At 39.9% G+C, this 121,896-nt stretch overlaps 11 protein-coding genes across 15 annotated transcripts in view; 7 read left to right on the top strand and 4 right to left on the bottom strand.

Moving 5' to 3' along the window:
* Positions 1-2,112: 2,112 nt before the first annotated feature.
* LOC113070284 (ER degradation-enhancing alpha-mannosidase-like protein 2) lies at positions 2,113-8,345 on the top strand. Of its 2 annotated transcripts, none has more exons than XM_026243522.1 (11): positions 2,113-2,347; positions 2,650-2,760; positions 3,007-3,046; positions 3,119-3,224; positions 3,452-3,577; positions 3,863-4,074; positions 6,561-6,702; positions 6,865-6,989; positions 7,151-7,295; positions 7,585-7,706; positions 7,780-8,345. In XM_026243522.1, exons 1-11 carry the CDS (start codon positions 2,241-2,243, stop codon positions 8,215-8,217), a joined length of 1,674 nt encoding a protein of 557 aa, XP_026099307.1. In that variant the 5' UTR covers positions 2,113-2,240; the 3' UTR covers positions 8,218-8,345. The 2 variants fall into 2 exon arrangements, with proteins under 2 accessions (XP_026099307.1, XP_026099306.1); XM_026243521.1 differs by having other exon boundaries at positions 2,127-2,347; positions 2,689-2,760.
* Positions 8,346-14,355: 6,010 nt separating this feature from the next.
* Positions 14,356-16,913, top strand: LOC113070282 (nuclear factor 7, brain-like). The gene is made up of 6 exons (XM_026243519.1): positions 14,356-14,733; positions 14,864-14,947; positions 15,561-15,791; positions 15,887-15,909; positions 15,997-16,115; positions 16,205-16,913. Exons 1-6 carry the CDS (start codon positions 14,356-14,358, stop codon positions 16,675-16,677), a joined length of 1,308 nt encoding a protein of 435 aa, XP_026099304.1. The 3' UTR covers positions 16,678-16,913.
* A 6,038-nt stretch (positions 16,914-22,951) lies between these two features.
* On the bottom strand, positions 22,952-38,265 carry LOC113070281 (sodium- and chloride-dependent creatine transporter 1). Of its 3 annotated transcripts, XM_026243517.1 has the most exons (14): positions 37,799-38,265; positions 36,982-37,251; positions 33,751-33,882; positions 33,288-33,561; positions 32,803-32,935; positions 31,742-31,876; positions 30,972-31,075; positions 30,224-30,348; positions 29,938-30,050; positions 28,678-28,818; positions 28,483-28,585; positions 24,085-24,185; positions 23,830-24,000; positions 22,958-23,719 (listed from the first exon to the last, which is right to left on the bottom strand). In XM_026243517.1, exons 1-14 carry the CDS (start codon positions 37,821-37,823, stop codon positions 23,588-23,590), a joined length of 1,959 nt encoding a protein of 652 aa, XP_026099302.1. In that variant the 5' UTR covers positions 37,824-38,265; the 3' UTR covers positions 22,958-23,587. The 3 variants fall into 3 exon arrangements, 2 of the variants coding, with proteins under 2 accessions (XP_026099303.1, XP_026099302.1); XM_026243518.1 differs by lacking the exon at positions 23,830-24,000 and having other exon boundaries at positions 22,952-23,719; XR_003279896.1 differs by lacking the exon at positions 22,958-23,719 and having other exon boundaries at positions 23,873-24,000; positions 28,476-28,585.
* Positions 38,266-39,784: 1,519 nt separating this feature from the next.
* Positions 39,785-50,216, bottom strand: p4htma (prolyl 4-hydroxylase, transmembrane a). Its single transcript, XM_026243515.1, has 9 exons — positions 49,275-50,216; positions 48,140-48,221; positions 43,749-43,927; positions 42,658-42,748; positions 41,666-41,831; positions 41,288-41,473; positions 41,123-41,213; positions 40,868-40,973; positions 39,785-40,565 (listed from the first exon to the last, which is right to left on the bottom strand). Exons 1-9 carry the CDS (start codon positions 49,635-49,637, stop codon positions 40,369-40,371), a joined length of 1,461 nt encoding a protein of 486 aa, XP_026099300.1. The 5' UTR covers positions 49,638-50,216; the 3' UTR covers positions 39,785-40,368.
* Positions 50,217-51,742: 1,526 nt separating this feature from the next.
* Positions 51,743-56,638, top strand: LOC113070279 (prostaglandin E synthase 3-like). 2 transcript variants are annotated; one of them, XM_026243514.1, is made up of 8 exons: positions 51,743-51,890; positions 53,029-53,142; positions 53,263-53,332; positions 53,425-53,523; positions 53,931-54,020; positions 54,144-54,200; positions 54,490-54,514; positions 55,735-56,638. In XM_026243514.1, coding segments are annotated over exons 1-8 (477 nt in total). In that variant the 5' UTR covers positions 51,743-51,888; the 3' UTR covers positions 55,755-56,638. The 2 variants fall into 2 exon arrangements, with proteins under 2 accessions (XP_026099299.1, XP_026099298.1); XM_026243513.1 differs by lacking the exon at positions 51,743-51,890 and having other exon boundaries at positions 53,015-53,142.
* An 8,246-nt stretch (positions 56,639-64,884) lies between these two features.
* Positions 64,885-67,905, top strand: LOC113070277 (protein ALP1-like). The gene is made up of 2 exons (XM_026243511.1): positions 64,885-66,582; positions 66,670-67,905. Exons 1-2 carry the CDS (start codon positions 66,266-66,268, stop codon positions 67,589-67,591), a joined length of 1,239 nt encoding a protein of 412 aa, XP_026099296.1. The 5' UTR covers positions 64,885-66,265; the 3' UTR covers positions 67,592-67,905.
* A 393-nt stretch (positions 67,906-68,298) lies between these two features.
* On the bottom strand, positions 68,299-70,101 carry LOC113070278 (uncharacterized). Its single transcript, XM_026243512.1, has 3 exons — positions 69,421-70,101; positions 69,185-69,341; positions 68,299-68,852 (listed from the first exon to the last, which is right to left on the bottom strand). Exons 1-3 carry the CDS (start codon positions 69,563-69,565, stop codon positions 68,345-68,347), a joined length of 810 nt encoding a protein of 269 aa, XP_026099297.1. The 5' UTR covers positions 69,566-70,101; the 3' UTR covers positions 68,299-68,344.
* Positions 70,102-71,633: 1,532 nt separating this feature from the next.
* LOC113070276 (bromodomain adjacent to zinc finger domain protein 2A-like) lies at positions 71,634-90,963 on the top strand. The gene is made up of 29 exons (XM_026243510.1): positions 71,634-71,763; positions 71,889-72,638; positions 73,700-75,361; positions 76,000-76,212; positions 76,325-76,708; positions 76,798-76,858; positions 77,834-77,942; positions 78,048-78,155; positions 78,253-78,475; positions 78,705-78,766; positions 78,850-78,915; positions 80,001-80,390; positions 80,798-81,052; positions 81,350-81,564; positions 81,660-81,734; positions 81,948-82,119; positions 82,506-82,568; positions 82,804-82,948; positions 86,443-87,083; positions 87,180-87,384; positions 87,617-87,772; positions 87,863-88,017; positions 88,220-88,285; positions 88,891-89,177; positions 89,349-89,484; positions 89,651-89,797; positions 89,943-90,163; positions 90,385-90,528; positions 90,804-90,963. Exons 1-29 carry the CDS (start codon positions 71,634-71,636, stop codon positions 90,961-90,963), a joined length of 7,401 nt encoding a protein of 2,466 aa, XP_026099295.1.
* A 6,322-nt stretch (positions 90,964-97,285) lies between these two features.
* Positions 97,286-102,663, top strand: LOC113070254 (aquaporin-4). The gene is made up of 6 exons (XM_026243476.1): positions 97,286-97,613; positions 98,125-98,319; positions 98,569-98,730; positions 99,882-100,046; positions 100,626-100,706; positions 101,547-102,663. Exons 1-6 carry the CDS (start codon positions 97,599-97,601, stop codon positions 101,760-101,762), a joined length of 834 nt encoding a protein of 277 aa, XP_026099261.1. The 5' UTR covers positions 97,286-97,598; the 3' UTR covers positions 101,763-102,663.
* Positions 102,664-105,010: 2,347 nt separating this feature from the next.
* On the top strand, positions 105,011-107,876 carry LOC113070274 (lens fiber major intrinsic protein-like). The gene is made up of 4 exons (XM_026243507.1): positions 105,011-105,866; positions 106,134-106,298; positions 106,391-106,471; positions 106,553-107,876. Exons 1-4 carry the CDS (start codon positions 105,507-105,509, stop codon positions 106,736-106,738), a joined length of 792 nt encoding a protein of 263 aa, XP_026099292.1. The 5' UTR covers positions 105,011-105,506; the 3' UTR covers positions 106,739-107,876.
* Positions 107,877-109,474: 1,598 nt separating this feature from the next.
* Positions 109,475-121,896, bottom strand: part of LOC113070275 (RNA-binding protein 38-like) — a 15,816-nt gene continuing 3,394 nt past the window's right edge. The window contains exons 2-4 of the mRNA XM_026243509.1: positions 121,316-121,439; positions 116,803-116,857; positions 109,475-110,842 (exon numbers count right to left, since the gene is read on the bottom strand). Coding sequence (XP_026099294.1) covers positions 110,530-110,842; positions 116,803-116,857; positions 121,316-121,439 — 492 coding nt within the window. The 3' untranslated portion in view covers positions 109,475-110,529. The remainder of the gene's footprint in view (positions 110,843-116,802; positions 116,858-121,315; positions 121,440-121,896) is intronic.

The raw sequence follows: 121,896 nt of genomic DNA, 5'->3' as shown, positions 1-121,896 counted from the left end.
TGAATGAATATAATATACAAGTTACACTTTTTGAATGGAATTAGTGAAATCAACCTCTTGATGATATTCTAATTATATGACCAGCACCTGTTTATATATAGAGATGCAGATTTCATATATAAGAATAAGGATGAGATAGCCTGAATAGAAGTTGAATGCAGGTGTAAAGTGCAATGTTGATGCTGCATATGTGTTGTGTGCAGTGTGTGAACAGGCCTGCTGTGTGTGTGACCGTAATGCTGCTGCTCACAGCGGCGCACAGTAAACGTGCCTGTGATTACACTGCCATCATCAGCACCTACAGGGCTCTCATCCTGGTGGAGCTACAAAGCCTGGTGAGTGCCATCTCATAACCCCAGTTCATCTGTTCAAACAGACTGTGTGGTCAACTTCTGGTCTTCATGGTTTAACATGAGTCTGACTTGCTGTTTGGTCACCTAACAGATTATATAAGAGTTCTTGTTCCATTTAAAGTATGAAGTGGTCAGGGTGCAGTGAGATGGGTCATGAGTTTATGGTTACTTTCTGCCCTCTTCTGGTGACCTGCAGAAGATAAACTGTATGAGTGCTTTTATATGACAATGCTTTTCTCTCTTGGCCAGAATCTGACTGGTGCAATGGACATGTCAAAAGAAAAGGACCACTGTCCGTCTGAGAAGGTACAGCCACCTGTACATGACTACATGTATGTTTCCTCAATACAACAACTCGGTCTTTAAAGTTTCCAGAGACAGTTGTCACTGAGCTGTTCTCTGTTTGGTGGTGTCTTGATAATCGACACAGTGTGTTTTGCTGGTAGGTTCACCGTATCCTACGATATATCTATAATATGACCCAGATCTTCAGCTGCTTGAGTGAAAGCAAAAGACAGCAGCATGCAGATCTGATGACGAAGGTGGTGGGACAGATGGAGCAGCTCATCACACGGAGCTGCCGCAAACCTGAGCGACTGGTATAATATTCATCTCTTTGCTTTTGTTTGTTGACTGAATAATCAAAACGAACTTCATCTTAATACTTATAACCTGTAATGAACTGGATGAAATGATCTAGAAATGTATTTATTTGTTTTTGAATTAAATAATCAAACTCGAGTTCCTCTGAATAATTATGATAATCTGACATAAAGAGAGGATTTAACATGATGTAGAAATATGTATTGTTTCTCAGGCAAGTAGACGGAAAAAAGCATCTTGCAAACCAAGGAAGAAAGGAGAAGCAAGACAGCGGAGGAGAATGAAAATGATGGGGATGCTTATAAACTGCTGGCAGAGGCTGCTGAGTGTTACCGCTTATTAAATTACAGCATACACAGGTCTCAGTTCAGCTCCACTACACTTTATTTAAAACATTATGCACATTAACTTTCCCTTTATCCTTATTTATTCACTTTCACTTTTTAATAAAAAAGAAACACCTAGTGTTTTGTATAATACTCTTTCAGAAAAAGGATAAGCTGTCAAACACGTCAGAAACTCGACGGTTATACGTTTCTACTTCTGATTGTATATCTTTTATTTGATAGCACTACATATGTTTTGTGTTGAGCGAGTTTAAAAGCTATTCATGTTAAACAGTTACATGCACCGTTAGATGCACACATGGACACTCACATCTGGTGCTGCACATTGAGACAAAACTACAACTCTAATCATTTAAAGTTGACAACATTATTCATGTTCTCATGGTTCTAACGCTAATACTTGTACATTCACAACATAATTACTCAAAATAAACGTTCTCAGTAACATATCTCCTACCTTTTCAGCGGATTCAGCGTTTAAAACCTGTGTTGGGTAGAAAATGGTGCTTATTTGTCTGAATCACTTTGTTTGAAGTTTTATTGGATAGTAATAGATGCTATTTTGGAAACTGTCAGACATCAATTTGCTGCTTAAGTGCTGCTGATTTGTCTTGTTTTGTTCATTCCTTCTATACGTCCACTTTTTTCTGTAGGAAGATTTAAAAAAAATAAATTAATAAAAGATTCTGAAAAAGACAAATGGTGAAATGCGTCTTTTTACATCTGTATTGTATTTTATTTCCGAGGACTTTTATCGTCTCAACCGGCTTTTATTTTAAACCCGACAGCGCGAGCGACGTGCACGTCAGCACTCACTCACACGCATGCGCAGTACGTGCACTTCCTATTGCCACTGTTTGTTTGTAGTATTATTTGTGCATATCCATGTCGCTTGAAATTGTTGTATTGTTTGCCTCTGCTCACATCTCGTTACTTCATGCTTACTTTCCTTTTCTCCGCCGTTTTTTGCGCCACATACCTGTCTCCCATCCTCAGTCATGTTAAAGGCACAGATTTTACTGAGCAGGACATGTCCCATTACAGGTAAGATTTATGTATCATATGACAAATTCAGCGTTTATTATTGACGTGTAATAAGTAGGTCAGATGATCAGGGTGCCGTATGGAGTTAGTTGTATTTTTCAGCTGCTCTAACAAACACAAACAAATATTTTACTCCCAGTCAGTCAGCTTTGTCATATGATCATGTGTAAATATATATTAGTGTGTGATCTGCACTAGTCACCTGTAGCTTATAATAATGCCTGACACGTCTGAAGTATATTGCTAATCAGGTCTGTCTAATACTGTTTAGAATTTGCTGTTTGTTTTACTTGTCTTAACAGGGACAGAATAAAGTCCATGTTTTATCATGCATACAACAGCTACTTGGAGAAAGCATATCCCTATGATGAGCTGAGGCCACTGACGTGTGATGGACAGGACACCTGGGGCAGGTACAGCACAAACACTTCCACACACTCTTCTCATCTTTAACTAAAGCACATCGGGTAGTCAAACACGACCGCTTCTGGGTATCTTAACTTGTTCAGTACATCTATATGCATTATTCACTCCCGTTTCTTACTGTGGAATCGAGCAAAAGCATATGAACAATTGAGTTCACCCTGTAATATATTATTTCTCATATACAGTAAGAGGTCATATTCTCTCATTATGACCTCTCTGTTTGTTTCCTTCAGTTTCTCCCTCACACTCATTGATGCGCTGGACACATTGCTGGTATGAAAGTTAATTCAACAAGATGGTTTCATGTCGTGCAGCGTATCGAATATGTTTCCTCTCTGATCGCAGGTATTGGGAAACCACACTGAGTTCCAGCGCGTGGCCACTCTGCTCCAGGACACGGTCGATTTAGACACCGATGTAAATGCGTCTGTGTTTGAGACGAATATACGAGGTGAAGTCATATATCTGTATATTCTTTTTATTAAATAGTCATTTTTTTGCATAGTCACTGCTAATGTGCATTATTGTCATTAATATAAATGCACAATGCAATACAGAATTTCTCATAGTTTTTCTTTTGATTTTGGGGTGAAACATGACCGGGACGTGTTTTTGAGAAACTCTCTTATCCTGTAATCCTGGCCTGTATGTGCTGATGTTCCGGTCGCTCCTCTCCAGTGGTCGGTGGGCTCCTCTCGGCTCATCTGCTCTCCAAGCGTGCCGGGATGGATGTGGAGGAGGGCTGGCCCTGCTCCGGACCCCTCCTGCGCATGGCAGAGGACGCGGCCCGCAAACTGCTGCCTGGTGAGGGAGCTAACATATGCTTCAGAGTTCAGACACATTGCTGTCTGAAACATTTAGTATGTTTGTTACAAAACTACAGATCATGCATCATTGTGTCCCCACTTATATATTGTCTGTCTGAGCCCAATGCATTATGGGTAGGAAAACATGCAAGATGATAAAGAACCTTTATTTTTAAGAGTGTATGGTTAATGATTCACTAATCCTAATCGGGCATGCTGTATATGAAGTAGTCTTTTAAAGATCATCAATACTGTCAGTTTGATCTATTCTGTCTCCTCTCAGCTTTCCAGACCCCTACGGGGATGCCGTACGGGACGGTGAACCTGCTGAGGGGGGTGAACCCCGGCGAGACCCCGGTCACCTGCACTGCTGGAGTGGGCACCTTCATCCTGGAGTTCTCCTCCCTCAGCCGACTGACCGGAGACCCTGTGTTTGAGAACGTGGCTCGCAAAGCTCTCCGGGCCTTATGGAGAACACGCTCCAATCTCGGCCTGGTAAAACCTTCTGATCTGGATCAAGACGTTTGTGGGACAATCATGATGCCAGTGTAGTGAATAGTAATATTCTTTGGTTTAAACTCCACAATGTGAAATATTAAATTTGCTGAAATCGTTCTAGCTCTTAAACCATCCAAGATGAGTTTGTTTCTTCATCAGAACAGATTTGAAGATATGTAGCATTACATCACTTGTTCACCAGTGGATCCTCTGCAGTGAATGGGTGCCGTCAGAATGAAAGTCCAAACAGCTGATAATAATAACATAATAATAATACATTTTATTTGTAAAGCACTTTACATTTGAAACAAATTTCAAAGTGCTACAAATAAGATCAATTAGAAAAGATAAAATACTAAAAGGTTTAATAGTTAAAAGTCATTAGTTCTCCTAAAAATAAATGTTTTTAGTCGTTTTTTAAAAGTCTCAATAGTTTGAGGTGCCCTCAGATGGTCGGGAAAGGCATTCCAAATCTGAGGAGCGACAGAACAGAACGATCACCCATAATGCTGAGCTTTGTCTTGGGGAGAAGGAGGCGGTTTAAATTTGTTGAGCGGAGTGATCGAGAAGTAGTGGGAGGTGTGAGTAGTTCTTTCAGATGGGGGGGTGGGGGGCATTTCCATAGATACACTGGTAGGTTAGAGGGAGATCTTCTATTCAATCCTGGTGGAAACAGGAAGCCAGTGAAGTGAATGGAGAAAGGGTGTGATGTGATCATATTTTCGAACTCTCATCAGGATCCTAGCAGCACTATTCTGAACATACTGCAATCTCTGCAAGCTTTTGTTAGGGATCCCAATGAGAAGTGCGTCACAGTAATCCAGTCTGGAGGAGACAAAGCGTGGACCAGTTTTTCAGCATCTGCTAAGGTTAACATTGGACGGAGTTTTGCAATATTTCTGAGATGGTAGAAAGATGTCTTACAGAGGTTTTTGATATGGGCTTCGAAGCTGAGTTGTGTATCAAATCTTACGCCAAGATTGGTGACAGTTGTGGAGAGGGGAATGACATGATCAGAGATTAGTTATACCAGTAATGGAGGAAGAATGGGTTTGACGTGGTGTGCCAACAAGAATTGCTTCAGTTTTAGAGCTGTTTAGCTGGAGGAAGTTGTGCTTCATCCACACCCTTATCTCCTCCAGACAGGCAGTGAGAGCTGAAGATGAAGATGAGGTTGGTGAAGTTTTCATGTACATTGTGTGTCATCAGCATAGCAGTAAAATGAGACTCAGTAGCGGCTAATGACATGGCCAAGAGGGATCATGTAAATGATCAAGAGAATGGGGCCAAGGACTGACCCCTGAGGGACCCCACAAGTAACTGTGTGTTGCCGGGATCTTGCACTTCCTAGTGAAATGTACTCTGTTCTGTTAAATGATGATAAAAACATCACGATAATCCACAAACAATCCACATCACTCCAGTCCATCAGTTAATGTCTTGAGAAGTGAAAAGCAGCATGTTTGTAAGAAACAAATCCATCAAGGCATTTTAACTTAATTAAAATATTACCTATAATCCATAATAACACTTCCTCCAGTGGAAAAAGTACATCCCCTGTTGTCTTCTCACATCAAAATCCACCATCATATTTGTTTAGAAGTGTTATGGTTCGTTTTTGCTTGTAAACCGTGCTTGATTTGTGCATATTTCTCACCTGATTCAGACCAGATGACTTTTTCACTGGAGAAGGAAATATTATGTTTTGTATATTAGACAGAAGTAATAGTTTTTAACTTAAGACATCTTAATGATGGATTTGTTTCTTACAAGCATACAGCTTTTTGCTTCAGAAAGGTGGTGTGGACTGTGGATTATTGTGATGTTTTCATCAGCTTTTTGGACTCTAATTCTGACGGCACCCATTCACTGTAGAGGATCCACTGGTGATGCAAAGCTAAATTTCCCTAAATCTGTTCTGATGAAGCAACACACTCATCTACATCTTGAATGGCCTGAGAATGAGCACATATTTCTGCAAACTTAAATTTTTTGCAAACTATTCCTTTAACAGAATCCAGTATTAAACACTTGTTCTGTGATGCACAGTGTGTGGATGTAATTTTTCCTGAATTACCTGCATGTACCCAGCAGTCCTGCTGACCGCAGCCAGCCAGTAGTAATCCACTCTGAAATGTCTCTTCTGAAAAGCTTTGACCAAATGCTCATGATTCAGATTCTGCTTTATACACCCAGTTATCCCTGAGTTCACTGAAAACAGTCTATTAATTATCCCAACAGTGAGTAACACTGTTCACACACACATGCCAACATATTTATATGAGCCCAGGTGTCCTACACTGTATGAAATAGCAATTATTATTTAGTAACATGATGACATAGTATATATAGCTAACAGTTGGATTGTAAAACAAATTATAAGTTGTCAAATATGGGAAAATAAGTTTCTAGTTTTGAAATGATGTATCTGGCTCCAACATCCAGAGTTCGTGTTCTCACATAACCTTCTCGTTTTTCTTCAGGTGGGCAACCATATAGATGTCATAACCTCTAAGTGGGTGGCTCAGGACGCAGGGATCGGGGCGGGAGTGGACTCATACTTCGAGTATCTGGTAAAGGGGGCCATCATGCTGCAAGATGAGGAGCTGCTGGCAATGTTTCACGGTAAACACTGACATATCAGTAAAGCAATACCTGCAGCTGTGTTACATCATTGATACCCGAGTTGCTATTCGTTTCGATAAGAATAGCTCGTCATAACTGCTGTTTATCTTTCTTTATCTCGCCTGCGTGAAAGCATTATCAACTTTCAAATGTGTGTTGCAGAATTTGATAAGTCCATAAAGAACTACACTAAGTTTGATGATTGGTATCTGTGGGTGCAGATGCATAAGGGGACCGTCTCAATGCCTGTGTTTCAGTCTCTGGAGGCGTTCTGGCCTGGACTGCAGGTGAGGAAGCAGATCTGACACCATACACTCGTCCAGTGTGTCACAAGACAAAGGGAAAGCACCAGTTTGACTAGTTTCAAGTCTTCTGTTATAAATATATATATGTAATATACATGCATCTGAGAGTAAAGAGTAATGCACACGTGTTTATGCAATATCAGAGTTTGATAGGTGATATTTCCAGTGCCACAAAGACCTTCCATAATTACTACAGTGTGTGGCATCAGTTCGGAGGACTCCCGGAGTTCTACAGCATTCCTCAAGGTTACACCGTGGACAAACGAGAGGGATACCCTCTGCGACCAGGTATCCGAAAAACACCGTGATTAGACCCTCGTTGCACGTTCCTGAACTATTATAAAATGCACAGATTTAGATGTAGCAAGCTTCATTGTAACTATTGCTCGTATCATTTAGAACACAGCCTCTAAAACACCACAGTAACCAGAAACAGTGACTATAGCAATACCCTAATAATGAGTTCTGCACGCTCACATTTTCGTAAGGCATTGTTGAATGCTGTGAAATGGTGTTATTTATATGACTGAATGAAACTGAAGTAACCCCTCTGTGTGTGTGTGTTTGTGCTGCACAGAGTTGATCGAGAGCGCCATGTATCTGTATAAGGCCACCGGTGACCCCACATTCATGCAGCTTGGCCGGGATGCGGTCGAGTCGATTGACAAAATCAGCCGGGTGAACTGTGGTTTTGCTACTGTGAGTGTCTCAGGGCTACACTTCATAAAGCATCTGTGACCAGTTGCTAAACGTACTCATCCTTTCGTTTCAGGTGAAGGATGTAAGGGACCACAAGTTGGACAACCGCATGGAGTCCTTCTTCCTGGCCGAGACCATTAAATACCTCTACCTCCTCTTCGATCCTGAAAACTTCCTTCATAACACGGGCACAGAGTTCGAGCTGGGCGGCCTGCAGGGCGACTGCATACTCAGCGCAGGCGGATATGTGTTTAACACGGAGGCTCATCCGCTGGACCCCGCCGCGCTCCACTGCTGCAGCCGATACCAGAGCGAGCGCAGGGAGCTACAGGACACACTCATCAGCCTGTCCCAACCACTCAGGCCTGCAGCGGACCAATCAGAGGAGCCGCAAGAGAGCATCGCCCTGAAGCCGGGAGAGAGGAGGACAGCTCGGGCGCTCTCCTGCCCCACACAGCCCTTCAGTGCCAAACTGGCTGTCATGGGTCAAGTCTTCTCCGACGACTCCTGAACGGACTTCAACAGAGTGTAAAGATGTAGATTATGTTTGTAATTTAACTTTGCAGAGATTAAATGTTTTCTAAATATCTGTGGATTTTTTCCACTCTTTTTATTAAAAAACTGTTTTAGATGACGAAAGTGTTGGTATTTGTATGATCATTTTAATATATAATAATTCAGGGTTTTTATAAAAAAAAATAATAATTTGGGATTCAGGGTTGTTGTTTTTTTTAGCCCCAATCCTCAGAAAAATGAGGTAGGTGTTTTGGAAACACTGCACTTGTCCTCTCATTCATTCATTCATTCTAACAATGAAGGCAATAAATAATAAAAATGATCCGCTTAATGGGCCTCAGAAGACCAAACACTGCTGCTTAACTTGGATTTTAATATTAACTCTACTGTGTCATGCTAATCAGTCAAAAAAAAAGCGTATTTTCTATTCAGGTGAGAAAGCAAATGGGAGCCAGAGAAGTTTTTATGAATGTGCCCACAAACTCTTGCCCATGTTCTATGCCAGTGAGAATGGCACGACTGTTTCTCTGGACAAATCCTCTGTTCTTTTGGGCTGGGATTAGCAGATTCATGGCTGCTTTAACTTCCTTTTGAATCAAATAAATTGACCTGGGTTATTAGCAATTTCACAACATCTTAGCAGCATTAATGCCTCGGGTATTTCCGGAAGATTATGCTTATGAGTTATTCAGCAGCGTGTTCGACTGCTACGACTCCTTGATTCATGTTACAGATCAAATGATGAAGCTTTGTGCTGCTTGACGTGTAAGACCAGATCTGGATGCACCTGCACTAGTGTTCAAAGTCTGTTCTGCTGACCGAGGCTGCAATATTATGATTAAAAACTGTAATATTGTGAAATGTTATTACAGTTTTAGAGAACAGTTTTCTTTTTACGTATATTGTAAAGTGTAATTTATTTCTGTGATCAAAGCTGTATTTTCAGCATCATTACTCCAGTCTTCAGTGTCACATGATCCTTCAGAAATCATTCTGACATGCTGCCTAAGAAACATTTATTAATGTTGCCTTTACCTTTTACAATTATCACTGATAAATTTTGCTCTTCAGGACTTTTTGATTAATAAAAAGTTCAAAAGTATGACATTCATTTTAAATCAACATCTTTTGTAATAAAAATTTCTTTACTGTTAGTTTTCATCCATTTAATGCATTCTTGCTTCATTTCATTGAATTTTTTTTTTAAGTGTTAATGGGTTATATATGGCAATACTTAAAATACATTGTAATCCATTAATATTATTTAAAAGTGCTTATACAGCATTTCTGATCTAGGTTTATGTTAATGTGTAGTATGTAATGTATAAATAAAAATAATATTTCTAATATATATTTTAAGTTGTATAACATTAATATTACAAACATGAATTAACAACCAATATTATATTTATAAATTATATAACTTTTTTATAATTATACAACATAATACATTAATATTAAGCTGGTTTAATAAATGCTAAGATTGTTAATGATACTTAATTCCCACATATATACAGGTGCTGGTCATATAATTAGAATACCATCAAAAAGTTGATTTATTTCACTAATTTCTTTCAAAAAGTTAAACTTGTTCATTCATTCATCACATAGACTGATATATTTCAAATGTTTATTTCTTTTAATTTTGATAATTATAACTGACAACTAAGGAAAATCACAAATTCAGTATCTAATAAAATTTGAATATTGTGAAAAGGTTCCATATTGAAGACACCTGGAGCCACACTTTAATCAGCTTATTAACTTAAAACACCTGCAAAGGCCTTTAAATGGTCTCAGTCTAGTTCTGTAGGCTACACAATCATGGGGAAGACTGCTGAATTGACAGTTGTCCAAAAGACGACCATTGACACCTTGCACAAGGAGGTCAAGACACAAAAGGTCACTGCAAAAGAGGCTGGCTGTTCACGGAGCTCTGTGTCCAAGCACATTAATAGAGAGGCAAAGGGAAGGAAAAGATGTGGTAGAAAAAAAAAGTGTACAAGCAATAGGGATAACCGCACCCTGGGGAGGATTGTGAAACAAAACACATTAAAAAATGTGGGGGAGATTTACAAAGAGTGGACTGCAGCTGGAGCCAGTGCTTCAAGAACCACTACACACAGACGTATGGAAGACATGGGTTTCAGCTTCGAATTCCTTATGTCACGCCTCTCTTGAACAACAGACGGCGTCAGAAGAGTCTCGCTTCAAAAAGGACTGGACTGATGCAGAGTGGTCCACAGTTACGTGCTCTGATGAAAGTAAATTTTGCATTTCCTTTGGATAACAGGGTCCCAGAGTCTGGAGGAAGAGAGGAGAGGCACACAATCCACGTTCCTTGAGGTCCAGTGAAAAGTTTCCACAGTCAGTGATGGTTTGGGGTGCCATGTCATCTGCTGGTGTTGGTCCACTGTGTTTTCTGATTTTCTGAGGTCCTCAGTTATTCTTAATATATATAGGCCCTTATATAGGCCCTTCTAAAAAAATAGCATATTGTGATAAAAGTTCATTATTTTCCATAATGTAATGATAAAAAATTTACTTTCATATATTTTAGATTCATTGCACACCAACTGAAATATTTCAGATCTTTTATTGTTTTAATACTGATGATTTTGGCATACAGCTCATGAAAATTCCTATCTCAAAAAATTAGCATATCATGAAAAGGTTCTCTAAACGAGCTATTAACCTAATCATCTGAATCAACTAATTAACTCTAAACACCTGCAAAAGATTCCTGAGGCTTTTAAAAACTCCCACCCTGGTTCATTACTCAAAACCGCAATCATGGGTAAGACTGCTGACCTGACTGCTGTCCAGAAGGCCATCATTGACACCCTCAAGCGAGAGGGTAAGACACAGAAAGAAATTTCGGAATGAATAGGCTGTTCCCAGAGTGCTGTATCAAGGAACCTCGGAGGGAAGTCTGTGGGAAGGAAAAAGTGTGGCAAAACACGCTGCACAACGAGAAGAGGTGACCGGATCCTGAGGAAGATTGTGGAGAAGGACCGATTCCAGACCTTGGGGAACCTGCGGAAGCAGTGGACTGAGTCTGGAGTAGAAACATCCAGAGCCACCGTGCACAGGCGTTTAGCTCGTTTAGAGAACCTTTTCATGATATGCTGATTTTTTGAGATAGGAATTTTGGGTTTTCATGAGCTGTATGCCAAAATCATCAGTATTAAAACAATAAAAGACCTGAAATATTTCAGTTGGTGTGCAATGAATCTAAAATATATGAAAGTTACATTTTTATCATTACATTATGGAAAATAATGAACTTTTATCACAATATGCTAATTTTTTGAGAAGGACCTGTATATTCTTTAGAATAACAAGGAAATGAGTAGAAATTAATTCTTGCCATATGGAAACTCCAAGTTAAATCAATAACTTATAAATGAAGGGGTATAAATAGCCTACCAGTAAGATGATAAATGTGGGAAATGTTAACATATTAAAACTATCCGTTCATTACAGGTATGATTGTACGAGAGCTTCAGATGTCTGGAGTGTTAAAATGATCTTTGAGCTCCATCTGCTGTTCATGTCTGGGTCTCACAACAACGAGCAGTGAAACTACTGGAATTAAATCTAATCTGTACTGCTTCTCATAAATATAGTAGAAATAACAATAGAACCATATTCGTTTATAGAAACTAAGTCTTACGTCTTAGTTTGAATTTATAAATTAAAAAGTAAAAACATTAAACTTCTTAAAATGCTAAGACATAAAAGTGAAGACATACTGAGATTTAAGTTTGATACCGAAGCCTAATCGTCTTTTAGATGATTAAAAATCACTGACTGACAAAAGAGCAAGACCTCATGGCATTAAACAAGAAAACGTTGGACAGTGCCCGAGGTTCGATCTCTGCTCGCGGTGTCCCAGCGGACATGAGAGGGGAGTTCGCTTGAATTCGGAAGTAACCACTGAGCCACACCAACGCGAGAACGAAGCTGCTGGAAACTCCCTTTAACTCACAATCAGAACCTGTCATGCAACTCTTTCAGAACACACTAGTTCTCCAGATACAATTCATCAAGTAATAACTCTGTGCACATAAGGAAACACATAAAATATCAAGTCAGCAAATATTATAGGCTGATTTAATACATTTTATAGTTTTTCTTTTAACGTTTAAAACATGACAGCTTGGCCTAACCTGACATTTCATCGCTTTTCTGTTTTGTCTGTTTTCAAGTTGCTATATTCAGTCTGCTCGCAGAAATTATTTACATAATATATAAACCTTTAGCTGTGATTGTGGTGTGGTGTTTAGTTTTGATAATGCAAAAATTCAACTAAATAAACTACACTGAGCCCTATTCTTACCTCTTTTTTTAGAGTGAATACACTGAATCACTCTTTCACAATAGTGTTGTCATCCTGGATGTGGGAACATCTAATATGGTTGTTTTATGATGAATGAAAAGCTTCTCACTGTATTAGTTAGGGTCTTAAACGAATGCTGTCAAACACATACAAGAAACATTTAAACCACTGCAATAATGATCTGGACCTTTTACTTATTTAAATCAATAGGCCTATCATGTCTTGGTTTGTCGGAGTCATAATATTGTCGCGGATTAAGTATAGCCCACTTTAAATATATAGCATGTATTAAAGATCATTATTTGGTGTAACAGAATACGTCGACATGTAATGTTCAAAAAACATTATTTTTCAAACACTGTACATTATCGTTGGTCCTCTGTCTCTTTCAAACTTGTGGTTTTCTACAAAGTCCCTCCTTCTGTTAAATGCAGTCTGCTCTGATTGACCAACTGACCCAGTGTATTGTGATTGGCTGAACACCACAAGCACTTGTCAGAAATGTAATGCCCCTTACATAATAGCGAGTTTCTTCTTTCAAAATAAATGTGAAGACAGTTAATAATGTCCTTAGTTTAACCATCAAGCCTGAAAGTGGAACAGAGTCATGTGACAGACACAGTGATGATGATTGGATGTGTTTGCAGTACACAAGCCATGGACGGTTAAGACGACTCTGTGTGATCCTCTCTCTCTCTCTCTCTCTCTCTCTCACACACACACACACACACACACACACACACACAAGATGCACAAAACTCCACATTTGAACAGTCAATAGTAAATACTAAACTAATAACAAAACACATTGCTTACAGTAGCTGATTCAGAAGCGCCAGATTGTAGTAGCAAAGTCAGAATTACCTTCTCTAAAGGTTCACAAAATGGTTGTCGTTGCTGTTCTGTTGAAAGTAATCTTAAATATTCTTAAATACATCTAGTTTCAGAAGAACAAATAAAGTGCTTTTGCTTTCTCCTAGATACACACAGCATCTCCCTGACAAGACTGCTTCAACACTAACAGCGGTTACTGAAACCAAGGGTCTTTCCTTTGTGTGAACATTTGCGTGGCATTATGCAAATATTTTCACATAGTGACGTAGACATGTGGGGGCGTGTTTAAACGAGGTGTTTTAGGGGGGTGTGGCTGAGTCTTAACTTTGATAAAGAATAACTCTTTGGATTTGAGACTTTAGTCTTTCCAACTTAACAGATCTTCTTCATGCACCAAGAGCTTGTAACACTCCAAAGAGAAAGGAAAAATTGAAATAGCATCATATGACCCCGGCCCTTTAATTGCAGTCTTTGAATTAAATTTTAACATGAGATAATGCACAGCTGCGCCAAAACAAACACAGAGAATTATTAAATACAAATACATAAATAAGGGGTTGGCGGCACTTCTTTTTTTCACCTTCACGCACTGAAAAGACTCGATGTTTAATACAGCAACTCTGGCTCCCTGTCAAAAGCGGTTCTGTCAGGCTGCAACGAAAGTGAAACGCTTTTGGCTCCATGTGTCCCTCCCTGACTCCGTGCTTCAAAACAAAAGGAAGCCACGTCAAGCTTCGTCACGGGAAAATAATCTGATAATGTCGTCGTACATTGTTTTTAACACCCAAAGGTGACGAGAGACCCTGGCACGGACTTATAACTATCTCAGCTTGTCTTTTCTCAATGTCGCGATAAAAGCGTTAACACCATCTGTGTGATTCTCCTGGGTGTTTTTGAAAGCCTTCAGAAAGTGAACGTGAAATCTAGTTTGCTGGAGCTCTTTCTCAAACAGTGAAAATGGATTCTTTCTCTGTAAAGGACATTTCGTGTCCGGTTTGCTGTGAGATCTTCAGGGCTCCCGTTCTTCTGTCATGTAGTCACAGTTTCTGTAAAGAGTGTCTTCAACAGTTCTGGTTAACCAAGACCACTCGGGAGTGTCCTGTCTGCTGGAGAAGATCCTCAAGGGATGATCCTCCATGTAATCTTGTGTTAAAAAACTTGTGTGAGTCATTTCTGAAGAAGGAAAGAAATGAGGAGCTCTGCAGTTTACACGGTGAGATACTCAAGCTCTTCTGTCTGGAGGACAAACAGCCTGTGTGTGTAGTGTGCAGAGACTCACAGAAACACCTCAATCACACGTTCAGACCCATCAGTGAAGTAGTTTCATCTCACAAGGTAGGACAAATGCGTCCTCTTTCAGTAAATAACGAAATAGTGAAGTACAGATAACATCACATTCATGCACTCAGCATTTATTCACATATGACTGTATTCTCTTGTTATATTGTATTTTATGCAATTCTAGGAAGAGCTGAAATCCTTACAAGAAAAACTTAAACACCGAGAGAAAATCAAAGAAGAGTGTGTGAAAATATTTCAACACATTCAGGTGAGGATACACAGCAAGTCAAATACATTTTCATTAAAGCTGTAAGGTGTATATACACACAATTATGATTTTTAATATTAATGTAACAAATTCCATTTACAGTAATTTCTGATTTAGTGTACATTTTTGGTAAATTTAGTTTTTTTTTTCATTAACCCCATGGTCATGAACTTTCAACTTTCTTCAGGAAATTTTAGAATATATTAAAATCAATTTATATAATTATTTAGAATGCAGTGCATTAGAATTAAGAATATAAGTTAATAAGTTTTCAAATACATGTTTTTAAATTCTACTTTAGTATGTTAGTCAACACATCAAAATGAATGTACTTCTTTAAAAAGAATGACAAAACTTGATTAAAATCTAATGATAAAATTTTTACTTTAAAGTAACTTATTACTTTAAAGTAAAACGTCTATTTCGACATTATAAAAATTATATAAATTTTTTTGGCATTATAATACACTTTATTTAAATAATATTATACATATTGTACAATTTAAAAATACATTTGTAAGATTTGAAGTACACTACAAGGATGCATTTAATAGAATGCACACTTGTTCACACTCGGATGTAAATGATCAAAGTGAATCTGGTTTAATTTCAGTGTCAGTCGGAGCGCACGGAGCGTCAAATTAACCTGGAGTTTGAGAAGCTCCATCAGTTTCTCAGAGATGAAGAAGAGATTGCACTCACCGCGCTGAGGGAGGAAAAAGAGCGGAAGAATCAGATGATGCAGGAGAAGTTTGAGGAGATCAACAGACACATCTCAGCTCTTTCACACACAATCACAGACTTGGAGAAGATGATGAATGCCAATCAAGTGTTGTTTCTAAAGGTCTGGTTTCAGAAAATGGTATTCATTGATTGATTGATCACTGATTCAGTTATTGATTATTGGAAGAGATAACACATTTTCTGTTTGTTTGCCAGAACTTTCCGGATGCGATGGAGAGGTGAGTGATCTGTTCTCTTCCCTCGTGTCTCTGTTTCTGAACACGTCACAAAGCCGCTACAGTTCTGACTTCTGAATGTTCCTCCAGAGTCCAGAGCTTTCGGTCGGATCCACAGCTGGCTTCTGGAGCTTTGATAGACGTGGCACATTACCTGGGAAACCTGCCATTCAGAGCCTGGAAGAAGATGCAAGACGTCGTCCAAAACAGTGAGTCTTCAGAAAAGTGATTCTGAGGTCATCGTCCGAGATCTGATCTTTTATATGAATGAAAGCAGCTGTTGGTTGTGTCTCAACAGCTCCTGTGATTCTGGATCCCAACACTGCTTATCCAGGTCTCCTCTTGTCTGATGATCTGACCAGTCTGGTGTGCAGCACCAACAGTCAAGCGCTTCCTAATAATCCAGAGAGATTCGACGAGCACTCCTGCGTTCTGGGTTCAGAGGGGTTTAACTCAGGAACGCACTGCTGGGACGTGGACGTCAAAGAGAGCTCGTCCTGGGGCCTTGGAGTAACCACGGCATCAAACCAGAGGAAGGGTTATGATTTCTTTGACAGGGGTGTGTGGAGTGTGCAGCACAGACTGTTTGAAGAGTCTGGTTTTCCTGTCGAACAACAGCTGGAGCGGGTGAGAGTTCAGCTGGACTTCGACAAAGGAACGGTGTCTTTTTCTGATCCTGTATCTAACACTAAACTATACACGTTCACAACCACCTTCACTGAGACCGTCTTTCCATTCTTTTATAGCTTTTCTCATCTGAAGATCTTATAGTTGAGTTGGGGGAAGGGTAGTTGTGGCCGAATGGTTTGAGATTCGGACTCGTAATCCAAAGGTTTTGAATTTGAGTCTCAGGCCGTAAGGAATTGTAGTTGGGGGGAGTGTAATGTATAGAGTTGGGTCCGAGTCCACCTTTGTCGAGTACGAGTCAAGACCAAGTCCACAAACATCGAGTCCAAGTCCGAGTCCGAGTCCAAAAGGGGTCGAGTTGGACTCAAGTCCGAGTTCTTAAAGGCCGAGTCCGAGTCGAGTCCGCCCGAGTCCAGAAAGTAATTAAATTAAAAAAAGATTATAAATTGGTATTGTGAATTTTTACATTCTATTAATATTTTAACCTTTCAACCCATTAAACCAATGGCAATATAAAAATGTAATAAAAAAATACCACTGTTACATCTAGTCATTGCCATTGAACATTTTTATTTTATGTCAACAGAACTAGTTTCCTATCAAAAAAGGTTTCAAAGGTTTTATTATATTACAAGTGCATGAAAATACAAATGAACCTATTTTATTATTGTATCACACTATATTGTCCTCCAGTTAAAGATGACATTTCAGTTATTTAATGCCTCTCCCCCACATTTGACAGAGGTAAAGTGCAGCCAATGAGGAGATCCTTAATGATGACATTATGAATTTCTTGTTGTCTTGGAGAACTTGCATCATAAAGTTGCATTGCTTGTTTGGTCAGTTCTGGTCTTGCAAATCCTGCAATGCTGAGCTGTGCAGCATCTGTTGGTTGCTGCTGCTGTCTCTGGTAGTCGGTTGCATCGGTTTTCGGATCACCAGTACACTGAACCGAAAACCGTTTCTTTCGGAGGCGTCCGATTTGAGAACCGATGAACTGATGATACTGCGCATGCGTGTAATTTTTCAAGTATTTTGTTAAACATCGGAAAGCGTGATAAAACTATATATATATAAAAAAAAATATATATATATATATATATATATATATATATATATATATATATATATATATATATATATATATATATATATACGTTTCTGTTTCTAATCTGTAAATTGTAGATTATGTATGGGCCAAAGGGGTTTTCAGGGAAGTTGGACAATGATTAAGACTCTAAAGACTCCATGTTTAATATGAATAAGGGATGATTTATGAAATATCTATACTGTATTTATAGTTAATGATGACAGATTCACAAACTGAGTTTGTAGTAAACAGAACATAAACACGAGTAGAGCAGCTGATGATACTGAACTGCAGCATGTGCCGGTGTCCTGACATTTTATCCTACCCTGTCAGATTTTCCTACCCGGGTTTTGAGCGATTCTCGTTCTCGAGAACCGGTTGTATCAGTTTTCAGATCATCAGTAAACTGAACCGAAAACCGTTTCTTTCGGACGCGTCCGATTCGAGAACCGAGGAGCGGATGATACTGCGCATTCGTGATTCAGCATGAAGCCGACTGACTCACAGCGCGTCTGAACCGAACTGATTCTTTTGGTGATTGATTCTGAACTGATTTTGTGCTAATGTAATGAGTGCGAGTAAACCGAGGGCTTGAATGAAGGGCAATCTGACGAAACGATAGTTCATTTAATAACAAATACATCGCAATGGATTATGTATCCGGTGAACTGTTTTTTTTCCCAACCGGTTTATTGAATCAAACCGTCCAAAAGAACCGGCTCGCGGAAAAGAATCGAACTTCCCATCACTAATCCACATTGATATCCAGTGAGTGGTGCGTGTGTTTCGTCTGCAAGCATGAGACTTCTGCCTGCCGGTGAGGTGCAGTAAAATGACAGAAGGGGAGACATTCATTAATTTATCATTTCAATTTTATGCTGGTTTTATTGTTACACATGACGTGGACTCAACTGTACTCGGAATATTTTCCGAGTCCAAAATGTTCAAGTCCGTGTCAAGTCCGAGTACAAATTCACCCTAGTGCGTGACAAGTCCGAGTTCATTCAAAATTGGACTCGAGTCCGAGTCCAAGTTCGAGTACCCCAACTCTAGTAATGTACAGCGCTCTCTTCACCCTCATACCACGACTGAGGAGTGTGTGTGTGTGTGTGTGTGCACTTTGGATGGGTTAAATGCAGAGCATGAATTTTGAGTATGGATCACCATACTTGGCTGAATGTCATGTCACTATCACTTTTTTTGTCACTTTCACTTTTTTAGTTTGTGCTGTGATATGATTATCAGTTTGGAAGGGTTTATTTCGTTAACGAAGACGACTGCGAAAAATATTCGTTAGCGAAAAAAATTTCTGTGACTAAAACGGGACATTGACGAGATAAAAAAAATCTGAAAATGAAATTATGATGGAATTTATGCCGCGTCTTCGTTAACTAGACGAGACTGAACTGTAATGTTGTTTGAGGAATACTGGACATTCAAAATGCATCCTATTGTCCTGCAAAATGTGCATTCATTATTTGAAATTGTCTTAAATCACATATCACATATATTTTTTTTATATCTTATGGAGCGTGCACACAGCCACCAGTGTTGGGCAAGTTACTTTTAAAAAGTAATTAGTTACAGTTACTAGTTACTTCTTCCAAAAAGTAACTAAATTAGTTACTCAGTTACAAATTTTAAAAGTAACTAGTTACTTAAGAAAGTAACTATTGCGTTACTTTCAAGTAAAATTAAATTTTAAATGCTCAAATGTGACCCCACCTCTACCCCTCTTTAAAGGAACTTAAAATACATGTGCATGTTCAATTATTTATGATAAATCTGAATAGTATAATGAAATGGACACTTAATACAATACATTATTAACAGAAACATGAAACATTGTACACACATCTGAAGTGAGACTAGCCTCCAATCAAATTCCATGTATGTAGATATTATGTTTATATAGTGGATCAATGCAAATAACACGATAGATTTTTGGGAACTTTTGATATTTCCTTTTATTGTTTCTTTAATTTCTTGAAGGAAAAAGTAATGTATACTTCTATTTAGAGAAGGCTACTGTTGGATTATTTGGGCTCGTCGCCATACCTGTCTCTCGTTGACTGACTGGCTTGTGTTGTTCCTTGTGTGTCCTGTCCTGTCCGACTATGCGTTATGATGGGTTGTTCGCAATTCATGAGCGTTAGTGATGATGGGTCGTTCGCGAATGAGCGTTAGTGATGATGGATCGACTCGTTCGCGAATGAGCTTTTGATGAGTCGTTCGCGATTCGCGAATGAGCCGACTCTAAGAGCCGGCTCTTTTAGTTGAACTTCGGGAGCTGGCTCGCATATCTGAAGAGCCGACTCTATTTTTTCAAATTTAGCCTATAGAAATTAAATAATTATGTAATAAAAATTGAAATATTATAGTCAAAGTCATTTAAAGAGCCGTTTGTGAGCCAAAGAGCCGGCTCTTTTCAGTGAGCTGAGTCAAAAGAGCCGAATTCCCATCACTACTATGCGTGCTTTCGAAAACCCGCCCAACTCTACCTCTGATTGGCTTACAATGACATTTTACTCTACCTCAGCCAATCGTCAGCATTTATGGGCTTGTCTCGTGCTCTGCCCACTAACCAAGGAAGAACAGTAAAAAAAAAATATTTGCCTCTCGCTCAGAGATCTAGTTGGTCTGATGAAAAAAAAGAACAGCTTCATCATCTGTTATAGTAACGCGCCGCATTTTTTGGCAGTAACGGTAACGGCGTTATTAAGATGAGAAGAGTAATCAATTAGATTACTCGTTACTGGAAAAAGTAATGCCGTTAGTAACGCCGTTATTTATAACGCCGTTATTCCCATCACTGACAGCCACACACTAAAAATCCTGTCAAACAGCACCTGATTATGGACCAAGTTATCTTTCGAGTTTGATTGCTCCAATACAGTAAAAAAAAAAAAAAAAAAAAAAAGGTTTACATATAAACACAGCTGGTTATGTCTAAAGTGAAAGTAAACCGCTGAGAAAAAAACGGATGTGATCCTGGATATAAGATGTGTGCAGCAGTACTAACCATTCTTCTGCTTGTCATGAAAGGATCGTTGGTTCACCCAAAAATAAAATTCTGTCATTATTTACTCACCCTTATGTTGTCTGAAAGCTGTGTTAATTTCTTTCTTGTGCTAGCATGAAAGGATATTTTGAAGAATTTAATATGAACACTCAAACCCGTGGCTATCTGTTGCTTGTGAAACAAGGCAACATTTGCAGTGTTTTCTGTGCAGATCTTTTGGTTTTTGAAACTCTTAGGAGAATTCCTGAGGGAAGACTTTTATTTTAGAAGGAGAATGGCGGATATTTTCCTTGAGAAGTTTTATTTGTGAAAGAACTAAGCTTATTTTTTGGACACTTGATTCTTTCTCATTTTATTTTATAAAATAATAGCACACAGTGCCAGCTGAAACCAGAGCCAGAGATCAGCTGAAGTAGCAACATATTTATTTATTTATTTATTTTCACAGTTAAGAGTCGAAAAAAATTGGATAGTGTTCAGATAAGCATAAGTGGAGCAGGAACAGATTGTAAACTAGGAAGTAAACTAGGGATGTTCATCTTACTCATCCACACAGACACATCTGGATCTAATAATCATAATCCTTTTTTTATTTTTTTCACCATGTTATAAAAGACCCTTTACTTTGTTATATAACACTCTGCTTTCTAAGGTTTGGGATACAACATGAACACACTGAACTATGATAACACTGTATATTAGACATTTTAGTTCAAATTAATATGCAGTACAAATGAATAAAAAGCAGGTTTAAAATGATCTGATGTTGTTTGCTCATTTAGCAGTTCTGTGTAACTCTAAACCTGGTCAAATTACTTTTGAAACAGTACAGTCAAGAAGTGTAACAGAAGGTCAGAAAGGTTTGGTGGTGACTCTTGACTGACATGTTAAACCCTCATTAGACACGCTTGTTAAAAACACTAATCCCATTCCAGACCTCGTGAGATTCCAGCATTCCAACCCAGCATCAAACTCGCTGACACAGTCACTCTAAAAACCTTAAAGGGCTCTTACGATGCGTTTTCAAGTTTTTCCATTCTCTTTGGAGTGTTACAAGCCGTTCGTGAATAGATAAGATCTGTAAAGTTGCAAAGACTTAAGTCTCAAACCCAAAGAGGTATTCTTCATCAAAGTTTAGACTCGTCTACGCCCCCCTAAATGCCTCGTTCAAAAATGTCCTCAATGTCTACATCACGATGTGGGAAGATTTGCATTACGCCGCCCAAATGTTCACAAAGAAAGAAAGCTTAACTTTGATTCTCGCTGTTGCTACTACTTTGTTTGGTCTTCCGAAAGAGGACACAACTGGAAATCAGTGATTAAGTTGTATTTACAACACTCTTCCAGAACAGTTCAACCCAAATATTAAGATGTTTCCTGATCCTGGGAGAGAAGACTACAATGCCATGCTTCTGACTCACAGTCTGTAAGTACGTTTACATATTTAAAGGATTTGCCACTGATGATTCAAACATGAGTTTTGAGCACATTTTGTTGTTTCTCCGATCTCAAATGCAGACATGGTTTTGTTTACACAGCGCGATATGCAACGCAACGTGCAAAAACACAGTATAAGTCATTATAAACTTTAATTATGTCTCCACTGGATGCACAAGAGTGCCTTGTTTGTAATGGGTTTCATTGTTTTTGTCTCGTCCGGCCGGGACTCGGCATCACAGTATAATAAGGGCTGTAACATTTCTGTCACACGCTTGAGGTATTCAGCCAATCACAACGCACTGGATAGCTGGCCAATCAGAGCACACCTCGCTTTTCAGACCGATGAGCTTTGATAAAAACAACGCTTTTCAGAAAGATGGGGCATAGAGGAGAAACAATAATGTACATTATGTGGAAAATGTTTTTTGATATGGATCAGAAAATGTCCAGTCATTTTCAAAAATGTGTGTGAACTGTTTTGGGAAATGAGAACTCGAGAGTCAAAGATCTTAACTGTAAATCATCTGATATTATTTAAAACAGATTAATCTAGACCACAGATACAACACATAAATAATTACAAATGAATGAGGAAGACCCTGATTTAAGGTGAATAAAATTACATGATAATGTAATATAAAAATGTTGAATACTTTTATTCAGCAAGGATGCATTTAATTGATCAGAATTGGCTACAATGATTTGTAAAATGTTACAAAATATCTGTTTTAAATTAAATGATGTACATCTGAGCTACTGTATTAAAAAATAATGTTTCCACAAAAACATTAAGCAGCACGACTGTCTTCAACATTGATTTATAGCAAATGTTTGTTGAGCAGCACATTAGAATGATTTCTGAAGGATCATGTGACACTGAAGACTGGATTAATGATGCATGCTTTACATCGCAGGTATAAATTACTGCTCAGAATATATTAACATTAGAAAACAAGTTATTTTAAACTGTAAGCCTTCTTTCAGAAACATTAAAGAAATCTTACCACCCCCATCCTAAACCGTAAACCATGTATATTACTCTCTTCATCTTTACACTGTACATTTATATTCTTAAAATAAGGGTTTCACCAAGCCAAATAAATGCACACAATATAATTTTGGTCTGAAAATGGGTTTAATAAATAATTAGCCCACTCTCTGCTCCACAACACTGCTGTGAGATCTCACCGAACACAAAGACATAATACTGAACAACATCAGCACACTGGCAGATAACGGTCACTCAAACACAAGCATGCGTGATGAGCTTCTCTGAGGCCTTCTTCTGAAATATAACACACTGACAGAAGATCAGCATTATTACTGAAGTGCTGAAGTGCTTTAGTGGGATGACGGCGTATGTTAATGGCATATAGGTGCTCTGCTGTGTAGTATGGACTTGACTTGAGTGATTCTCTTGATCATGACAGAGCGAACACCACTGTGTGTGTGTGTGTGTGTGTGCACAAGGCCTAGATCATTTACTAGAGCTGGCCAGGATATTAAATGACACTTTCATATAACAGGGTGTTTTTATTCTCTTCTGCCTTTGGTAGAAGTCTGGCTTCGTTCTCAGGTGGAAGGAACTCGAGGTGATGTCGACCCCAGACAGGTGTCGTCAGATGCTGCCAACGCTGAACAGAGAAACACAGAGTCACACAAACTGAACAAACACTGCATACCACACGAACCAGAGATTTATGCAACTATCAGTGAGGAACTAACTACAAGTCATTTGTCGTACCTCCATGAGAGAGCCTTTGCAGTGCAGCAGTTTGTAGAGGACGGTGAGAGGAATGCAAAGCATGGATGAGAGAGCGAGAAACCAGCCCAGCACCTCACCCCACCACGGGTACACATACACCGCATTATACACTAATCGCTTGTAGTTGACCACATGAAAGAAGAAAACACCCTGTGAAACACACAAACACCCCTTTGAGACCCTCTCAAGAATACGAAACCCCATGTTGATCCATTATTGCAGTGTTAAACCCACCATGCATACTACCGGAGTGACGTAAGACCAGCACCACTTCATATACGGCAGAGGACGATAGCCGATCATACGGGCCACATCGTCCATGAAGCGATCAGCACCTTCAGAGAGAGTCAGAGAGCGAGAGTGAGCGGTTTCTGGGCTGACACAAAGACTCTGTGTGTATCTGCATCTTCACCATGATTTCACCAGATATGAGATGCTCCTGAATCTGTATCCTCGTTGGTATGGAAGAACATTATTATAAACCTGGGGTTCCCCAACCTTTTTGGTAGCCGAACCACTTCAATGTAAATATTTACTTCGAGTATGTCTAAAATTTTAAGTTAGTATTTCAATAATTGAACATATATTTGCATGTTGGGAGCAAGGTTGTTGTAGTCAACTTAAAATAAAACCACAAAAAATATGTTACATGAAATAAAATAAATGGTAGTTGACTTATTACCTGCCCACGAAATAAGAACAGAGTCTGACCGGCACACAAACACTTCCAGTATTAGTGTGTTTACATGATGTTGAGAAGACGCTGTGTTCAAGGATACCACAGAAATACAATTCAAACATTTCGTTGTGTGCATGTCATTTCAGTTGAGTGCTCAAAATATCAAGTTTTGTGCTAATATGTGATGTATACCTAGTGCAGCTTTAGGTGTCCAGGTAAAGCATATTACTGTTTACTGAAGTAGTTCTGATAATTCGTTGTGAACCTAAGAATGTGTTGATTAATGTAGACTGATGTTGTTCTAATTACTTGGTTTAATAATAAAGAATGTAGTGTAGCCCGCAGACTTTATAATCATAGTGAAATTGCGGTTTATTTTGCTGCACTGGCAGTTATAGGGTTACAGCGGGAGAGGTTAGGTTAGGCTGGTGTGCAAGTGATACAGCTGTCCTGCGTTCGGATTAAAGGGGTCAACTTTTATTCTCACTTTTGCCACTAGTGCCATGTTGTGGAGAATCGGTTTCATTGTGAAAGTGAAACTGTGGTTAAGTTGCATCTACAACACACTTCTGGAACCATTCAAACCAAATACTCAGATGTGTGCAGTGCATTTTTATGGAGGATGATGACTGTTTCTTGAAACAGTAGCCTACAATGCGTCTGTGGCACAAAGGCCGTTTCTATAAAGTGGGGCAATTACAACTTTGCAAGGACAGTTAGGTGCTTCTGACTCACAGTCTGTAAGTATGTTTTTTTTTACTTTAGAGAATTTGCCTCTTATGATTCAAACACGAATTTTGAGCAGTGTAGAATAGCACTTGTTTCTCCGATCACAAATGCAGACATGGTTTTACGTTTACGCAGCATGATATGCAACACGTAAAAACACATTATAACTCATTATAATCAGTAATTATGTCAGTAATTATGTAGAGATGGACTGAGTCTCATGCTACTGGGAGACAGTAATATGGTGAAGGGAGTAACATTTCCGTCACATGCTAGAGGTATTCAGCCAATCATAATGCACTGGAAAGCTGGCCAATCAGAGCACACCTCGCTTTCTCAGACGATGAGCTTTGTAAAAATCAACGCATTTCAGAAGGTGGGGCATAGAGGAGAAACAATAATGTACATTATATGGAAAATAATGTTTTTTTTTTTTAACCTTAAACCACATAACATTTACATTTAGAGGTGCAAAGTACTTGAGTAAATGTAACTCATTACTGTACTTAAGTATTTTTCTGGGGTACTTTGTAGTTTATTTATGCTACAAATTATGTGATATTGACTACAGGGCACTGAAAGTACTATATCTTGAACATTTCCCCCTTACCCAAAGTTGTCAACAAAGCTACTTTAAGTGAATTTTGAGTTTCTGAGCCAGCAGTTGTGAATCACAGGAGTTTTATAAATGTGATGAGGACATGACTGCAGCTGCCACTGAGGCTGAAACCAGGCTTTGACTTTTTAATTTTACATAAAATTATTTTATCCATTACACTGAAGAGACCTTTTTGAAGGATATTGTTTTTGTAATTTTGAGGTGTTCAGTTTTAATTTTGGTTTCAGAAAATAAGCTTGATTGCTATCCTCACATACAGTATTGTTCAAAATAATAGCAGTACAATGTGACTAACCAGAATAATCAAGGTTTTTCGTATATTTGTTTATTGCTACGTGGCAAACAAGTTACCAGTAGGTTCAGTAGATTCTCAGAAAACAAATGAGACCCAGCATTCATGATATGCACGCTCTTAAGGCTGTGCAATTGGGCAATTAGTTGAATTAGTTGAAAGGGGTGTGTTCAAAAAAATAGCAGTGTGGCATTCAGTCACTGAGGTCATCAATTTTGTGAAGAAACAGGTGTGAATCAGGTGGCCCCTATTTAAGGATGAAGCCAACACTTGTTGAACATGCATTTGAAAGCTGAGGAAAATGGGTCGTTCAAGACATTGTTCAGAAGACAACCATCAAAATGGATAGAAGAATAACCAGAATGGCAAAGGCTCAGCCAATGATCACCTCCAGGATGATCAAAGACAGTCTGGAGTTACCTGTAAGTACTGTGACAGTTAGAAGACGTCTGTGTGAAGCTAATCTATTTTCAAGAATCCCCCGCAAAGTCCCTCTGTTAAAAAAAAAGGCATGTGCATAAGAGGTTACAATTTGCCAAAGAACACATCAACTGGCCTAAAGAGAAATGGAGGAACATTTTGTGGACTGATGAGAGTAAAATTGTTCTTTTTGGGTCCAAGGGCCACAGGCAGTTTGTGAGACGACCCCCAAACTCTGAATTCAAGCCACAGTACACAGTGAAGACAGTGAAGCATGGAGGTGCAAGCATCATGATATGGGCATGTTTCTCCTACTATGGTGTTGGGCCTATTTATCGCATACCAGGGATCATGGATCAGTTTGCATATGTTAAAATACTTGAAGAGGTCATGTTGCCCTATGCTGAAGAGGACATGCCCTTGAAATGGTTGTTTCAACAAGACAATGACCCAAAACACACTAGTAAACGGGCAAAGTCTTGGTTCCAAACCAACAAAATTAATGTTATGGAGTGGCCAGCCCAATCTCCAGACCTTAATCCAATTGAGAACTTGTGGGGTGATATCAAAAATGCTGTTTCTGAAGCAAAACCAAGAAATGTGAATGAATTGTGGAATGTTGTTAAAGAATCATGGAGTGGAATAACAGCTGAGAGGTGCCACAAGTTGGTTGACTCCATGCCACACAGATGTCAAGCAGTTTTAAAAAACTGTGGTCATACAACTAAATATTAGTTTAGTGATTCACAGGATTGCTAAATCCCAGAAAAAAAAAAGTTTGTACAAAATAGTTTTGAGTTTGTACAGTCAAAGGTAGACACTGCTATTTTTTTGAACACACCCCTTTCAACTAATTGCCCAATTGCACAGCCTTAAGAGCGTGCATATCATGAATGCTGGGTCTTGTTTGTTTTCTGAGAATCTACTGAACCTACTGGTAACTTGTTTGCCACGTAGCAATAAAAAATATACTAAAAACCTTGATTATTCTGGTTAGTCACATTGTACTGCTATTATTTTGAACAATACTGTATCAACTTTGTGCCTTGTCTTCGAATTGTATGTCACTTCCCTTCTCCCGTGGTGCTTTTAGTCAGTTTGCATCTCATCTGCATCTTATCTTAGCCTCCTGTATACTGTATATACAGCCCTAGTGTTTCTTTAGTTCTTTGTGAGTTGATGAATGTAATGGTTGTCTGTTTGCCAGTCATTCTGTTCTTTGTTCCCTGTAGTTTTTGGCTTATTGTTTGTACGAGCTTTTCCATTAAATGTCTGCCTGTTTCCTCAGCTTCTCCACAACGCTACAATTTTTGACTGGCATGTCTCTTTGACTTGTGCTACTATTATAAGAACGGATTTCCACACTATATTATTGTTTTATGTGAAGGTGCTTGGTCAATGGTAGCACTCTTTAACTGGCTCAAGGACTCCTCTCTATGCCAATCACAACAAGCTTGGCCAGCTGACCAATCAGAGACGAGTAGGCTTGTTAATGGGATGGGTTTGCTCCAAACATGCTTTGAATGAATCGCAAATGGCTCTAATATTAAACGTATATCCTGAGAAAATTACAATGTTTTCTGACCTTAGATGAACTTAAACCCCCCTTTAGAAACCCTGCTGTAAACCAATCAAAATTTGAGGGTCGGGTTTGGGTTTCCTGGCTAGTTTAACCAAGCAAGACTTCTTCTGTCAAGTCAGCTTCACAGTTTCATAAGCTAATCCATCATAACCCAGTCTGGACCATCATGGGAATTCCAGCTGGTCTTTTAAGCAGGGTTAAATTTTTGTCAGGATTATGTTTGTTAGGAATGTTACTGTTGATCCAGGAACACGTCCTACTTGGTAAAATCATGGTCCCGGTGTTTGCATGGCTACAGATTTACAGATTACCATACACCCAGGCCACCACCACACACTCCCAGAAGGCCTGCCAGAGCAGAGTAATCCCACTCGCCGAGTAATAGTCAAACAGCTGGAACACATACATCCCCCCCTGAATAGAGAGAGAACATAGCCAAAAACACAATCAGGAAACTGATATGAACTCTACTGTGTGATACACCTCACGGTCGGCCTCAGACGTACCTCTGTTACCATGGAAAGATCAATAGTAAAACAGATAAAGCAGCATATTGCAACAATAACTTCACGACGCTGAGAGCCGAGGAATGACTTTGGGGGCAGCATGTCCATTATTCCAGTAATAAAGCCTTCAACACCAACAAACTGAGAGAGAAGGAGAGAAAAATGAGTCTTGTTTAAAAGGAAGCTGACGATCTAACAGAGAAATATGTGTGCAACAAGGACATCTGAATGTGTCTGACCTTGTCAAACACTGTTGCTAATCTAAGAGCTCTGTGGATAATCGAAGGCATTGTGTGAACATTTAAGGCGCCGCTCCCACGTCACATGTCTTGCACTCCTGTGCTATTTTTTTAATGGTTGCTATACATACTCATGCGTCACACTGACGGTGATTAAACAGCCAGAGGTTGGTAAACTGCTGTACTGTTGCTGGCTAATATATGTTAATAACAGGAGATATAATATATATTAACCGTACACACACATATATATATATATTAAAGTGTCAATTTTAAAAAAAAGCTGAACAAATAAGCTTTCTATTGATGTATGGTTTGTTAGGATCAGACAATAATTTGACCGAAATACAACTATTGAAAATCTGAGGGTGCAAAAAAAAAAAGAAAAAATAATAAATACCGAGAATATCACTCTTAAATTTGCCTAAATGAAGTCCTGACCTTAGCAATGCATATTAAGAATAAAAAAAATAAAAGTTTCGATACATTTATGATAGGAAATTTACAAACTATCTTCATGGAACATGATCTTTACTTATCCTTATTTTTGGGGGAAAAAGAAAATCATTAATTTTGACCCATACAATGTTTTTTTGGCTATTGCTAAAAATAGATCCCAGCGACTGAAGACTGGTTTTGTGGTGTATATATGTTAGGTAAAAAAAAGTGTTAGCCTGAATGCATTGTAATTCGCTTTGGATAAAAGTTAAATGCATAAAAATGCTTACACACACACACATATATATATATTTGACAGCACTAGTAAATGTTTTTTGAGCCCAAGAATGCAATAATGCTGTGTGAAGTAGTAGTAGTTCCAGATAGCGTTTAGGAAACAACTTTTTTTTTAAATATGATATCAGATAACTTTGTAAATGTCTATTGGAACATTCAGTATTGAAATGGGCTGTAACAATTGAATCAGTCTGATCACTCACTTACTGAAAATAGTAGGATATAATACAACTTTCTAGAATAGGTCTTTTTCTAATCGGTCATAAATGAGTGGGTGGAGCCTCACCTGACTGTCCAATCCCAACACCAGAAGCATGAGAAAGAACAGCACCGCCCACAGCGGCGCTAAAGGCATCAGCGACACGGCTTTTGGATAGGCAATAAACGCTAAACCAGGACCTGAGAAAAAAAAAAACAGACCCACACGTTCATGTACCCTGGCATTTTCATGTATTTACCATTATAGTACCATGTCCAAAATCCTACTGTAGTAGTAGTATGGTACTTTTTTCTCTCGTAATCAAGGAGAATGAAAGAACAGACAACGTGATGAGGACCGAAGCATATCTCACCACTTTCTGCTACATTACTGATGTCAACGCCTTGTTCGGCCGCCATGAATCCCAAAACTGAGAAAACCACAAATCCTGCAAAGAAGCTGGTGCCGCTGTTTATGAGAGCCAGAACGAATGCATCCCTACAGCGAGACAGAGAGAAATCATGGTGGGATTAGCACGTAGGAGAATACACAGTGCACAGGGTTAAACTGGGTGGATGTTGAACTCATGCAACCCCTGATCTCTGATCCCATCACATGCATGCAAACACACACGCACTACTGTCCCACAGGGATGCTGCGGGATTACGAAGCCATACAGAAGAAAAAAAAACACATCTCGGCAGGGAGGCCTTTGTTTCATTAATGTGTTTATTTACAGACGCAGTAATACACATACAGGGAGGCCAAAAAGTTTCACATCTTGTAAGTCAATCATCATTTATGGTGAAAAATTCATATCATTTATAGTAAAAATTACTGTATTACTATGTAATATATTACTTCAGATATAGATATATAATTGCTTCACTGTGGATTTCTTTATATGTATATAACATAATTAGTGTAAAAAGTGTAAATAATGTACTTTTGTTAAAAACTGCATTTAAACACATTAGCCTCAGATTCATTTATGGTCTTCAAGTCTATTGATACTTTAAGCAGATGTTATTCTGCACTAATTTGCCCTTATATGGTATAATGATCACAGATTTAATATCATAAAGTGATATTTTGATGAGTGTGTGTGATATTTTGCTCACTGGTAACAGTTGTTGTTGAATCGGTTGTAGCTCCCAAGAGCCGTCAGGGCCCCCAGACCGATAGCATAAGAAAAGAAGATCTGTGTGGCAGCATCAATCCATACCTGCCATCATAACAACAATTAAATAAATAACCATGTCACTTAGCTCTAATTTGGGCTTTAAAACATCAGTAAATGGGTGAACCTTTGCTTACGGTTCAATCTAATGTTGAAAAGAAAAATTCTGAAAATAGATTTTAGTTTTCATGCATTCTTCGATGACTTTTATTGCCTAGTTTGTTTTCAAAATATTAACAGTTTGTTTACTCTTGAAAGCTCTTGCATATTTTACTTGACCAACCAGAAGTATACAGTTTTTAGCATGTTTTGAGATAAAAAATAAAATAAAATAAAAAATAAATCACATAATTGTTGCAAGATTTAAAACCGGAGACTTTCGAAAACGCTGCAGAACCGGTTTCAGTTTGGAAACCCCGGGGTTGTGTTTTAGTGTAAACAGAGACTTCTGAAAACGATGGCGTGGCTGGCCACATTAGCTGTGCGTGTCCTTGACTATCATGTAAACAATAACATCATGCTCATTGTTGTACCTGGGTGAATGGTCATGTGACATACACTTTCGGTTGTGTAGTGTGGACGGAGAACGTTTCTGAAACACAGTGAAAACGCAAGCGTAGACGAGGATGGTTTTAAAGGGAAAACGCACTAGTGTAAGCAGGGCCACAGAATCACCCACATAAATCTGAACACACGCAGCCATGCGCTCACCTGTGCCTCGGAGAGTTTGCTCCAGTTTGGTTTCAGGTAGTAAATAATGCCATTAACAGCTCCTGGCAGTGAGACCCCATGGACAAACAAGACCACCAGGACCACATACGGGAACACCGCGGTGAAATATACAACCTGCACACACACATACAGACGCATTCATGTACGTAAAATCATAGCTCCTGAAATGAGTATTACTTTCTGAGGCATCACAGATTTATTCACAGAAGTTTATCATCATGTTTCAAAATCTTTTCTCTAACAGTCAAGCACTAGAACAAAACCCAGCACACACACACACACACATCCGCTGAGAGAGCTAATAATCAGCTTATGTTGCCAGTGCTCTGGCCTTTGATCTATTTCCTCATGTTCACAACAAACATTCATAATGGTTCGGCTGATGTGTGTCCAGTAAGGGATAATGTACTGCCAGCCATCATTACTGCAAAATAAACCCTAGCAGTGCGATCAGGACCCTGACGTGGAGCAGATAATGAGTGATAATGATCTGACTGTACATTATCCCACTTATTACACAGCTTCTTATCAAATAAATACATGAAATATTGATTTGAGTACTTGTAGATTAGCTTAAAACTTCCAATAAGGACAGCCCATAACAGAGTTATAACTTCCATAATAACATAGTCACCACGGTAAAACGACAATGTTACAATATTTATATATTAATAAATTATTTATAGTACCATTCAAAAGTTTGGGGTCAGTACAATGTTTCTGAAAGAAGTCTCTTACGCTCACCAAGGCTGCATTTGATTTATAAAAAAAAAAAAAAAAACTACTACTGTTTAATAGTATTACAATTTACAATTGATTTCTATGTTAATATATTTGAATGAACACGTAATGCGATGCACTCACTGTCTTAGTTGTGGCCATTGTATTGACAGAGAAAACATATACTAATGCCATGTAATGGTTTAAAAAAAAAACGTGTTAAAAAGTGTGGGAAACACTGCTTCCTTGCTGACTAAAAGTAATAATTTCTATTTATAATATTGTTCTAGCCACCATCGTTTACACACATATTTTTGTACCTTTCCAGCGGACTTAACACCCTTCCAGATGCAGAAGTAGACGATGACCCATGTAGCCAGCAGACACAAGACCAAGTAACCGTTGATCTCACCTACTTCATCCAAACCACCAGACAGACGGAGGACTTTACGTCTGATCAAGAAACAAACATAGTGTCAGACCAAAGTGAACATTAAAAACATTTTTTTTTTTTAAAGCAGAAGGGTTTGAGCAACCATGAAATATTACACATCTTATTACAGCTAAAAAAAAGAGACACAAAACCGCTTACTTTCTACAACGGTTAATACATACAAATGATTAATACACAAACAGTTGACGGTAGCCACTGACTTCTACATGAGGATGAATAAATTACAGAATGTCATTTTTTTGGGTGAATATCTCTTTAAGAGCTCATCTGATCGCAAATGCTTCATCAAAAGGAATATAAATCTGTGCCAGGGCCTAATTAGATCAGAAAAAACGCTTCAAAATCACTTACTCCCAGAACTCCATAACAGATGATCTCAGCCCCGTGTGCTCCAGACAGCTGGAGTTGAGCAAGGAGACGTTGGGAGGGGAAGAGGACAGCGACTGATTGAGACACACGCGGCTGAAGTTAGTGGTACAGTTGGCCGTGTTCCACTCGTGCCCACATGTGGCCCACGGCAGAGGGGAAGTGAAGGAGTGAGCCAGAAAATACAGGCCCCACACCAGAACCATGATGTAGTAGGTGTTGCAGAAGAACACGATCACCATTGATGCCAATCCAAGCCCTGGAGGAGAGAACGATACTGCCTTTCTTCAGCCTCACGCTGGACAATATAAAGAGCCAGACAGATCGATATTCTGTTGTGCCATTAAAGATAAAAATGCCTGCTAGCAGGATGAGGCATGGATCGGTTTAACTAGAGGTTGGCAAGGGCTGGGGTGTGTGCAAATGCATCTGGTTGTTAATACTCCACCTTTAAAAAGAGGCGCGATGTTCCACGTGGCGACCCCACCCTGCTTCATGAACTGACCCAGTGCGATCTCCAGGAAGAAGACTGGAACACCTCCAACAAACACCATCAGGAGATAGGGGATCAGAAACACACCTGCGACACAGGACGTCACAAGGCTTTAGCAGACTGACAAACGGTTTATTACAGAAATAGCATACTTGATTGCATGTTAATTGCATTTAAATGAAAATGTATTATATTTTCAACGCACTTAAGTTAGACTTTTAGTACATTTAAAATACATATACTTTATAATATTGAAAACAATACATGTGGTTTAGTATGCTAGTCAACAGATCAAAATAAGTGTACTTCTTTAGAGCACAGAGGATTAGTAGCACATAGTGGTTTAAAATGAAGTAAAAGTAAAACATTTAATTTTACATTATAAGAGCTTCCTTTTTTTTATTTCACCTAAGTGAGGTAAGAAACATGATTAAAAGTGAACTCTGATTTGAAGTGCAGTGCAAGTGTACATTCAATAGTTAAGCACACTTGTTTTTCACAAGGGTAACAATGTCTGCATCTTAGTTTTCAAAGAAATATTTCACCCAAAGATGTAAATTCGGTCATCATTTACATGTTTGTATCGTCATTCCAAACTGGTTTCTTTCTTCCAAAAAACAGTAGATATTATTATTCCAAACAACGCTGGTCCCCATTGACTTTCACTTTGCGCACAAAGAAACACTTGAGACATTTTGTGTGCTCAGGTTTAGAATGACGCGTTTCCTTCACAAATCATGTTTCCAGACGGGTAACACATCTAATGTTTATTATCAGCTCTATAGACACTAATGAGACGGTTCTTGAGGTGGTGTCTGATGACACTGATGCTGACTTATTGACACGCTTCAGCTGAGGGGAAGCAAAACAAGCTTCTAACTCCAAGCAGCATACATCACCACCTACATGCGTCAGAAGAGCTGCACAGATGGCCAATGTTACAAGAGAAGAAGAGGAGAACAAAGAACAGAGCATCACTTCTTCAACCTTTGATAAACTCTGGTCACCAACAGAAGAAAACCATTGTCCTCCCTCTTCCTTCCTGTCTGTCAGGCATACATTTATTACTCTCAGACTTTCTAATTTATCTGTAGATACTTCATTAAATTTCAGATGGTTTAGTTTATTAGTGTTAAAGAAATCGTTCACCCAAAAATGGAAATTTGCTGAAGATTTACTCACCCTCAGGCCACCAAAGGTGCAGATGGGTTCAGTTCTTTATCAGAACAAATTTAGGAAAACGTAGCATTGTATGTATGTTCTGCAGTGAATGGGTGCCGTCAGAACTAGAGTTGATAAAAACATCACAATAATCCACACTACTACAAATCCACTGATTTGTGAAGCGAAACACTTGTTTGTAAAAAACAAATTCATCATTAAGATGTTAACACCTTATACATAATATAGCTTTCTTTGAAGAACTTTCTTGAAGATAAAACGCCTTAATGTTGGATTTGTTGATTAACAAAGATTTGAGTTTAACTGATGGACTGGATTATCATCAGCTGTTTGGGCTCTCATTCTGACGGCACCCATTCACTGCAGAGCATCCACTGGTGACACGCATTTCTCTGAATCTTCCAAGGCACTCACATGGTAAGATAAAAACCTGGTCTTAAATCATTAGAACCAGTTAAAAGCAGATCTATGCGTTTTGGCAAAATGGTCTTCTTCAGGACATATCCACCCTTTCATCCGCCCTGGCTGACTGAAAACATAGCTTCAGGGTCAATTTTAAAGACTGAAACATATTTGTGATCAACAGTTTCAGGAGATGACCAGCAGATTTCAACAGAGGGGTGATGACTAAATTTCTTCTATTGTGTAAGAAGAAAAAAGTGCAACAATGGTCTAATCATTACAATCGTGTGTTTTTTTCACCCAACAATTTACAGCCACGTGGCAACACAAATTAAGAGTATATTAAAGTCAAACTGGATCATTATCGAAAGTGAAAGCACCTTTAGGGCAACATTTCGAGCTAAACCAATGGTCAGTGGCACGCAAATAATCTGTTTGTAATCAGATTGTAAAACGTTCACATAAACACCTTGATCGATCCGACTGAGCTCGATCCGAATTACATTTCAATCGGACTGAAGGGGGTGCTCTATTCCTCTTCCAATACGATTGAGAGCGCATGTAAACATTCGATCGTTTTGAACCATGAAACTAAAAGGACTGCGCATGTGCAATGACGCAGAAATAACGTAATGATATGATGCACGGAACGAGCGGCTCTTCATGCGTCAGAAGAAAGTGTTGTTTAAATGCATTTCCTGTCATTATAAAACTCCTTTCACTCAGCATCTGTGAAGTGGAGCAGGACAACCGTGTTTTGGATACCCATTCACAGGCTCCCCTTTCTGGACACTTTTTATTTTTGCGTGATAAATATGAGCAGCACAGCGTCTTTTATGTATATTTACCCATAAACGGGGATTATGCGGTTAAAAACAATTAAAGAAACCATAAAGGAGAGTGGTTATTATGTGCAAACAGTGAGAAACTCCAGTCTATATTAGCTTTCACTTTCACTTTCACTATTTGAGCAGTGTGCGCATGTCAAAAAAAATATATATATATTCCGATTCGAAGCTTGTGAAATATAAATGTGCACATCAACCCGATCACTTTATTTAGCATTCATGTAAACGCTAAAATCAGATTCATCAATCGTAATGAATTCAGTCCAATTGAACCAAAAGGTGCGCATGTAAACGTAGCCAGTTATAGATGTTCACCAGCTATACGAAATAAGGGAGCTAACTTCCTGCCCCGAAATAATAATAATGCGGCTTGGCTCTTCACTAGGAAATTTTAGATGTGGGCGGTGTAAACTGTGATAATATGGTGAGAACTAATAGTTTTACTGATGTGTTTTCTGGGAAAGAAGATCAAATTAAGTATTTTATTAATTACAATTACTCGTATGTAGTCTATAGGCTAGAATGTGAGCGTGGATATTTTTATGTGGGTCAAACAAACAGGAAACTGCATTAAAGAACACAATTATGCTGGTATCCCATGTTCAATAAGAGACGGAAATAGACAGAAACAGATTCTAGTGTCACTTATTGATAGTATTTATAGGAAAATCTCATATTTTCAATGTAATCTCAAGACTTTTAGACCCCAGTGTATGTATCAGATATGATATATCTGTGCCTGTATGCATCTCACCTCCTCCATTCTTATAACAGAGGTAAGGAAATCTCCAGACGTTTCCAAGGCCAACAGCAAAACCGACACAGGACATGATAAAGTCCATCTGCCTGCTCCAGGTCTGTCTCTCCGAACGCCCCAGTTCTGATGCGGGGTCACCTGTCTCTATCAGACCTGTGCCAGCTCTGGGCTCAGCAACCTCTGCACTGGACTCCTCGGTCTCTGACACCAAAGGACGGGCGACTTCTGCTTCCTCCTGAGACTCATCCTCACACGTGCCACAATCATCTGAGAGAGAGAGACAAACACGACTTTGTGAGCACTTGATCTTCGTTTGCTTTAATAGCAGCAGAATTTGAAATATGAAATTAACTCCAGGCCTTTGTTATATAGATATCACAAATTTGATATATATGAATGAATGAATGAATGAATGAAGTCACAAGCGCCCATTCAGCATGATGATTGGACTGCTGTGACGTCACTGGCAATTTTATGTATGTCAGAGATGCAGCTGAATCCAGATCGGAGCGGATTGAAGGACTGTGTGTGTGTGTGTGAGGAAGAAAGTGAAAGAGAGACACTTGACACCGGTAAATACATGAAGAGACCAGATCTACATCAACTCGAGAGTTTTAGAGCCGTTCGTTTAAACGTAACGTAATGGAAAGATACGTTACACTAAACAACAGTTTGATTCCGTTCAATAACGGTCTTTGGATTACATTTTATGTCAGGTCTCTGTATGAATGCAGCCATTGAAATGTTATTCGTGTCATTATCTAATAGGTAACGTTAGGCTAATAAACAGATTATAATAGAAAGTGGTTCTTACTGGAGAAGTGCTCTTCTGGCGACATGCCGCGTGCGCGCCTCAGATCCACAAATAACGGTTCTTCGCGTTTGATTTATTTATTTATTTGTTTTTAATTCGCGTGGTTTAGTACTTTCCTGTGGGTTTGCGGTCTGATTGTTTGTGTAGAATCGATCTTCAGCAGAATGTGGACGAGATTGAGCTGTGAATTATAATAATTGACGTGCGTCGCCGGCAGACGAGGAATATAAGGCTCTCAGAAGCAGTCGACAAAGCACTTGAAGGTAAGCCTGAAGAATCGCATGGATGTTGGTTAAACGCGAATGGCGGTAGGTCTCAAGGAATCTCCCGGTTTGGTTCGGTAATATAACAGAGAAGCAGGTGTGAGGTCGCCGCCTGCCTCGCTGGATTTACACTGCTCGAGCTCGAAGCATCAGCGCGGCGCTCCGTTCGCTGCGTCCGTGCTATCACGCCCGGTGCGGCACGGCGCTGTGATTGGCTGACGAATAAGGTACGCCCGTCTGTGATTGGCTTATGAATGTAGCCCGTCTGTGATTGGCTAATGTGCGACGTTGTCACACAGAAACGCGTACCTGACCGAAGCCGCGTAGAGATGCAAACCACGTGCATCTTCAAACCACTGTCTATGCTTCAAACCCAGAGGAACAAGCAAGCATAGCGATACATTATTCCGACAAAATGTGAACGGAAATGCGTCGAGGACGTTTTAAGATCAATCCATTGTTGTAATTTGAGCACACTGGGTTGATTATTAGCTGGAGGACCTGGTGAAAGAGGAAGGATAAATGTGGTTTGGCAAAAGGAACCGGACTTTCCTGATGTTCCCTGGACCTTTAGTTTAGACAATGTAGTTTTTATGAAAATTTATATTTAAAATAACGTTAAAATTATTTAAAATACCGTTAGGGTTCATTATAATAATAATAAAGTTTTAATTACTGAAATATTGTAACGTTTTTAATGTTTTAATTTTTATTAAGTCCTTTCTGTTATTTAAAGAAATTTTACTCCATCAATATTCATTTTTAAATGTTGTTTTTTTTACCTGTCATAACACACTCAGGATCTCCTTTGATACTAAAACACATTTGAAGCTAGATGTCTCCATCTCTAGTTTCTCTAGTAGTTACAGTGGACCTAAATAACCCCCTCTAGATCAACTTTATCCAGCCATACCATTAAAGTAGTTTGCATCATACTTCAGGGGATAGAAAAGGTCCATTGCATTTGCCAATCCCAATGGTACTCACAAAGCAGTGTCAAATTTATACAGTACGTAATAAATACAAGCATAGCCAAACAGCTGTGAGAAACTATCGATGTTTAGTAAGTCACAAAAAGCCCCAAGACTCCATAAACTCTGTATTAAGCCTCAAGATCCAGGGGGTATTAAAGGATCTCTTGCAAAAAGGGCTTACATGCTGTTTTCATGAGTTCCCTCAGCTGCAGCAGCACAGAAGTGTGTGTGTGTAAATTCATAAGTTTTTTTTCTTCTTCTTTTTACTATGGCATGTGTCAAGTTGCCCCGTGTACCATCACTCTTAGTCTTTACAATGTAAAGAAGGTCCTAGATAATGTACTTTCAAAACTAGTTTTTGTATACTAAAAGTGTTTTTGGAAAGATGTTTTGTCAGCTGCACAATCGGTGTGTTGTTGACAGTACAGTCCATTATACACACTGTATTTCAAACCCTCACAGCCTGGTTTTCTTACTGGTCAAAAACTCGAATAATTGTCTTGAAAGATCTGAAAGAGCAGTACTGTATAGCAAAGCTGTTGTGTATAAATAAGCAGAGCCCTTGTTACTTAGAGACCTTGTCAAGTGAAGATAATGCCCTCTTGAGGGGAACACGTGCACTTGCATATTCGGTGAAGTCTGTTATGTGTTTGACAGTTGAGGTGTAATTCCTACAGAAAGTTGATCAGTGAAACAGACAACACCACCCATACACTCTTCCATAAGTATGCATTTATTTCTTAATTAAAATGGAAAAAGCCTACCTGGGCATAACCAAACCTGAGATAGACACACATTATTTGACTCATATATATAATGTACACACCACACATTTGAGATATATATATATGAATAAATAATAACAATTAAATAAACATCAATATGACAAATAATATCTTCAATAAATATGCCACACTGAATAAAACTTTTTAATAAATAATGATTAAATAACTTGTGCAACACCAGCAAACTATATATCAGTGAATGTTCAGCTATTATTGAAAGAGGATTTTCCCTGTTGAACTCATAAATATTAAATGATGTCACTGGAGCAGGGGCTGACAGCTACATGAAGGTAAAGCTTGCAGCACTGGGGATCTCTTTTACTTTCCTAAACCAGGCTTCACACTGGGGGAAACGGATTCTAGATCAGCATAGAAGGGTAATTTCTCCCACCGTGTCTACACTGGACATGAGCGGCGGCGCACGGCGTGACAAAACACAATAGACCCTATTATAATCTCTGACAGTAAACTGCTGCCTCGTTCTATTTATGACATACTGACACAATGTAAAAATGATCTGCAACGGATGCTTTGTAGACCCGTCTGGTTCAGAGGTCTTGGTGCATGTGTCCATGCTCGGGGTTTTTGCTTTGCTCGTCTGGATGCCATGAGACCAGACGCTGGTAGCGCTCCTGCCGCTGCTGGTCAGGGTCGATGTTCACCCACACTCTTCCTGTCCATTTGACGCCCCGAGTGACTAAACAGTCACCGTGCAGAGAGAATTCATCCAGCTCTCCAACCCAACCTGACAGCAATGTGTGAACAACAACAATGGTCAGTTCATTAATATTCATCATGCGTACACTACCAGTCAAATGTATGGCATAATAACAATCTTTTAATGTTCTAATAGTCTTCTTTTAAAAAATGTTTTAACCCACAGTGTTTAGTTTGGTATTGCTATGTGGTGGATATGATATTTTGGTATGAGCTCAGACTGCCTCTTCAATGCAAGTCCATGGGATAACTAGGCACACATCTAATAATAATAAAAAATATAAAATCACAAATACCGGAAATGGAGGCATATGAACAAGAGAAACTCACCATTTCCATCTGAGAGGTGGTTGTACCACAGCAGAGCGGTTCCAGCTACAGGTTTGACCTTCAGATTGCCTTTAACACAGTACTGCTGAGAGAGATCACCTAAGACCTGAAACACACACACTCCGGGTGACGCTGCAGTAACATCAAGTGCCTAAGACGGCTATCATAATTCAAGACCTTCTTCCTGTTGCTGCCCGGTTGCTATGGCAACAGAGCTCACCTCCCCTGTTGCCATAGAAACAGGACGTGGCTCACCTCCTCCTCATAGGTCCTGTTGTCGGCCACGGGGAAGCTGGTCTCTCCTCCTCCATCCGCCGAGTTCAGATGCAGCAAGACCGTCAGGTACCTGGGACACAGAAATACTTCATTACGGCGTCTCATTCAACAACAGACTCCGAGAGTCTTCCCCGGGAGCTGTACCTGCACGCCACCTGTGTGGAGGCGGAGTTATTGGCTGCCAGGTGTGTGTGGGCGCAGCTGCTGTCGTGATTGGTGAGGCTGCTGTCGTGGTGGGCGTGGCTGTAGCCGCCCTGCTCATAACGGACCACTTCCATTGGCTCGCTGAGATCCACCAATGAGGACGGCAGTCGCGTTAAACGGGTCACTCTGGAGAAAAATATAGAAATAGATCATAGTTTGTCTGTTATTTTGTTTATTGGCTGTTTGCCGCACGTGTCACACTTTCAGGTGTCTGGATCGAACCAGAGTGGACGGAGAATGTTTATACCAAGCGTTGTTGCAATCTAGACTGGTTTGGGTTTGTCAGGTGCATACTCAGAACCTCACTGAAAGCCTTACCTGTGTCTGATGCTCTTCAGCAGGTGGTGTGTGCCCTCTCCGAGGTAAAGTCGCGTGTGTGTGCTTCTCTGCCTGACCTCGGCATGTCTGTCCGAACCTTGGCCAGCGCTGCCATACTGCAACACTCCACCACTGACACGCTTAAACTCCTGCAGAGACAAAACTCCTGCAAACACACACCAGACACCACTCCAAATCAGCTACAGCTTCCATGCACCAGTCATACAGCAGTCAGAACACTTCTGCATCCATTTCACTATTTAATGAGGAAAACGTGCATGGTGCAATACAAGGTACATTAGGATGGCTGCGAAGATGTTCTGAATATTTTTAATGCATTTCCATGTGGTTGCTTGCTAGTGTGTTCTAAGTGGTTTCCTTCAGGTCCAGGTCAAGTGAGCCCATTTATGATTTTGGTCTCTATTAATGGCTTGGACTCCTCCTTCAATGTAAGTCTTTGTTATTCATTAACAAGCCGCATGTTTTGAGGCAGCATAGCACAAATCTTAAATGATGAGGGAGAAGTCACATATTTAGGGATGGGCTGTGTTTAAATCCTTCACATAAAGTATGTGCATCAGTTATAGCTATGCTTGCCTCAGGAAACAGCTCAAGTAAAACATTACTGCTGATGGCAGTGTTACAATGAGCAAGGCGAGAAAACAAGAATAGTATTTCTCGATTTTTCTTCTTTATTCGCGGGTCAGTGGGTCTTCTCTCTTTCCCCTCCAGAACCGGACCACAGCGGGACACTCTCCAGACGATAGAGCAGGGGGACCGGAAGAGGGGAAGCTACCTTGGGGAGACCGGATGTGTGTGTGTGTGTGTGTGTAGCCCTCATATTAATGAGACTTTAATGAGTGATAGAATACTTCTGGAAGCTGATAGAAAACACTGCATGTTGTGTCACTGTATCAGACCCACCACTCTCTCACTCTCTCTCTCTCTCTCACACACACACACACACACACACACACACACACTTCACTTACCAGAGGGGCTGGTCTCAAACCCGGTGTGGATTTTCCGTAAATTGTATGAGCTCAGCCAAGATCCATCAGTCGAATGGGACAGACTCAAAATCTGCGTCGGAACAGATGTTAATTGTATTTTTGTTTCTATCTTTCAGCTCTATCCACATTCACTCCGTATTCCCAAAATAGAATTCTGTCATCATTTCCTCTCACTCGTATTGTTCCGAACTGTATTATTTTCTTCTATGGAACAACAAATGAGTTATTAAGCTTTCAAAGAAGCAATAAAAACTACAGGGTTTTGGGCACAAATATACATGTACATATACAATGTATTTATATAGACTGAAGGGATGTGCGATAAAATAAAATCATGTGTGATAAAATAAATGACACTAAAACCGCCAGTAGCTGTCAGCAAGTCTTAATGAGTGAATTATTGAATCATTCATTGAGATGATTCACTCAAAACAGACGATTCATTCAGAAATGAAGCAAGTGAGTATCTTCATGCGTAGATCATTGACTCAAATGATTTGGTCAAAAACTGATTCAGTAATGAGACCCTGCATGGGTTGCTCTGCTCTCACTCTGGAACTATTTTTATTGGAAATTTAACTCACTCAATATTGTCGTCTTGTTCGTTGAACTGCTGTATAAAATCAATCTCACTTGGAATTACACACACACACTAATATTTTGTGTGATATTACTAAACTATATCTTATCTTAAAATATATATATATATATATATATATATATATATATATATATATATATATATATATATAAAACAAGGATATTTTACCTATACAACTTGAATTATGTGGACATTTTAACTGTATTCTAATGAGCTTCATCTACGTTATTTTTCTTGCAATATGAGTGACACAATGTCAACTCACACATTGCTAAAACAATTACGATATTATCGGAGAAGATAAATATCACACCCCCCAAACTGCAGGTCATAATCACTGAAAATGTCCACCACAACTCACACAGCTTTGCAACAAGGAGAGAGTAGATGATGACAATACTCTGTTAAGTGACAAGTGACTGAGCTGATGCATGTATGTGTGAGCCTGAGCAGAATGAGTGTGTCTGACCTCCTCCCTCTGCAGCAGGCCGTCCTGGTTGAGGTCGAGCAGGCTGAAGAGCTCGTCTTGAGTGAGCTGCTCCTCCTGGCTGTCCGGAGCTGTGAGGAGTGAGCTGTGTGTCAGACCCTTCAGCTGAGCCAGCTGCATCACCACACTGCTCTCCTCCACACTCAGGAACCCTGGGATCTCTGAAACACACAGCACTGCCCATGTCTCTCTGCATGCTGCATACAACCAATAATATCTCAGGTACTGATTATGCAGTGACACACACACACATATAAATATATATAAGATTTTATTTTAAAAAATTAATCGTAATCTATATTTTTTTATATTTATAACAGTAAAAACATCTGTGTGTTTCAAGAACGATTCAAGGATGCATTAAATTTAAGAAAAGTGACTGACATTTATAATGCTACAAAATATTTATATTTTAAATTAATGCTTTTGAAAGTTCTATTCATTAAAGATAAAAAAAAAGAATAATTTTTTCTAACAATCAGAAACATTTCTTGAGCAGTGAATCAGTATATCAAGAGTGATTTTTGAAGGATCGTGTGACTCTGAAGACTGGAGTAATGATGATGGAAATACAGCTTTACATCACAGGAATAAATTACATTTTAACAATATATTAAAGTAGAAAACAGTTATTTTAAATTGTTATACTATTACACAATATTACTGTTTTTATTGTATTTTTTTATCAAATCAATGAGATCTTGGTTCACAGAAGAGACTTCATTTAAAAAAAAGAAAAAAAAAAAAAGAAAAAAAAATATACCCCCCCCCCCACACACCTATATACTAATTATCAACCAATATTACAGATGCATTATTCATGTTATTTTAAAATGTTTTATATATATTATGGAAAAATGTATGTTTTTGTAAATATTATTAGCAATTAAATTTTATTTGCAAATAAATGAACATATGTACATATTGTGTTATAAACAGTGTTATAAAAATGTATAAGCAATTAAATAAACTTAACATTTTGTAAATGTTTTATATAACTTACAAATATTTTTAGAAATATTTGTAAAACAAATGTTTTTATAATATTAGCAAAACATTTTTAAATAAATATTCATATGCAATTCAATTTATATTTCTCTATAGCTATTATTAAAAAATAAATGTTATCTTAAATATTATTTGCAATTGAATTCAAGATTTTATAAATATGATTTTTATAAATATTACTTGCAAACAAACAAATAAATACACAGTTTTCTGTGTTTTGGGTCACTACACAATATTTCAAAAATAATTAGGAAAATAATAATAGTAAGGAATGACAGAGTAAATGTTTGGCTATATTTAATACTGTATATATTGCTGACTGTATAGTACTGTACATATTAAGGTTTAATCTAGGTAATGGACACATTTTTAAGTAGCTAAGATCAGAGCAGAGGCCATTAAGCTGTCAAATATACCGTATTTTTCGCACTATAAGTCACACCTAAGTATAAGTCGCATCAGTCCAAAAATACTTATGACGAGGAAAAAAACATCTATAAGTCGCACTGGACGTTAAGTCGCATTTATTTAGAACCAAGAGAAAACATTACTGTGTACAGCCGCGAGAGGGCGCTCTATGTCTTCAGTGTAGACTACAGGAGAACTGAGCAGCATAGAGCGCCCTCTCACAGCTGGAGATAGTGATGTTTTTTCTTGGTTCTTTTCTCTCGGTTCTTGACAAATTAATTTTGATAAATAAGTGGCACCTGACTATAAGTCGCAGGACCAAACTATGAAAAAAAGTGTGACTTATAGTCCGGAAAATACGGTAATGAATTGTTCCCATACCTCTATTTGAGACTCATGGTAATGCCTGACCCATTGAAAGTGTTAATGAGACCGTGCCATTAATGTGTCCTGGCGGGGGCCATTGTTTCTCTGGGATGGGTGAGAGAGCTCACGGATTTAGACCGCTACATGTAGGTTTCAGCGTCATCGATCACTGTTTTTGTTCAGCATCATTCAAATGAACACAACGCATAAACATATTCATATTCATATTCTCTTCATAAAGCTCTTTTCTGCAACAGATGCGGTCTCTCTCCAGCTCTTTAGATCGGAAGAGGGGAAAAGAAAGGGTGAAGTGGACAGGAAGTGAGGGCCATTCTCGGGGTTGACATTGTGTAGTGCTCCCAGCAGGGGAAGAAAAACTCCTGAGCATCCCACACACACACACACACACACACACACACACACACACACACACACAGATGCCGCTTCAGCCCTTTCACACTTACACACTTCCTTTCACACACACTTCTGTCACAGCCAGTTCTTCCCACAGCTTTACACTGGCAGACCGTTCCTGATAGACCTACATATCCATCCATCTATCGATCTACACCTCCTTTGACTCGTGGGGGGAGTGTAATGTCCAGTGCTCTCTTCACCCTCAATACCACGACTGAGGAGCTCTTGAGCAAAGCACTGAACCCCCAACTGCTCCCGGGCACCACAGCATATATGACTGCCCACTTCTCTTGGTGTGTGTTCACAGTGTGTGTGTGTTCACTGCTGTGTGTGTGCACTTTGGATGGGTTAAATGCAGAGCACGAATTCTGAGTATGGGTCACCATACTTGGCTGTATGTCACGTCACTATTATTATCATAATCACACTCCTCAGGAAATAAGAGAGGAAAAGGAAATGTGTGGTAAAGTGGAGCTCACAGTTCATCATCTCCAGCAGAGAAAGGGAACAATCAGCACCTCAAACACCCTCATACACTCCATCCCTAACCAATCCACTCTCACATCCTGCAAAGTCCCGCCCTCTGTATAAACAAACCTATTACTGACTGACGGTGACACTACCTTACACTGAGCCTCCAGCTCTCTGACGCTCTCTGGACTATGATGCTGACAGCGTCTGCTCTACTGCTGCTCCTGCTTGTTCCTGGCATCAGTCCCGTGCCCAGCAGTCTCTGGGAACACCGGGGATCCTCCCATTACATGCCCATCCCAAGCAACATGACCCTGTGCCAGGCTCTGGGCTAAAACAGCATGCGGATGCCCAACTTGCTGGGACATGAGTCTCCAGCTGAAGCGGTGCAGCAGAGGGTCACCCACACGCCCAAATATTTCTGTGCTCGCTCTTCACTTCCTGTGTGCCTTGAAAGGTAAGACTCACCTATAACAGACCGACTCTCAGTGATCGGCAGCAACCATGATGCTGAACACTACATGATTTATATACACTGTATATATACAAATATACACAAAATGCACTGAAGATATTTTTTCAGCCCACTGTTTTCAGTTGTGGCTGGTGCTCAGCGTTACACGGCCATTATTATGCAAATGAGTACTACTGTCAATGTTAGGTGGAAGTGAAAACCATCTGCAATGAAATGACAATATAGCAAGCGTCCCTAATCGCATACTTATTGACTATTCTATTATGTTTTTTAGTATAAACAGAGCACAAGTTCCAAACAGAAAAAGTGCAGTTTAAACACCCGGATGATAAACTTAAATAACCGAAAAACTAGGTGTGGAATATTGGGACACTTCATGCACTCATCTGTCACAGCTTTGATTACATAACGAAGGCTATCAGCCTCAGATTATGAATGACAAAATACCCTTATATAATGCATACACTATATGGTCTTTTCAGGATCATTTCTCCATGCAGGAGTCTGTGTGTGTCTGTACGGGACAGCTGCGCCCCCATCATGAACTGCTACAGTTACCCCTGGCCTACAATACTACAGTGTGACTAGTTTCCCAAAGATCAGCTGATGTGCCTCTCCTCAGCTGCGTATATGCCGAACAGCACTAGCAATGACAGCAATGTTTACATACGCAGTTTTTCAGAGAAATGCAGATAGGAACAATGCTGGGTTTCCTCTGTCAAACTGATATTTGTGGTTGTTTTCAGTGGTGCCTCGAGCGAGCTGCACAGACTGTGTCCTCCAAAGACCTGCTCCACCTCTTCAGAAAAAATGGCTTTGGTAAGAAACACTAGTTTTCGCTTATACTAACCAACCTAAAACTGTTAATGCTGAAACTGGTTTCTCGTGTCGTGTTGTCTCTCTGCTAGTGGTTAAAGTGCGTCTATCCATCTAGCTGGAGGAAACACCAGCGGCTGCTCAACCAAGCATCACACACGTGGAAAAGACATCGGTGCAGAGCGTAGAGTTTCAGAAAACATACCTCAGTGTTCATAATGACGTAAATAATAGAAGATCCTTGTCCTATGTTTTTGAATCTTAAGATATTAAAGTTTTTCAAATGCTTTTCTGAAAACTGTAGTTCACGTGAACATTTCCGGTCACAAATGTTGAGGTCACTTTGAGGTCTGTAATTGATGTCGAAACCAAAACTTACAGTTGATATGAAAATGAATCGGTGTAAACTCACCAAACAGCAGTGGTTTCAGGCTGAGTGTGCGCATGTTATGAGTCCGGTCGGGAACCAGAGAGACTCTCTGCACGTGTCCAACCTGAGCAGAGCAGATACACATTACTCTGTGTCCCTCAAGAGACGGGAAAATGACTTGGACAGCGAACATCAACTTTAATGTCTGTCATTTTTAAAACAGATCAACACATTTTTAACACAATTTGAAAAACATGTTATTATTTAAATTCCAGATTAAATTCCTTTCTCTCTCTTTACAACTTTTTAAATGACTTCTGCTGTAATCATTAACTGAAATACTACTTTTAATATTAAAATGGTTAATTAATTGAAACAAAGCTTAAATTATATATATATATATAAAAACACGCTTAATTTTAAATGCTGCCTTAGGTACTGACATAAAATAGCCTAAACCTTTGTTGTAGTACTAACATTTCTAAAAGGAAATCTGAAATGAAAAAAAGGTTAAAGCTACACTGAAATATAAAACAATAACAATAAAAGTGACAACAGCACTTAATACAATTACTAAAACTTGAACTAAAATGAAAAACACCATTTGTAAAAAATTGAAACCAAATATAGTTAAGAATTTGCAGCATACATATCTATGATAAAAACCTGTTATAATTTACATTTCATCACGATGAAAAAAGACATTATCTGAAAATATAAATTCCAATTAAAAATATAAATAAATGGTAAAATAGCTGAAGATTGCTTAAAATTGCAAAAATTATTAATCTAATGTTTTATGGAATTCTTTTTGTCCAGTCTTACGGTTTTGAATTTTTTTTTTTTTATATCTAGATTTAAAATTAAAAGAGAATGGTAACGTGGATGCATTATTAATTATTTTAAACTTAAAATGTCCACGTTTGTTATTAGTATTACAACTGCTAGTGGGGTAGGTTTGAACAACAGCATTTTTTGTACTTGACATTAATTTACACATCACATATAATTTCTAAGAGACAAATAGGAAATTGTTATATATATATTAAAATTGAGACAGAAAAAAAAAAAAAAAAAAAAAAACATATGTTGAAACAAAATGTGTTTGAAAACTCTCTGACTCCCCAGATGATAAACTACAGCAGGACAGACACGTGTGTGGTGTATCGCGCAGTACCCGGATGCCCTCCAGGCGCGGCAGCTGGAAGGAGAGCCCCGGGCTCCGCTCAGCCGAGGACGGGCTCTGCTCAGCCGAGGACGGGCTCTGCTGCTCAGGCATGGGTCGAGGGGCACTGGCGCTGCTCTCCAGGGGTACATCCTGCTCCCCAGAGCCCGTGTTATAGTGCACGTAGAGCAGCAGCGCGATTATGTTAATTATATAGAGGTGGAAGAAGGCCATGACAACCACGAAGTAGGCCCTGGAGCACACGCTGCTCTTCTGGATGTGGAGCCGCTCGCGGCCGCCTGGGGCTCGCGCTGGAGGGGGGAAGTGATGGGCCTCCCCCTCGAGCCTGCGCAGAATGTCCTCATACTCACCCATCTCCTAAATCATGGCCCTCCTCTAAGCTTTCGATTCAGCCGAGGTGTATCCAGCAGAGGTTACCTGGTTTGACAGCTGCTCCCCAGCATCACAGCAACGAGCGCGATCCCGAGCTGAACTACACCTCGATGACGAGTCCGAGGCAGATCGCGGGCGCGCGCTCATCTGAGTGTTGACGGGGATCTGTGCAGGAATGTGTTCGAGCTCAAGCGGAGGACGAGGACAGATTCAAGACGACCTCAGCTGCCTATCGGAGGGCAAACAAATCTGACAAGTCGGACACACAACAGATTTACACCAATAAAAGCAGGAAACCGCACAACTCCTATGTAAACGAAGAAGGAAAATAAGAACAGCGTTGTTAATCGTCTGTCGTTTTGCCCTGCAAGCAGCGAGAGGCAGCCGACGCTGAGATACGAATAATCCTTTCAAAATAAAAGCACGGTCTTTTTCCATTTACATAACCTTGGCTTAAATATATACATTTTGCTACAATTTCCCACAAATACTGATAATTAGCGATTAGAGTATTTTTGGACAATTTATTTAAATAGCCTGCCTAATAAAAATGTATAATTTTATATACTACAAAATGTATAATTGATAATTGTGCTTAAAGTATTATTGTCTTATACATACACACACAAACACATACATATATATATATATATATATATATATATATATATATATATATATATATATATATATATATATATATATATATATATATATATATATATATATGTGCAGACTTACACACTTGTAACACTTTCTGTTTGTTCAACGTGTATGTGTGTGTGTGTGTGTGTGTGCAGTACAAACTGAACGTGTCACATACATTATTGGAGAATGTTTAACAAGAAAATACAGTGTTAAGTCTTTCACGTTTAATCCAATGTGTTGCTTGCTATTTCTTTGTAAATATTTGTGAAATTATCGAGCTTTTTCTGAGTGATAATTATTTTAAAGTAAATCTAACACCACTTTTTTTTTCAGTGTAAGAAACAAGACAAGTGCATTTATACATTATGCATGAATGTATGGTGCTTACAAGTACAAAAACATACATTAGCAAAAATACACGTTTAGAAAAATAAACTAACAAATAAATAAGCTTAATGAAAAACAATCATATAGATATGATTTTAATAAATAATGATAAAACAATACATTTATAAAAATACTGAATCATTGGCAAGAAAAACAATCAAATAAAAAAGACACAAAAGAGCCTGCGTCCCAATGTTCATACTATCCATCCTAAATATATGAGAGATTAGAATAAGTGTGTCCCAAAGCACAGTATAATGAAAAGAGTTTGCAAAAATGACCCGGATGATTTACTTTTTCATGTAGATTTTTGAAGTGTGGATCCGGCTCAGGACTACAAACACGAATAAAAAGCGTTAAAAACTACAAGCATGGCGGAAGTGCGCGACCAATTTTCCCTATGTAAAATAAATGCAATTTAAAATATTAAATGAGATATATCCCTCTAATAAATTTCTACACTCAAAATTTAATTTTGAGAATGAGCCCTGTCATTTATGCAAACATTTAGTTGAAGATACAGAACATATTTTTACATGTAGTTTGTCTCAGTCGTTTTGCATGACTGGATGGTTTCACTCTGACATCACAAGATGTAATGCATGGAATAACCAAAGAGTGCTCTGTTTTGTATGATTTGATTAATAATATTGTTTTAATAGCAAAATATTTTATACATAAATGTAGATATTTTAAATCCACCACATTGTTTATTGTATTGCAAATTGATCTAAAATACTTCTCAGATGGCCTTAGTAAAATCCAAAAGCAGTTAAATTATTTAATTTGTTTGTTTTATATAATTTGTTGTGTGTGTGTGTATATATATATATATATATATATATATATATATATATATATATATATATATATATATATATATATATATATATATATAATAAAAAGTTAATTTATTTTATAATTGATGTCCTTTGAAATGTTATATGTTTTATAAAAAATACCCTTGTACCTGTGGACGATGGACTCGAAAGTGCTAAAATGCTATCTCCCTTTCGGGTTTTTGCCTACAAAATTACGTCATACTTCCGCCACTCAAACGGAAACTTGCGTGAGCAATGTCGAGGGGCGTGGTTAGAGGCCCCGCCCACTCGCGCTCCTGTGAGTGACACAGAACCCCGGGAGAACATACTAGAACCTCTACCATCACACACAAACACACACAGGAGACGCCAGAGTCATGTAAGTCTGTGCTTTTTGTCGAAAACATCTGTTCTGATTTATGCGCAAACAGCTCGTTACAGAAACCGGCACTGAATAACTATGTACTGTGAAGCTAACCGCTAGCCAGCATTAGCTAACGTTACCGCACTTCAGCACGACTCATTCACTTCTCTCGGAGTCATTAAACCGAGCTATCCGTTAACGTGATGAACCTCGCGGCAGAATTATTAACCGCTTGATCTAACAGCATCTCGTTCAGACATCTGTAATGTTTGTTGAAATGTGTCTGGTGTAACGTTCATTTAGCCCGTAACAGTTAGCCTGGGACAGCATGTTGCGTCCTTGCCACTCAAGTCTGTTCGCAAACACACACATATTTGAGAGATTGTGCTCTAGTGTTGACAGACTCGAGCAGGGAGTTGTGACGGAGTTTATCGCGGTGTTTAACGGTTGAATGTGTCGCGAGGATGAGCGCGCCGTGTGCACGTGCTTCAGGGCCAGATGAATGAAGGACAATAACACGCATATATTCACTGAAGACGAGGATTTCATCTTAACCTCTCATAAAACACACTGTGTTTTTAAATAAAAGTGCTGTTTTTGATGCAATGCCAGACATTCTTAGGACTCAACATCAGTAACATCAAACCATGTGTTCATATTATCTTAATTGAATTTTTTTTTATTTTGCAATACAGCAAGGTACAATTTCTACCAAGTTCAATTGTCAATGTCTGTGTGAGTCTTTAAGTTTGGAAAGGAGTGTCTTATGCTCACCAAGGACACAGACAGATATATTAATAACAGAAATATTGTAAAATATTATAAAAAAAAAATTAGTAACGGTGTTCTATTTGAATATACGTTAAAATGCAATTTATTTTATGTGATCAGAGCTGATTTTTTTTAGATGCTTAAAGTTACAATTTAATTTTGCACAATAGTGTCTTTATCAATAAATGGTGAAAAGCATTATTGTCTGGTTGACAAGATACAGTTTATGACCTTAAATTAAGACACATGAGCTGATTAAACACATTCTACCCATTATTTTAAATCATCATTTTTTAACTGATTAAATGCACATATAAAATGGTTGTCTGTAAATTACCCTGTCTGTTCTAGCTTTGATTTAAATACAGATGTCCCCTAACAGGCATCCAGCGGCTGCTAAGTGGTACGACAGACGAGACTTTGTCTTCATTGAGTTCTTGGTGGAGGACAGCAAGGATGTGAATGTCAGTTTTGAGAAGTCCAAATTTGGTTTCAGGTATGTTGCTGTAACTTGGTTCATCTCTGTAAAAGCACAACGTCGTCGTCTTGTCATTGCCTTAGACTGTAGTTTGAGTGTTTCGTGGCTCAGCTAATCCTGTCCTCCGCTCTCCTTCAGCTGTCTCAGCGGGACGGAAAACACGAAGTACTCAAATGAAATTGACCTTTTTGAATCCATCGATCAAGATGTGAGTCCAGCACACATTTGGGAGATCCCGTTTCAGATGACCCCTCCCAGTGGGATGCTCACTTTGAGTTATATTTTACTGTCTATTCTCAGGGGTCCAAACACAAGCGTACAGACCGGTCGATCTTGTGCCGTTTACGGAAAGCAGAGTCCGGAAAATCCTGGCCCAGGTTAACAAAAGACAAAGCAAAGGCAAGCTTTGTTCCATGTTTGTTGTCACTTTAGTATTAACAATTAAAATAGTCATTATCTGTTGGAGGACTATGTCAGATATCTTGACCGTTTGAGCTCAAACTCTCTCAAAAGAGTCAGTTTTAACAATTATTTCAAAATGGCAGTTATCGTGTTTAGCCAAGTCTTAATAGTAACACATCTGTGTTTGCATGATTTTCTGGTTTTAACGTAAATGGTAAACCAAGCAGTAGTTTGTGGCCTCATAAGTTGTTTGGCTGCATATTTCATTAACCACTTGTTTTTCATAAAAACCTGCTGTATATAATAATCATCAGCTTATCATAACAGCCAAAATTGTAATATCAGTGCATCTGAACGTGGATTGTTGTCTGATCAAACTCGTATTTTGTGAATTTTGTCTGCAGCTCAACTGGCTTAGTGTTGACTTCAATAACTGGAAAGACTGGGAGGATGATTCAGATGAAGATTTGTCCAACTATGATCGCTTTTCAGAGGTTTGTTGTGCTTCGTTAACAATGGCTATAATTCACCTCCGGACAGTATTGCCTGTTATTATGGGAACTGTGAGAAGAATACGTCTGTAGTTAATGTGCTCTACGTGACTTGTGTTGGTTTAGATGATGGGCAACATGGGAGGAGAAGATGATTTACCTGACCTCGATGGAGCAGATGATGTAAGATTTAAAAGTTTCTTCATATGTGGAAGAAAGTTTAGTTTAATGGTAGATCTGATCCAAATGGTTTACTCGGCATCATGTCATTCCAACCCAACATGGTTTTTTGTTCCGAAATGGTTACATCTCTAAATTGATGCTCTTGAAAGCACAGTAAACTAAAACAAAAAGTGTCTAGATAAACGATTCATTATCACTAATCAAATATGGTGACGCATTCTTGCCTTAAAACATGTAACCTCAACTTCCTGTTATGAATGACTGTTGATTTATTTATTTTTATTTTCAGGAATCAGCTGACAGTGATGATGAAAGTAAGTTTTTTCCTCTTTTTCTAGCTTGTGTGTTCAAATCTGTTACTGGTTTAAATGGCCGGTACAACCCAAAAGTGTAATTACATAATTTACTTATTTTTTATGTTCTCTCATCATTTTTGTCCATCTATTGAAATCATGTAATCAGTTGTCTACGCAATCAACATTTGTCAAGCCAAAAAGTAGATACAGACAGTAAATAATCCATCTCAATCAAGGGGTTTGAAGTCTTCTAAAAACACTGTCAGTTTATACGATGCATATTTAATTCATATATGTACACTGATCAACAAACATACAAAGAGCACTTTAAAGTGCCCCCATTATGCCTTTTTAAAGGTTCGTACAATAGGTTTAAATGCACCCAAGGTCAAACAGCACTTTTGTTTTCTCCAAATTTTCATTTGATTTAATCTAATTTCCCAACAATCCTTAACTGATTCGTTCATAGCCGTTCTAATGACACTTTTCCACTGCGTGGAATGGCTCGGCTTGGCTACGTTTGTGTTTCCACCTCAGTTTAGTGCTGCTTTAGAGTGGGTGGGATTATAGATATGCGTGGGACCTCCTGAAAAACAGTTTAATTCTGCGTCGTCCCATCAAGCTCTCGCTGCATCCGCTCCTCGACAATCAACGAGAGGAACGCCTGCTTCCTCAACAGACCACGAAACAAGAGATTCAAACTGATGATTCGTTTGGGTGATTCAGAGTCGATTCTTTCCTTTGGGAGACAATAACTTTATCGTGCGCTTTCAGCTTTGCAGATGGTTTTTGTTCACATACAGCTACATTACATGCTACATGAAAGGTAATAGCTGAAAAGGCATATTAGGGGAACTTTAAATAAGGTAAACAGAAACTAAACTGTGTTCGCTTGATCATGGAGAACAAACCTCACTGGTTCAAAAAGCATCTTTGAGCTTCATGCAAATTACTTGTGCAGTGTCATTAAGTACTTTTTGACCTAGACTTTCGATGAATGGACAAAAAAATTATTTATTCAATAATTTATTTATGATTAATGTCTGGCAAGCTCCAAAAAGAAACAATGCACTATTAAAATCTCAGAAACTCCAGCCCTCATTTATCATAACAGCTGGAAGAGCAACATGTAAAGACATTTTCTCCATTTTGTGTTTTACTGAAGAAACATATACAAACTTAAATGACACGGGGGGAGTAAATTATGACAGATTTTGTCCACTTTGGTTTTTCTCCAGAAATGCCAGATCTGGAATAAGCGACTGGCACGCTGTGGACAGACAGAGGAGGAGAGGGGGATGACATAATGAAAAGAGGACGCTGTCACCTAAATACTACATGATCTGAATGAGAGCAAAGCTGGATTCAATGATTGAGTTCATGAGCATCACCTCTGTCTCAGTGGCTGCACTCCAGAAGATCGTCTTAAACCTCTGTTGGGAGATAATATGCATATTGTTGTACAGAGCTTTGTTGTCTCTCTCCTTATGACCAGTCCTGGCTTCTTCTTTCCTTTTTTCTTTTTCTTTTTAATCTGTACTAAAAACATGTATACTTAAGCTGTTTGGAAAATCTGCACTGTATTCATATTTTTTTTTTTTTTCAATCAAAAAGCAATAGATGTGATGAAATTTTTCTTTTTTTAATGTGAGGCATTGAAATTAAAATGAAAAGTGAAACTTTGCAGAGTTGGAGAGACTTTGTGTGAAAGCGTAAGAATGATTCTAGATTTTGGAAACGGTTATCTGACACAAGACTCACCTTTCTAATATACTTCTCTTCATATATCTCTAGAGGTGGTACCAGGTTTGTTGGCTGTTGATGTTTTCTGACTCTCCGAGTTTCCTCAAAGTCTATATTAGCACTGTATTCATATTGGACCATTAATGTCTTTCATATTATGACTGCAGTATGTTATGTGATCTTTTTAAATGTAAAAAAATGGGAAAACTGAAAAGCATTGTATGTGTCCGAATAAGTCTAAAACAAAAAAAAGACCAAATAAGTTTGCACTAACAAAATTAGGTGTTAAACAGGGCTATGTTTTGTGCACGCTGCTGGTTGACTCATCGATGTTTCCAAAAGAAAGAAAAGAAGCTTCCAATTTTGTCTACATATTTCTAATAAACTGCTCAAAGCTTATCTTTTCATTTTCTCTGCTGAACAGGTAAACTGACAACATTTATTTTCCAATAATTCCATCCCAGACTCGAGGAACACAACAGATATTAAGAAAATTTAGTCTCTTCTCCATACAAACTCAATGGGGTCCAATGTCGATTGGCAAAAGTATATATTGCAGTCCACAGAAAAAAAATAAAGTCATACAGGTTTGAAATAATCTGAGGGTAATAGATGAGGACAGATGTTTCATTTTGCATAAACTGTCCCAAGATACAAGTACATGGTTCCCTCTCGAGGCGGTAACTCAACATTACGTCAGCTAAGACGTATATGGGAACTCTTCCCTTCTCCACTTTCACTGAAATCTTATTGGCTAACGCCAGCTGGGGACAGCTGGCCAATTGACGCGAAGCATGCAAATACTGGCGGGTAAGCGTGCAGTATAAAATGCATGGGCGCGAAAATTACGTCAGAATCTCTTTCTTCACGCTAGAAGTCTTATCTAAGTCATCGTGGAAGTTGCAATAGAGGACTACTCACCCTGTTTTTCCTCTCCGCATCCGATGGCTGCTAATGCTAGATTCGGACCTTCAACAGTTCTGTGTGACCTGCTTGGGATTCTCACACGGACAACACTTGCGCCCAGTGTACCGAGCTGCCAGTGCGCGCCCTCAGAGCCGGAGTGGCTCGGAGGACGGCGGGAATGAGGCCCACTGCCGCCAGCGAGCCGCTGGTGGGCCCTCCCCCGCCCGAAGACGAGTTTGACGTCGGCGTGGTGGACTATAGCTTCCGCGAACTTCGTCCTCTTCGGAGCTGGCGAGGAAAACGACTCCATGTCGCTTCGACGTCGAAAAAGGTTTGGGCCTCTCAGTGGGACCGCCCCGACCAAGAGGGCCCTGAGACCTCCAGGAGAAGCTCGTCAGGGTCTTCGGAAAGGTCGTCTCGGAGCTGAGTCTCGCTTGCAACGCACATGACGAGCCTGTGATGGGTAACTAGACTCGTGGCTCCTCCAGTCGAGCTGCTACCAGATGGCATTTAGGCATGCAAGAGCTCGTGGTGAAATCGTGGGCTGCACCCCAATCGGCGCGCACCCACTCTGCTACGAAGGCCATATCACGCACGTGGACGGGACGGAAACCCTCCCCCCCCTCGTCTAGGAGACTGTTACCACACACCTGTGCTCGTCTCTCTGTGCTTTTGGTCCGGACCACAGTCTAGAAAGAGCGAGTGCAGCTTCTGCTCTTTGCCAGGGCAATACTCAAGGTGTTTCAGGCAAACGGCGGCACAGTAGCGCTGACGTCATCAGGATCGCGGCAGCTGATCTCGCGCTGATTGCTATTAAGCGCTCTGCTCAGCTGTTTCACGGAGCTCATGGTCATCTTTACAGGCACCTATGGCTTCCCTAGCTGTCCTGAAAGACGCGGACCGTAGGCCGCTCCTAACGTTCCAGTTGCTCCCTCCGGCCTCTTTGGTGACGTCATGGAGCTATTCTCGGAGACGCAGAAAGCGCGCCAAAGTATGAGCCATGTGATACCCCGTCGCTCACCCCAGTCTTCTTCTGGGAGATTCTTATGCACCGGGCCAGGCTCTGAAACCAGCTAAAATAACCCGCAGTGGCACCCTGCTCTGAACCGGACGCTCGTTTCTGCCGAAACCAACAGTGGTAAGAGCCTGGAAGGTAACGTCAGGGTCAGTTGAGGACCCCGCGCCGCGAGAGACCCAGCGCGCCATACGAGCCGTCTCCCTGACGGTGAAAGAGTGAGTGAGCGGGAGGCCCCGCCCCCAAGCGCCATGTTCATATGCATCATGTCCCCCATTTCCTCGGGCGACGATTGCTATGTCTGTTTGAATGCTGTTTGTATGAGTTCCACAATAAAAGCAGGTATACAATCAGCGAAAGAGCTTTACTGCCTCTTACACTCATCTCTGTGTCACTCGCCCTGTCTCAGAACAGTGCAGAGCCACAACCCATGATTACTGGCCTCGCGAGAGTGCCAACACCACATAAACACGGTGTCACCCTCAATGTTCAGATGCATCATGTCCCCCATGTTTCTTCGGGCGACGATTGCTATGTCTGTTTGAATGCTGTTTGTGTGAGTTCCACAATAAAAGCATGTTACAATCAACTAAAGAGCTTTACTTCCTCTTACACTCATCTCTGTGTCACTCGCCCTGTCTCAGAACAGTGCAGAGCCACAACCCATGATTACTGGCCTCGCGAGAGTGCCAACACCACATAAACACGGTGTCACCCTCAATGTTCAGATGCATCATGTCCCCCATGTTTCTTCGGGCGACGATTGCTATGTCTGTTTGAATGCTGTTTGTGTGAGTTCCACAATAAAAGCAGGTATACAATCAGCGAAAGAACTTTACTGCCTCTTACACTCATCTCTGTGTCACTCGCCCTGTCTCAGATCAGTGCAGAGCCACAACCCATGATTATACTGGCCTCGCGAGAGTGCCAACACCACATGAACACGGTGTCACCCTCAATGTTCAGATGCATCATGTCCCCCATGTTTCTTCGGGCGACGATTGCTATGTTTGAATGCTGTTTGTATGAGTTCCACAATAAAAGCATGTTACAATCAACTAAAGAGCTTTACTTCCTCTTACACTCATCTCTGTGTCACTCGCCCTGTCTCGGAACAGTGCAGAGCCACAACCTATTATTATAATGGCCTCGCGAAGGAGCGAGAGTGCCAACACCACAAAGAAACATGCATCATGTCCCCCACATCACTATGGGTGACGATTGCTATATGTGTTTAAATGATGTTTCTGTGAGTAAAAATTGTACTAAAGAAGCATATATACCAACGTTGTGTCACTCGCCCTGTCTCAAACAGCGCAGAGGCACAGTCCATGATTATAATGGCCTCATGATGGCGCAAGAGTGTCACACCATTTAGCGACGCGCCCGCCCTCCCGCCAGTGCTTCCAGCCTCGCGGGGGCGGGGCCCTCATTAAAATAAGCCATCAGTGGCTGTAGACCTAACGCGTCGGCCGTGTCATCTCATGGACGGTAAGAGGGCTATCCCGGGCGTTTCATCGACGGATATTCTCTCCAATTCAAACGCAGACCTCCCCGCTTCAATGGCGTGGTCCCGTCACTGACTTTGCCCCAAAACCGTCCTGTTCTGCGACAGGAAGTTCTCAGTCTGCTCGAGAGAGAGCGATAGAGCGAAATTTCCCCTCAGATCGAGCGGAATGCGCATGTTGAATTATCTGGACGATTGGCTGATTTTAGCCCACTCAAGAGATGTGCTATCAGTCACGTGGAAACAATGCTTCGCCGTTTGGATACGCTGGGACTGCGTGTGAATATGCAGAAGAGCGTGTTTTTACGAGTCGGACTGTAACATATCTGGGAATATGTTTGGACTCGATGGCGATGCGAGCCCATCTTTCTCTAGAGCATTTCATCGACTCTGCGCTGTTTCTGACTGGGCAGGTCGTTTGCACTGAGGGAATTTCGGAGGCTTCTGGGACTGATGGCGGCGGCTTCTTCAGTGTGCCATCTGGGTCTGCTACATTGCGGCCGCTACAGTTTTGGCTGTAACTCGAGTTCCGCCGAGGGCGTGGTCTTCGGTCCACAAGCACTTACGGTCATTCACAGTTGCGTCAGCACTCTGAGACCGTGGAACAGCCCGGATATGTTCAGCCCAGGAGTTCTTTTCTCTACGAACGCGATCTAGGCCGGGGAGCAGTCCGTCTGGGCCTGTGGTCGGAGTCACAGAGAAGGTGACACAAAACCGTTTGGAATAATGGAAGCGGTGTCCTAATATCCCTGCAAGCCTTTTGGTCGAAATTGGAGCGGAAACATGTACTGATTCAAACCGACAACACGTCTGTGGTCTCGTACATAAATCGCCAGGGCGGCGTGCGCTCCAGAGCTCTATTCAAACAGGCAGCGAGTTTCCTGTTGTGGGCGGACCGACACTTAATCTCCATAGGAGCGTCGCACATCCCCGGTACTTTGAACCGTGGAGTGAGCATGCTTTTGAGGAACGGGATTCCTTAAGGAGATGTTGGCTTCACCCAAGATCAGATCTAATGATTTGGGAGGGAGGAAGTGGATTGTTTGCCACGAGCGAGAACACGTTTGCTATCTCACTCCCCCCTGCTGGGAGATGCTCTGACATCGCGCTGGCCGGAAGCCAGGCTTACACGTTCCCTCCTGTGAAGATTCTGCCTGTGTTGTGCAAAATCAGGGAGGAGAAAGCATCAGTTATACTCGTGGCCCCGAACTGGCCGAATCAGCCCTGGTTCGCGGACCTGAGAGAGTTACTGATGGCTCCCCCATGGCGAATCCCCCTCAAGCAGGACCTGCTGTCTCAGGCGAATGGCACAATATAGCACCCCAGCCCCGAGCTGTGGAACCTTCATGTGTGGCCGCTGCGGGGACCCTAATGAGCGGGACACTCTGCACTGACGAGTGCTAAACACACTTACTGAGACGCGAGCATCATCAAACATTCGCTGCTACGCGCAGAAGTGGTGAGTTTTCACAAAATGGTGCGAGAACATTTATATTGACCCGGGGACCTGTTCCGTGTCGGATGTTTTGCGCTTTCTACAGCACAGTTGGATAGCGGGAGTTTGAAACCATCCACGCTGAAGGTGTATGTGACCGCTATTGCCGCTTTCGTTCCCCGGTTACGGGTAAACGATCGGTAAGCACGCTCTGGTATTCAGTTTTCTCAGGGGTGCAAGTAGATTGTGTACTTCATGGCCGCCCTCCGTGCCGCCGTGGGATTTCGCTCTAGTTTTGAGGGCTCTATCTCTTATTACCGTTCGAGCCATTAGCTTCGATTGCGGTTAAGGAGCTTCCCTGAAGACTCAGCGAAGTGCCTTGGAGAATTTCGTGAGTGTTTGGTGAACAATATTGCATTGGTTTCGGGCCTGGCGACTGTAATGTCACTCTCCGGCCGAGACCGGGTTTCGTTTCGAAGTCACTCAATACACCGTTTTGTTTCCCTGCCCGCCTTATCTGTTGAGCCGTCAGCCTCGCGCGACGCTGATACTCAGAGCGCCGGGACCCTGTAAGGGTTTTACGGATGTATATGAATTGCTCGGCCGCCTTTCGTCAGTCGGACCAGCTGTTCGTGTGCTTGGTGGATGTAATAAGGGACGTGCTGTTTCTAAACAGAGACTTTCTCACTGGATCGTGGACGCTATCAAATGCCAGGGGAAGGATTACCCCCTCAACATCAGAGCTCATTCTGCGAGGACATTATAAATGCTTCCTGATGGGCCTGGTCTAGAGGTATGTCTGTCCAGTATTTATGTTTTGCTGCTGGCTGGTCTTCCCAGAACACAATCGCCAGGTTTTACAAGCTGGATGTACCCTCTGTAGCGTCACATGTTTTTCGGTGAGTTAAGTTTTATTCATTAAAGCTGTTATAACCAGCTATACAGTAGTTACCATGGCTGCTAACTCTGTGTTATGGTTTAAATGGTTTATGCAGCAGTCACCGCAAACGTCGTCGACTCTGTTTAACTCTCATGCTTGAGTGCTTATTGCTTTGTGTCTGCCCTGGTTAGTGCAGATTTCGATATATTGCTTGAAGTTATGCATATTTTGTTAGGGTCGGAGCAGATGTCTCATTGGCCTAGTTCCGCCTATCAGATGCAAGCACTCTTAGCGACACGGCCATTGGCTAGAACTGTACTGCTTGTGTGAGGGTGATTGACTCCGTTCAGGGCTTATCTTCACTGCTCTCACGGCGGGATTTTATACAGTTCCCATATACGTCTTAGCTGACGTAATGTTGAGTTACCGCCTCGAGAGGGAACGTCTCCGGTTACTATCGTAACCTCGGTTCCCTGAGAGGCGGGAACGAGACATTACGTTAGCCGCCGTGGTCGCCGTTTGATCAGCTGTGCTAGCGTTCAGTCGTGATTCTGACGTAATTTTCGCGCCCATGCATTTTATACTGCACGCTTACCCGCCAGTATTTGCATGCTTCGCGTCAATTGGCCAGCTGTCCCCAGCTGGCGTTAGCCAATAAGATTTCAGTGAAAGTGGAGAAGGGAAGAGTTCCCATATACGTCTTAGCTGACGTAATGTCTCGTTCCCGCCTCTCAGGGAACCGAGGTTACGATAGTAACCGGAGACGTTTTGTTTCTCCGTCAGAACACATTCACTGCAGAGGATCTATTGGTGAACAACTGATGTAATGAAATCTGCTCTGATGAAGAAACAAACTCAGCCTGAGGGGGAGTACATTACATCAGCACACTTTAATTTTACGGTGAACTATTGCTTTAACAGGTACAACTTTAGATTTTAGTCATGTATCATTGACATCAACAGCTTTGGGAGTATTATCGTTGTAACATTGTCTAAGTTTTATTAACTAATGGAAGCTTATTTGTAAAGAGTCTTCTCTCGGGCATTCTGGCTTCAATAACTTGTTCATATATGAGCAACCCATACTACATGGGGTACAATTGTTGTTTTTACCTGCCAACTCCGAGTTTTAAGAGTACTTAATCATCCACAGCTCGCACTTTCACACAACGTTAACATTTGGCCGTGAGGTCAAGAGGAGGCGCTATAACATGCGCGCTCTCGACCTATGACGACATGCGGACACCTCTCATCTCACTCCAGCCCTTAGCAGCGTGTAGCCTATGTATACTTTTCTGCCATGTTAATTACATATAAAAGCGGTCATCTATTTAAAGCAGGGGTGTTCTGGATAACTGCAGTCGTTTATATATTCTGTGCATTGGATGGATAGAATGGCCTCTGCTCTATCTATCAGCAGCGGACCATCACTTCCTCCAGCCGCATTGTGGCTGCGCATCCATTCCTCCACACTGACTTCACACGGCACATCCTCGCGCTGGGTCCTAGCGCCAGCCTTTCTGTGCTCCACTCGTCCTCCACACTTAGGAAGCAGAAACAGATTTGGGTATTGAATTTTTTTTTTTTTATTATTATTGCAACCTGTCCTTCTCGTCACTCAGCAGACCACATATTTAGGCTACACGATGGAGAAAATAGTTGAGGACAAATGCGTTTCCCTTTTAAGTTTTTGGTCTTCTGTATTAATTATTATTATTTTTATTTTTATTTTTTTTGATGCAGTCTTAAATAAAACCTAAAATGTTAAATCAGACACCCAACAGTCTCGAGGAGTCATACAGTCACTTGCGATGATGCCAGAGTCAGAATTTCTCGAGATCTCCCAGTCTTATGTATATATATATATATATATATATATATATATATATATATATATATATATATATATATATATATATTTTTTTTTTTTTTTTTTTTTTGTGGAAAAGTTTAATAATAATTTAATAATTTGGTAATAATTATTATAAAGTAATACTTTTGTGGAAAATATGAAACATTGTATTTTTTCATGATTCTTTGATAAATAAAATTCTACAGAACAGATTATTTGAAATAGAAATGTTTTGTTACATTATAATTGTTTGCAGTATTTTTTTAATCAATTATCTGCATACTTGATTGTAACTGAATATCAACATATCACTACGCTTTTTCAATTTAAGTATTTAAAATATTCAATTCAAGTTTATTTGTACAGCGCTTTTTACAATACAAATAATTGCAAAGCAACTTTACAGAAAATTAAGTTTCTACATTTGTTTAGTAGCTTATAAGTGGTGATCAATTTATGTGCAAGAGACAGGAATTTTCAGCAAAATTTATACAAGACATAGTCAACCAGACGATGAACACTATTAACAGCAATTGTTATGTGATTGCATAGTAAGTAGCAATATTTGTTAGTTCTGTATGTTGTTTCAGGGTTAGCATCAAAGAGATGTGTTTTTAATTTAGAAAATGAACTCTCTTAAGTGACCTTTTATTTCAGTTATTTTAAGTGCCCATTGGGCACAAGTTGCACACTTCTTGTGCACACGGGTGTTGTGGTGTATTGTTGTTTCCTCTGAGAGCATGGTTCGTGTAGGGCAGAGGTCCCGGTGTCTGGCCGCGGTCGGAGCGCATCCAGCGGGCGTTAAGACCCGGAGGCGCGCGGTGCTCCAGCCGTCACTCACTTCCTCTTTCGGCTCGCTCTTTCTCTGTCGTCTGTGATCATGGCTGCGCTCAAACATTACCAGCCATGTTCGCAAATCTGAGACCCAAAGGTTAGCGATTTACCAGTTTTTTATTCACACCGCTTACACCCTCTTCATCCACATCGGTCCTTTACCGGGGGACACTCTCCCCGTCTCCTGAGCGGTCGGCGGGTTTAAGGTTGGACAGTTTTATTATCATTATACGGGGAAACTTTTGAGAGTGTGTAGTGTGGGTGATGCTGCCTCATTTTCTCTCGCCGTATATCGAGAAAATGACCTGAATTAATCAACGAAAGATGACCTTCTGAGACGAGATGATGAGCGTCTGTTTTAACACCGCATTCGAGCTGTAAAAGCATCATAAGCTCCCCTAATGTCTTACAGACCACAAACCCTCTTGTATTTATATAATCAGCCCGTTTTATCTGTACGTATTTAATTATTTAAATAACGCATAAACCCGTGGTTATGTAAATAAGAGCTGGTGCTTTCGTTTACACCACTTTCATCGATGATTAAACGCTGCTAAAGTGAATTCGAGCCCAATTTCATTCATACTGCTCGATTTTGAATTAACATTAATGCTAATCTTGTATATTGTCTCATAAGCGCTCGCGAGGATCATTGTGATGCGGGACACAGGCCTCATTCTGTCACGACATCGCCACTGGTACAAACACAGCACTTTAATCAAACTTCATGTCAGAATATCGTTTATAAGTGTCTGTATGTCTCTAGGGGTTCATTATGGACATCACTAAAACGCTTTACCTATATCTGTATTTGTGGCAATGTGTCTGAATATACACTTAGTCTTTTATCACAAAGCAGTGGCTTCTTGTTTTCGTTTTTGTGTTTGTTGTTTAGCCGCGTCTCGTTTCTTTTTCTCCGTTTTATATGTTAAATGTGATCGTGTAAGAGTGAAGTTCTCTGAAAGAGACGGAGAAACCGAGCTAGAGCAGATATGAGCTGTTTTATGCTGAGTTGCGGTGTTTTAGTGTTGGAGAAGTTTTATAAAATGTGGATATATATATTTATGTGTGTGTAGCAGCGCGTGGTCATGTGTGGAGGTTAGCCTCCATGCTAACCGATTCCCACATATCCCTGTTTCTTTATTCACATATCCCGTCTGATACTTTTAAAGTAACGTTATGTGTTGCTTTTAGTGACGTTGTGTGGAAGCACGGCCTTTCTGAATGAAATCAGTTTTAAGTTTGATGTTTACTGTAGTTGCGAGGGTAATGATGGACGCGCATACAATAATTAGTGCCGGATTTAATATAAATGCATACATCTAAAGGGCCGTACACACCGGGACGAATATCGGCGCGCGTTATTCGCCAGCGTTTTCCAACACGTTTTTTGTGTTCACACCCAAGCGATTTTCGCTGACGATGAGCCGAGTGAACATGCAAATTCATTCCCTGACATTAGATGGCGCTTAATGTAAAACAGAAATACCCCTGTACACAAGGTGGCGCTGCGCAACTTTACGCTTCTTAAACTCGCTTTTCACTCAGAAGAAGAGTGCAAGTATTTACGCGCTTGTCAGAATCATACAAAGAAAACATGAATATTTCAAGCACCAGTAACTCTAGCTCCAGTTCCAGCGATGAAGAAATTATTGTTCTGTTGAATGAGGAAAGACGCCGGAAAAGACGCCGATTTTGGGTACATCCCATAGTTACGAGAAGAGAAGAACATGGGGAGTTTTATCGACTGGTACAAGAGCTGAAAATGTATCATGAGCGTTTTCGGGGGTATTTTAGAATGTCCGTCAGTGAGTTCGAAAATTTACTTCAACAACTGGCTCCCTTGCTGACGAAAGAACAGACACACTACCGTAAACCAATCGACCCAGAACAGCGTTTGGCCGTGTGTTTACGGTGAGTTCGTTTACATAATTCTTCACTTCAAAGAATGTTGTAAAAACATATGTGGAGCGTTGTTAAAAATTAGTATTTCTATTTCAGTTTTCTAAGCACTGGGGACTCGTACCGCTCTATTGCGTTCAGCTTTCGACTTGGTGTGTCAACTGTGGCTTCGATAGTGAGTGAAACCTGTGATGCATTGTGGCACTGCCTCAGAGATGAACATTTGCCAGTGCCTACTGAAGAGATGTGGAGGAGTACAGCCAGGAGATTCCATGAAAGATGGAATTTCCCTAACTGCTTGGGAGCCATGGATGGGAAACACATATTCATCCAGGCCCCTGCAAACTCTGGTTCTCTATACTTTAATTATAAAGGTACATTCTCCGTTGTATTGCTGGCCTTAGTTGATGCAGATTACCGCTTCCTGGTGGTTGATGTGGGGAGCTATGGCAGCAACAGTGATGGAGGAATCTTTGCCAATTCTGTACTGGGAAAGGCACTCAGAAATGGAACTCTGAATGTTCCCCCACCAAGTGAACTTCCAGGTGCTCCTGAGCTGGGAAAAGTTAACCATGTCATTGTGGCGGATGAAGCTTTTCCGCTGAAACCATATCTCCTCCGGCCATACCCTGGACGCCGCCTCCCCACAGACAAGAGAATTTTCAATTATCGTTTGTCTCGGGCACGGCGCATCTCTGAAAATGTATTTGGCATCCTCAGTCAACGCTTCCGGGTTTTCCAAAGAACTTTACAGGTTCAACCAAGTGTTGTTGACAAAGTTGTCAAAGCTGCTTGTGCGTTGTGCAATTATTTGCGCCCGAACGGAAATGACCAGAATCGTGCCACAGAGGATGACCATGATTGTGAGCAACCACTACAAGGCTTTGAACATTGTAGGGGGCAGCGGGCATCTGTGGAGGCCCAAAATGTCCGAGAACTGTACAAAGAGTACTTCAACTCACCAGCAGGAGAAGTTGCTTGGCAGTATGACCATGTGAACCATGCTCTGGGGAACAGATAATATCAACCTATAAATTTGAGCCATTTTAATTACATTTTCCATTGAGAAAACTGCTAGTGTATGTGTATATATACAATTTCTGTGAACTTGAATACACTATCAAATCTATTGCATCTGATTCTTCATTAATTAATATGGCAGCACTCACCACAGCAAATTAAATATTTTTGATATAACATGTTCTATCAAAGTTAAAGCATAGTTTTTTTTTGCAAAAAGTAAAGTATTTGGTCACTTCAACATATACTTATTTACAACTAAATGTAAGTTGTATTTTTGAAAATGTGTATTTTTAATAAACATTTTTACTAGCATTTTCTTTAAAATGTTCTCATTCCCTGCACAATGCTGTGCCCAAAATGGTTATGTTCCTGTAGATTGATAACTGTTGCCTATAAATGCAGTGACTCCATAATTAGCCACATAGCTATTTCAATAAGAGGTCAAGAATACTTATGTACAAATATATGCCAAATCCCAAAATATGTTACATTACTTTCAAGTCACTTATGCACAATTTCTTTTGGAAAAATGAAACATTTTTTAATGAACTACAAGTTGCAATAACAATCACAAACATAAAGTAAAAAAGGGCGTCAGAAAAGGTTGTGCAAATAAGTCACAATGACTGTAGTGCAAGTGAACAATAGTGCAAATAAACATTTATGAAACGGCCATTTTCAACTAAATTTCTTGAATGTAAAAAAACAAACAAAAAAAATACAGAATTAAAATGTATACAGTAAACATCTATTAGGGTAGCCAAGAAGTTGTAGAGCAGCCATAGTTTGTTGGGGTCTGTGGGGGGACCTGATGGTAGGACACCGGTGACTGCTGTGGAAAAAAAGCAGAAGAGGCCTGGCCAAACTCAGCATCATGCAACAGCTGATGTATTTTTAATTTGACTGAAGACTGTACGGCTGGGGACAATCTCCTTAGTGCTGGTATCAAGCCAAGAGCAAACAAGTAATTTTCATCATTTTGTTGCTCTCTTCGTTGCTCTCTGCGCTCCTCTTTCTCTCTTCTGCGTTCCTCTTTCTCACTTTCCCTGGCTTCTTTGGATAAAAGGTACCGGTCCAACAAGTCTGGTGTCTCTGGCCGTTTTCTTTTGTTGAAAGTAGACCTGGTCACAGTTGGGCTGGAGAAGGATGATCCTGGAGACGTGCTTGCTGATGCTTCTTCTCTGTCGCTGACTTCTTTTTGAACCACCACTTGCTCAACCCCTTCATTCATATTTTCAGGAGAAATATTGCTGTGAACACTGTAAAGACAAATTCAGTTTACATCAGAAACAATAACTCACACTGTGGGCCATGCCACACTTCATACCCATCTTGACAAAATACTCCAGAGCTTAATGTTTAATTACTAATTTAGTTTAGATTCATACAAATTTTAATGTACCATATGTCAGGCAACAAAATTTCAGCAGAGGTTACCTATACACAGAACATAAACTAATATATTGAACTAGAGGTGTGATCGCATGGTGAACAGGGAACATGCAATGATATCATGTTAATCAATGTTTAATGTCAATGCATTATAGCAGAGCTCACACAGCTATGTATTGTAATGTTCTAATAATATTACCTTCGAAATTCAGTTGATGTTGCGAGGAACTCCATGACCTTCATAAATTTCCACGTCTTCTTGTTTTTAGCAGCCTGTCCACTTCGGCAATCATCTTCGCGCTTTTTTCGTGTATATGTATCTCGCAGGCTTTTCCATTTGTGTTTTACCTCCTCCACTACAGCACACAAACGATGGCGATTGTCAAACGTTTGTAGGAACGTACATGAAAGACAATTAAATTAAATGAAACTCACCATCAAGGCCCATTTGCTGTGCAATACCACTCCATAACAGTTCTCTTTTATCAAGATTTTTGTAATCGCTGTCACGTTTGTCATATAGTTCTTTGTGTTCCGACACCAACGAGACCAGCAACTCTACATTCATCTTGCCTTGCATCTTCTTCGTCTTATTTCTTCCCGGCAGTGTAGACGCTACTTGGCGTATATCTTCTTCGCCGTTACGTATGTGTGCTCACAGCAAGACAGTTTTGTGTTTGAGCGCCCCCAAGTTGTGTTTTACTGTAACTTCAGAAGCTCCAGACACGTGTGCAAAAGTGCCATTCTCATTGGTCGTATAGTTTTTGACGCGGTGCGTCAAACCAAAAAAACGAACCCGAAGCGTTTTTTAAAAAATGACTCTTTTACGCGTGGCGTTTTTCGCGTCGGTGTGCACACTCACATTGGCGCCCTTTGTTTAGTCACGAGGCGTTAAACGTCGGCGAATATCGCGCGCGGAATTCGTCCCGGTGTGAACAGGCCTTAACGTGAGGTCATTTAAACACGTCGTTTAAACGGGTCATTTAAACATAAAAATGTCCAGGACTGCCTTCTGTTTCAGGTGTAGTCATTGACGCTTGTGTTCATCATGAGGTCTGCGCGTGAGATGCGTGCTATTTAACGCGACTGCTCGGGATCCCATCGGCTTTATCTGCGACATTTTATGTTGAGAGGAGATGTGAAGAGCAATATTTGTGATGTCCGCCGCAGCGGTGCTCGCTGGCTGCGTGTCAGAACCTCGCACACCGGAGACCTGCACAGCGTTCTTCGTTTCGAACGTTCGGTGCGTTCTCAAAGATGCCGAAACTCCAATTAGAACGTTCTGTTCGCGCCAGCACCGCTGACAAACGAGTATAGTTAGATCGCGAGGTTTTGAAACTCAGCCTCTGTCTTCAGCATTCTGGTTCATGAACATTACACGAGTTGGAGTTGGAATCTGCAGATTTTTAGTACAGGAAGATAAGGATCTGCCTGTTGTTTAAAAAGTAATTGTGGTATTATTAAAATAGAAGCCAGGTTATTTGGAAGGATTTATGACTCTGTGGGTTTAACTTTTTTTGTTTAGACTTTTTTTTTTTGGTGTAATATATTTTTAATGGTTTGACAGAGAGTGACAGACACCAAGGTAAACTAAAGTACAACCTGTTGAGTTGTTCAAACAGAGGAAGCATGGCCCTAGCAACTCCAAGGTCATGGGTTTGATTCTTACATGAACTGATGTAAGTCGTTTCTGATAAAAGCGTCCGCCAAAAGTAAAAAAGGAAATATTCTATTCCTCACAGCCTCATTTTCACCAAGGTCAAAATGACATGTGCTGTTTATTGTGATTAATGTCTATAATGACAAGTTTTAAAGCAGGTTTCTTGAATAGATCCCACACCCTGTTTGTCATTGGTTGGATAAATGGAAAGTCCCGCCCTAAACTTCCTGAATATTTGAGACAGTATTGCTGTGTCATATTGTTAGTTGTTTTTTCTGCTGCTTTTTTTTTTTTTTTGAAAATCACAATGTGTCAGAAATCACATACTCTAGTAGGCACTACAGTTGACGAGGAACAAACTTTGCAACTGAGAAAAAAAGTGTGCTATGTAGTGTGAATGTAATCCTGGAGTACTACATTTGCCTTGTTAGCTTTGTCACATGACCCATGGCATCCAGTTATATTGCTTTACTGCTGTGCACAAATCCTGTCCCATGGCCTATGTGGGATAGTAAAGTGTGCTTTGGATGCATACTTCAGTATCTCACCCGAAGTAGTAGTTCACCTGGGCACTTTTTTCCTAGTTTTTTTTAATACTATGAATTTTGACATATGGTGTGTCACAGTGTGTGTCCTAATGCACTGTCCAGTGCCATTTCGTAGTATAAACCGTGTTGTTAATGTGGTCAAACTCCAATAATAAGAACTTCACTAAGAAATGCACTTCAAATGCCTGGGTGATGCACTTAATTATTTGGAAAAAAAAAAAAGTATGGTATACTATGATGCTCGATAGTGCATTATTTGGGATACAACAATACTGAATTTGTGTACTGTTTAGTTGGCATATTCAGATCCAGACTTTTCAGGGAAATCAAGCAACAACTGGCATACGTAGATGTCTGTGCATAAGAGAAAAAGTATCTTAATACTAAAAATATGCCTCGTATTATCTTTCAGTTCTGTCATTTATTTTTTCTTTCGCTAGATGGAAGCAAATAACCATTTCAACTACGGGCCTCACTCTTCTGTGTCAGCAAACTCAGGACTGAAGCATTCCTCAGGAGATTCTCTCTTTACTAACGGGTCCTCCATGAGCTTCCCCCAGCAAGGGAAAAGTGAGACTCTGTCTTGTATTTGCATTTCATTTTTTATCCATATATGTGGTCTATAAATCCATAAACATGTTGGCTTTTAAGTCCTTTATGCTCTGTTTTTTTAACTGATGCTGTTGGTCACACAGATCTGAATGGCCAAATGAATGTGAACGGCATCACTACTGCAGGTGGGAGCAGCCAGCCAGGCTCCCACCCTCCCTCTTCCTCTTATCCTCACATGAGCAACCATCACCTCCCAGGCAGCATGGGGTTTGACTATCTGTGGGGCCAGTCTCAGTACAACCCAGCGATGGGGCCCGTCCCTCCCCTCGGGTTGCAACAGAAATCAGGCTCCCAGAGTGGGGTACAACCACAGCAGTCTCAGCACCACTTCCAGAGCCATGGACCGTACCAAGTCAATGGCAGTATTGGACCGTCCCAGCAACCTCCAGGTGCTGGGCCGCAGTACTGGGGAAGAGTAAATCCTGGGCAGCAGCCACAGGGGGGATCTTCGATGCCCATGGCATATAACTCTCACAGTATATATGGGACATATTCCAACCAGGGCATCCCACCGTCCCAGCATCACCAGCAGCTCCAGTCTGCAACGGCACATCATCTCCAACACCACCAGCAGCCACAGCAGCATTATGGTGTGATGCCTAATGGATTGCCGTTTTACCAGCATCCATCACAACAGTCCCAAACTCAGCCTCAACCACAGACTCCGATGATACCACCCGCTGCACAGAGCTTTACACCTCCCAGAGGAAGCCCTCAGCACCATCACGTGGCCAGCGGAGGAGGAAGAAGCAGCCCCCATCACGTCCAGATCCCAATGAGGTCCCCTTCTGCTGTGCCTGATAGCGGTTCGCCTAAGAGCAGAGAGATGCAAGGTGAGCAGCTGCCACACACAGCCCTCAGTGTGTTGGAAGCAGGCCAGTTATAGTTTAGAGTTTTATTTTTATATACTTTTTAATGTGAAAATTTTGTTTTGGTTTGGCAAAAACACGGTTTGAATGGTGGATTTATCATGTAATCACTTATTTAAATTTTGTTAATTAATAAAAAAAAAAATACATTGTGTATCTTTTTTCATTAACTATAAACAGTGGTTTTAAATGGTGGCACTCCTGCCCAGTTCTCACTTTTTTTCCTCATAAATTAAGCCTTAGTAAAGATTAATGAGCATTTCAACGGGATTGTTTCACTTGTTTGCAGCTAGCTTTGTGGAAACAATATACAATCTTTGGCATTCATATTGTAAGTAATATGATTCCAAAAATGGCAGCATGTTTTATCATGCATGTTCTGATTTCCTGTATTTAGGTGATGTCATGCACTTCCTGAATGGCCTTTAATATCACCAACACTAGCATTCTGTCCTCTGACAAAAGTAATTTTAGGCCAGTCAGACGTGTTTTCACCAAAGGAAGTTGACTTTTTGGATTAAGAAGTGATTCAAACAGACGGATAGTCCGTAAACGGGTGATATCTTGCCCCAGTTCTCTTTTCCACCCACACTGAAGATCAAAACGGTTTGAGTGTGTCTTAATATTTTTTTATTCTGCTTTGAACTGATTCACACTGTTTTCAAATTGCTTAGAGAAGCAAGAGACAACGGCTATCAGAGGCTTTACTGTAATTTCCACTTTGATGTGTGTATGCTGATTATACAGCAAATGCCTTATATTTCATTACATGGGAAAATATTGAGAGTAAAGGAGTGAATACAGTGCACATGCTATTGCACAACTGTTTATAACCCAAGTCGGGTTTGAACTCTAGTTGCCTGCACATTAACAGCATAGTGCACTACTTTTCAGGCCACATCCACGACCTAAAAATCTAATTTTAGTTGCATTTCAAACAAACAAATGTGTTTTTTTTTGCTACCTATCTGAACATTTTTGGGCACTCACTAACAGCTGTTGTATATGTGTTTTGTGGTCTGTAGTTTCTATGAATGAGTCCTTAAAAGAAATGGATAAAGGCTTCAATGGAGTCGAGAAAAGCTCTGTACCTCAACATTTGCCCAAAACTGAGAGTTTTCCTGTAAATACCCCTGGCTCTGTTTCCTCTGCCGACTATAACCAGGCTATGCAGCACCCAGCTGTGGACCTGGAGAGACCTGTAAAACAACGTCAGGAGATGGGAGCTGCTGCAAAAGAGCTTAGTTCTTCCCCCGTCTCTGGACCTCCTCCACCACTAGCTAGTCCGCCTCGGAAAACATCGACCCTGCCAATGGATTCACATTCTCCTTCGTCTCCAGGGTTTGCTTTATCTACAGCTTTGGGTGTTGGTGCAAATGCATCTGCGTCTCCAACCTCTCCTCTTACACCACAGCTTCAGAAGGTCCTAGGCCAAAAACCTGGATTCTCTGGACCTTCATCAGCTGAAGGAACACCTGCAGGACTTGGGACACCCCCTTCAATGTCTTCTCCTAAGAGCTCCAGAGCTCCACCTGCTGGTTCCCACAACCACTCTCTGGTGTCTTCTAAGACCTTGATGCATCCTCCAACGGTGCCAGTGCCTTCTCAAACTGTACCGGAGGCCCAGGGATCAACAAGTCCACCGGTCTCTCCAACACCTCTGTCTTTGGCTGCATCTCCATCTGTTGTCTCCACTCCTCCTGCGCTGGCTCCACTTAAAGGACCCCAAGAGGCATCACCTCTAACAGGCCAGAGTCCTAAACACCCTGCTGCTTCCTCCACTCCAACATCTGTTGCCGATAACGTCTCTCTCCCTGCAGTCTCCGCACTTCTGTCCGTGGTCGCTGGTTCTCCTCAAGTTGCCGCTCTGGCTTCATCCGCACCACCTCCCGCTGTTAGCTATTCTTCTCCGGCATCTTCAGCACCTCTCAATGTTTCTCCTGCTCTAAATGTATCTCGTTCCCTCATTGGCTCTGTTCCTCAGCCTTTAGAAACAGTGGCAAATGCGGACGTTTCTTCTCACAGTCCAGGGCAGATAGGTTCTCATGGTTTAGTACGGCACAACTTTGGGGAATCACACTCTAGACCTGAGGCATGTGGCTCCAAGAGTAAAGTTGGAATCATAATGGGCACATCCAATAAGGAGTCCAACAATGAGAGCCAAGCTGAGATGCATAAGTTGCAAATTCATGGTAGAAACCCTGAACTGGCTTTCATTGTTCCAAAGGAACCTGAAAAAGAAACTATGGTCATTGGCAGAAAGGACTCTAATAGTATCAGAGATCATGCTGCCCCAAGGAAAGGAGAAAGTGACACTTTAAAGGATTCTTTTAGCACTGACACATCACTGGACTATCAGTCCTTGGCCGAGTCAACCTACCTTGAAAGCTCAAGAGCTGAGGATAGGAGTTCAATGATGGACACTTTTGATGATTCTTATAGTCTTTCCCAGACTGGAGACCAATCAAAGTTTACAGAAGGATCCATGATTGATGACTCCAGGGACTTGCTGGACACTTCTGGCGAAGAAGAAAACTTGAACAGCTCCATGACCTCTACCAGTTCCACCGAGGTGGCGTTCCTCAAAGATAACACGTCTCTACTGGATGACTCTTTAATCGACAGCTCACAAAACTACTCCTCCCTGCTGTCTGCGTCGATTAATGCCTCTACACACTCTATCAAAGGTGAGATTTCCAGTGCATAAAAATGGATTAATAAACAAATGAATCAATGTTAATTTGCTGAAGGTTACATTTAACAATGTTGTGAAATTATTAGTGGGTTTTTTTTCTCTCTCTCTCAGAAAAATCAATTTATGCAGTAATTACGATCATTTTTTTCAAATTTTCAACTCTATTAATGTAATATCCCATGGTAAAATAGAGACTAGCTTATAGATTATAGATATTTCCTATTTCCCATTGAATTTCTGTGGTGCAAAGACCAAGTGTGACCAAAAATAATGCTAAAATCATGCTCTCAATTTTATTGTATGTTTACAAGCCAAATGCCATAAGTTGGGTTTTGTACCGATCCATTAAAGCTATGATTTTTCACATTTCAAAATGGAAATGTCTTTGGTCAAAAGTTACTGAAGTGGCCCAGAGAGCGAAAAAATGACTGCTGTTGGCCGGTAACCGGTCACCACTACGGGATCTATATATTGTACATCCAAAACAATTTCTATAAAATGTGTAGTTTTAACTTTTTTTTCAGGTGTAGTTGAACACTAAACATTCAATTATGGTTTGAATGCTTGGCAGATGTATTGTGGACATCTTTGGATGTGAGTTGTTTAAACCCAACACTGTATTCCCCACAGGTGATCATATTCTTGGCAAAGAGAATGGAGCTGATGCTTCAGGAGGTGACAGAAGGTCTGCACTCTCTCTAATGACCGTTAAAGCGCTGCAAGCGGTCGTAAGCGGTTCTGTTGAAGGCACGACCACACATATGTCTGAAACCCACATAGTGATGCCAACAAAAAAGCCACGGAAGCCTAGAACCCCAAAGACGACAATCGCTACCGCTGAAAGTATGTGCACTATCATGCTTACATAGCTAATGGCTCACAGGTTTTTTTAAATGTATCAGAAGGACAGCATTAAGTTAGATGCTAAATGCTGTTTCTGTTTACTCCTTTCCAGTTGGCTCTCCTGATTCCAAGATCAAGAAACAAAAGATAACACCTGATGGCCCGAAACAAGAAAAGGTTAGGAGGAGAAAGAAAACCGAGGATAATTCACTGAGTGCGGTGAAGAAGAGGAAAATTTCTAAGGAGTCCAAGGAACAGGAGGGCGTCCCAGCTGATACCTCAACTCCTTCAAATGCTCTGCCTCTCCTTCCAAGTGATCCACTGACATTTGTCCATGACTCAAGCCTGAACAATAGTGAGCAGCCCATAGTCCGGCCCAAGAAGATCTGGAAGCGTAAGCTGAAAGAAGGTGTGAATGAGGCAAAGCCTCCCAAACCAGCCCAAGAGTTCTCCGAAGGGAAAACTGAAGATAATGATGATAACAGCTCCGCAGCAGGTATCTAGATGTTTGTTTTAAGCAGTGTTCAACCTCTTTTATATGCGTTCTCTGGCCCTTAAGATTAAAACATGAAATGTGTGTCTCAGGTGATACCCCAAGGCGTCGGATTGCAACTGAAGAGCAAGTCCAATTTCCTTTGCAGCATGGGTGAGCAGTCCTTTATCTAAAGTACCAATAGCCCAGGTACTGATGCTTACTGTTTCCAAAGGAGCCAATGTGCTTCTAATTTGAAAAAAAAAGATTTTTAGGGGTGCAATGAAAGTTGATCAAATAAATAATTAGTTATTCCTCAAAGTAAATATGATGAATTAAAATGTCAAGAAATGGTTTGTGTAACCAAAAAAATAAAATAAAATAACCAGAAACCCAGTGCGGTGTTCATTGACTGTGAACTTCTCTGAATGTGCAGTGCCACATTTTTACTTTGAAACGTGCAGGGCTTGTTTATAATGAAACAATTTTTTGACCTTAAATCTAAAAAAACAAGAACTACATTTCAGATGTCAAGGACATCATTTAAACATCACATTTCCATTGATATATAGTTTGTCAGGATAGGACAATATTTGGCAGAGAATACATCTATTTGAAAATCTGGAATCTGAGAGTAAATACTGAGAAAATCACAGTTAAAGTTGTCCAAATGAATTATTAGCAATGCATATTACTAATCGAAAATTAAGTTTTGATATATTTACGGTAGGAAATTTACAAAATATATTCATGGATCATGATATTTACTTAATATCATAATGATTTTAGAGATATCTATAATTTTGACCCCATACCATTTTTTTTTGGATATTGCTACAAATATACCCAGAGACTTGAAACTTGTTTTGTGCTCCAGGGTCACATGGTAGCTAGCATACTACAAATAGAAATCCACTCTTCTCAAAATAATTATAAAAAACAACTCTTTAGATTGGTTAACAACTGTTCACTATTAACTAAAGGTTTTCCTTCAATACACTTCTAATTTGCATCTTACTGATAGAAAAGTAAACTAGTTGTAGTAGTTTAGGTACCCCCAAAAAAAAGGAAGTGCTGTCATTAATTACTCTCCCTCAAATTCTCTGGGATGGCGCTCCTGTTTCACATGCTGTGCTTCCTATTTTCTAGCTGGAGGCGAGAGATTCGGGTCCGGAGGCTCGAGGACCGCCTGAAAGGTGAGACGTGGTACTACAGCCCCTGCGGCCGGAGGATGAAGCAGTTCCCCGAGGTCATCAAGGTGAGAGCTGTCACTCCACATGATCACCCACAATACCACTGTAACACAATCTGCATGAGCGATTACAAGTCTTCCGTCTTCATCCGGGTGCTTTTTTCTCTCCAGTATCTGACGAGGCATCCCGGTGCTCTCCAGGGCGTTTCCAGAGAGCACTTCAGCTTCAGTCCACGCATGCCAGTGGGTGACTTCTACGAGGAGCGGGAAGGCCCTGAGGTGTGTATGAAGATGTGTCTACAGGTGGTTTTTAGTAGCAGCATCCTTGATCGTTTTGCTGTTTCGAAACGTGTCATCGCTCTTTAATTTGTAACAGGGTTTGAAATGGTTCCTCCTCGCCAATGAGGAAGTGCCCTCCATGATCATGGCAATAACAGGCAAACGCGGTCGTCCACCAAATCCAGACAAAGAGCCTCGTTCCCGTGGCTGCCGAGCCAGAGGAGCCCCAGGTAGACGGCCAGGGCGACCTCCCAAGCCCAAGATGGAGGATCTGCTCAGCAAAGTGGACGCCAGGCTGCTGAAGAGACTGGGGGAAAAGGGTGAGTCTGAATATTAAAATCATTTCTCAACTGGAGAAGCTGTAAGAATGAGGAGGTGAGGTGCAAACTACCCCTGACCATCCCTGGAGCAACACACTTGTCCTCGGATCGCTTCGGTTGATTGCATGTTTAGTAAAAATACACTTGGTGCAGAAGTACCGCCTTTCTGTCTTCATGTTGTAGTTGTAGCCTTTTTGGGAAATATAATACTCTGTTCATTGTTTATCAGAGGATCTCACAGAGGAAGAAAAAGAAAAACTGATCAAGATCAAGAAGAAAATGAAGAGAAAGGTGAGCTGACTTTATACTATTGATTATTTTCTATAACAAGTCTATTTTGGGAACCAACTGATCATCTGATTTTTCTCACGTAGGCAAGACTGAAAAGAAAGGAGGATGCAAAGAATAAAAAGATCCGGCTGGAGAAACGGAAAGCCAAAGTAGGAAATATTCTTCAAATATGTATAGAACTACAAACTAAAATATGATTTCGAATGATGATGATAACTATATGGCAACTGTTGATTAATAATAATAATAATAATAATAATAATATTAATAATATATATTGTGGTACCCACTAGGGGGCCTCAGCAAAACCTCCAAAGATTGCAAGATGGTTTAGATAAAAAAAAAAAAGACCTGAACTGCTAAAAATGAAGATGCAAGTTGAAATCCTATCTACTGTTTTAAATTTATTCCATTTAACAACTGCCATTTTTCCAAGAACCTGGAATTTTACTTCAGCATATTATTTGTTTAATATGTTTTATGTTTTATTTTTTATTTTTATTTAATTGATCTGGAAAATTCATGAAAATAAATACTTTAAGTAATTTAATATTTTTATAATGAGTATATTGATCAAATATGTATGTATTTGAGTGCGTGTTAATTTTTTTAAATTGAGATTTATACACAAACACACACATTTATCACATGAAAGCTGAATAAATAAGCTTTCCATTGATGTATGATTTGTTAGGACAGAACAATATTAGGCAGAGATTTGAAAATCCGAAATTTGAGGGTGAAAAAAAATATAAATATTGAGAATATCACCTTTAAAGTTATCCAAATTAAGTCCTTAGCAATGCATATTATGAATAATAAATTGTGTTATATATTTATGGCAGGAAATTTACAAAATATCTTCATGGAACATGATCTTTATGTAATATCCTAATGATTTTTGGCATAAAAGAAAAAACAATAATTTTGATGATCAATTATCAAAAATTTTGAATATTGTTGGCTATTGCTACAAATATAACTGTGTGATTTATGACTGGTTTTGTGGTCCAGGGTCACACGTGTAAATAAATAAATAAATAAATAAAATAATGAAAGTGAGAACCACTGTCATTATTGCTGAAGTATCAGAAATATTTTGAAGGATATTTAAATATTGTCTTTGTCAATGGGGATCCTTGGAGTCAAAAGTTAAGTGGAAACATCATCAAAATCATAGCTGTAAATCCCAGTTCTGTGAGCTCTGATTGTGTTTTCTGGTGTGTTTGTGCAGTTGGAGAAAGCCAAAGAGCAGGAGCAGGATGATGAAGGCCAGGCCCAATCCCAGTCTCAGACCCAGTCCTCTGAAAGCCCTCTCTCAGCCGCAGAGGGACCCAAGAAGCCCGGCCGCAGGAAGAAGGTCGCAGTATCACCAGCTGCAGAAGCGCTGGACCTGGAGAAGGCCAGTCCCATCAAGAAAGTGGCCCGGGCCCGCAGCAAAGCCAAGGCTCTGGCCAAAGCCCAGGCTCAAGCGGAGGCCGAAGCGCAGGCAGCACTGGCAGCAAAGAGACAGGCGGAGCGAAGGGCGCAGGCTCAGAGACGAGCGGAGGAGAGGAAGAGACAGCAGATGATCTTAGAGGAGATGAAGAAGCCTGCAGAGGACATGTGTCTCCCCGACCACACGGTGAGAGGTTGTGCTGAGGACATGAGATTCCTCGCTTAGCCACTTTGATGCTCTCTTCTTTCTTAGATTAATGTTTCCAGTTAAAGAACCAAATCCCCAAGCAGTGACTGCTGGAGTTTAGAGTAACTTGATGCATTACAGAAGCATGTGATTTGTCTTTCCACACTATAAGAGATGTTGTGTAACACGATTACAGCCTAAGGGTCTGAAGGGCACTAAAGACTAAAGTATGCTTCAGTTTTGATATGAAATGCTTAGCGTGTGCCTACAGCTGAACACTGGAATTGTCAAGTATACTTCATTTATTGGTGCTCGACACAAGTGCACTAGATTCATCCTGAAATTTGCCATTTATTTTAGGGTCCAACAGTTACTCAACTTGAGTGGTCTTCTCTCTCCCTCTGTAGCCCCTCCCACAGCTGACACGGATACCAGGACTGGTGCTTTCGGGTTTGGCCTTCTCCAATTGTTTGAGGGTGGTTGAGTTCCTGCACGGTTACGGGAAGATTCTGGGGCTCCAGGTGCCCAAGGATATTCCCAGCCTGAGCGTGCTGCAGGAAGGGCTCCTCGGCATGGAGAAGAGCCAAGGAGAGCTCCTGGACCTGCTCATTAAACTGGTGGAGGCCGCTCTGCACGACCCGGGACTGCCCTCATACTACCAGGTGTGCCTTTTGTGTGATATCAGTGCATTGAGTTGATTTCCATTTATAGCAATGTCAAAAACAAGTCTGAAACGTAAATCTAAACATGTTTAAAATTACTTCAAACCAAACATCAGCCTTAAAAACCAACAAGAAACTGCATCCACAGAATAAGTATTTTCAATTCGTGTTATACTTTAATAGAAACCTTGCTGGAAAACAGGTGAATGCTCAGTGGGAAATAACGTGGGGTGGGTTTCACCCTAAATTTAAGGCACGTGATTGTCAGTGATTTAACGAGGGCTGGTTGTGTCTCAGTCTGTGAAGATCCTGGGGGAGAAGCTGGTGGATCTGGAGCTGAGTCACAACACTGTGTCCGAGGTGCTGCGGATCTTTCTGGAAGCCCATGGCTTTGAGTTGGAGGTGTGTAACAGTCTCCGTACAAAGAGCTTCCAGACCCTCAAACCCGACGCCAAAGCCTCCATACTGGCCTTCCTGGTGGAGGAGCTCAACGCCAGCAACATCATCACCAGGTCAGCGGGAATTTCAGTCCTCATCATTTAAAGGAGATTTGGAGATCTGCTTGTGTGAACCTCATTTTCATTTCCAAACCGTTCTGTTCCTGCAGGGAGATTGATAACACGCTAGAGAATATGGCAACCTACAGGAAAAACAAGTGGATTATAGAAGGCAAACTACGCAAGTAAGACCGCTGCTTCTTGGCAATGTATTGAGCAACCACTAGGATTTCTTTCTAAATTGCTGAATTACTCACAATGATGACACAAAAATATTGCAGTTCAGATGCTAAAATGAGAGTCGTGTGAGGAGGGTGAAATCGAAATCTGGGGTGGAGCAGGTGTGAAAGCAGCTCTTCTTCGTTCTCATGAATGTGTGTGTGTGTGTGTCTGAGCAGACTGAAGGCTGCGCTGATGCGTAAGACGGGCCGTCCGGAGGAGGAGCTGTGCTTCGAGGAGCGCCGGCGCAGCGCTCGTGTGGGGGGGGCCGAGGAGGAGAGCATCGAGGAGAGCTGCGTGCTGGAGAGAGGGAGACGCCGCAAGGCCAAAGAGGAGCCCAAACACCCCGAGGTACAGGACCTAGTGCTTGAGAAAGCTAGAGTCGAGCTGCAAACTGTGCTTGTGCTAAAACTGGTTCATAAAAGAGAAACGGCGGACTGACTGCAGCTGCTCGGTGGACAGGGGGTTTGTAAATAAATGAAAAGCTTAAAGTTAATTAAATCATAATGTAAAAATGCAAATAAATATAAAAAAATTCAGAATAACCTGAATGTCATTTGACCGTTAAACAACACCGGAGAAATGTGAACTTGAAAATGTGTTGCTAAATATTAGATTAATATGAAATATTAGATTAAAATGTCAGGGGTTACTTCAAGAACTAAGAAAGGTGGTTCAGAGGTGTTACCTGGTTTAACTGTTTTGTGTTAATATTTGATGTTTTTGTTTTCTCACAGATTGAGAGTCCCAATTCTTGCAGCGTTGCTGAGCTGGAGCGTCAGATTGATAAACTGACCAAGGTAAAATATCCAGAGAGATGCAGATGCGGATCCTCCTAAATCTCAGAAGTGACTTTTTTTGGAGATAGTTCAGATTTCTCACACTTGATCAACACTGACAGGATTAATAACACTGTTCATTCTGTACTTGTTTGTATTCAGTGAAAAAATATATTAATATTAGAACAGATTAGAATAGAATTGATGTTTATTGATCTTTATTTCGAGTAACAGATGATTGTTTCTGGTCTCTCAGCGTCAAGTGTTTTTCCGTAAGAAGCTGCAGCAGTCATCTCACTCGATGCGGGCCGTGTCTCTGGGGCAGGATCGGTACCGCCGCAGGTACTTGCTGCTGCCCTACATGGGATGTGTCCTCGTGGAGGGAGCCGAGGACATCCTGGGTGAGTGGACACTTCCCAGCATGCAGTTAGTCTTTGAGATCTAAGCCTCGTCCCCGCTGCGACTCTTACGATCTCCTTACAGTCTGTACTTTATCTAATGCCACCTAGACTGTGGAGTCACACATGAATCACGGTTCTTCTCTCAAAATGATTCAGGTTATTATAATACCATATGCAGGCAGGACAAAACTTCAAAAATGAGCACCATAGAACTGCAAAACATACAGAAGGCATTGAAGCATTATGAATCTAATTTGTCCCTAATGATTCCGAAGTTGAGTTTTTTTTTTTCTTGGTTTTCTTGTTACTAGGGCTGCAAGATTTTGTAGTACCACCAAATAAAAAACATTACATCACACCTGTAAAATTACACAGTCTATGTATATATGTGTATATTTTTAGTCTTAAATGTAGTGATGCACCGATCATGAATTTATCTTGGCCGATTCCGATACCTATTTCTTTATTTTTTCTTTAAGCAACAAACAAGAAAGAAGGAAAGTATACATAAACAAGATATTTATTTGGTATTTAATAGGCCAAACTAGCTTTTGGCTATTGAAAACAATAACTGTAACCATCTGAAATGAACGACAGTTACTGCAAAGTCTACATTCAATACAAACACAGATGTTACAGACATCAGCATTTAGCTTTTGTTTTTGAATTGTGTTGAAACCAGAGGTGGGTAGAGTACCCAAAAACTTTACTCAAGTAAAAGTAAAAGTAATTCTAGAAATATTTACTCAAGTAAAAGTAAAAGTACTAGTCTTGAATAGTTACTTGAGTAAGAGTAAAAGAGTATCGGATAAAAAATCTACTCAAGTAGTTAGTTACTAGTTACTTTGGGTCATATATACGGAGCCTTTTTTTATATAGATATATAGACAAAAAATGTATGTAATGTATGTGTGTGTGTATAAATGTATATATTTCATCAGCCTTTAATCCAATTTATGTAATTTATTATAAAACCCTGTCTGTTTATTTAAGTAACAAATATAGGTGTCATGCCATAACATATTTTTAATACGACTGACTTTATTTTAAATGTGAATTTAACATTGAAAGTTAATGTGATATAAATATTGCTACTAATCTTTCATTGTTCAGAAAGAGAGCAAATAACATTTACATTATTAAACATAATTTTCACTGACAGTCTAGATTTCATTCACTCTCAGAAACTACCATTAAAATCACTGAAACTGTTAACACTGTAAAATCAATATCTTAATTATAGATTCGTACACACATCTGCACTTTGTTGTTTCTGACGAGAGAATTCGGCAGAAAGAGGTATTCAGTAAGTGAGCGAGTGAAGGAAGCACCGGCATTTCAGCGATGACTCATCGGAACACCTCTGATTGGCCATTGCATTCAAAAGCTCAACAGAACCGTGTGTGATTGGTTAATGCGCAGCGCTGTAAAAACGCGTCTGTGTCTGGCTCAGTGCCAGCAAGCGATCACAGATCTGAATTTAGCAGCTGATGATATGACTTGCTGAACGTACTCGCACTGGTGTGATTGTATTAAAATTAATAAAATCTTAATCGGCTATTCTTTGTCTTTTGGAAGCTGCATTCAACCTGTTATAAGCCACACACGTACAACAAACTACTAGCAGGAGCATTACAAATGTCACAGTGGTATCGTGTACTGTAATCGAATGTAGCCCAAGTTATTACCTGTTAAACAGTAGACAGCACACGCGTTCATCTAATAAGGATCTCCATCGAAATCAAAGAATAGCCTTTGCAGATTAGCTTTCAATTCAGTGCAGTTCCATAGCCCCGTTTTCAGCGCTGCTGATATTCTTAAACGTTACAACTCTGAGTGAACCGCTTCAGAGCTCAGCGCGTGCAGCATGGAACTGAACGACTCAATCAAACTGATTCATTAACCAATTCACTCGTTTGCCAATTGGTTTGATCAAGCCTTTGAACAGAGTTGACTCAAAAGAATGAATCATTCGCGAATGGGCATCGCTCATTGCCCAGAGAAAAGTAGACGGCGCGTTTGGAATAAACTGAAGCATTTATTGCATTAAGATAAAGTAACGAGAGGGGCGTCGGCCACAGTAACGAAGTAAAAGTACAGATTTTTCCCAAAAAATGTACTCAAGTAAGAGTATAAAGTACCCATCTTTAAATATACTCCGAAAAGTATTCGTTACCCCGAAAAATTACTCAAGTAAATGTAACGAAGTAAATGTAACTCGTTACTACCCACCTCTGGTTGAAACTACATTGAACTGGCCTTAAATTAAAAGATTAACTGTAACCGTGTGAAATTAAAGGCAATAGTTCTACAGTCCAAACAACACAATCAACACACATTCAATAAGATATGTCTTAATCAGCATTCAGTATATGTTTTAGTTTTTAAATTTGGTTTTAAATAAAAAAAGGTCTTTATCAGTGAGACTAAATAAAAGTATGCTATATAAATACATTATTCTAAAATGTTAAAAACAATTAATGTTGGTGCGAATAAAACAAAGATGCAAAGTGTTTCATTCATCCAATTAAAAAAACAATTAGGGTAATGATTCATCTATATTTTTTTACTTGAGCAAATGAAAAATAAATACTGGCTCAAGTTAAAAAAAAATTTATTGAATGAATGAATGAATTTTTCAGTGTACTACAGCAGGTGATGTAATTTTAAGGTCAAAAAAATAATCATCCTAATGCAGACTCAGAGCTGACGTTTATTTCTGGCTTTTCAAACGTGTGTGCAAGTTCTACTTCACAAAAAAAAAAAAACTTTCCCGTTTTGTCATATTTTAGTCGTTTCGTTTCTCATCCAACACGCGAGAAGTTGAGCTGAACATCCCTTCACTGTCTTTGCTTGTGCAGGGACCGGTACAGTCCGCTCACGCGTCAGTACACCAACGGCTGTTTGCTTCCTGCTATCTGTGCCTCAGACTTGAAGCTCTGCACTTCCAGTGCTGATCGGCTGCCCGTTTCCTGCGCACAGATTCCGAATTACTTCCACACATGATATGATAGCGAATTATTACAATGTAGTCTGTGCATGCGGGCGCACTTCTGGAAAAATCGGCTGAAAAATACCAAAAACCGGTTTATGGCTGGTCAACCGGTGCCTCCCTACTTAAATGTGAAGCTCTAGCTTTTACCCACATTAATATTTAATGCGCTTAAAATATTCAGGTTTGCTGCACACATTGTTTGCCAAATATTTTGTGATGTAATTTATTACTAGTAGTAGTAGGACTAAATAAAATATAAAATTAACTGAAAACAAAATTAAAATTACAGTAATATTGTTTGTTTTTATTTTATATATAATTTTATGTAAAATAATTTATATAAAATAAAACCATTTTACATTTCAACTGTAAAATTAATACAAATTTTTTTTTAAGTTACTATACTTTGTGGCTGTCTGAATTTATTAATTTGCGAACATCATTGTGCAGCCCTATTTATGACCATGTTAATGTGCAGTTATTTATTCTTTGTGTTCAGCGTCAGATGAAGTGACGGTCAGCGATGAACCTGTGACTTACGTGAAGGTCATAACTCCAGTGAAGAGCGAGGTAAAAGCTGAGCCTCCCCTCTCTCCGGCTTTTGGCGTGCATCCCCCATCTTCTCCTCGAGTGTCCCAGTTTACCCCCACAGAGGCGGATCCCCTCCCCGGCGAGGCCTCTCTGATGAGCAGCCATAAAGGACGGGGACGCCCACGCAAGATCAAACCTGAAGTGGAGCTCCACCTTCGAGAGGCCAAGAACCGGCGGCGGCGCCGCAGCAGCAGATCAGCAGCTGAGGAGTCGACTCTCAGCTCTCCTGTGCAGGATCCCCCTCAGCTCTCTTTCCAGACGCCTCTCGAGCAGCCGCAGGACACAGAGGCCGACAGCAACGCCCTGATCACAGCATCAGGAGCCGGTCAGGGCGAGGATAACAGCCAGCCGGAGGACAGCATGAGGGAGCAGGCAGAGAAACAAGGCCAGTGGTTCAATCTGCTGCCGAAGGAGCCGTGCGACGAGACGTCGATCTCCCAGCCGTGTGAGAACACACCTGCGCCCGCTTCATCACCCCCTGAAGACACTCCAGCACCCCCCGATACTGACCCGCTCGCTCCTGCTCCACCACAGCCTCCCACAACACAGGTTCACCCTTTAATAATATCAGAAAGTTTCTAAATCTTCTGAACGCCGAACCTTTCTCCTTCTTCTGATCGCTTCCCTGTTTGTCCTCATCCACAGATGCAGATGGAAACTCCTCCTCTTCCTCAGGTGTGCTCCACTCCAGCTCCCAGGGCCGTGAGGAGGCGCAGGAGAAGCAGCGGGACGTCCCGAGCTCACGCTCGCTCCAGTGCGGCGAAGAGGCGTGGCAGACCACGCTCCAATCTCTTCCAGGAGGTGCAGCTGAAGTACTTCACGCAGCTGGTGGTGAAGCCTGTTCCTCTAGGTGAGTGCGAGGGGTTACAGGGGTCATGCTGGACTGGACAACAAGGATGACCTGTGTTTTTGGCCATCTTGCATTCATAGATGAGAATAGAATTCATTTACATTTTTAAAATATTGTATACTCGCCAAGCAAAATGTCATATTTGTGTATCATGAATGTCATCCTAAAGCTCTTGGTGTCCCGCAGAGCAGCGTTCATTGGCTCTCTCTCTCTCTCTTTCTCGGTCCTACAGAAATGGTGAAGGGCTGGTGGTGGATCAGAGAACCGGAGGAGCTGACAGCCGTCGTGAGCGCCCTCCACCCTCGAGGCATCCGTGAGAAAGTGCTCCACAAACACCTCTCCAAACACATGGAGTATCTGTCTGAGGTCTGCAGGCGGCCCGTCACCGGTGAGGAGCGGCAGCACATGCAGAGAGTGACTCCAGGCTTGGGTTGATGGGGGCATGATAAATGCATTCTCTTCCATTGTTTCCTCCCAGATCCCATCTTCCAGAGCACGGTGGAGGATGCCCTGCTGGAGGCGTCTAAACAGGCGTGGAGTGAACAGGAGAGAGTCCTGCAGTTAGACATCGGTGTTCTCCAGTGGGTGGAAGATCTGGAGCAGAGAGTAGTCGGTGCAGACCTTCAGCTCAAGGTAAAGAAAACCTTGAAACCATCACAGTAGAGGACTTCAGGCCTGGGGACTCCCTGTCCTGCAGAGTTTAGCTACAACCCTAATCAAACACATCTGTGTGTCAGACCTGTGCACTACGCTCTTGCTCCTTTAGTGACCACCGAGTGGCACTAGATTTACAGCACACTCACTTAATAACCATATACACAATCTTCTTTTCCAGGTCTCCATTCCCAATGCAGAGAGCGACAGTGAGGCTAGTCAGGAGTCATCATGCTCTCAATTCCAGGTAGTGAAAACCACACACCCTGTGCTCTCTTATCTGTCCTTTAATAGAGGAAACTGCTCCGTGAATTACTCTTGATGAGTATGACGCAACCTGACGAATTGCTTAAAGAGTTCTTAAATTAAAAGTTAATTGTCAGGGTTGTGCTTAATTCATAGCTGTGATTTTTGATTATTTAGAAAGTGACTATTATTTTATATGTAGACTGATTTCTCCTCTCTAAACTGCTTCTCAAGGGCGTTCTCTCTTCACCGCTTGTGTGTGAATATATTGAATCACAGCACTACAGAGTTTGAGGCGTCTATCTGTACCATATTGAATTGCATAGCAGCATATTTGTTTTTCCAGTGCATCGTGTTGCATTGAATTGCATTGTGTTGAATGGAATTGAAATCGGCTTGCACTAAAGCTTAATACGGATGAATCGTATCGCATTGCATCAGTAGCTGCTTCATATGTATCTTTATTCTATCAAGATGCGTATTGCATCAGACTCAGTTATGAAGATGCACATCCCTACTACAGAGAGAGAGAGGTTGGATTTATTGTGTTTTATTAAGATTTACCCTAGGTTTTTAGGTTGAATTTGTTGTAATATTCCCATTCAGATGTATACCCCTCCCGAGGCAGACTCCACGCGGGAGGACCTGCAGTATTACGAGCACGAGCTTGACCCCAAGGACGACTGGATGGTCAGGACCAAGAGGGAATGGTCCGACCTCCTGCGGGTTCCCAGCAACCCCCTGGACCTTGCCGTCCTCCGCTTGACTAATCTGGAGCGTAACATCGAGCGCCGCTATCTGAAGGAGCCGCTGTGGAACCTGTCCGAGGTGGTGCGCCTGGCTCCTCTCACCCCTCCACCCGGCGGAGAGGAGGTCCCGCTAGATGCTGTCAGGTGGGTCAGAGTCAAGGCTCTTCAAAAAGAGATGGATTTCCACTTCTTTGTTACCCAACGTGATCATATCTTTCAGCCTTCATCAAAAACACATCATTGCTCCACATTCTACAGCACACTAAATGTGCAAATCAGTCATGCGTGTGTGTGTGTGTGTGTGTGTCTCTGTAGCTTGGAAAGTGAGATCACACCGCGGTTGAAGACGTGGCGGCAGGCCCTGGACCGCTGTCGCAGTGCGTCTCAGCTCTCTCTCTGTCTGCTGCAGCTGGAGAAAGCCATCGCCTGGGAGAGATCCGTCGTCAAAGTGGTGAGAGCACACACACATGAGCCTGTTCCAGCACTATATATTATATACCATTTCTTTATATACATACTTGACAGGTATCACTAAAATAGGTGGCTTAAGTCTGCATTTTGCAATTCTGTCCACAGGTCCGTAGTTTTGTTTTTAACTGTTGTTCATGTGTCCCCAGACGTGTCAGGTGTGCCGTAAGGGCGATGATGACGAGTACCTGCTCTTGTGTGACGGCTGTGATCGTGGCTGTCACATGTTCTGCCTGAGGCCAAAGGTCATGCAGGTGCCCGAAGGCGATTGGTTCTGTCCCACCTGCGTAGCCAAGGTAACATTACAAAGATGTTTCAAATTTGACAAACAAAACATTTTAAGTATCTGACGCGTCATGTGATTCATATTGTAAACTTAGACAAAAAAAAAAACCGCAATTCAAACATTATAAGAAAAATTAAGGAACATTGTATTTTCAGGAAAACGGTGAAGCCCCGAGATCACAGCGTTCATCGCGGAAGAGATCGAACGTGCGGAAACGGCGGTTTGCGGAGGATAGTTCAGAGGAGGACGATGGGTACAGGCGAGGCGTGACCACACGACAAAAAGACACTCCAGCTTCCTCGAGTGGGACGAGCATCTCTCCCTCCAAACGCAGACGGATGGCCACACGAAACCAGCCGGACCTCACCTACTGCGAGTGAGTGTGCAGGCCTTCACAGAATACTAGGAGTGCCACTTAACAAAATATCATTTCTCCTTTTAATTAAACTTTTGTCATTATTTATAAACATCCGTTGTCATGATTTGAAAGCTGATTTGTGGGTGCATCTCTGAGCGGAGTCTGAATGAATGCACTGCGTGGAACAATGAGTGTGTGTGGGTCATGGAGTAATGAGCGAGCTGTTTGATGTGCTGTAGGATCATTCTGATGGAAATGGAGTCTCACTCAGACGCCTGGCCTTTCCTGGAGCCGGTCAATCCCCGTCTGGTGCCGGGCTACCGACGCATCATCAAGAACCCCATGGACTTCCTCACGATGAGGGAAAAACTTCTGCAGGGAGGGTGAGTGAAGGCCGAACACAATATTACAGCAGTGCTGATTCTTCGGCTGTACTCAGGAATAGTGTTCATTAGTTTAGATACAAATAATTAATTTCACGTATGCGTTAGAAATTACATTTGAATCATGTTTTGCAATTTTTTTTTAATTGATGTTCCATCGTATGTTGGTTTTGAGTTGTTACATGTGATGTTTAAACCTGGAAAAATGTTCTAAGAAAAATACATTTGGTGTGAATAACCTGGTTAGTAAGTGAAGCTGCGTCTGTGTGTCTCAGGTACTGCAGCTGTGAGGAGTTTGCTGCTGACGCTCAGCTGGTCTTCAACAACTGCGAGCTCTTCAACGAGGACACGTCGGAGGTGGGCAAGGCCGGACACGCCATGCGGTGCTTCTTCGAGAGCCGCTGGGCGGAGTTTTACGAGAACAATGACAAATAGAGACACTGCCCCCTGCTGCATGGGAGGAAGCACTCGAGCGCCACGCCCATTTGATGCTCATTACTACTAAAAACTGTCTGGAGAGCCAGTCCTCCAGTCTCTGTATGCATACACGTGTAGATATATGTATAGATATGTTCTGTTGTTTTACAATTAACTGTTTGTTCCCCTCGCCCACATTGATAAGGTTAAAGCATTTCTCCATCACCTGGTATTACGGTGCATAAACGTCTCCTATTCAGCTTCGTCTGTCACTCCTTCGGAGTAGAGGTACTTCTTCAGGACTTGATCGGGTCACACTTGATGTCACGTGTCACAGACACACCTCTATCAGGACGATCTCACCCTTTCAACCATTATATTTGAAGCCTTCTGCTCCATAATGTACAGGTCGTGGACCACCTGTGTCCCCTCGATTGAAAATGTAACTTGTGCTTTCGAGACTAGAAGCAATTTCCTCAGTATATTTTTTAGTATATACTATATATATATATACACTTAAAGACAGAAAATAATAGTCTGGATTATTTAATAGCAATAGACTGTAGTGATTCTGTACAGACCACGTCGTAGAGAGATGTATGGTGACTCATGAAATGGCCAGTAAACATACTTTATCATGTGTAACTCATCACATCTTTTGCTTCTAGAGTATTGGTCTTATAAACTGGACGGCTGCCATCTTTTACTAGGTACATTTTTCTGTCATGCCCCCAAACCCAGAAAGAAATCAGTGTTTATTCATAAGGAAATCTGATGTAATGCCTGCAGCAGAACTGTTACAATGATAACTTTCTTGTTTTTAAGCTCTGCTAGCTAGATTCAAAGCTTTTGCTTGATTTTTGATTATTGTCTGTGGGGGAAAAAAACCTTAGACTATTGATATTGGTTTATATGGAAAGGATATGTGCGTACTTATGGCAGTATAGTTTTGTTTTTCAACAGAACAATATCTTTGCTGTCTCTTCAGTATGATTGATCTGCTTTGCTCTTGGTTTTTATGAACATGGCAGTTTGTAGGGTTTCTGAAACCATCACATCCTCAAATGTTTAGACTGTTTTATGTGTTTTAATTATGCGTATGTGTGTGTTTGAACCTGGACCAACTCCCTTAAAAAGGAAATTGTCTTTTAACATAAACCATGCTTTCTCAAATGAAAATGCCTTGTATTATTACTGGTGTAACTGACACAAAAGGGTTCCCCTCCTACAAACTCGCATTCAGTTTTTCGAGGAGTACAGTAGAGCACACTATACATGTTCATTTCCCAGGCTTTCATACACTGAACTGGATTCGTGCAGTAAGAAGTGCATCAATCACTTTGAAGGGTGACATATTTGCTATTCTTTCTTTTTTTTTTACAGACTGTAAAACCGAAGACCGTATGAGAGAACTCAACCAAATGTGGTGTCTAGTGAATTTTTAATAATGTACAGTTTTTGTGACTTTACATTTGTTCCTTTCTATATTTTTAGGACCAATATATCGTTTTTAAGAGGCGACATTAAATGACCATGTTGTTTCAAGGTAATGTAACACACGTGCATCTGTAGAATGTACTGTAAGCGGAAATAAACCCACATCTAGTAGACGAAAACTTGTCTCCTACATTTGTATAAACTGAATTGAGTCTGGTAATGAAGTTTAATATGTTTAAGCAATAATTCAAGCAAGAATGCTCCAAACATCAGCACTTCCCATGATTGCAGAGATAACTTTTCTATAGTAATTCAACAAAAAAAAAGTTAATATTGAGCTAGTTATATTTTATGAAAAACACTGTGCCTTTTAATGGTTAAAAAGTTCTTATTCCAACTTGTTACTTTATTATAGCTATTGAAAATAGTAAGCAATTCAAATACAGTACCTATTCAAACCGTATATATGCGGAAGCAGCTTTAGTGTTTTGAATGGATGACAATGGAGGAGACTTCTTTTACGAGCTTAATGAACTGACATTTTGTCTGCTAATCTTTAATGTGTGCAGAGACGTAACATCAAACATCAGTTTCTAAGGATATGTGCCTTCCTGCCAAGACTTATCTGACATACAACAATGATAAACTGTGGTTAACAGCAAAGCTCAGACCGCTTTGTCTGTGCCCGCTCCTGTATACACCCTCTTTGGCCTGAGTCTTGTATAAACAGACCAGGAATACACTGACAAAAGAGTTGAGAGTGGTTAAGAGGAGCTACTTTAAAAAGCTGGAAAGCCAGTTTTCATCAAACAACAGTGCTTCGCCAGCTTTCTGACAAGATGGGCAACAGCTAGTGAGAATGGGGAAATTAGTAAAACAGCCACACCATCAGATTCAGCACCGGTGTCCCCCAGGGTTATGTGCTCTCCCCACTGCTCTTCTCCCTTCATGACTCTGTCAAGCTCATGAAGATTGCAGGCAACACTACAGTCATCGGCTTCATCCGGGACTGTGATGAAAACCATCCTGGATGCCCTTGATCTTCAGGCCCTTAGACGGCACTGAATCACATACAGGAATGATTCTGTAATGGAAATCAACACATGGGCTCAGGAATACTTCCAGAAAACATTGTCTGTGAACACAATCCACCGTGCCATTTGCTGTTGCCAGCTAAAACTCTATAGGTCAAAAAAGAAGCCATATCTAAACATGGTCAAGAAGCGCAGGCGTTTTCTCTGGGCCAAGGCTCATTTAAAATGGACTGTGGCAAAGTGTAAAACTGTTTTGTGGTCCGACGGACCAAAATTTGGAGTTCTTTTTGGAAAACTGGGTCGCCATTTCATGCGGACTAAAGAGGACAAGGACAACCCAAGTTGTTATCAGCGCTCAGTTCATCCACTCTGTTCAAGCCTGCATCTCTGATGGTATGGGGTTGCATGAGTGTGTTTGGCATGGGCAGCTTACACATCTGGAAAGACACCATCAATGCTGACAGGTATATCCAAGTTCAAGAACAACATATGCTCCCATCCAGACGTCGTCTCTTTCAGGGAAGACCTTGCATTTTCCAACATGACAATACCAGACCACATACTGCATCAATTACAACATCAAAGCCGCGTAGAAGATGGATCCGGGTACTGAAATGGCCAGCCTGCAGTCCAGATCTTTCACCCATAGACAACATTGGGTGCATCATAAAGAGGAAGATGTGACAAAGAAGACCTAAGACAGCTGAGCAACTAGAAGCCAGTATTAGACAAGTATGGGACAACATTCCTATTCCTAAACTTGACCAACTTGTCCCAGACGTTTGCAGAAAAGAGAAGAGGGGATGCCACACAGTGGTAAACATGGCCTGGTCCCAACTTCTTTGAGATGTGTTGATGTTATGAAATGTAAAATCAACTTTAAAATGATACATTTTCTCAGTTTAAACATTTGATATGTCATCTATGTTGTATTCTGAATAAAATATTGAAACTTGAAACTTCCACATCATTGAATTCTGTTTTTATTCACAATTTGTTTTTTTTGGAATTGGGTTTGTGTATATATGTATGTGTAGTTTCATGTCTTTTTTTTTGTGTGTGTGTGTTGGCCGCGAGCAGCAGGTGATCGGAGCGGGTGCTCCCCGGAGCGCCGGTGTCTGCAGCACATGCTTCAGCTCAGGCTGCTGTCTGTCCCAGCTGGGCCTGCTGCTCTCTTTACTGGAGACCAGGACCATCTCCTTTGACATATCTGGAACTTCACTTTTAGAGTCTTACTGCATTTGTTTCATTTAATAAATAACGTAATTTATGTCATTTCTAAATATGATATCATGTCCTTGTTCTCAATATCCATATATATATTATCCTGGGCTCTGGTGAATTTTAGTGATGACCCTGAAAAATATGCATAATAGCAATTCTAAGTGTTCACATTTTACTCTACAAATGTACTTGAAAAATCACTTACCTTTAAGTACACAAATAACTTTCATAGGCCTATATTGTAGTCATTGTTTTAATTTGCAAATCCTACATAACCAGCATTTCAGAGACTTTCATGTGGTTTTGTAATTAATAATTCTGCTCGTGCAGTTTTCTATCATTTGAACCCTATGGAATTTCACACGTTTTAGAGTTTGAGTTCTGATGCGACTGGAAGCTTGTTTCTGACACGGAATAAAAAGATGACTTTTATTTCACAGAGTTCACCTTTTTTCTCTTTTTCTTGCAATTGTGACTTACAATTCAAACTTTTCTTATCAGAACAGCACGAAAAAGTCAGAATTAAGATAAGATAAAAAAGTGGCATTTGTTTGACACAAGGACAACACAAACATCATCCACTTAGGCTAGTTTCCAAATACTTGAAATCTCTTTATCTTGCTCGAGCTGTCTATCACTCTTACTAACCCTGTTTTAGCCTCTTCTGTCCTGTTCTTTTCTAGTAACCCTTAGCTGGCAGTTTGGTGCTGTGTGTTGCTCTTGTGTGCGGTTCCGGCTGCTCTGTGTGTGTGTGTGTGTGTGTGTGTGTGTGTGTGTGTGTGTGTACTGTTGGTGTCAGCATTCTACACTGTCAAATCGACCTCCCCTCACTGGTCTACACCGGGTTTAGGTTCACAAAAGATGGGATCACAGCTCCACAAACCACCAACATGGAGTGGATTACGGATGGGACGCACACACACTCCGGGCTCCCTGACATCTCTAAGGCAGTTCTGACCTTGATCTAGTCCGAGAAGTTGAACTTTCACTCTGACCTGCAGGATGGCTGCCCCAGAAGTGTGTTGAGATGAATGTTGAGAGGCTGCAGATGTATGCAACCTCTGTTTCAGCATTGTTTACACATTTTCTTCACAACTGATCATTGACCTTGGGTAACACTCAAAAAAACTCAAGAACACGTCCAGGTCAAATTTCAACACAGATCAAAAAAAAAAAAAAAAGAGAAATAGTTATTTTTTTATTTTTATTTTTTTATTTTTTACAGAGAAATACAAACATCTTACACAATCTAATGACACTAAATTAAGTGTTAAAGTATTCATGCATTATAGTAGTATTATCATGGTGGCCGTCAATAACTGACATACAGAAATATAAAACAATAGATGAAAACCTAAAAAAAAAACAAATGAAACTAATCGACAGACAAAAGTAAGTTGAAATACTAAAATTACTCAAACTGTAATAAAAAAAAAAGATATATAGAAATATCTCAAATATGACAGCTAATAAAGAAGCTTTGGATGTGACTAATCGTGATTAATCGATTTGACAACACTATAAATAATACTATAATAACTAGATATGCGGCAGTCCTGTGGGAGAAAATGCCTCGTTGATGCTAGAGGTCAGAGGAGAATGGGCGACTGATTCAAGCTGATAGAAGAGCAACTTTGACTGAAATAACCAATCGTTACAACCGAGGTATGCAGCAAAGCATTTGTGAAGCCACAACACGCACAACCTTGAGGCGGATGTGCTACAACAGCAGAAGACCCCAACGTGTACTACACATCTCCACTACAAATAGGAAAAAGAGGCTACAATTTGCATGAGCTCACCAAAATTGGACAATTGAAGACTGGAAAAATGTTGCCTGGTCTGATGAGTCTGGATTTCTGTTGAGACATTCAGATGGTAGAATCAGAATTTGGTGTGAACAGAATGAGAACATGGATCCATCATGCCTTGTTACCACTGTGCAGACTGCTGGTGGTGGTGGTTTAATGATGTGGGAGATGTTTTCTTGGCACACTTTAGGGCCCTTAGTGCCAATTGGGCATCGTTTAAATGCCACAGCCTACCTGAGCATTGTTTCTGACAATGTCCATCCCTTTATGACCACCATGTGCCCATCCTCTGATGGCTACTTCCAGCAGGATAATGCACCATGTCACAAAGCTCAAATCATTTCAAATTGGTTTAACACATTGGTTTCACATTAATCACCAGTAGGGCAATGCAAACGTTTTGGCTGAACGCCTTCTTCAGTGTGTTTTTTAGTGTGTCATGGTTTTAATTTAATATATTGTCGCGCCAAAATAAAATATTAAGTGTTAAAAGAGCGCAGTGCAAATGGTGTTACTAGAGATAATTCACATTTGAATGAAGCTCTATCAGCCTTTATTTGATCTGATGAATCAGACTGAATTGAACTAAAGGCCAACAGAAGGTCCTGATTACATGTTTAGCTCATTTGAAACAGGCCACTTCAAAGAGCCGTCTAGCATCATAATAGGTGTCATGGCAACTGAATCAGGCTGTCGCCATGGCGATGGTCACAGTACTTCACAAGCAGGATGATGAAAGGAAAGAAACGGTGGATAATACATGTGCGCACCTAGTGTTTGCATTGGTTTATAATAGAAAGTTGTTGGCATTGAAACCCAACAGTGGCAGAAAACGATAAACCAAAAAACCCCAGTGTGTGCATCTAGAGACTGCTGCCAAGGGTTGTTGTTGTTATAGTGAATTAAAGCTTGACATGTCCAATGTTTGTGATCATGCTGTGCTGAGGTTTGCCAGCGCGTGAGCAGTGCTAAGAGTGTAGCGGGACGGAGGGAGGCGGTGAGCCCTTTGTGCCGGGCCTCCTGTAGTCTCCTCCACTGGAATTAATTAGGCTCTTTCTGACAGAAGACACCCTTCAGTCCAGCCCATGTCCTCAAACACACACCAACATCAGCACAGACAGACGGACTGTAAAACATCACACCTGGAATGGCTATAAAAGAGGTAAGGACTAATATGACAGACACTGAATGGCAAGGAGATTCAATATCATTTGCGTCCCATTTGATGTGGATCCAGTGCGAATGCTCCGGTTTTAGGGCAAACTTATGATGAAATGCCAGATAAAAAGTTTTTTACATTAAATATATACAAATTCTCACGTTGGTATTGTGATCTTAATATCTTTAATTGTTTAGCTACTCTAAATCTATTAAAACATATTTTAACAGTATGCCATTTCTAACAGTTATGGGAGAAGTTTATTTCAAAATAATTTGCATCAATATATTGTCATTGTATGTTAAATTGACTTCAATTTTAACTAAAGAATTGTAGGTTTTGTCCTATGGCCATTTTGAAAATGAACATTCATATCATCAGTAAACCGCATATAGGTGTTTGTGTATAATGCATGTAAATGAGCATAAATTACTTGCTGGTTTTGAAAATGTTTAATGGTGCTTAAAGCAGTGAATTGATCCCAGGCTCTGTCTCTTCTGTCGACTCGCACCAGGAGCTGAGGAGCCGTCAGTTCTGGCAGGGGATTCTGGCAGAAACTCTTGGTTCTCTGATCTTTGTATCTGCTGTGTTGGGCTCTTTAGTGCCGGGGCCGGACGGGGCCTCCCCGGGGCCCATTTACCCCGCACTGGCTGCTGGTATGGCGACTGTGGTTCTGGGATATTGCTTTGGTGAAATCAGTGGGGCTCAGGTAAACAAATGTGATTTAGTTATTTCTTTGTTCTTCTGACTCAACATAGTGTTCACAATCAAGCTCATGGGTTTAATTCCCAGGAAACACAAAAATGCATAATGATACCTTGAATGCGCAGTTTGTCGCTTTGGATAAAAGCATCTGCTAAATAAATGCAAGGAATTGTTTAAAGAATGAATGAAAGTCTTAGAGGATGCATGTGGGATGGTTAGTTGAAGGCGTAAGGAAGTGTTCTGCTGTTGTCAGGTGAATCCTGCGGTGACTGTGGCCCTGTTGGCCATGCGTAAGGTGGATGTGTTGAGGGCTGTGGTGTATCTGCTCGCCCAGTGTTTGGGTGGGATCCTCGCGGCTGGCCTCATGTACCTCTCTCTGCCCCTGAAGACCACGGCACAGAACTTCATCAACAAGGTTCAGAGGTTTTCACCACATGGGACATGTTCGGATCAACATACTCATATTTTGTCCTGGAACTACATACATATACACTTGTCAGATTTTAGGGTCAGGCTTTTTTCAGCCTGGAATTTCCCACTGATTTTAAGGCTATTAACCCTTCATATTTCATACACACATTTCTAAGGCCTCTAAATGAGCAAACCCGCTGCACACAATCTGCATCCCTTCGGTTGCACTTTATTTTGACAGTCTGATTTAGACAGTCTGCTAACTATAAGTAACTAGTACATGTCAACTAGCAGTCATTAGAGTATTAGTAGACAGTCTGCTTAATATCTGCTAATACTTAATTTTGGCAGTCCCCCAACAGACATTCTGCTTATTATAAGTAACTTTGAAAGTGCATTTATTCTGCTAACCCTAACCCTAACCCTAACCCTAACCTATCAGTCTACTATGCCCTAATGAGAGTTAGTTGATATGTAGTTGGAAAAATCTTACAGTTAGTAGAATGTCTAAAGTGGACTATCAAAATAAAGTGAAACCATACCTTGTGTCATCGGATTGATCGTTTATGCATTTTTTTTTATCAAGTAAAAGGCCTTTTATTATAGTTTTTAAAAATGTCTCCCTTCAGGGATTCTCTGAAATCTGACTCTAAAGTAAACATATCTTGAGGAACACTTTTTATCAAGAGGAACACTTACTGGACTGAAGCAACATATATATAATTTGAGTGTAAAATATGATATTTTAAATCAAATATGATATATCAGGTTTTAGGGATGTTTATTGTTCATCTAAATATTATCTTAATATGACATTATTCAGAGATGGAGTGACAACTGATATTTACATTTATTTTCTGTAAGAAGTCTGTAAGATCTCACTGATTTACATCGCAAGCTGCTAGAATTTCATTTGACTTTTTGGCCATTAAAATATCAGCATCTGCATCAAACTGAATAATTTAATTCATTTTGGACCTCTGAATAAAATAAAGTAGTTTTTTCCCCCTCAAATATGAGCTCCATATTCTATATCATACTATATGAGCAATAAAAGCCTTATATATCAAATAAAGTACAAAACATAAAATGCATATTTCAACTTAAAAAAATCCACTCAATGTTATCGATCCATCGTAAATTGCTTCTCTGAAGGTCCCAGTGGATATGAACGCAGGTCAAGCTCTCGGGATGGAGATGCTTGCCACGTTTCTCCTGGGTTTCACCGTATTTTCAGTGGAAGATCAACGCAGGAGAGAAGTAAATGAACCAGGGAATCTGGCCATTGGATTTGCTGTGACCACTGCCATCTTCATCGCTGTGAGTGTGTGCAAACGTGAGAGAGCTCTGGATGTGGACTGTAAACGTGTTTTGATTGACTTTGATTGTTTTGACAATTTAAGTTTTGATGTTTTGTGGACACTGCTTTATTATCATTTAACTATTACTATTATTTTTGCATAATACACTCCATCAAATTTGTAAGGCAGCTTCAGCTGCAATCTGCATTCATGTAACTAGCAAATGTTTATATGTAAAGAGAAAAAGATTTTCTTTTACATTAGAAATTAAAATTTTCTGTATTCAACCATGCATTAAATTGATAAGTCATCTACAAAGTTAAACATTTTTTTTATGAACTTTGAAAAACAATGAAAAACAATTTATCTTGGTTTCTACAGTAATATTAAGCAGCACGACCAGCATATTGCCAGTGCTTTACAGTCGAGTGAAAGGAAAACTGAATGTAGTGTCCCTTTGACAGCAATTTTTTTATTAGATTCATTTTTTTTTTATACAAATAATGATCCCTTTATTCTGTTCTTTATCACCATTTATTATTGCAAATACAAATAATAATAGCAACACTAAATGAAACCTATGTGTGTGTGGATTTAGGGGAGGTTTTCTGGAGCCAGCCTGAACCCTGCTCGCTCTCTTGGTCCCGCTATAATACTTGGATATTGGGAACATCACTGGGTAAGCAAAGCTAAACTATATTTAAAGGGTTAGCTCACCCAAAAAACTAGTAAACAAGCATTGTTTTGACGAGACTCAACAGTGCGATGCTGACCTCGTACGTCATGAGGCCTCAGGGTTGAGTAAAACGCAGCCTAAATTTCATTTTTGGGTTATGTAACCATTTAAGGAGCTCTTTTGACAAATTTGATTCACAATTAGATTTTTCTATGTAGCTAATTAGTACTTTTATATGGACTCTTTTCACAGACTTGCATTTTTTACATTTATTTTATATACATTTATGAAAAGTACTTTGTGAGAAATTACACCAGCATTAAATTACAAAAACAAACAAACAAACAAACAAACAAACAATGGAGTTTCTAATAAAGCTAATTTTCTCCTGCATCCTATCTTCATGTAATCCAGAGTAGCAGCACAGCAGAAAGTTTTGTTTTAGATGCGGTAATGTAGACGTGAATGAACATTTAATTCATTCATTATATTAAAAACAAACAAGCAAGCCCAGCCCAGATTTAAAAAGTAACCCATATGTAATATAACATTATTTTCCATAAAAAGTAACTAAGTAATGTTATTAGTTACTTTTTTTTAGGGGGTAATGCAATATTTTAATGCATTACTTTTAAAAGTAAGTTTGCCCAATATTGTTTGTTATGGTCTCCAATGTATTTCGATTGGAGTTTACCCTATGGTTTACTTCTGCTGTTCAAACTAGAAATCTGAAGAGTTCATAGCATTGCTAGCACACAGGTAAAGAGATGAATATCAATGTAAAAGGCTTTTTTTTCTTCAGTTTTTAAAATGCTATGTATCCATGCTTTCTGTTGTTTTCAGGTCTACTGGATCGGTCCAATCCTAGGTGCAGTGCTGGCTGGAGTGTGTCACGAGTTCATTTTTGCCCCCAGTGCGTCCAGGCAGAAGCTGGTGGCTTGTTTGACCTGTAAGGACATTGAGATTGTGGAGATGGCCAGCGTGTCTCGATCATCCCTGTCCACTGTCACACAGAGCGCCATGAGAAACAAACAAAGCAACAAACTGGAGCACAGCTAAGATCACATTCAGCAGCCTTTTACAGTACACTTACAGTCACAAACAACCAATCAATGGCTCTTATTCATGAAACAGCTGATCTTGTGTAGGTTCTTCATAACCATTCTTACATGGATTGCACAAGTACAGATATTAGATGTTGTTGGTTTTTTTTTTTTGAAGATGAACAGACTGTTGAATAATTAGACAGAATATTAAAAATAGAAAATAATGTTTTATTTTTTTTTTAAGTATAGTTTTGAAACCTTGGAAATTTGCATTTCAAATATGATACAGTGTGCTTTAGAGGATCAACCAGCACATTGTCATCTAATATTCCATAAATGTCTATAATAATGTTTTCATATTAGAATGTTCTCTTGTGGATCAGAAGTGCTGCTTAGTGCTGTATTAATCTGTTTATGTAATGAATACTGTTTGTACAAAACCCACATCTTGCACAAGGGTAGTTCTAAAAGTGCCAAACATAAATGCTTATGTGTCTTCAGCTTGCTATCATGGTTCAATAATACTACATACTTTTCCCTAAATCCTATGTTAACCAAATAACTGCAGAATTTCAGTGTGAATTTCATTTTATGGCAAAAGTTGAAAGTGTTTAACAGAATTTGAAGTGTTATGTATGTTATTGTGTTTATTGATAGTGTTATTACATCTTTTGTTGAATTATTTCATTGGAGCAACTTTCAGATTTATGAATAATGGGATTATTAAACTCTTCCTAAACTCGTCATATCAAACTGTAATATTTTGTAAATGATTTCAGACAGGAGTATAAGCACAACCGCCCATATCCAGTAACCTCTGGTTTTTATTTCCTTACATGACACAGAAATGTTTTCTCATGTTTAGAATGCTGTGCTACAAATGATTCTGATCCACATTTCTACTTGTATAACTGTAGCAGAATGTAATAAACTCTAATATTACACAGTTTTGCTCCCGTGTTCTTATAGAAAGCATGTTGAACATGCTAATACACAATGTTCAGTGGCAGTATTCTCGTATCATCTCTTTTATGCATATAAATATACAAACGCACATTCAAGTTCACAAATGCACACAGACAGTGTGTTGTGTTTAGTGTTCATGCTAGATATATTCATGCATAAATCATACATAGCAGCTATTAATAACACACACATGCACTTAAACAATAAAGAACATCCACACAGTGCCAGCAAGCATTTTGTTTTGTTCAGCGTGCATGTGTGTGTGTGTGAGTGAGGGAGTAAAAGAGATGAGGTCAGCGATCCTAATTCACCATCAGCTCCTCGAACAGAGGGATTTTCCAGGCTTTATCCGGCTATGAGCCCCCCCACCCCCCACAACGACCTGCTCCATACACAATACAAACCTCTGTCTAATCACTTCTGCCCTGAACACACCAGAAGCACCAACAGCACTCACACATATATCCATAAACCACACTGCACTGAAAAAACATTCATAATGATTTATACCTTCATCTTTAGATGTTAGTCACATCACAAAATACAAGTCCTGCTGAGGACACACACACACACACACACACACACACACACGGACAGATCTATCTATAGATAGATAGATAGATAGAATGATTAAAAATAGATAGATAGATAGATAGATAGATAGATAGATAGAATGATTAAAAATAGATAGATAGATAGATAGATAGATAGATAGATAGATAGATAGATAGATAGATAGATACAGTCAGATGATAGATAGATAGATAGATGGAGAACAACAGATAGATAGAAAGATAGATAGATAGTATGATTAAAAATAGATAGATAGATTAAAAATAGATAGATATCTATTTTGATTGATTACAAATAGAAAGATAGATAGATAGATATATATAGATAGATAGATAGATAGATAGATAGATAGATAGATAGATAGATAGATAGATAGAATGATTAAAAATAGATAGATAGATAGATAGATAGATAGATAGATAGATAGATAGATAGATAGATACAGTCAGATGATAGATAGATAGATAGATGGAGAACAACAGATAGATAGAAAGATAGATAGATAGTATGATTAAAAATAGATAGATAGATTAAAAATAGATAGATATCTATTTTGATTGATTACAAATAGAAAGATAGATAGATAGATAGATATAGATAGATAGATAGAAAGAAAGATAGATAGATACAGTCAGATGATAGATAGATAGATAGATAGATAGAGTCAGATGATAGATAGATAGATAGATAGATAGATAGATAGATAGAGACCAACAGATAGATAGATAGATAGATAGATAGATAGATAGATAGATAGATAGATAGATAGATAGATAGATAGATAGATAGATAGATAGATAGAATGATTAAAAATAGATAGATAGATAGATAGATAGATAGATAGATAGATAGAATGATTAAAAATAGATAGATAGATAGATAGATAGATAGATAGATAGATAGATAGATAGATAGATAGATAGATAGATAGATAGATAGATACAGTCAGATGATAGATAGATAGATAGATGGAGAACAACAGATAGATAGAAAGATAGATAGATAGTATGATTAAAAATAGATAGATAGATTAAAAATAGATAGATATCTATTTTGATTGATTACAAATAGAAAGATAGATAGATAGATAGATATAGATAGATAGATAGAAAGAAAGATAGATAGATACAGTCAGATGATAGATAGATAGATAGATAGATAGATAGAGTCAGATGATAGATAGATAGATAGATAGATAGATAGATAGATAGATAGATAGATAGATAGATAGATAGATAGATAGATAGATAGATAGATAGATAAATAGATAGATAAAAAATAGAGACATTGTGTGTGTGCAGATGCGTGACATTATTCTGAGGATGTGCGTTGTGTGTGTGTGTGTGTGTGTGTGTGTGAGTTCAGGTCAGCATTTACTCGCCCGATAAACCTAAATCCACATTCAATTCAGATAAAAATCCACAACTTTCCCAGATTTTTACAAGCTTTTAAAAAGCTAATTTTGATGAGATATTTCATGAACTCAGAGTCTGCCTCACCGAAATCTGATTGGTGGATTTGTTTTGTACTTTAGACCATGATAGGCCTCAAAAACACACATCCACACACTTTGAGCGCTCCTGTCTTAATCTCACTCACTTTGAGTTTAATGGAGAGAGAAGTGAGTGGAGAGGGGCTTGATATGGGATGCCCCCTTCAGCTTCTGCCTCTCGGGTGGGATTATGTCGTCACGCTGGGCCCCGGGGCCATTATAAATGCCCCCATGGCCCTTTTGTGGTCTGTCAGACCAGCTCTACTAGGTGTGGACAGGATATGCTCTGTAACCTCTTCTGTGTCACTCATCTAGAATTAGCCCTGTAGATTTAGCCTTTAGCATCGATGTTCAGGTCTCTCTGACAAAACCCTCCAAATTATCTACGCATGCACACACACAACCACACACACCTCATGTTTCTTTAGCAGTCTGGGTGTTGTTCAGGCGAAGAGAAACGACGGTGGCAGAGACGACCTGTGTGCGGCTACATGTGTGACCGTTTACTCGCGGCTTCCCACACAGCCTCAGCTAACGGCTAGGTCTTTTAGGTGGAATTCCATCACTCCTTTCGCCCTCGTTTATCTTTTTCCATAAGCTAAGGATTTAACTTTTTGTGTACTTGTTAAAAAAGGACAAATTATATTTTTTCCTCAAAGACACTTTCTTTAGCCATTTTGCTAATCCCAAATTACCGTAGTTTTTTTTATTTTATAATAAATCACGATGTGGGAGTTCCGCTCTATGATGTTCTGGCGGGCGGTGTTTGCTGAGTTTTTCGGCACCATGTTCTTCGTCTTCTTTGGGATAGGCGCAGCTCTACGCTGGACCTCTGGGCCGTACCATGTCTTCCACACTGCCCTCTGCTTCGGCTTCGCTGCTGCCACGCTCATCCAGTCCATCGGCCACATCAGCGGAGGACACATCAATCCGGCCGTCACCTTCGCTTACCTAGTCGGCTCTCAGATGTCCTTTTTCCGAGCTTTCTTCTACATCTGCGCTCAGTGCCTGGGGGCCATGGCAGGAGCCGCGGCCCTGTATGGAGTTACACCCAACAACATGAGAGGCACACTGGCACTTAACACGGTAAGAGAGAAATTTATTTATTTAATTTTATTATTATTTTGTATTTATTTGCACATTTTGAGTTTGGGTGTTTTACAAGAGTCCAAATGAGTATTAATGGAAAATCTATTTATCTAATAAATTTGATGTATTGAAATCCGATTCTTTGTATTCAGTACATATAGAGAGCACACAGTACAGAGCCCTGCAGAACTATATATCTATGTTGCAGTCTTATGAACCATTATTCATATTTTTTTTAACTTTTTCGTGTCCATGTCTCTGCAGCTGCAGCCTGGCATGAGTCTCGGAATGGCGACTACAGTGGAGGTGTTTCTCACCATGCAGTTGGTGGTTTGTGTTTTCGCCGTCACAGATGAGAGACGAAGCGGCCGTGTGGGTTCTGCTGCTCTGTCTATTGGCTTCTCTATTACTATGGGCCACCTGATGGGGGTGAGATGGATATTTCAGTATTCGAATCAACTTGTGTGAGTATTTTAAGTGTGCATTACACCAGACATGTGCCTTGTTTGTCTTTGAACCAGATGTACTACACGGGAGCTGGCATGAACCCAGCTAGATCTTTCGCTCCTGCTATCCTCATGAGGAATTTCATCAACCACTGGGTAAGAAATGCAAAGTACAGTACTGAAACTACAGAAAAAAAAGTATATATATTATTTAGTGACCTATTTCTCTTCTGACAGGTGTATTGGGTGGGACCCATGATTGGTGGAGCTATGGGTGCCATCCTGTATGATTTCATGCTGTTTCCCCGTATGCGGGGTCTCTCTGAGCGGCTAGCCACTCTCAAGGGCACCCGATCCCCAGAGACCGAGAACCAGCAGGACACCCGCGGGGAGCCCATCGAGCTGAAGACTCAAACCCTATAAACCTGCTAAGAACCTGTGGACTGAAATCTGGCTCTACCTCAACGGACCATCTCGCCGCCTCAAGTGACTCTCAGTATGCCTCAGTTAATAAACTCCCACACTGAGGCTCACACATCCACGCAAAAATCTGAAATGAGCTGACATGAGTACACTACTTTGTTTAGTATTCAAGGTTTGTTGCTAGTTTCAACACAGGGCAGGGGGCGGAGCTGAGGCAGGAGTTCAGGTGGGTGTGGTTTATGGTGTGGGCGGGGCTAGAGCTGTTTATCTAGGCATGCTTTTCACTTTTCATCTGACTTCACTTTCACAATTCATTTTCTACAACACCAAGATGTGGATGTATATGCAACTTAACCAGGGTTTTTCCATTAATTTTTTTTTTTTAATATCCGTGAGAGTTATGCAAGTGAGTGCAAGTGTGTGGGTCATTTTGTGTGTGTGAGGGAAAACGTGCCCAGGTATGTATGTGTGTTTAGCTTGTGCATGATGATCAAGTGTATGTGTGAGTGTGTCTGTCTGCTGAGCAATTATTTTGGGTTTTTTATCATTACAGCTCGCTTGTGTTTGTACCATGCTAATGGTTTTTCCCCTTATTTTTACGGGACTCTAAGACACCCCAAACTGTATTGTTTGCAATGATATTCCATTCACTTTGATGTTCACACAAACCACCCTTTAACTGAACTGTTTTAAACACAACAGGGTGTTGTGCCCAATTCTGACCCAGTCAGGTTATTGCCCCCCTAGTATTGGTAAGTTTAGGAGTAGGTGTGGAGGAGGATGGGTTAGGTTTAGGATAAGCCAGTCAGGTAGCTACTTGAATGAGGGGAGTGATAATTTGGCAGGGGGTCAAAATTGAGAAAAACACTTGTCTTTTCAGTTACATCTCAAGTTTACAGTGTCTGTGTTGCCTTTCATTAAATCTTGTTTGAGGATAACATCCATGACTGGGCAAAAAAAGCTATATGAATCAAATCTGAATGCAAATAAATACATGAAAAAGAAGAGGCTTTTTGTATGTACAACTCAGAGTATGAATGATGCAGGAACTAATATTAACACTAGATGGCGCTGTACAACAGTTTATGATCTCAGATCATTCAGGGTTTTATTATGGCGGGGTTTGATATGAGATAAAGTCATTAAGGAAAAGAAACTGGAAACAAGAAAAATGAGCAGTACCTGTTTACAGTAAAGCAGGATGGTGAAAACCTAATCGGGAGACAAAACACAAACTCAATTCCATGAAACCAGAATTTACCTTTGGTAGATATGTTTTTATACAGTCTATGGTTTAAAATAGGGAAAACGGATCAGAAATATTGATGACTCATCTTGGACTACAATTTCTTGTTCAATAAAATTCTAATGAATGCCCCTCCTCCAATACTTGGCCAGTTTATCAACTGAAAGCAATTTCCATTTTGTTGTATACTATATAGTAAGAAATTACATGTTTTTATCTCATTGATGTGTACTTACTATTAGCTGATATCTGATGGAGAGTCGGTTTCTCACGACACAGCGCCGCCATCTTGAAACGATCAACAATGAGCGCTTAATGTAAGTCCAAAAATTAAGTCCACCTGAAAGCTCGTGTGTGAACTACTGAGCATTTATTAATCTTAAACAAGTTTTTCACGTTTTCAGGATAATCTTGTAGAGAACTATTTAGAGTTATAAGTCATGGGGATTGTTTTATACCACCACCATACATGTTCATTACTACTCTCAGCCAACTGACGGGTCATAAAACTCGGAAAGACGTTCAAATATGTATTTTTTTAATTTTTTAAAACAACTTTACAAACAATAAACATATAACCACAGTAAATATGAACATGCATACAATACTAAATCAAACCAAATGAAAGGACTAAATTGACAGGTGGAGAGGATCAAATACCCATCAAGTTAGTGTATTGTACATTTGGTGACTCAGAATAAAATGTTGATACTTTTAAATCACCATCAATTATCCACAGCATCTGGCTGTAGGGACTTACATCTGAAGCCAACCAAATGAAACCTAAACTCTTGGTCAAAACAGCTTTCAGTAGTATAGTCTAATATATATTTATAGCTGCGACACTGATTTCCATAAATATGGTCAGGGTCAGGATTATGAAAATGTGTTAAAATCTACCAGTATTCATTTTTTTCCAACTTGACATGACGGTGGTGCCCAAGAGAAATGGCCAGAAAAACAAAAGAAGTGCACAATATAATGTGAACACCAAGGACGGTGCATAAACCTTTCATCTGCTTGGAGGAGGACTGTTTGTAAAGTCGTTCACAGGTGCTCATTTGGATTAAGGTCTTGAGGCTTCATGCATAAAACTTCCTGTAGTTTCCATAGTGATAGTTTGCCTACTCACAAAAAATATAAAACGACCTAATGCCTTCCATTGCCTTCATTTGCATAGGTTTGTATGCTCGTGCATGAACTCTTGGCTTCACTCCAGCTCTTCCTTTGAAGCAGTTGTTAAACTGCCTTCGGTTATTCATTGTAAGCACATGTATACTTCCGTGTCTCTCAATGAATTTGTCTGCAGAAACAAAACAAGTTCGAAAGAAGAAAAACAAACTCAACTGACATACACTCTGATGATAAATATAATCATATGAAGAATGTAACAATGCATCAGGGTGGCAACTAAAAAAAAGCTATTGATGGGATTCTTTCAGAATGTAGTAAATCATATACAAACTTCAAAATAACCACATTAGCTGAGCTTGGTTTCTGCAAATCGACTTTATTACACGTTTTGCATGTTCTGGTCTTATGGCTTTCACTGTAAGGTGTTTTCATATTTTGAGTCGAGTGTCTGATTAATGACAACACTGTTTTTGTGAAAACAAGCAGATTGTCCCGGCAATATGTCAACGTCCCATCCATCAGTCAAGACTTTTCTCAAGTTTTCCCGCTGGCATTTTGTCCTGTAGTGTCATTTGTGGAGTGATACCAAAAGCAACCACTGACATCTGTCACAATACTCTGTCTTTCGTCCCTTCAGCAGACCAAAACCCAGTCTAAAAAGCATCACAGATGAGCCAGAGTTAGAATATGATTAATACTCAATGTTTCAGTGTCTGTTTCCTCGTGATCGTTCACAGGCATCTTGAATCCCTATATTACTGAATGCTAAAATTAATGTCGTTATGTGGAGCTACTGGAGGAAACTTGAGGAAAGAGAAACTACAGGAACGGAAGAGACATTTGACAGAGGTGATACACAGTGATAAGCAGAAATACAAATCCGTTGCAATGCTACATTTCTAGAAAGGTTATCTATTTTTGGAAAACATTTGGTTAAAAAAAAAAGGAAAATCACATTTTCGCTCAGATAGAGGGAAGCACTTTTGTGTCATGAGAACAGCTATATAAAAGACAAATTGGAGAAGTCTCTAAGGCTTTATGCTGAACAGATATAACTGCAGAGATAGAGACCGTCCAATCTTAAACACCTGTCAATCTTAGCGGTATATGTACACGATACCGTTCAAACGTCCGGGATCAGGAACTTCACAACCCTGCAATCCATCATTTAATCATCTAATATTGGTTATTTAACAATCTTCTACCAATAATGACAATAATATAATTATTAATCATAAAGAGTAACCAGTCAGAGTAAAGTCCATCAACTTAGGGATGATGAAAAGCTGAAAAATGTTAAGCCCTTTGTATTCGACCCCAGTCTCAGGATGATGATGTCACAGTTCCCTGTCCCAAAATGATGATGTTCTAGTGCAATTTCAGCTTACTCGCTGGGTCCCTGTGGCCTGATCTACAGGCGGTCGGCGTGGAGCTGATGAGGGGGGATCTGGATGAAGGCTGAGCTGGGGGCTCCTCCGATGGAGGGGAGGGCTGTGGGGACCGGGCTGTTTGTGGCAGAGGGCCCGGGGGTGCCCGGAGGGTACATGTAGCTCAGGAAGCCTGGCGAGGGGGCGTAGGGATACTGCTCGAAGGCCGTGGAGGCGTACTGAGTGTAGGCAGTGCTGAAGTCAAGATAAGGGTTCGAGGCGCTGGAGGTGACCTGTGCGGGAAGAACCACACTGGGCTGCAGGAAGGCCTGAGGGTAAACATACGGCTGGCTGAGTCTGAGAGAGAGAGAGAGAGAGAGAGAGAGAGAGAGAGAGAGAGAGAGAGAGAGAGAGAGAGTCATTACATATACTGTATTCCAATTATAGTTCCTATACTATATAGTTACTTATTGACTTATAAAATATGGACTTTTTGTATCAGTGATCTTCTATAGAAAAGTAATGTGAAGTTCTTCTCTGTTCTTCTAACGGACCTGCTCACTGCCCTCATTAATATTTCTTATGAGTTTCTGCCTGATGATATCACAGCCAAACATCATAGCAAACTGAAGCACTACAGAGAGAGAAAGAAAGAGAGACCAGAGGCTGCTACCCACAGCTCAGACCCATGAGCCTCCCTCCAAAACAAAGAGGAACCCAGAGGGGCCGCCGACACGGAGCTCAAAGTATTGAAAACATCCTCACACACAGCCGAAGACACTCACACATCTGCAGCAGCATACACTTCCCTTCACACACACATACACAGCTGCAGTGTCATTGGTCTGTCAGTGCCCTGCTGGCGTCCTGGGCTGAAGGGTGATTTAAAGGGACTGACAGTGGCTTTGTGGAGTAGGCAAATCAACGGAGTCTGCCGTCCTTACAGACCCTGTTCATCCTAGCACACACTAATGCAGACAGGGAAACACAGGGATTGAGAGAGACGAGGAGGAGGAGAGAGAGAAACAGAGACCAGGCAAAATAAAAAAAGACCAAAGTTGACAAGGGTGTGAGGACTGACAATGTAGGGGTGAACTGATTGCTACAAATTAGCTGGAAATGACTGTGTGTCTTCAGCTCTTCCAAAACCTAGTGTGCTGCCTTCCAGCCTTTATAAATGGGCTGACTTAAAAAAAATAAGGGTTATGAAAATTCACCCTATTTATTTTTTTTCTCTTTTTGTGGAAGATTCAACTAATTTAAATAAAAAAAAGGGTTTGACCTTTTAACCTTGAGTCAAAATATAACTCCATCTTCTGGTGAAATGACAATCAACTGCAAACTCACATTCAGATCTGCTTCTATCCGATCATCTGACGGACAGAACCAATGCCAAATTGTTTACATTTTTTTTTCTTTTTTAATAATCTGTTTCACTTGGCTGTATGTTAATACAGAAGCAAAGTACTTACAAGATCTTTTTGGGTAACACTGCAACTGTAACAATAAATTAAATCAATATAAGAATAAAGAGAGACATCGAGCACTTTTTATGATGGATGGATGCACTTTATTGGACTTCAAAATCTCGACACCCATTCACTCTCATTATAAAGCTTGGAAGTGCCAGGACATTTTTTTATATAACTCTGATTGCATTCGTTTGAAAGAAGAAAGTCATATACACCTAGGATGGCTTGAAGGTGAGTAAATCAAGGGGAAATTTGTATTTTCGGGTGAACTATCCCTTTAATCTAAAAAAAGAAAATGTGAAAATGTTTTCATGTTAGAGTGTGGAGTGTGAAACAGAGGTATGAAAAATTATGCATATTTACTGATGTACTGATAGATATCAATGTTTATAGCAGTTTAATGCCTGTTATGTGATATTCACTTTCACACTGTTCTAGCTGTGTCATTTCAGTGAGCTTTTAAGAGGTTTTACACGTGCGCAAGTAAGGGCAATTTAGTGTTTCCTGATGTTTCAAGTGTGAAGGAGAAACTTTTGGAAAATGCTAGTGTGAACATATTCACATTTATCTTGATTAATGTTAATGTAGTCTGATTTGAAACTCTGTGTGTCCCATAAAAAGTGTGAAAGGTAGGGATGCAACGGTAGGCGTTTTCTGTAAGGGTCTTTTGGTTTGGCACATGTATCAAACAAATGCGTATTGTTGTAATTCTATGCGCAGAACTTCTGTGTGTGCAAAGCATTTGCAAACGCATCTTAAAGTTAAGAATAAGATGTCTTATACATGAGACATGATTTATGTTAAGCGCTTCAAACTAACTCAGCATGCAGTGTAAAGTGGCTTGCCTTTCAGGTCAGATGTGTGTATTGTTTACTACATTTGAGTCATGTTTTCTCCAGCGCATAACATATTATGGCTGAGTCTTCATCTGTAAATGTTCTAATGCCATATGAGTGTTTCCATTTTGCAAAAAGTCTCGTCTTGACATTAAGCAAGGAAATTTGCACCAAGTAGATGGAGCACAATAATTCAGACTTTTTGCTAGAATACCTTGCTTTCAAAAGTGGAAGCACATTAAAGCTCTTGCCCCGTTTGTAACAAGAGTGTGATACAGTGCTAGACTGACATGTTTCACTCGTGTCTCGTGCATGAAAAGGCGCTCGAAAACTGCAGTGCCAATGTAGGTCATAAGAGATAGAAATACATTTGGTTAAAGCTTACAAGAGTACATGAAATTTACAAGTAATGTAATATATATATAAATATGCAATATATAAAAAGATTTGTCCATTTTGATTTCAATGCTGTCTGCAGGCAGCTTACTAAGTTTTGTAGTGTATGTGTTTTTATCAGTGTCGTTTGAGTGTTAAAAACACAGCATCTGTGACGTTTTAATATGTTTGAGTGTTTATCTGTTATATCTTAGGTGGTTTTGATGATGCAGGAAGCCTTTTCTTCTGTGCATGAGAGCGACAGAGAGCAGAAGCACAAGGAGAAATGAAGAGATGTGGAAGGGAGAGCAAATTATGACGACAAAGAGGAAGGACGAATGATCTTAGGTCGTGCCATCATGCCCAGAGCAGAATATCACTTTTAGCAGCCCCAGCTGTTGGGTGTGGGACACAGACAGGAAGAGACAGAGAGACAGAGGGGGATTTAAAGGTCATATCTTACCAGGCAAACACAGAAACAAACACTGCTATCACTACATTACTGATGAATAAGTGAAGGGGGCAATTTGGGAGAGGACCACCCTTGTCACGTCATTCTAACTAAATGTAGCGCTGCTAAAACGAGTGCTTGTGGGACACTGTAGGGCACAGAGATAAATATGCATAACCCTAAAAACATAACAAATGTGCAAAATGAAACATATTTGCAACTTTTTATCTCACAATTCTGCCTTTTTTTCATGATTTTGTGATATGAACTCGTGGGGCAGTATAGGAATAACACAAATATCACAGAATATCACAAAAATATGAAGCAGCACAACTGTGTTTCACAACCAGAAGTGTTTCTTGAGCAGCAAATCAGCATATCAGAATGATTTCTGAAGGATCATGTGACGCTGAAGACTGGAGGAATGATGGGATCATGGGAATAAATTACATTTTAAACTATTACAACAGAAAACAGTTATTTTAAATGGTATTAATATTTTAAAATATTCCTATTTTTACTGTATATTTGATTTTAAAAAAAATGCAGCCTTGACGAGGAAAGACATATTTCAAAAACATAAAAAAGATTTTTTTTTCTTTGCATGACTCAATATAAATTATGCATTTTGAATGATAAAAACAGGATTATTAACAGTGTCACATGGCTGCCCGCTGGTATAGTGGCGTGAATGTTGCCACCAAGTGATAAAGGTCAGATGTCAGTGAACGTATATCAGACTCGAGGCACATGACAAGCCATTGGTGTAAGAGACACGAGCGTGTGTGTGTGTGTGTGTGTCTGAGATGCTCAAGTAGTTTGATCCTCATTGTGCTGGTTCAGCAGAGCTCCCTAAACCTGCAGACCTCCCACAATGCTGTGTGCTGGCCAACACCCAACCCCCAACCACAGGGGGTCTGTGAGCGGCACCCTCCGCTTCTGTAATCCCCATCTCCAGCACCTTGCTAAAGCCTCCTCCCTCAGGAAACCCCAAAACCAACACCCTCCTCCCCAGACGGGAAAAATCCCTCTAATGCCAGCCAACAGATGGCGAGAGTGCCAACTCCAAATAACAGCAGGGGCCCTCATCCTCTCAACAAGGACATGCTACTCACTAAGTAAGCTAACGGCGCAGTGATAACCCAACACACCCGCGCAACCTCGTTGCTCAACTTCTAGTTTTCCACAATGTTACAGGTACAGGTTTGAAAGGACATGAGGGTGATAAAATGATGACAGAAATTACATTTTTGGGTGTAGTATCTCTTTAAACAGGCATTATGCTAACTGTTAGCATGTGCGAATAGCCTTTAGCTACTCTGTTGTAGGTCTGTTTGTGGTTGGCCATTACTGTAGTAGAGTTAAGTTCACCTCTAATACGTTTTTCATTTTTAGCACTGGCCATCTCAAAGAGGAAGTTAATGATTAGGGTTAATGATCAGTAGCACTATTAACACACACTGCAAACAGAGCCACAGTGGGTACAGGACACCTGTTCAAACAAAAAGCTAACCCTCTGACAGTGAGTTTAAATAGAGACCCCCAGGGTATGGACAAGACCCCTAAAACCCACACAATACAGCACTCACTCCTGTCCTGAAGGCTAAATCTCACTCTGAACACACAGAGACGGGTTATTTACAAGATCTACAACCAGATTCACATCTGTCAAATTCAGCTAGTGACCGAACTATGTTTGGATTTCATTTTACGACCAATATATGAAATATGGACTGTTTAATGTCCAGTATAGAAAAGTATAGATATAGAAAAAACTATAATATTGTGAAATATTATTACAGCTTAAAATATAACAATTTAAAATATAATTTACTCCTGTAATGCAAAGATGAATTTTAGCACAATTACTCCAGTCTTCAGTGTCACATTTCTGATTATTATCAATGATGAAAACATTATAAATTTCTTTATTAATCAATTTAATGTATCCTTGCTGAATAAAATATACATTTCTTTAAAAGACTCTTACTGACCCTTTAAATACAGTAGTGTGTTCATTATTGTTACTGTTATTATTATTATTAAAAATAAAAAAAACTATGTGAAGAACATTTTTGCACCTCTTTCTATCCAATGACAGTTGTCAAGCTATTAACAGCACAAAGAAGTACCATAAAAGTCATAATCATAAATTTAGCCCATATTACTAATGATCATATATTTTGCAATATTACTATTTTACTGTGTTTTAACTATTTTACGCTGCTGAGCAAAAATGTATGACTTATGACGGCACAATCATGACAAAAATTACAATTGTCGTTAATTCACTTGAAATTGTAATTGCGATTATTAATTACGATGATCACAATTTACACGAAATGATGTTAATACAGTTGTTTGAGGCAACTACGTACCATATTTTTATATTAAAATAAAGCAAGTACTCGAACTGGATAACTGCTTTTCTATTAAGCGTCAAATGTCGGATTGCTTTCGTCTTCTAATAAAAAATGTAAAAAATATGCATGTTATTATATAAATTAAAACAATAGAAATTCAACTAACTGTGCAGCCCTTAAGATCTACCCTTGTGTAGAAAAAAATGACGGGTTTGGTATAACATGAGCGCGACTAAACAATGATACATTTTTTAAAGAACTATTACTTTGAGATATATGTATAATGTGATTCTGATCTTGGTGACTATGTGTGGGTGGAATAGGGAACACGAAAGATGTGTGTAGACGGATTCAGAGACAAAGAAAGAGAGAGATGGAGGTTTGTTTTACATAACACCTGGCTGGTTAGCAGACTGGAGGCAGGTGGTGACCTAACTGACAGACAAACAGGTCGAACAGGATAGAGCAGAGAAAGTTAAAGAAAGAGAAACACTGTCAGAAAGGAACCAAGAGGGAAACACAGAAAGAGGAAGAGAGTAAAAAGATAGAAACCGAGACCGAGTGACAGTATGGCAGAAGGAGGCAGACAGATGGAAATAAACCGCAGACGCTACTGTAAACACATGAGAAGAAACTAATGTTCACGGCTTGTGTCCTCAGAGACGGGATGATTGTTAAGAATAACCCACAGTTTTAGCTTAAATGGAAGTGCAGTTTTGACAGGACTGTTTCTGAGGGGTCCTGCTAGGATTTCATGTTATTTCTGCCAAAACGGCTCTCCCTCGCCCCTGACATTAGCTGAATGAGAAGAGATGCTTACCCATACTGCCTCTGGATCAGGGCTGGATGAACCTGCTGTAGTCCAGTCGAGTATCCTGTGACAAGACGAGGAAGACAAGAGATTGAGATCTGCTTCTGAGAGTTAAAGCTGAGGAAATGATCACAGTTTCAGTTCGGTCCTAACCTGCCCGACTTTCTTTATCTGTGGAGCCCAAAAGAAATCACCCGAACAATTTCCACTCATCCTTCAGTTTGTGAACACAGTAATGCACTTATAATAGAAGTTTAAGGAGCAAGACATTGCAAGGCATGTTAAAATACACACTGTTTGTTAAATATAGCCATAAAACCATATGTGTTGACCTGAAACTACTGAGATAACATCACTTAGTAATTCTGTCAGTTCAAAATCTGACCACATAAAACCCAAGGACAGAACAGAAAGGGATTGTTATAAAAAACAGAAAAAAGTCCCACTACTAAAAGGATTTATTGAGCTTTATGTCTAACTATGTCTAACTTTTGTATGCAAAAAAAAAGAACGTTATTACAATAAGATTGTATCAGCATTAATTACTGACATTAGAAGATTATTTTTTTGTTTAGTCAAGTGTCAGAAACTGTGTCAGACTTTTATTTTGACATCCATTACAAATCGGTATATTAAAGTAAAGGTCCCCTTCTTCGTGATCCCATGTTTTAAACTTTAGTTAGTGTGTAATGTTGTTGTTAGAGTATAAATGATATCTGTAAAATTCTAATGCTCAAAGTTCAATGCCAAGCGAGATATCTGATTTAACAGAATTAGCCTACAACAAACGACCCGTTTGGACTACATCTCTCTAGTTTCTGCTGTAATGACGTCACTAAAACCATTTTTGACTAACCTCCGCCCACAGGAATACACAAAAAAGGGGGCGTGGTCTTGTTGCGCTCCGACGGAGAAGGAGGAAGAGCTGTGTTTGTGTTTGCCATGTCGTCGAAACGCTGTTATTTTCATCTCGGAGTCCAATCATCTTTGTTTGGGCTTCCCAGGAACGCTGTACTTAGAGATTAATGGTTACAATTTATGTTTAACTCGGTTCCCGAAAATTATAATCCACATGTAAAACTATGTGCAGCTCATTTAGCTGAGGACAGCTTCCTCAATCTCAATCAGTTTAATGCCGGATTCGCACAAAGATTATTCTTGAAAGATGGAGCAGATCCCTCTTTGTCTGGAGAAGGCGTTGTTTATGGTCCACAACCGGTAAGTGTATTTTATTATTTAAGTTGGTGCATTTAACAGTTTCTGTAACTAATTACACAAAGGGCAACGCTGTTTAGCTTTGTTTACTAGATGGTAGGGCTGTGCAAAAAATCGAATGCGATTTTCATGCGCATCTTGTCAGTAAAGGCGTTCTGTGATTAAAAATACATCTCCAGCACACGCTCCTGCCCACTTGCTTCTCAAAACTAGCCCAATCGCGTTTCTAGGAGGGAAGCGTGCGCTCAACTGCTGTCGAATCACAACACAGGAACCGCTGGCCCAATCAGAACTCGTCACGTATTTCTGAAGGAAGGACTTTATAGAACGAGGAAGACATCAGCCCATTTTTATGAAAACAGCAGTATACAGGTGAATTGTGTGAAAAATACTGTTTTTTTTACACTCGAAACATGAACACATGTTATATTGCACACTGTAAACACAATCAAAGCTTCAAAAAAACACAAAAAACGTGACCTTTAAAAAATCTAATTATAAATAAATTATTACACAGGAGTAACAAAGTAAACTGTGCATATTTTTCCTATTGAACCATTTTCAAATGATTTAATTTTAATTCATTAAATATTATGTCAAATAAATATCAATTTCAGTGCAGCATATTATTTAAAATCTTTCAAATAAACTGTCTGATTAATTTAATTAAATTTCAAAAGGAGACTGTATACATTAATCAGCATCCATGAATGCACATGCACCAAAGTCAGCTCAAAAACTAATTTTTATTGGTAGTCTCTTGGCCTGATGTTATTGGCTATCATTCACTGGCTTCTCTGCTCCCTAAAATATCAGTCATCAAAAAACTCCATATTGGTCAACCATTAACAAGCTGCACAGTTCTTCCTTTAAACCCTCTGCAATGTCTTGCCCCACAGACTCCCATTGTAAGTCCATTACAGCATGTGCTTTTAGTTTGTTTCAAATCAAAGGATGAGTCGATGCATTCAACAGAGCTTCATTTAACATTTTGAATCCAGAACACACCTTTAAGACATCTTGGCAATAAATTAAGGTTTATGGTTGTTAAGCAGCAGAAATTGAATGGAACAGATGACAAATTATTTTTGGACATTTGCCCTCTAACGGAGTCATTCATTCTCCAGTTTTCTGTCCTGTATTTGACATTCATGATGCACATTTGTAATTCTGTGTCCTCCACAACTGCACACTCTTTAGGTTTTAATTGGCACTCATTCTCTTCATTCACCCAATATGCATGTTAGTTTTTTCTTTCTGTTTTTCCTCCCATCCTGTCTGTTCTGCAGCGCAACAGTGTCTCTGCCTGGACACAGATCAGAAACATCTCTCGCCTGGATGCCCACACACACACACACACACACACACACACACACACCTTGCTCAACAGCCTCTTCTGCACTATTTGCATATACAAACCTTATGGTGAACAAAATTCAATTGGTAATTCTCCATGTCTATCAAAAAAAGCTTTCTTCTCTCAGTTTGATGTTCATTATTCTTGTGTCTGTGACGCAATGTTATCCGAAGATGTAGTTTATACAGAAAATGACTTGAATAAACTGAGCATGTTTATTACATTTTTATATATTTTCTAAAATCAAAAACATATTTTATTTAAATGAAATAAAAATATGAATTGTTTATATTAATAACCTGAAATTACTGGTATTACTAGCCTGTGTAAAAGACTTTGGCAGGGCGTACGGAGGGCATAATTTTTCAATATAAAAATATAATTAATAATAATAATAATAATAATCATAAAATAAAATATGAATCATAATCATTCTAATAAATAAGAATACTTATAAAAAATTATAATAATAATCATAAAATAAAATATTAATAATAATCATTCTAATAAATAAGAATACATTATAATAATAATAATCATAAAATAAATATAAATCATAATCATTCTAATAAATAAGAATACTTATTAAAAATTATTTAAATGAACTAACTGAAATAAACAATTTTAAGTTGAAATACTAGAAATGACAGAATGACAGAAATAGTAAATAAATAAAATCTCTTTTTCTCTGAGAAAAGCGTAATCATTATGAACTAAAGTGTATTCAAGATTTAAAAAAAATATTGTCTTACTTTTCAACATTGTCAAGAACATTTCAATAACTTTTTTTTTAAAGATTTCTTTATTTAAAGATCTTGGTTATCATTTTTTATCATTGACTCACTGAAATAAAAGAATTGAGCTTAAAAATAATACAAACGAATAAAAATAAGTGAAATCACTGAAATAATAATATAAATAATAATAAGTACTAAATGACTAAAACTAAAACAGAAATAATGATTTAAAGCTAAATAGAAATATTTCTAAAAAGTATACTGTATAAAAAGGTATATAAATTTTTTTTAAGAACTTGGCATTGCATTTTAACTAGACTTTTTTTTTAAATAAGATTTCTTCCTTTAATGATCTTTATTTGTCATTCACTCTTGAACTAAAATGTGTTTGAACAGAGAGAGAGAGAGAGAGAGAGAGAGAGAGAGAGAGAGAGAGACACGACTGCTGTTTCAAACATGTTTGGACGAGAACAAGAGCAGGGACCAAAATGTCCTCTTTTCCTGTGTGAATATGGTGTGTTAGGACAGGTGTACATGGTTCCCTCCACAATACCCTTCCTCTTTTCTGACATATTAGCTACAAAACACACACAGAAATGCAAAGTTGGAGGTCGAACGAGCAGACAGACGTGCTGACTGAACATACATCACTCTCTGCCAATGCATTCACACACATGCACTGATGCAAATGTAGCACGGCAGTAAATTCATGACAGGCTTAACCCATCAAACAAGCCGTTAAAATAAGTGTGACATTGTGTGTGTGTGGCAGCCAGAGAGAGCTGTGTGTGTGTGTGTGTGAGAGAGTACAAAAGATCTTTATGATACTCAGAGCATGATATGATGAAAACAGACATCAGTTTTTTTTGCCATTATATGAATCATCCACAGTTAAAGTGTCAACAAGAAAAAGCTGCAACAGTTGCTCTACCATATAAAGGCAAAAAGACTTTTCTTAAAGGGGACGTGTATAATGCATTAATCACAACAGAATCAAATAAACAGACTAAATCACTTTCAAGACACTGTTCTGTTCATTTGAACCTTATCTGAGTCTGAGAAAACCTGTTTGAAAACAGTCATTATTTGTGCATTTCTGCAGTGTTAAATGACACAATTCATCTGGGAAAGTGCCCGAACAATAGATAACTACAGGATTAAAAAGATAGGTACACTACTTAGAGTAAATGTAAAGCTTGTGTCAGGTGTTTACCTGTCAGTGGGCTGCGTGGTTTGGCCCCGAGGTACGCCAGGTTCACATTAGCTTTGCGTCCATCAATAATAGGGTTGGCATCTTTACAAGCTCTCTCCGCTGCACTTTTATCTATCATAGTGACCTGAAGAAGAAAGAGAAAATAATAAATACAGACATTATGAACAGACATTTTTTACTTCAGCTTTCTCTTAGCTGAAGGGGGTGTTCACTAAAAACCTTTTATGCATTTTTTTTGGCCATTGATTTAGACAACAAATGCGTTTTGGGAGCCTGAATTTTTTTTTTTTTTTAAGCGGGTTTCAAAGTGCATGCTTTTGAAAACAATATCGTTACCTTCTCAGTGTAAACCACAGAAACGCACATTTGTGAATATGGTGCATGTGCGCAGACGCGAAGACTTTTTTTACACATTTTTTTCATCTCGGTTTCATGTGAATGGGATTTTGACAATGTTGTCTCTTTATCTGCTGTGCCTTTAAGAAACACCTCCTTCACATGTGAAATCAGTAACAGCACGTAATATATTATTCAGAACAATTTATTTTTGCAGTCTGGTTTAGTAAATCCAATTTTGGTCT

Source organism: Carassius auratus, unplaced genomic scaffold, assembly GCF_003368295.1.
Source record: "Carassius auratus strain Wakin unplaced genomic scaffold, ASM336829v1 scaf_tig00003633, whole genome shotgun sequence".
NCBI classification, from domain to species: domain Eukaryota; kingdom Metazoa; phylum Chordata; class Actinopteri; order Cypriniformes; family Cyprinidae; genus Carassius; species Carassius auratus.
The sequence above is the reverse complement of the archived record's forward strand: the minus strand, read 5'-3'. Positions and strand labels throughout refer to the sequence as shown.

Excerpts from the sequence above, each read along its gene's own strand:
- LOC113070284 (XM_026243522.1), top strand. The coding sequence starts at position 2,241 with ATGCTTACTTTCCTTTTCTCCGCCGTTTTTTGCGCCACATACCTGTCT. Across the intron at positions 2,761-3,006 it reads GGACAGGACACCTGGGGCAG|TTTCTCCCTCACACTCATTG; the intron begins GTACAGCACAAA and ends TGTTTCCTTCAG. Across the intron at positions 7,707-7,779 it reads TGAACTGTGGTTTTGCTACT|GTGAAGGATGTAAGGGACCA; the intron begins GTGAGTGTCTCA and ends CTTTCGTTTCAG.
- LOC113070282 (XM_026243519.1), top strand. The coding sequence starts at position 14,356 with ATGGATTCTTTCTCTGTAAAGGACATTTCGTGTCCGGTTTGCTGTGAG. Across the intron at positions 15,792-15,886 it reads ATCAAGTGTTGTTTCTAAAG|AACTTTCCGGATGCGATGGA; the intron begins GTCTGGTTTCAG and ends TTTGTTTGCCAG. Across the intron at positions 15,910-15,996 it reads TTTCCGGATGCGATGGAGAG|AGTCCAGAGCTTTCGGTCGG; the intron begins GTGAGTGATCTG and ends ATGTTCCTCCAG.
- LOC113070281 (XM_026243517.1), bottom strand. The coding sequence starts at position 37,823 with ATGTCGCCAGAAGAGCACTTCTCCA. Across the intron at positions 37,252-37,798 it reads GCCAGAAGAGCACTTCTCCA|ATGATTGTGGCACGTGTGAG; the intron begins GTAAGAACCACT and ends TCTCTCTCTCAG. Across the intron at positions 33,883-36,981 it reads CTGTTATAAGAATGGAGGAG|GTGTGTTTCTGATCCCCTAT; the intron begins GTGAGATGCATA and ends CCTGTGTCGCAG.
- p4htma (XM_026243515.1), bottom strand. The coding sequence starts at position 49,637 with ATGGGTGAGTATGAGGACATTCTGCGCAGGCTCGAGGGGGAGGCCCAT. Across the intron at positions 42,749-43,748 it reads GCCTGCTGCAGAGGGAGGAG|ATTTTGAGTCTGTCCCATTC; the intron begins GTCAGACACACT and ends GTTCCGACGCAG. Across the intron at positions 41,214-41,287 it reads TCCACACAGGTGGCGTGCAG|GTACCTGACGGTCTTGCTGC; the intron begins GTACAGCTCCCG and ends TCTGTGTCCCAG.
- LOC113070279 (XM_026243513.1), top strand. The coding sequence starts at position 53,015 with ATGTCCCCTAACAGGCATCCAGCGGCTGCTAAGTGGTACGACAGACGA. Across the intron at positions 54,021-54,143 it reads ACTATGATCGCTTTTCAGAG|ATGATGGGCAACATGGGAGG; the intron begins GTTTGTTGTGCT and ends GTGTTGGTTTAG. Across the intron at positions 54,515-55,734 it reads AGCTGACAGTGATGATGAAA|AAATGCCAGATCTGGAATAA; the intron begins GTAAGTTTTTTC and ends GTTTTTCTCCAG.
- LOC113070277 (XM_026243511.1), top strand. The coding sequence starts at position 66,266 with ATGAATATTTCAAGCACCAGTAACTCTAGCTCCAGTTCCAGCGATGAA. Across the intron at positions 66,583-66,669 it reads CGTTTGGCCGTGTGTTTACG|TTTTCTAAGCACTGGGGACT; the intron begins GTGAGTTCGTTT and ends TTTCTATTTCAG.
- LOC113070278 (XM_026243512.1), bottom strand. The coding sequence starts at position 69,565 with ATGCAAGGCAAGATGAATGTAGAGTTGCTGGTCTCGTTGGTGTCGGAA. Across the intron at positions 69,342-69,420 it reads ACAGCAAATGGGCCTTGATG|TGGAGGAGGTAAAACACAAA; the intron begins GTGAGTTTCATT and ends TGTGTGCTGTAG. Across the intron at positions 68,853-69,184 it reads ACATCAACTGAATTTCGAAG|TGTTCACAGCAATATTTCTC; the intron begins GTAATATTATTA and ends TTGTCTTTACAG.
- LOC113070276 (XM_026243510.1), top strand. The coding sequence starts at position 71,634 with ATGGAAGCAAATAACCATTTCAACTACGGGCCTCACTCTTCTGTGTCA. Across the intron at positions 76,709-76,797 it reads TGATAACAGCTCCGCAGCAG|GTGATACCCCAAGGCGTCGG; the intron begins GTATCTAGATGT and ends TGTGTGTCTCAG. Across the intron at positions 82,569-82,803 it reads AGATTGATAAACTGACCAAG|CGTCAAGTGTTTTTCCGTAA; the intron begins GTAAAATATCCA and ends CTGGTCTCTCAG.
- LOC113070254 (XM_026243476.1), top strand. Across the intron at positions 98,320-98,568 it reads GTGAAATCAGTGGGGCTCAG|GTGAATCCTGCGGTGACTGT; the intron begins GTAAACAAATGT and ends TGCTGTTGTCAG. Across the intron at positions 100,707-101,546 it reads GATATTGGGAACATCACTGG|GTCTACTGGATCGGTCCAAT; the intron begins GTAAGCAAAGCT and ends TGTTGTTTTCAG.
- LOC113070274 (XM_026243507.1), top strand. The coding sequence starts at position 105,507 with ATGTGGGAGTTCCGCTCTATGATGTTCTGGCGGGCGGTGTTTGCTGAG. Across the intron at positions 105,867-106,133 it reads GCACACTGGCACTTAACACG|CTGCAGCCTGGCATGAGTCT; the intron begins GTAAGAGAGAAA and ends ATGTCTCTGCAG. Across the intron at positions 106,472-106,552 it reads GGAATTTCATCAACCACTGG|GTGTATTGGGTGGGACCCAT; the intron begins GTAAGAAATGCA and ends CTCTTCTGACAG.